Source organism: Pongo abelii, chromosome 11 (assembly GCF_028885655.2).
Source record: "Pongo abelii isolate AG06213 chromosome 11, NHGRI_mPonAbe1-v2.0_pri, whole genome shotgun sequence".
Lineage (NCBI taxonomy): Eukaryota > Metazoa > Chordata > Mammalia > Primates > Hominidae > Pongo > Pongo abelii.
In genome coordinates, this window is record NC_071996.2 from 63,486,364 (window position 1) to 63,617,819 (window position 131,456).

At 38.5% G+C, this 131,456-nt stretch overlaps 1 pseudogene; it reads right to left on the bottom strand.

Annotated features, from left to right (window-relative positions):
- Window positions 1-45,758: 45,758 nt before the first annotated feature.
- LOC100444549 (ATP-dependent RNA helicase DDX18-like) lies at window positions 45,759-107,031 on the bottom strand (annotated as a pseudogene).
- Between the last annotated feature and the right edge of the window lie 24,425 nt (window positions 107,032-131,456).

Sequence of the window (131,456 nt, forward strand, 5' to 3'; positions counted from 1 at the left end):
CAGTGGGCCAAGATATGGAGGTGGAAGACAGTGATATTGATGAGCCTGACCTTGTATAGCCCTAGACTAATGTGTGTTTATGTCTTAGTTTTTAACACAAAAGTTTAAAAAGTAAAAAATAAAACATTCTTAAAATAGAAAAAAAGTTTAGAAAGATATAAAGAAAGGAATTTTTGCCTATAATCCCAGCACTTTGGGAGGCCGAGGCAGGCGGATAACAAGGTCAGGAGATCGAGACCATCCTGGCTAACATGGTAAAACCCTGTCTCTATAAAAATACAAAAAAAAAAAAAAATTAGCTGGGCGTTGTGGCGGGCACCTGTAGTCACAGCTACTTGGGAAGCTGAGACAGCAGAATGGCATGAACCCGGGACGCAGAGCTTGCAGTGAGCTGAGATTGCGCCACTGCACTCCAGCCTGGGAGACAGAGCGAGACTCCATCTTAAAAAAAAAAAAAAAAAAGAGAGAGAAAGGAATGTTTATATAGCTGTAGAATGTGCTTGTGTTTCAAGCTAAACATTATTACAAAAAAGTCAGAAAGTTTAAAAAATTAAATAGTTTATAAAGGAAAAGAGTTATAGTAAGCTAAGGTTAATTTATTATTGATAAAAGAAAAATATTTTGTTATAAATCTAGTATCCCTACATATACTATTCAGCATGTATAAAGTCTGCAGTAGTAGACAGTAATGTCCTAGGCCTTCACATTCACTCACTACTCACTCACTACTCACTCACCCAGAGCAACTTCCAGTCCTGCAAGCTTCATTTATGGTACATGCCTTATACAGGTATACACTTTTTATCTTTTACACCATATTTGTACTGTACATTTTTTAGGTTTAGGTATGTTTAGATACACAAATACTTAATACACAAATTGTGTAATAATTGCCTACAGTATTCAGTACAGTAACATGCTGGACTGATTTGTGGCCTAGGAGCAATAGGTTGTGCCATATAGCCTAGGTGTGTAACAGACTACACCATCTATGCTTGTGTTAAGTACACTCTATGATGTTCACACAATGACGAAATTGCCAAACAACACATCTCTTAGAACCTATCCCTGTCATTAAGCCATGCGTGACAGTCAATAAAAATATCTTCATGGAACTAAGTGAAAGATGCTGATAACCAGTGCTCTCTGTAGTGAGCTGTGTGTGTCTTTCCATATGTATTTATTTTATTTGGCTATTTTGTGGTATTTTTTTCTATCTAGGGTAACTGCACAAAGTAAACCATTTTGCCTTATCAGCATTCTAAATACTTTGGTTTTCAATGTCTTTATTTTTAATAGAAGTTCAATATTTGTCCTCATGCAGGTCTATTAGATAATTCATATGAAGCATTTTGCATAGGACCTTGCATGGGAAGGCTTAGAAATAGTCATTAATACTATTGTTATAGGATTATCCATTTTAGAGAAAACTTATTTTAAATGTTAAACAAGAATACCATTAGTGTTTTGTTTACAGGTTACTTCTACATTGTACAGAGGTGAAATAGTTTTCATGACAGAGTTAAACAGTCTCTCTATAAAAAGTTAATATTTAGAAACTTGAAAACAGCCAGGGGTGGTGGCTCATGCTTGTAATTCCAGCACTTTGGGAGGCTGAGACAGGCAGATGACTTGAAGCCAGGGGTTCACGACCAGCCTGGCCAACATGGTGAAACCCTGTCTCTACTAAAAACACAAAAATTAGCCAGGCGTGGTGGCATGCGTCTGTAATGCCAGCTACTCGGGTGGCTGAGGCATAGAATCTTTTGAACCTGGGAGGCGGAGGTTGCAGTGAGCCGAGACTGTGCCACTGCACTCCAGCCTAGGTGACAGAGCGAGACTCCGTCTCAAAAAAAAAAAAAAAAAAAGAAAAAAAGAAAAAGAAAAGAAAACTTGAAAACAGTGGCAAATTTGCCTATCTCTGTTTTTTTATTTCTCCATCCTGTACCACTCCCATCCATCTAACATCAGTGGAAGGAATAGCATATTGTCTGAATTAGCTTTTTTGAAACTTGTAGGATTTCAAGGTGTAAAATCAATGACTGTGAACAATTCTTATAACATCTGAGTGTTTGGAAACTCAATCCTCTCTGCTTCTCTTCTATTTTTGTACAGATGCCATCCAAGATTAAAATCAAAGGGTGCTCTTCACTTTATTTTGGTGGTTCTTCCATGGACTGAAAACTGTCTAGAGTTCTCTTAGTTTCTCCTACTCATGTACACTGATGAATATCTTCCATTTTGTAGGTAGCTAATTCTGAGGGCTAATTTGTGTGAAACACACAGTGCTGTGAGATAGACATGAGTATACTCTCTTTAGTGATAAGGTGACTTGGCTCAGAGAAGTCAGGTCACTTTCCCAAGGTCAGACAGCTCATTAATAGCCATCAGAATTCAAACTGCGACCAACTGAGACAAAGTCCCGTGCTCTTTCCCATCAAGATTGCCCCACGTCCTGCCTGTGGTGTGTTGTTCATTAAGTCGTAGAGACATAGGCTGTGTCATTCTCGTTTTAAGGGAGAATCTTACATCAAGAAAGAAAAAGCCAGGAAGTACATATAAAGGTCAGCATCTCCCTGTTCTAAATTAAGGAAAGCTATTCTCATTGATCCTTGGAAGCATGAATGAGAGCTGCCCCTGAGTCAGTGAGGGCTGGCAATGCCTCTCTTCAGTGATTCTCTCTAAGGTTGTACTCTTCTTCCCAGCCATAAATAAGTTATGAAGGTAAAATTTCTCTACTTACCCAGAGACTTTGTAATAAAGGAAAAAGAAAGTGAATTCAGATAGACACTACATTATCAGAAACAACAAACTGCCCCCTTGTGGGATTACTGTATCGTGGGAGTTCAAGAAAGCCACTCAAATGACAATTTCTATAAACTGTGATTCAGAATTGGGTTTGAAATGTTATGGCTAAGGGAATATTAGCAATATTTTTTCCTTCATATTTTAAGCTGAGTGAGGTTGGTTTGTTTTGTTTTGTTGCCTTGTTTGTTTTTCGGTCCATTACTTACACTCTTAGGATGAATGACAATAAAAAGTTCTTTCTTTTGGAAGTTTTGAGATCTTAATAGAATGTGTAATCTGCCTTTAAAAAATCATGCCAAGGTGATCTGTAGTTATCTTTCCATTAAAAAATCTAAATTTACTTATAAAAAGCAGCAACTTATGGTCAATTAAGTAATTATTCAGCTAATATTCACTTGCTCTTTTTGGAGGAATATTCTTCCCTTCCCCAATGTTGAGTTTAACCATGTGGTTTGCTATGGCCAGTGTAAGGTGGGTGGAAGCAAGTGTCCCAGTCCCAAGCCTAGGCCTTAAGCAGCGTCATATGTCTCTGCTCACCTCTCTTTTACCCCATCTTTGCCTCAAATAGCTACTGACCCAAGAAGTGCTATGGTAGTTCTGCATCCAATCCACAGTTTTGAGTGAAGCCCAACTAAACACATTTAGACTAGTGAAGCTCCAGCTGACAAGCAGAGGAATAAATGCTTGCACCACTTAATTTTGGGGTGGTTTGGAATGCAGCATTACTGTGGCAATAGTTGACTAATACAAAGACTAATAACACAGAGTGAAATTTACATCCGAGTCTACATTGTGTAAACAACACATTTACCTCTCAAGTCTCAGGAAATCATAGATATGCTGTCAGCTTGGTCATGCAGACCACAATGAAGAATGTGAAGTAAGCAAGACTGGTCCCTGACTTGCCAAAAGAGATACCCTATGGTCTGCACACAAATGCCTGCACACTTTACTCATAGGAGACACTTTCGCAAAGAGTCTATTTACCATTATTCTAACAAGCTTTGTTATGTAATTTTGCAGCCACTTTATAGTAGGCAGGGAGAAATTGCTAGAAGCAAACTCACTGATAACAAGGGAAAAATAACTGTACCTGTGAGAGAGGAGACAAGAAAACACAAAAAGACAACACAAGAATTTTAAATCATAAGAATTTAAAATCAATTTCCCTGAATGTGTCAGTTTCCCAACCAGTAGCAAATAAGATAGGGAAGTTAATAATCAATTGGAAAAAATTACTTCAAGAATTGATTAAAACAGTAGTTCTTGGTGTTTATGGATTATAGTTCATTTTGAAAAACTTCTAAAAATAATGGATTCTCTCTTCAGAAACTTATATGTGAGAAAAACCCCACAAAATCTTCCATATAGTTGTAGGCAGTTCAGAAACTCCCTAGAACTGATTCATAAACCCTGGGTTATAAACCACTAATTTAAAATAGTCTTAGTTTCAGGAGGTATATAATTTAATTATCTGAAATTTTTTAATTTTTTAAATAGCTTATTCCTGTGAAATGTGATTACAGATAGATGAGGTGTCCCAAAATTAATAAAGCTGTAAGAGGCCTTCCCTAATCGCCACCCCATTACTGGCTAGCCTGGCCCTGGAGAGATTAATAATCTTTACATCTCCAAATACTCCATGATATCCTTTAATGGTACATTTCCACATCTCTCAACTTCATTCTTATGAACTTCAAGTTTATGAGAGCTTCATAATTCGATCATTCTTCTATACTCTTGTAATCTTAGCTTCTGTGTCACTGGTTCATTGCTTGTTAGAAAAATGAAAGCCAAGCCATTGGAGCCATTTTCTTCTTTTTGCTGATAAAATAAGAAATTTATTTATTTATTGTCATACTTTTCTTTAATTCCCTCTGTGAAATATGAGGCATCCATCTTGCTTTTGCTTATGGAGACTCCTAATGTATAAATAGTTCTAAGTTTTTCATCTCAGATTCCTGAACATTTATTTCTACACCTTATTCTTTCATCCAAAAAGAAGAAAAAAGCCCCAAACTGACAGTCAACTGGTAGACCCTAGGATCAAATTTATAGATTTGGAAGACCAACATGGGATAAGGGCAACTATTCTTAATAAAATTACGGATTGGTGCCATCACCACTAGTACTAATACTGTATTATTAAATTCTCAAAATACATTTGTATTTTAAGATAAATTATGAGTAGGACATTTTTCAAAAAGCAAAGAGAAATAACATTTGTTGTATGTCTACTATGCACTCAGCATTAAATTTGATCCCTTAAAACAGTGGTCCTCAATCTTTTTAGCACCAGGGACTGGTTTTTTGGAAGACAATTTTTCCACGGACTTGGGGGGAAGGGAGGGGAGATGGTTTTGGGATGAAACTGTTCCACCTCAGATCACCAGGCATTAGTTAGATTCTCATAAGGAGCATGCAACCTAGATCCCTTGCATGCCAGTCCACAATAGGGTTTGCGCTCCTATGAGAATCGAATGCTTCCAGTGATTTGACAGGAGGCAGAGTTCAGGCGGTAATGCGGCTCACCTCCTGCTGTGCTGCTCAGTTCCTAACAGGCCACGGACTGGTACCAGTCTGCAGCCCTGGGGTTGGGGACTTCGCCTTAAAACACTGAAATCCCCATAGTGCCTTATGAGTTAAGAATTATTATCCCTGCTTTACAGATAATGAACCAGAAATGAAAGAAATGAAGTGACTTGCCCAAGGTCACACTTTAAGTGACTGTGGAAACCTTAAACCCATGTCCCTCTCATTCCTGTTACATCATTTATTTTTTGAGAATAGAAGTGACAGGGAGGTTTGTGATATCCTTTTTGAAAAAATCAAAAGGATGATTTTTGTAAAGGGATTTGAATTGCTCTTTGTAAGTCCAAAAGATGGGATTTATGTCAATGCGTGAATATAATAGGAGGCAGATTTGGGTTCAATATTAGAATGTTGATGAGTGTGCCTGAGAGGGTAAATGCCCACCAAGCTCTGATATTAATGAAAACAAACCCACTCATACACAAAGCTGGGGGCCTGAGAGCTGACAGGACTCCTTTATGATAAGAACCTTCTCAGGACGCCTGCACCACAGCATAACAGAAGGAATAACAGGATTGCACCATGATACTGGGCATGAGGGGCCTGAGGGAGCCTTGCAAATTCATCGTGCCCCCCTAAAACCATGGGGAACAAACCAATGTCCTTCCCCAAGGCCATGTGTTTGAACATGAGAGGGCTGAAAAGACTGGGAACCTCCCAGTTAGAATGAAGAGGGCTCTGTGTGTCTAGGCTAGCAGTAATCAGTGTGGTTCACAGAGTCTCAAGGGTCACTGAGATCCTCTTGGGACATCCATGGGGTTGAAATTATTCTCATATTAATACTAAGATGCTGCTTGCCTTTTTCATGGTGCTGATATTTGCACTGATGATGCAAAAGGAACAGTGAGTTAAACTCCTGGTACCTTAGCATGAGTCAAGACAGTGGCACCAAACTGTACTAGTGGTCATCGTATCCTTTATCACCACACATGCATGTTTAATTTAAAAAAAAAAAAAAAGTCAGTTTCACTTAAGAATGTCTTTGATAACACAGTACAAATTAAAATTTTATTAAATCTCTTTAGCATGAGTATTTTTAATATCCCATGGGGGGAAATGGATAGTGATACGGTTTGGCTGTGTCCCCACCCAAATCTCAACTTGAATTGTATCTCCCAGACTTCCCACATATTGTGGGAAGGACCCACGGGGAGGTAATTGAATCATGGGGGCCGGTCTTTCCTGTGCTAGTCTGGTGATGTGAATTAAGTCTCATGAGATCTGATGGGTTTATCAGGAGTTTCCACTTTTGCTTCTTCCTCGTTATTCTCTTGCTGCTGCCATTGTAAGAAGTGCCTTTCACCTCCTGCCATGATTCTGATGCCTCCCTAGCCATTTGGAACTGTAAGTCCAATTAAACCTCTTTTTCTACCCAGTCTCTATGTCTTTGTCAGCAGCATGAAAACAGACTAAAACAGATAGTATGTATAAAGCACTTCTGCTGCATTTCGAAGTGCAATGGTTGTGTAGAGGAAATGCAGAGGATTGGGCCCAGTGGCTCACAGCTGTAATCCCAACACTTTGGGAGGCCAAGGTGGGAAGATCACTTGAGGCCAGGAGTTTGAGACCAGCCTGGGCAATGTAGCAAGACCCCATTTCTAAAAACAAACAAACAAAATAGCCAGGCATGGTAGTGCATGCCTATAGTTCTAACTAATCGGGAAGGTAAAGCAGGAGGAATGTTTCAGCTCAGGAGCTTGAGGCTGCAGTGAACTATTTTTGCACCACTGCACTCCAGTCCAAGTGACAGAGCAAGACCCTGTCTCAAAAAAAAAAAAAAAAAAAAAAAAAAACAACGGTAAAGTAGGAGTGCAACTGAGTTGCAGTCTGAACTAGGTGTTTTTTTCATGGAACGGCATTTTTATTCCCATAAAAGACTAAAAGATTATGACTATTCAGATTTCAGTATTGGCAGACGAGTATTTTTGAGCATTTTCTTGAAAACGAATCAACTGAGTCTGGCATATCAAAGAAAAGAATTAACAGAATTTGTTGCCTATAACTCAGTTTTTGCTTTCAAGCAAAAAATTTTTGAAAACTTGTATCCACCACTGTGAGCTTGATAGCATCCTGGTACTTAATGACCTTTCACATGAAATAGATGATATTAATGAATTGATGATGTTAATGACTATGAGTTTGGATGTTATACAATGAAATGTGTCAGCACTTAGAAGATCTACATGACTGAGTAAACCAATTTTCCAAAAGACCAGGGCATGATGTTATGAAATTATGTATGAGTAAAAGATCTATCGTAAGTACAAGATAAACAAATGGATTTTAATGTGACAGAATAGAAAACATTTATTGCTATGATTTCAGCTTCCACATTGCAACTAACCTTTAAGAAACTACCGGGGATTACTGGCAAGATGGCTGAATAGGAACATCTCCAGTCTGCAGCTCCCAGCAAGATCAACACAGAAGGCAGGTGATTTCTGCATTTCCAACTGAGGTACATGGTTCATCTCATTGGGACTGGTTGGACGATGGGTGCAGCCCAAGTAGGGCAAGCCAAAGCAGGGTGTGGCGTTGCCTCACCTGGGAAGCGCAAGGGGTCTGGGAACTCCCTCCCCCAGCCAAGGAACACCATTAGGGACTGTACCGTGCACTCTGGCCAAGATACTGCACTTTTCCCACGGTCTTTGCAACCCACAGATCAGGAGATTCCCTCCGGTGCCTACGCCACCAGGGCCCTGGGTTTCCAGCACCAAACTGGGTGGCTATTTGGGCAGACACTGAGCTAGCCACAGGATTTTTTTTTCATACCCCGGGGGCACCTGGAACACCAACGAGACAGAACTGTTCACTCCCCTGGAAAAGGGGCTGAAGCCAGGGAGCCAAGTGGTCTGGCTCACGGGTCCCACCCTCACAGAGCCTAGCAAGCTAAGATCCACTGGCTTGAAATTCTGTATGCTAGCACAGCAGTCTGAGCTCGATCTGGGACACTGGCGTTTGGTGGGGCGGGGGTGGGCGGGGGTCCACCATTGCTGAGGCTTGAAGGTGGTTTTACCCCGACAGTGTAAACAAAGCCACCAGGAAGTTTGAACTGGGTGGAGCCCAACACAGTTCAGCAATGCCTCTGCGGACAGACTGCCTTTCTAGATTCACTCCTCTCGGGGCAGGGCACCTCTGACAAAAAGGCAGCAACCCCAGTCAGGGACTTATAGATAAAACCCCCACCTCCCAGGGACAGAGTATCTGCAGGAAGGGGAGGTTGTGGGTGCAGTTTCAGCAGACTTAAAACATCCCTGCCTGGCAGCTCTGAAGAGAGCAGTGGATCTCCCAGAACAGCATTTGAGCTCTGGTAAGGGACAGTCTGCCTCCTCAAGTTGGTCTTTGACCTCTGTGCCTCCCGATGGGGAGACACCTCCCAGCAGGGGTCGACAGACACCTCATACAGGAGAGCTCTGGCTGACATCTGGTGAGTGCCTCTCTGGGACGAAGCTTCCAGAGGAAGGAACAGGCAGCAATCTTTGCTGTTCTGCAGCCTCTGCTGGTGATACCCAGGCAAACAGGGTCTGGAGTGGACCTCCAGCAAACTCCAGCAGACCTGCAGCAGAGGGGCCTATTAAAAGGAAAACTAACAAACAGAAAGGAATAGTATCAACATCAACAAAAAGGACGTTTACTCAGAGACCCCATCCGAAGGTCACCAACTTCAAAGACCAAAGGTAGATAAAGCCATGAAGATAGGGAGAAAACAGCGTAAAAAGGCTGAAAATTCCAAACATCAGAACAGCTCTTCTCCTCTGAAGGATCACAACTCCTCATGAGCAAGGGAACAAAACTGGACGGAGAAAGAGTTTGATGAATTGACAGAAGTAGGCTTCAGAAGGTGGGTAATAACAAACTCCTCTGAGCTAAAGGAGCATGTTCTAACCCAATGCAAGGAAGCTAAGAAACTGGAGAAAAGGTTAGATGAGTTGCTAATTAGAATAACCAGTTTAGAGAAGAAGATAAATGACCTCATGGAGCTGAAAAACACAGCACTAGAACATCATGAAGCATAAACAAGTATCAATAGCTGAATTGATCAAGCGGAAGAAGGGGTATCAGAGATTGAAGATCAATTCAATGAAATAAAGTGAGAAGACAAGATTTGAGAAAAGAGTGAAAAGAAATGAACAAAGCCTCCAAGAAATATGGGACTACGTGAAAAGACCAAATCTATGTTTGATTGATGTACCTGAAAGTGACGGGGAGAATGGAACCAAGTTGGAAAACACTCTTCAGGATATTATCCAGGAGAACTTCCCTGACCTAGCAAGGCAGGCCAACATTCAAATTCAGGAAATACAGAGACCACCACAAAGTTATTCCTAGAGAAGAGCAACCCCAAGACAAATAATCATCAGATTCACCAAGGTTGAAATGAAGGAAAAAATGTGAAGGGCACCCAGAGAGAAAGGTCGGGTTACCCACAAAGGGAAGCCCATAAAACTAACAGTGGATCTCTCAGCAGAAACCCTACAAGCCAGAAGAGAGTGGGGGGCAATATTCAACATTCTTAAAGGAAAGTATTTTCAACCCAGAATTTCATATCCAGCCAAACTAAGCTTCATAAGTGAAGGAGAAATAAAATCCTTTACAGACAAGCAAATGCTGAGACATATTGTCACCACCAGGCCTGCCTTACAAGAGCTCCTGAAGGAAGCACTAAACATGGAAAGGAACAACTGGTACCAGCCACTGCAAAAACATACCAAATTGTAGAGACCATCAATACTATGAAGAAACTGCATCAATTAACAGGCAAAATAACCAACTAGCATCATAACGGCAGGATCAAATTCACATATAACATATTAACCTTAAATGTAAATGGGCTAAATGCCCCAATTAAAAGACACAGACTGGCAAATTGGATAGAGTCAAGACCCATTGGTGTGCTATGTTCAGGAGACCCATCTCATGTGCAAAGACACACATGGGCTCAAAATAAAGGGATGCAGGAATATTTACCAAGCAAATGGAAAGCAAAAAAAGCAGGGGATGCAGTCCTAGTCTCTGATAAAACAGACTTTAAACCAACAAAGATCAAAAGACACAAAAAAGGGCACTACATAATGGTAAGGGGATCAATGCAACAAGATGAGCTAACTATCCTAAATATATATGCACCCAATACAGGAGCACCCAGATTCATAAAGCAAGTTCTTAGAGACCTGCAAAGAAACTTAGACTCCCACACAATAATAGTGGGAGACTTTAACACCCCATTGTCAATATTAGACAGATCAACGAGACAGCAGGTTAACAAGGATATCCAGGAATTGAACTCAGCTCTAGACCAAGTGGACCTAATAGACATCTACAGAACTCTCCACCCCAAATCAACAGAATATACATTCTTCTCAGCATCACATCACACTTATTCTAAAACTGACCACAAAAGTGGAAGTAATACACTTCCTCAGCAAATACAAAAGAATGGAAATCATAACGAACAGTCTCTCAGACCACAGTGCAATCAAATTAGAACTCAGGATTAAGAAACTCACCCAAAACCATACAACTACATTGAAACTGAACAACCTGCTCCTGAATGACTACTGGGTACATAACAAAATGAAGTCAGAAATAAAGATGTTCCTTAAAACCAGTGAGAACAAAGACACAACATACCAGAATCTCTGGGACACACTTAAAGCAGTATGTAGGGGGAAATTTATAGCACTAAATGCCCACAAGAGAAAGCAAAAAAGATCTAAAATTGACACCCTAACATCACAATTAAAAGAAACAGAGAAGCAAGAGCAAACACATTCAAAAGCTAGCAGAAGACAAGAAATAACTAAGATCAGAGCAGAACTGAAGGAGACAGAGACACAAAAAACCCTTCAAAAAAAATCAATGAATCCAGGAGCTGGTTTTTTGAAAAGATCAATTTGAAAATTAATAGACCACTAGCAAGACTAATAAGGAAGAAAAGAGAGAAGAATCAAATAGATGCAATAAAAAAATGATAAAGGGGATGTCACCACAAATCCCACAGAAATACAAACTATCATCAGAGAATACTATAAACACCTCTACACAAATAAACTAGAAAATCTGCAAGAAATGGATAAATTCCTGGATACATACACCCTCCCAAGACTAAATCATGAAGAAGTTGAATCCCTGAATAGAACAATAACAAGTTCTGAAATTGAGGAAGCAATTAATAGCCTACCAATCAAAAAAAGTCCCAGACCAGACAGATTCACAGCCGAATTCTACAAAAGGTACAAAGAGGAGCTGGTACCATTCCTTCTGAAACTATTCCAAACAATAGAAACAGAGGGAATCCCCCCTAACTCATTTTATAAGGCCAGCATCATCCTGATACCAAAGCCTGGCAGAGACACAACAACAACAAAAAAATTTGAGGCCAATATCCCTGATGGACATCGATGCAAAAATCCTCAGTAAAATACTGGCAAACTGAATCCAGCAGCACATCAAAAAGCTTATCCACCATGATCAAGTTGGCTTCATCCCTGGGATGCAAGGCTGGTCCAATACACACAAATCAATAAACGTAATCCATCACATAAACAGAACCAACAACAAAAACCACATGATTATCTCAACAGATGCAGAAAAAGGCATTTGACAAAATTCAACAGCCCTTTCATGTTAAAAACTCTCAATAAACTAGCTATTGATGGTACATATCTCAAAATTATAAGAGCTATTTATGACAAACCCATAGCCAATGGCAAAAGCTGGAAGCATTCCCTTTGAAAACAGGCACAAGACAAGGATGCCTTCTCTCACCACTCCTATTCAAGATAGTATTGGAAGTTCTGGCCAGGGCAATCAGGCAAGAGAAAGAAATAAAGCATATTCAATTAGGAAAAGAGGAAGTCAAATTGACTCTGTTTGCAGATGACAAGATTGTATATTTAGAAAACCCCATCGTCTCAGCCCAAAATCTCCTTCAGCTGATAAGGAACTTCAGCAAAGTCTCAGGATACAAAATAAATGTGCAAAAATCACAAGCATCTCTATACACCAATAACAGACAAACAGCCAAATCATGAGTGAACTCCCATTCACAACTGCTACAAAGAGAATAAAATACCTAGGAATTCAACTTACAAGGGATGTGAAGGACCTCTTCAAGGAGAACTACAAACCACTGCTTAAGGAAATAAGAGAGGGACACAAACAAGAGGAAAAACATTCCATACTCATTGATAGGAAGAATCAATATTGTGAAAATGGTGATACTGCCCAAAGTAATTTATAGGTTCAATGCTATTCCCATCAAGCTACCATTGACTTTCTTCACAGAATTGGAAAAACTACTTTAAATTTCATATGGAACCAAAATAGAGCTCACATAGCCAAGACATTCCTAAGGAAAAGGAACAAAGCTGGAGGCATCACGTGATCTGACTTCAAACTATACTACAAAGCTACAGTAACCAAAACAGCATGGTACTGGTACCACAACAGATATATAGACCAACAGAACAGAACAGAGGCCTCAGAAATAATGCCACACATCTACAACCATCTGATCTTTGACAAACCTGACAAAAACAAGGAACAGGGAAAGGATTCCCTATTTAATAAATGGTGCTGGGAAAACTCACTAGCCATATGCAGAAAGCTGAAACTGGATCCCTTCCTTACACCTTCTACAAAAATTAACTCAAGATGGATTAAAGACTTAAACTTAACACCTCAAACCATTAAAACCCTAAAAGAAAACCTAGGCGATAACACTCAGGACATAGGCATGGGCAAAGACTTCATGACTAAAACATCAAAAGCAATGGCAACAAAAAACAAAATTGACAAATAAGATCTAATTAAACTAAAGAGCTGCACAGCAAAAGAAACTATCATCAGTGTGAACAGGCAACCTACAGAATGGGAAAATATTTTTGCAATCTATCCATCTGACAAAGGGCTAATATCCAGAATCTACAAAGAATTTAAAGAAATCTACAAGAAAAAAAACAAACGACACCATCAAAAACTGGTCGAAGGATATGAACAGACACTTTTCAAAAGAAGACATTTATGCAGCCAACAAACATGAAAAAAAGCTTATCATCACTGATCGTTAGAGAAATGCAAATCAAAACCACAATGAGATAGCATCTCATGCTAGTTAGAATGGCGATCACTGAAAAGTCAGGAAGCAAGAGATGATGGAGAGGATGTGGAAAAATAGAAACACTTTTACACTGTTGGTGGGAGTGTAAATTAGTTCAACCATTGTGGAAGACAGTGTGGTGATTCCTCAAGGATCTAGAGCTAGAAATACCATTTGACCCAGCAATCCCACCACTGGGTATATACCCAAAGGATTATAAATCATTCTAGTATAAAGACACATGCACACGTAGGTTTATTGCAGCACTCTTCACAATAGCAAAGACTTGGAACCAACCCAAATGCCATCAATGATAGACTGGATAAAGAAAATGTGGCACATATACATCATGGAATACTATGCAGCCATAAAAAGGATGAGTTCATGCCCTTTGCAAGGACATGGATGATGCTGGAAACCATCATTCTCAACAAACTAACACAAGAACAGAAAACCAAACACCTCATGTTCTCACTCATAAGTGGGAGTTGAACTACGAGAACACATGGGCACAGGGAGGGGAACATCATGTACCAGGCCCTGTTGGGGGATGGGGAGCTAGGGGAAGGATAGCATTAGGAGAAATACCTAATGTAGATGATGGGTTGATGGGTGCAGCAAACCACCATGGCACGTGTATACCTATGTAACAAACCTGCACGTTCTGCACATGTATCCCAGAACTTAAAGTGTAATTAAAAAAAAAAAAAAAGAAACTACCACTTGTTGAGTTTTGGGATAATATTGAGGAGAATATGGACAGTATCTGAAAATGCTATTAAATATTTTTCTATTTTCCAACTGCACATCTGTATGAGGCCAGACTATCTTTATATGCTTCAACCAAAACAGCATATCACAACAGTTTGAATGCAGAAACAGATATGATAATCTATTTTCTATGAAGCCAAATATTGGCTTCATAGAAAGACACTGGGAGAAATTTTTAAATCTACTCAACATTAATTTTTATTTTGCAAAATATATTTTCATAAACAATATGTGATTTATGTTAGCACATAATAGTTTTTGTATTTAAAGTAATAAATATTTCAAAATTCTCTGTTTTAACTTCCAACATGATAAATATTGATAGTTATAACACATAAAAACAAATTATTGGAGTTTCAATAACTTTTAAGAGCGTAAACAAGTCTCGAGACCAAAAAGTTTAAGAATTGCTGGTCTAGGCTGATGATCTGAGATAAATGGAACTTGAGCATCCTAGTGGGTACCAATGTGAAAAGGTGCTGTGCCCAGGAATCAAGCAGGACTGTGTCTCACAGTGGTGCCAGTGTAGTGCATTTCTTCAGGACCAGGCGCCTCCCAGAAGCCCAATACTTTATAAGCATGCATGGCACTAAAGTCTGCCACCAGAGAGATGAATTTGGCTGAAATGGCTGAGCTTAAAATGACTAAGAAACCTGGACTCATTTTTCTGTCACTAGGTAGAATGAGGACATAGGAGAGACACTCCTGTCTAATTATTGAGAAACAAAGAAAGGGATGTTATTAGCAGATCTCACTTTATAGCTTTGAACCACTTTGCCCACTAGAATCACTAGCAGCTCTCAAGCAGAAGCCAAATGACTACTGGGGAGAGATGATACAGGAGCTCCCTGCTTGAGAGAATTTAAGACTACAAGTATTCAAAGTCCTTTCCGAAATTTTCAGAATTCTATATATGCTGTTATTTGATTTTACCAGAAATCCTGTCAAATAGATAAGACAGATAGGATTATTCCCACAGAAAGAGAGAGAGGCAACATCCAAGAGGCACAAGTGTATCAGAGGTAGCCAAGGCAGATCCACTAAAGTCCCCATTAATTAAACAGAAAATGTGTGATCAGCTGGGGACTGCAAAGCCTGTGAAATAATTAAATTTCCTCTTGCTTCTGCTGAACAAATGTTCACTCTATACCTATCAAGAACAGAGAGAATATTAAGATAAACCAGGATAGTCTCCACTCTCTAGAGATGCTCAGTTCAGGTTGAATGGAGAGTATGCTCCACTAGAGGTGGAATAATGTGCTGTAGGAACATGGAGCAAAGAGAAATTAATTTTGACATTAAGAGTCCCACATAAGCTCTCCCCAGCCAAGTCTCCCAACATGCAGTTCTGAATCAAATAGAAACATGTGATCACTGCTCGGTAAGCCTCCTTCCAATGGTAAGGCTGGCTACTGAGTTGGTTTTAAGACTCACACAAGTCCTCATGAAATTTAGCAGAACACAGATCTTTCTATTCTGTGTCCCTGAGGGGCCCTCCACAGAACTTCACTGCAACCCATCACTCACAGCCCACAATAACATTGGTTCCCAAAGCAATTGGTACAAGTGGTTATTTTTCTTTACATGCTCATGAGACTTGGCAGGAGGGCAATGTATTTTGCATGGGGAAATAACAGTTTGTTAGACCAAATTGCCCCAGCAGTAAGTCTATTTTCTAGGACAACTCCAGGCTCTATGACCTTGACTGCTGAGCAGAGTGCATTCTTTTTCTGGAATGAGTTACTTTTTCCCAAGTCAATCTCCTTACACTTACCAAGGGTAGCCAGCTGCTTTGTATTCTGAAAATATGCCTTTCAGCTGCTTGTCCCACACAAAGATTGCTATTATGCTGCTTTTCCAAATGCAATTAATATTAAAGCTGTGAGTGCCGTAGATGACTGATTGTATTAAGCTTTATATTTGGGTCCTGGACACAGTAAATAAATCACAAAATTTTTTTGTTCGCTAAAGCATAATTTGTGTTAGGAACTTCAGTCAGTCATCTGAAATATATACCTATAAAAGACATTTTATATTATCAACATATAAAATATAACAGAATACGAAATATATGTATATATAGTTATATTTTATATGTTGATTCACCCCACCTGCCCACTCCCCACTGCTACCCCCACTTCCCACCCCCTGTGGAAAAAGGAAATAACCACACTGTGTGTTGGGAACAAAGTGAAATAGAAAACATACGTCCATGGTTAATAGTATACCAAAAAAAGCATTATATACAAGTGAAAAGATAATATATGCCTTAGTATTTGTCTTTAAATGAATATTTGATTCCCCCAGGGTGTCATTATCATTCAGTCAGTGAAAAGAAAGCACTTCTGAGAATGATCTCCTCTTCCTTCAGATGTGTGAAGCTGAATGGTTTATTTCTACAGAGTGCTATGCATTGATTACACTACATTGAATATTATGCGACGCAGTAAAGCTGTTAAATACCTTCTGATTTCTTTGCGTTCTGTGTGGTGCTTCAACAAATTCCAATTTTTCAGATTGTGATGAAGCAATGCCATCAAATTGAATTATATAGCTGGTCTATAATTGAATATTAGGTTCCAATCCAGAAAGAAGCAGTCCAAAAAGACTGTGGTAAATACCAATTCTGTGAGTGACCACATCCTCATCCTATGGATGGAATACTTTTTAAAAATAGGGATATTCTTCCTCTGGGTTGAAATCCCACCACATTAACACCTTCTAATATCAAAGGGCGAATATCCAGAATCTACAAAGAACTTAAACAAATTTGCAAGAAAACAAACACCCCATAAAAAACTGGTCAAAGGATATGAACAGACACTTTTCAAAAGAAGACGTTTATGCAGCCAACAAACATGAAAAAAAGGTCATCATCACCAGTCATTAGAGAAATATAAATCAAAACCACAATGAGATAACATCAGTGAGAGAGCATCAGTGAAAACAATTTTAGAGATATAGGACTCCCTCAGGAGGATCTGGAAGTACTGATTCAATTAGGGAGAATGCGAGTTCCATGAGAGTGAAGACCATGTTCTTACTGTTCATCATTTTATCTCCACGGCCTAACACAATTGTACATGACAGTTGCTCAATAATTATCATTGAGTAAATGAAAGAAAAAATTCAAATGTCAGAAGAACAAATCAGAACAGATTGTTGGCTCTGATGGTCCTGGAAGAGCAGGGGGTAAGGCAGCCAAGGTGCTGCTGAGCTGGGCCGCACAGAGCCATCCAGTAGTAAGCTGGAGTTGGCTCTTGTTGACTCTCAAGAGTCAAAAATGTACATCTTTTCCCAGCTCTGCATTCAGTCACTTTAAGCTGGTAGCTTGAAATTGGCCATCGTGGGACTATTTACACCATAGAAATCGGCAAACACCATAAATCAGACTGTTTTTTTAGAGATCCAGTTTATTTGTTTTCTTAAGAGAGCTACACCACTAGCATAGCTACCAAACTTGTTTTAGCTAGAATTTAACACCAGGAAGTCCTCAAAATCCTAACCAAAACAGGGAGGAGAAGGAGAGAGCTGGGCCGGAGAGGATGATGATGGGGTATTCCATCCTCCTTACAAGATAGTGAAAGAGTTTCTGATTTATGATTGGAAAAGTTAGGCTAATCTGAGAAGGTATATCAATACCTCCAAGAATTCTATTTTTGTTTTTGTTTTTTCTTTCCAGCTCATGGGAACTCATAATTTCAAATGTTGAATTGGGACCCTAGATCCCCTTCTGGCCTAAATTCAATGACACTCATTAATTGAACAAATACTTACTGAGTGCACACCATGCACTATGGATAAAAAAAAAACTATGACAGATCAGTTGCAAATTCCCCCCACCCTTCCCTATATCTACCTCTTTTGTAAAGTAACATTGTAACTTCCCCATTAAGGAATAAAGTTTATTTTCTCACCCCTTGAATCTAAGCTGGTCTTGTAATTTGCTTTGACCAACTAAATAGAGGGGAATGAGGATGCCAATTCTGAACTTACATCTCAAGAGGCCTTGCTGTCATAACCTCTGCCTCTGCCTTGAAAATAAGCCAGTGTCCCCTATGGAGAATGAGAGAGTATGTGGAATAGAGCCAAGTCATCCAAGTCAAAGTCATCCTAGATCTTCCAACCGCCAATCAATGCCACAGCTAACTGCAAATGCATGAATGAGCCCACTTGAGATCATTGAACCTCACCCAGATCAACAGAACTGAGTCTAGCCAACTGTGCAGATTCTTGTAAAGTAACAAATGGCTAAGGTTTATTTAAGAAACTTACTGAGGCCAGGCACAGAGCCTCATGCCTATAATCCCACCAGTTTGAAAGGCCGAGCCAGGTACATCACTTGAGCCCAGGAATCAGAGACCAGCCTAGGCAACATGGTGAAACCCAGTCTCTACAACAAAATACAAAAATTAGCCAGGTGTGGTGGCACGCACCGGTAGTCCCAGCTACTCTGGAGGCTAAGGTGGGAGGATCACTTGAGCTGGGGAGGCAGAGATTCCAGTGAACCAAGATCATGCCACTGCACTTCATTCTGGGCAACAGAGAGAGACCCTGTCTCAAAAAAAAAAAAAAAAAAAAAGGAAATTTACTGATGTAAAATTAACTATTTTAAAGTGAACATTTCAGTGGCATTTAGTACATTCACAATGTTTTGTGAGCATCATCTCTATTGAGCTCCAAAATATTTTATGCCAAAAAGAAACACTCCACTAAGCAAATTTCTCTCCATTTCCCAATCCTTTTAGCCTCTGGCAACCACCAATCTGTGTTCTGTCTCTATCGATTTATCTATTTTAGGTAGTTCATACAAATGGAAAAATAAAATAGATGACCTTTTGTATCTGGCTTCTTTCATTAGCATAACATTTCTGAGGTTCATCCATATTGCAGCATATATAAGTCCTTCATTCCTCTTTGTGGCTTAACAATGTGTATATACACAGGCCTACTTCATTCCTCTTTGTGGTTTAATAATGTGTATATATACAGGCAAACTTCCTTCCTCTTTGTGGTTTAATAATGTGTATATATATAGGCATACTTCATTCCTCTTTGTGGTTTAATAATGCGTATATATACAGGCACACTTTATTTTCTTGTGCTTCACATTATTACACTTTGCAGATGCTGCATTTTTTTCATATTGAAGGTTTGTGGCAACCCTACATCAAGAAGTCTATTGACACTTATTTTTTCCAACAGTGTGTGCCCACTTTGTGTCTCTGTGTCAAATTTTGGTAATTCTCACAATATTTCAAACTTTTTTTCTTTTTCTCTCTTTTTTTTTTTGGAGACAGAGTCTCACTCGGTCACTCAGGCTGGAGTGCAGTGGCAAGATCACGACTCATTGTGGCTCCGATTCCCTGTGCTCAAGCAATCCTCCCATCTCAGCCTCCTGAGTAGCTACGACCACAGGTGCACACCACCATGTCCAGATAATTTTTTTTTTTAATTTTTGGTAGAAACGAGGTCTCGCTATATTGCCCTGACTGGTCTTGAACTCCTGGCCTCAAGCAATTCTCCCACCTCAGTCTTTCAAAGTGTTGGAATTACAGGCATAAGCCACGGTGCCCAGCCCAAACTTTTTTATTATTTTCATACCTGTTTTGGTGATCTGTGATCAGGGATCTTTGATGTTAATAATTGTTTTGGGTGCCATACACCATGCCCATAAAAGATGGCAGACATAATCAATAAACGTTGTGTGTGTTCTGACTGCTCCACTGACCAGCCATGCCCTTATTTGTCTCCCTCTCCTCAGGCCTCCCTATTCCCTGAGACACAACAATACTTAAATAAGGCCAATTAATATCTCTACAGTGGTCTCTAAGTGCTCAAGTGAAAAGAGGAGTTGCACATTTCTTACTTTAAACCTAAAGCTAGAGATGATCAAGCTTAGTTAGGAAGAAGGCATGTAAAAAGACAAGACAGGCCTAAGCTTAGGCACAGTGTGCCAAACAGTTAGTTAGCCTTGTTGTGAATGCAAAGGAAAAGTTCTTGAAGGAAACAAAAAGTGCTACTCCAGTGAACACATGAATGACATGAAAGCAAAACAACCTTATTGCTGATACGGAGAAAGTTTGAGTGGTCTGGATAGAAGATCAAACCAGACATATTCCTTAAATCAAAGCCTAATTCAGAGGAAGGCTCTAAACCTCTTTGATTCTATGAAAGCTGTATTAGTCCATTCTCACAGTTCTATAAAGAACTATCCAAGACTTGGTAACTTATAAAGGAAAGAGGTTTAATTGACTCACAGTTCTGCATGGCTGGCGAGGCCTCAGGAAACTTACAATCATGGCAGAAGGGGAAGCAGGCACCTTCTTCACAAGGTGGCAGAAGAAAGAGAAGTGAGCAAAGGGGGAAGCTCCTTATAAAACCATCAGATCTCACTCACTATTATTATTAGAGTGCGCTCACTATTATGAGAACAGCACGGGGGAAACCGCCCCATGATCCAATCACCTCCTTCCCTCGATATGTAGGGATTACTGGTCCTTCCCATGACACATAGGGATTACAATTCAAGATGAGATTTGGGTGAAGACACAAAGCCAAACCATATCAAAGACTCTCTGAGAGAGGTGAGGAAGTTGCAGAAGAAAAGTTTGAAGCTAGCAGAGGTTGGTTAATGAGGTTTAAGAAAAGAAGCCACCTCCATAACATAAAAATGCAAGCTGAAGCAGCAATTGCTGATGGAGAGGCTGCGGCAAGTTATCCAGAAGATACAGCTAAGACCATTGATGAAGGTGGCTACACTAAACAACAGATTTTCAACATAGATAAAATAGACTTATATTCAAAGAAGATGTCATCTAGGACTTTCAGAGCTAGAGAAGTCAATGCTTCAAGGGACAGGCTGACCCTCTTACTAGGCACTAATGCAGCTGGTGACTTAAATTTGAAGTCAATGTGCATTTACCATTCTGAAAATCCTAGGGCCCTTAAGAATTATGCTAAGTCTACTCTGTGCTTTATAAATGGAACAACAAAACCTGGATGACAGCACATCTGTTTACAGCAGGGTTTACTGAATATTTTAAGCCTAGTGTTTAGACCTATTGCTCAGAAAACAAGAATCCTTTCAAAAGATTACTGCTCATTGACAATGCACCTGGTCACCTAAAAGCTCCAATGAGGAGGTACAAGGAAATTAACGTTCCTTTGAGACCTGCTAACATAACATCTTTTCTGGAGCCCATGGATCAAGAAGTAATTTTAACTTTCAAGACTTATTAAGAAATACATTGTGTTGGCCAGGCAAGTGGCTCACATCTGTAATCTCAAGACTTTGGGAAGCCAAGGTGGGAGGATTGCTTGAGGCCAGGAGTCTAGGACCAACCTGGGCAACCTAGGGAGACCCAATCTCTATTTTTTAAAAAATAGAAAAAAATAGCTGGGTGTGGTGGTGCATGCCTACAGTCCCAGCTATTCCGGCGGGTGAGAGGCAGGAGGATAACTTGAGCCCAGGAGTTCAAAGCTACAGTGAGCTATGATCATGCCTTTGCACTCCAACCTGAGCTACAGAGTGAGACCCTGTTTCAAAAAAAAAAAAAAAAGAAAGAAACACATTTCATAAGGCTATAGCTACCATAAATAGTGATTCTTCTGATGAATCTGGTAAATTGAAAACCTCTGGGAAGGATTCCCCATTCTAGATGTCATTAAGAACATTTGTGATTCATAACAGGAGGTCAGGATGTCAACATTAACAGGAGTTGGAAGTTGATTCCAGCCCTCATGGATAAATTTGAGAGGTTCAAGACTTCAGTGAAGGAAGTCCCTGCGGATGTGTAGAAATAGCAAAGAGAACTAGAATTGGAAGAGTAGCCTGAATATGTGACTGAATTGCTATGCTCTCATGATAAAACTTGGGCAGATGAAGAGTTGCTTCTCAAGAATGAGCAAATAAAGTGGTGTTTTGAGATGGAATCTACTCCAGATGAAGATGCTGTGAACATTGTTAAAATGACAACAAAGGATTTAGAATACTATATAAACTTAGTTGATAAAGCAGTGGCAGGGTTTTAGAGGACTGACTGCAATTTTGAAAGAAGTTCTGCTGTGGGCAAAATGCTATCAAACAACATCACATGCAACAGAAAAATCTTTTGTGAAAAAAAGAGTCTATTGATGCAGCAAACTTCATTGTTGTCTTACTTTTCAAGAAACTGCCACAGCTACCCCAACCTTCAGCAACCACCACCCTGATCAACTAGCAGCCACTATCATAGAAGTAAGACCAGCAAAAAGATTATGAGTTACTGAAGGCTCAGATAACTGTTAGCATTTTTTAGCAATGAAGTACTTTTTAATTAAGGTATGTACACTTTTCAGGCATAACTCTTTTCTACACTTAATAGACTACAGTATAATTTAAATATAACTTTTAAACCTTCCAAGATTGAGCCAGTAAGAAATTGAAACCCTGAACAGACCAATGACAAGCTCCAAAATTGAATCAGTAATAAAAAACCTACCAACCAGAAAAAGCCCAGGACCAGTTGGATTCACAGCCAAATTTCACCAGTTGCGTAAAGAAGAGTTGGTACCATTCCTACTGAAAGTATCAAAAAAAAAAAAAAAAGAGGAGGGGTGACTCCTCCCTAACTCATTCTATGAGGCCAGCATCATTCTGATACCAAAGCCTGGCAGAGGCACAACAAAAAAAGAAAACTTCAGGCCAATATCCTTGGTAAACATAGATGCAAAAATCCTCAATAAAATACTAGCAAACTGAATCCAGCAGGACATCAAAAAGCTAATCCACCACAATCAAGTAGATTTTATCCCTGGGATGTAAGGTTGGTTTTACATACACAAATCAATAAATGTGATTCATCACATAAACAGAGCTAAGACAAAAACCCCAGATCATCTCCATAGATGCAGAAAAAGCTTTCAATGAAATTTAACACCCCTTCGTGTTAAAAACCCCCAACAAAGTAGGCACTGAAGAAACATATCTCAAAATAAAAAGAGCCATCTATGACAAACCCACAGCCAGCATCATACTAACTGGGCAAAAGCTGGAAGCATTCCTCTTAAGAACCAGAACAAGACACGGATGCCCACTCTCAGCACTCCTATTCAACATAGTACTGGAAGTCCTGGCCAGAGCAACCAAGCAAGAGAAAGAAATAAAATGCATTCAAATAGGAAGAGAGGAAGTCAAACTATCTGTTTTTGCAAATGAAAATCCCATAGTCTCTGCCCAAAAGCTCCTTGATCAAATAACAACTTCAGCAAAGTTTCAAGATACAAAATCAATATACAAAAATCAGTAGCATTTCTATACACCAACATCCAAGCTGACAGCCAAATCAAGAATGCAATCCCATTCACAATAGCCACAAAAAGAATAAAATAACTAGGAATAGAGCTAACCAGGGAGGTGAACGGTCTCTACAATGAGAATCACAAAACACTGCTGAAAGAAATTACAGATGACACAAACAAATTGAAAAACATTTCATGCACATGGATAGAAAGAATCAATGTTGTCAAAACAGCCATACTGCCGAAAACAATTTACAGATTCAGTGTTATTCCTATTAAACTACCAATGGCATCCTTCACAGAATTAAAAGAAAAACTATTTTAAAATTCATATGGAATCAAAAAAGAACCCAAATAGCCAAAGAAATTCTAAGCAAAAAGTACAAAACTGGAGGTATCACCACAACTTCAGACTATACAATGCTACAGTACCAAAACAGCACGGTACTGGTACAAAAGAAAACACATAGACCAATGGAACAGAATGAAGAGCCCACAAATAAAGCTACACACCTACAACCATCAGATCTTTCAGGAAATCAACAAACACAAGCAATGGGGAAAGGATTCTCTGTTCAATAAATGGTGCTGGGATAACTGGCTAGTCATATGCAGAAGATTGAAACTGGACCCCTTCCATACGCTATATACAAAAATAAAGTCTAGATGGATTAAAGGCTTAAATGTAAAACCTAAAACTGTAAAAAACTCTAGAAGATTGCCTAGGAAATACCATTCTGGACATAGGCTTTGGCAAAGATTTCATGGCAAAGACACCAAAAGCAATTATAACAAAAATCAAATTTGACAAATGGGACCTAATTAAACTAAAGAGCTTCTGCACAGCAAAAGAAACTATCAACAGAGTAAACAGACAGCCTACAGAATGAGAGAAAATATTTGCAAACTATGTATCTGACAAAGGTCTAATAGCCAGCATCTAAAAGGAACTTAATTCAACAAGTAAAAAAAAAAAAAAAGTAAGTAGGCAAAGGACAAGAATAGACACTTTTCAAAAGAAGACACACATACAACCAACAAGCACATGAAAAAATGCTCAACATCACTAATTATTAGAGAAACACAAATCAAAATGACAATGAGATATTGTCTCATACAAGTTGGAATGGCTATTATTAAAAGGTAAAAAAATAAAAGATGCTGGCAAAGATTGTGGAGAAAAGGGAACGCTTATGTACTACATGTGGGAATGTAAATTAGTTCAGCCATTGTGGAAAGCAGTTTGGATATTCCTCAAAGAGCTTAAAATAGAGCTACCATTCAACCCTGCAATCCTATTATTGGGTATATATACTCAAAGGAATATAAATCATTCTACCATAAAGACACATGCACACATATGTTTATCACTGCTCTATTCACAATAGCAAAGACATGAAATCAACCTAAAAGTCCTTTTTTTTAAAATTTTTTTTTTGAGATGGAGTTTTGCTCTTTCGCCCAGGCTGGAGTGCAGTGGTGCAATCTCAGCTCACTGCAACCTCTACCTCTGGTTTCAAGCAATTCTCCTGCCTCAGCCACGGCCAGCTGATTTTTGTATTTTTAGTAGAGAAGGGGTTTCACCATGTTGGCCAGGCTGGTCTCAAACTCCTGACCTCGTGATCTGCCCACCACAGCATCCCAAAGTGCTGGGGATTACAGGCATGAGCCACCATGCCCAGACTAAATGCTCATTAACAGTAGACTAGATAAAGCAAATGTGGTACATATACACTACAGAATATTATGCAGCCATTAAAAAAACAATGAGATAATGTTCTTTGCAGGAACATGGATGGAGCTGGAGATCATTATCCTAAGCAAACTAATGCAGGAACAGAAAACCAAATACCACATGTTCTTACTTATAAGTGGGAGCTAGACAATGATTACATATGGACACAAAGAAGGGAACAACAGAAACCAGGGCCTGTTAGAAGGTACAGGTGAGAAGGAGGGTGAAGACTGGAAAACTACCTATTAGGTAATATGCTTGTTGCCTGGGTGATGAAATAATCTATATACCAAACTCCCATGATACACAATTTACCTGTCTAACAAATCTATACATGTACCCCTGAACCTTAAAGTTAAATAAACATAATTTTTATATCCATGGGGAAACAAAAAAATTGTGTGATGTGCTTTATTGTTGTGGTCTGGACCTGAAGCCACAATATATCTAAAGTATGCCTGTCTGCCATAATTTGTTTATCCAATTCATCCATTGAAGGACATTTGGGCTGTTTCTATCTTTTGGTTTTTGTGAATAATGCAGCTATAATGTATACATGTACTTGTTTGAATACCTGTTTTTGGTTCCTTTGGGTGTAAACCTAGAAGTGAAATTATGGTGTCATATGATAATTTTATGTTTAACTTTTTAAAGAAATGTCAAACCCTTTCCACAGCAGCTGGACCATGTCACATTCCCGTGAACAATGTATGAGGGTTCCAATTTCTCCACATCTTCACCAACACTTTTTTTTTTAATTATAGCCATGTTATTGGGTATGAGGTGGTACTTCATTGTGGTTTTCATTTGCACATTCCTAACAACTAATGATACTGAGCAAGTCTTATCATGCAATGGTTAATGTTTCAAGTCACTAAATTTTTGAGTCATTTATTATGTAGCATTATCTAATCGACAAGAAAAGTTAGCAAAATTAAATGGCCCTGTCCTCATCAGACTAACAGTGTAGTCTAAATGAAAGACTAGACTATCATCTAATAATACACAAATAAAAGTTAAGTTAGAACTGTGGTTAGTGCTATGAAGGAGAGATCTTCAGTGCTATGGGAGTACACAAGAGACCTAATTTGGGATGTTAGGGAAGGCTCCCCTGAAGGAATTACCACTTAGATCTAAGATCTAAGGATGAGTAGGATTTAACCAGATCAAGAGGAGGGTAACGTGAGTATGTAAAAATGCCTATGCTGGAAGGGAAGATGAAAAACAGGAAGAGTTGAATGAGGTCACAGTGACTCAACAAAGAGAAACCAAGAAATACAGACACAAGATGAGACAGGAAATACATGTAGAGGCCAAGGCCTTGAAGGCCAAGTTAAGGTATTATACCTCTACCCAAGAGCAATGGGATACAATGGGTTATCATTAAAGGTTTTTAGGCAGTGTGTAACAAAACAAATTTACATTTTGAAAAGATCACTCTAATACAGGATTGGAGAAGGAAAAGACTATAAGTTGAGAAATTATTTGGGAGGTTATTTTAGTAGGAGAAAACACTTTGATGTAGTAGTAGCAGTAAATATAAAAAGATGAGAAAATTCAAAAGATATCTCCATAAAATCAATTGGTCTTGAAAACGGATTGAATAAAAGGCAGAACAAGGTATCAAAGATGACACCTCGGTTTCTGGTTTGAGTAAATGGATGCAAGATGATATCCCTCACTGAAACTGAGAATGTACACTGAGGACTAAGTTTGGGACAAGTCTGGAATTTGGCTTTATACCTGTTGAGTTTGACATGTCACCTAATTCAAGATAGTGAGTAACAATTGTACCTACAAGTCTGATGCTTAGATAAAATGTTGGGTTAGACATAAAAATTTGTGAGTGACATACATGGTGGAGATAATTGAAGTCAAGGGTATGGATTAGGCCCTATAGGAAGAGAATGTAGAATATCAACAGAAGAAAGCCAGGACTCAGCCTTGTGGAACCAAATATGTCTATGGATTTGTGACAATCAATTATTGATGACGTCAGCAAAAGTTTCTGGGGAAGAGGCAGGAGCCAGACTGGAGGGGATTGAGAAGCGATTGGAAGGTGAGTAACTAACTCTCTAGGACAGTAGTCTTCCTTATCCACAGTTGCCCTTTTTTGTGGTTTCAGTCAACCACAATTTGAAAATATGACATACAATAAGATATTTTAAGAATGAGAGAGAGAGGGACCACATTCGCGTAATTTTTATTGTAGTATATTGGTAAACTTTATTATTATTGTTGTTAATCTCTTACTGTTCCTAATTTATAAGTTAAACTTTATCATAGCTATGTATATATAAGAAAAATATATAGTACACAGAGTTCAGTACCACTGTATCCATGGTTTCAGGTATCCAACTGGGAGTCTTGGAATGTACCCCCCACAAATTAAGGGGGACTACTGTACTGTGTTAGTTATGGCATCATCTTCCTAAGCTCGCCAAACTCAATCACTCACAAGCCAACTTGTCAGGGTTCATTCTGAGATCTTTCTGCCAGCAACCCACTCTAAGTCCAGCCTAGCCTAGGCCTGTCTCAGCCTGATGGAGAAGCCCACACCCAGACTCATAAAGCAGAAGATTCCCTATGTCCTGGGGAGGAAGTAATTTTAGGATATTAAAGTACGAAGGGTCATTTGGTCCAAATATTAATTTAGTCTGAATAGAATCTGGCTAGAAAGTGCTCAGAACCCCCCCACACCCAAAAATTGTCAATCAGATAAATTACCTTAGTATGCCAAAAATTATCTAGACTAGAGAAAATTTCAGCCAAATATGAATTGCCTCTATTCATTAAACAAACACATATTGAACTTCATAACACATGGGATCCCTTTCCCTGAGACATAAGACATAAGACATGGGACCCCTTTCCCTGAGAAATTTTTGATCTAGAAAGGATGTCAGAGAAGTAGACCCATGGCTACAGGGTGGAGTGATAAGAGCAAACACAAGGAAGGAGCAACCTAGACTGGGGTTTCAGTGGAGGCTTTTGAGAAGATTCCATTGTTAAGTGGCATTTTGAATGATGAATAGAATAAGATAGGAGGATGAAGAAGCAGAGTAGGAATGCAGTGACTCAGATACTAGAGAGTTTAGGAGGTAAATGAGTTTTCCAGCATGGCTGGTTACAGTACTTGGCTGATCATCAGGAATCTTTCTTCAACTCAGGCCTAACTTGCAGTGGCCTGAATTGGATCTTGTGCCCATCCCTGAATGAATCTCTAATACTCTAGTTAGCCAAGCCTGGGTCATGTGCCCACAGTTAGTTCCAGGCAATTCAGTCAAATCCATCCAATGTGGAGCGAAGAGTGGGGCAGGGAAAAATAATGGATCAGGAGTCTTCCTTCAACTCAGGCTTAACTTTGCAGTGGCCTGAACTGGATCTTACGCCCATCTCTAAATGAATCTCTAATACTCTAATTAGCCAGGCCTGGGTCATGTGCCCATAGTTACTTCCAGGTAATTCAGTCAAATCCATCCCATATGGAGTGATAGTGGGGCAGAGAAAAATAGTGGATGTCCACGCCACCATGCAAAGAGCTTTAAACTTTATCCTAAGGACAAAGGAAGTCACTGAAGGATTGTAAGCAGGGAAGTGGAGTGATCAGATTTGCACTCTAGAAAAATCTGTGTGGTAGCAGCAAAGCAAGTGGGTCAGAGGAGTTCAGACTTGAGGCAATTCCAACTCCCGCCATTGTTGAGAGGACAGAGATTAAAGCCTGAACAATGGCCATGAGGATGGGAAATTACCTAGTTCCCTTCATGGGATTATTAAAAAAAATCCATCAGTTAGCCACAATGACCCAGTTTTTTTTTCCCACTTTCCACCTAGATTTTAGGCAGAAATCAGAGACACAAGGCAGAAATGGTCTCTCTTTGCTGGCAGCCACTTCTAAAAGAATAGAACAGATTTTAAATCCTTCTGATCCCTTGGCCCTATGACTCTATGTAAACCCAGAAGAATTCAACCACACATGCATATGCTTCATGCCACCAGTGTGAGCATTCTTGATATCTAACATTATAGTGTGTTTCTCTACACACATCTGAAGTGTTATCTTTGACTTTATTCAATTGCAGATAGAACTTAGAGAAACTGAGAGTCATTGCCTATCGCCCAGCATGCACCCTGACTTCTGGTTTACGGCATCATCCCACAAAATGCTGCCTTAGATGTATGGAAAAGGCCACACATGATTATCTTACATATGTACAGCATTTTAAGCCTACAAAAGCTCTTTTCTTACACATTAATTCATTGATTCCTCCCAGCAACTCTATGACATGGAGAGTAGTACCCCCATTTTATAGATAAAGATAAGAGGCTCAAAGAGGGGAAGTAAATTGCCCCAGGTTCCACTCTAGGAAGAAGCTCAGTGGAAGAGGAGAGCAGGTCTTTGTATTAAAATCTTACTTCTCCCATGAGGTCTACTTTTGAGTAATTGTTGTGAGCAAAGACTCTGGAGCCAGATTGCCAAATTCAACATCTCAGCTTGCTGCAGATTAGCTAAGTATTTTAAGCAACAGATTCCTATAATTTGCTGACCCTCAGTTTTCTGAATTGTGAATAGAATTTTTTTTAAAAATCTACCTCAGAAGGTTGTTGAGAGGATTAAGCAAGTAAATACAAACATATAAGATGATCTTATAATTTATCGTCCAAAACATGATATTTCTGAGTGAAAAGAGGTACTAAAAATGAGTAAAATGCATATTACTTTTGAAATAATGATGCACAGTTCAATTAAACTTATTTACTGACCCCAGAAAATATTTTAAACTTATTGATGGATCTATAAAATAGTTCTATTCAAACACTATTTCAGAAATAATTTTTTCCCAAAAACAATACATATCAGTATACATTAAGCCTAAATTTTTTGGCTTTCTGAATATTAAAAAAATATACAAGCAGAATATTCATGTTGGGACATATTCACATTCTTTAATCAGTTGCTTAGCTTTATTTGGCCCTTTTCTTGCAGGCTATGTCTCATAGGCCTTGGCACATCTAGTTGGTCCACTGAGTGGCCATCAAGAACCGCACTGTGGAGGCCGGGCGCAGCGACCCATACCTGTAACCCCAGCACTTTGGGCGGCCCAGGTGTGTGGATCATTTGAAGTTAGGGGTTCGAGACCAGCCTGGCTAACATGGTGAAACCCCGTCTCTTCTGAAAATACAAAAATTAGCCGGGCGTGATGGCTCACACCTGTAATCCCAGCTACCAGGGAGCCTGAGGCAGGAGAATCACTTGATCCCAGGAAACAGAGGTTGCAGTGAGCAGAGATCATGCCACTGCACTCCAGCCTGGGCAACAGAACGAGACTGTCAAAGGAAAGGGAAAGGGAAAGGGAAAGGGGAAGGGGAAGGAAAATCCAGGATAAAAGCTAAACTAAACAGGATACAGCAGAACATTCCCAGGCAAGCTGAATATGTAATTTATGTACACTAAGAATAAAGCTCTAGAACAAGGTCTGGCTCACAGTAAGCAATAGGTAAAGACTAGCGATTTTTATTGGTTTAGCCTTCATTATTGTTGTTGCTATTACCATGGTACCGGTTTTGTTCATTCATTACAAACAGTTCACTGAGCTTTATAACTATTGTCTTGTTTAATTTGCCCCAAAGCCCAACTGCTGCATTCTTTTACTTCTATCTGCATGACCCTTCAAGGCATCTGAGTGGGTAATCCCTGGATTTAGTCTGGAGTCTGAATCACTATACTGTGCTTTCTCTTCCTATTCTCTATTCTTGTAGCTGTTTTAGTATGAAGCACAATCTACTGGATATAATCTGACATACTATCTTATATATTCCAGATGTTTATGTTAGTCACCCCCACCCCAAGATTAGAAATCTCTTGGGAGCATGGACCAATGTATCAATCACAGTTTTTAGATGCAAGCAACAGGAACAAACTCTGGCTAATTAAAGCAGAAACAGGATTTATTGAAATATATTATATAGCTCACAGAATCTACAGAAGGGCTGGAGAACCAGGCTTAGAGGCTCTGCAGCCCAGAACAAGGCCCCAGATCCACCGCAGAACTGGTTGGTCCTGTGAAAACAAACAGCATCACTGGACACAGCCCTCCCAACAGCCGCATTGCTGGACACAGCAGATAAACTGTTGTCACAACCACTTCAGAAACCTCTAGGTTGTTGCTGTGACCATCAGCCTCCCTAAGATAAAAATTCAAGTGTTCTGAGGTTTTTTGTTTCATCAGTTTCCAAAAAAGAGGTGAGTGCACCCAATAGGTAGAACCCAGTCACGTGGCCATCCTCCAGCTGCAAGAAAGCGAGTATTTGGTATTTTCAGCTTCTTTGGTCATGAGAAACATTGCTTTGTATTAGGAAAATTCCTACAAGCCTAGGGAGGGTGCTCAAGAACTAGGCAGTCAAAACTCAAGACAAATGTCTTCTGCATCCATGACTTGCTGTTCTTTAGTGTCACTTTCAGAACTGAGCACCATTGAACCCTGAAGACTTGCTCTCTGCCGACATCACAAATTATCCAAGTGATGCTATGCAGATTAATTTTAGAAGCGGCGCTTCAGACAACAGTGAAAAATGGTAATGTAGCTATTTTCTCATTGGCATATCCGAATATTAGCATCACAGAATCCCTTTCTATTCAATCTCTTTGGTAGTACAGAGGTTCAAAGTAGTCTACAAATTCACTGAGAAACTGAGAACCAAATAATTTATAGACGACTATAACTACTATAAGTTCCTTTGATCTCTCAACTTTAAGGCAAAGCAGGAGGAAAAACAATAAAGGAAGGGAAAAGGTGTTTTGCATCCATTAATCAAGTGGCTGCTTTACAATGTAACACTTGACTCCTTCACAGTCACTGTTCAATTAAGTCTCAAATCTTTCCTACCAAAGCCTGATGATTTCAAGACAACTGAGGTTACAACAGTTGATGTACAGCATCTTTAGCACCATAGCACTGAGCAAAAAAAACACCCAAGAGAAATGAGAATTAAAAAGCCCAAGGGCCATAATCTAAACAAGCTACCAAAGAGCATAAAACATACAAGTTGACCCCAAACAACCTGAAATAAAAGGTTCCAACTACCACTCATCAGACAAACCATGGCCACAATATTGATTGGGATATGACAACTTTACAGCAAGTTGAGAATTGTTCCCAGACACCAGGCACCTGCCATAAGGCAGAGACTGTTGACTTATCATGGTTCCCATGCTAGATACTGACAATCTAACTTCCCAAATATTTATGTGCCAGGCACTTCACTTGGTACTTTGATGCAAAACCAAGGTATATAAATTGCCATCCCTGATACTCCCAAACTTATCATCTGTAGGAGGTGAGAAGTCAAGAATTCAAATGGCTATAAGGCAGAACATGGTAAATGCCCTGAAGGTGGTACAAAGTGCATATGGATTCAATGGAGGGAAAGAACATGGAAGTCAAGAAAGGCAAATGACAGGAAGAGAATGCAATGAATGCCTGAAACCTCCTTGACTGCAAGCCATTTTCACAGATTATGAAAGACAGTTAGGGCTGAAGCAGATCCTTCTACAGATTATCTAACACAACCCCCTCTTTTTAAAAACTTTTATTTTAGGTTCAGGGGTACATGTGAATGTTTGTTATGTAGATGACATACCTATATTACACAGGCAAACTTGTGTCATGGGGGTTTGTTGTACAGATAGTTTCATCACCCAGGTATTAAGCTCAGTACCCAATAATTATTTTTTTATGCTCCTCTCCTTCCCCCCACCCTCTACCCTCAAGTAGACCCCGGTGTCTGTTATTCCCTTTTTTGTGTTCAGAAGGTCTCATCATTTAGCTTGTAAGTGAAAATGTGTGGTATTTGGCTTTCCATTCCTGCATTAGTGTGCTAAGGATAATAGCCTCCTGTTCCATCCATGTTCCCGCAAAAGACAAGATCTTGTTCCTTTTTATGGCTGCATAGTATTCCATGGTGTATATGTACCATGGTTTCTTTATCCAATCTGTCATTGACAGGCATTTAGGTTGATGCCATGTCTTTGCTATAGCAAACAGTGCTGCAATGAACATTCGCGCGCATGTGTCTTCAGGGTTGAATGACTTATATTTTTCTGGCTATACCTAGTAATGGGATTGCTGGGTGGAATGATAGTTCTGCTTTTAGCTCTTTGAGGAATTGCCATACTGCTTTCCATAATGCAACTGCCTCTTTTTTGCACCTAACATGAGGCTCTCAAGTTAAGTGGCTAGCAGAGCCAGAATTAGAGTCCAGGTTTTCTGACTCCTACACCTATATAATCCCTTAGAGTCATGAGACACTTAAGGAAAAGAAAAATTTCCCATCCTTTCCTGTGCCTTAAATGCCACTTCTGTCCTTATGTCCCATTTATGGAGAAAGGCTATTTGATCTTGTCACTTGGCAGTGTGGCAGTGAAGTACATATGTTGGGGAGGAGGGTGGTCACAGGGACACAGAGACTCTGAGGGTCTGTCCTGATATCCTCCAGAGACAGATGCTTAGCTTAGCTGAAATGCTGACCAAACCCCTGTTCTAAGAAACGTCCTCAGCACATAGGTGGGTGGAGATGGTCGAGAAAAGGCCAAGGATTGCCAGTATCTGAACCAGGGACTGAGTCTCTCTTGGAAGTAAGTATTGAAAATTCAATCTGAATCTGAGACAATTTTGGCTGGAGCTCTGTCTGAGCATGGATGACCTCAGGTGATTCAGGTTCAGGATGTCATCAGTGGGCACCTAAGGACACAGTGCAGGACAAGCTTGGCAGCAGCATGGGAAAGGGTGACAACGCCACACACTTTGTCAATAGCCAAGAAATCAGGGCCGTGGAAACTTAATTGGGCTTTGAAATTAGCACTTCTTGGAGGGGAGATTGATTCCTCCTTGGTTCTGTTTCCCCGACACTGGCAGCAGATTCTGCCTAGTAATTAGCTGGTGATAGTCCATATCATTTCCTTCCTAGGATGCTCCAAAGTTTCACAAAGCCTGATACACTTATGTTAATTTTCTTTTTTCTCAACTTTCTGGGCATGGTGTTTTTGTTCTTGTTTGGTTTTGTTTAGTTTTGGTTGCAAAGTGGGTTAATTGGCCTCCTTCACTAATCTAGTGAATTCCTTTTTTGATTTTCAGATATTTTCTTTCCTTTAATGTCAAGACCAAGAACTGGCTATTAGTAAGTATCTTTGACCTCAGGCTAAAGTCTCTGGGTTTTTATGTTATCATTAAGCTACTTATTCATCAAGTGCTTCTTATGGGAACATATTTCCTGCAAATAATAGGCCCATTGCAGTTAGTTTTGACTGGTTTGGTCTTACTAGCACATTTACTGCCACCAAAACCACAAATGATTCTCAGTACATCACAGCCTGATCCAATTATCCTGAGTCCTCCAGTTCCCACGTCCTTAACTGTCATAAACTTTCTGAAGATGACTCTGTAATAATTTCTGCCATGTGCTTAAGTCTTTATGGCATGTCTTTTTATGGAAGATTTCCTTAAGGATGCATCATGGTCAAATTTCCTTTCCTACTGACCAGATTGAACTCAAGGAAGAAGGGAAAACAGTCTATCTGAATCCCAAACATCCCTAGATTGTCATGGCTACTGTAGTTAAAAAACAAAACAAAACAAAACAAAAAAGTCACTTTCTGCGACAATAGTCAGACATCATGGCACTTTCTAGATGCCAGGACTATGCTAGATACCTTAGGAGCATCACAGAAAGAGATGATTTTGTCCATAAACCCTTTGTACTTGTACCTTGGAGGCAATCAAGAGGCAAACTGGTTAGCATGACTTAGAATCAAAAAGCTATGTGTATTCTTAGCTCCATGTCTGACAGCTAAGTGTGCCTCAGTTTCCACTTCAGTCTCCTCCTCACAGTGCAAATAGACTGGAAAAGATCTTACCATAGAGACTTTAGAATGTCTGCAAGTGCAAGAATTATTTTTACGGGACATTTCTCCTGTAGTCTATGGCAATGAATGCATATCCTCATCACTTTCAAAGGCAGTGTTGGCTGGATTCAGAATTAAGACATGAGTGATCAGGGTACTTCATCTCCCTGCTGCAGCCTGGCAGGCGAGTGCAGCTTATCCTGCTGGCAAAAGAAAGTGCACCAACTCAGCTCCATTCGCTTTGTGAGCTTTAAGGTACTTAGTCCCTACATCCATGTCTTCAGGGGCAGCTTGATCAGCATAAGAATTTGCTATTTTCATAATTTGCAGAATAAATTAAAACATGAGAGATTTGGATTAGATAACATGTTACTTTCCTAATTGGAAGTTTGAACACTAAAATATTGGCATCATGTTCCTCTGAACTCTTAAAATTGAGGTTGATAACAACATGTCATGTGCAATGAAACCAGATAACAGAAGAAAGGGAAAATCTCATTTTTTGTTTAGATGTTATTAATGTGTCACGCATTTATACACATGGCACTGCGTGGGAGGCATTATTTTACCCATTTTACAACTGAGGAAACAGAGACTTTCTCAAATTTGTACATTTTAGAATAGTCAAAATTCTACCTAGACCTGTCAGATATCAAATTTCCTGATTTTTCCAACGCAGCAATTCATCTAAAGGCAGTCATATTATCATTTTATTATAGATCCCTGACTTCTCAATTCCATTCTTAAAGCCCCTTGTCTAGCACTATTAGACATTTTTATTCTTTGTTAATAAACTATTTGCTTCTAGAAAGACTTTGCCTTCTTGAAAAATATTAAAGATCTTAAAATATCTTAGGAAATGTAAACACTTTAGAAAAACAAACAAACAAACAAAAAACACTGCCTGAGTAAAATCTTTAATGGTGCAACATCCTACGGCCTGACAAGCGTGGTAGGCCATGAGCGTCCTCTGCTGAAAGCTGCTTCAGCCCTTTAACCTAGGTCAGCTTAAGATGAGTAGGATAGAAATGAGGAGCTGAGCAGGAATATAAAAGTCCTGACAGATTGATGGGAGTATTCAATTCTACACACTAATATGAATGGTGACAAATTCTCAGAAATCCTGTTTTGTCGATAGAGATTTTAGGGTATTAGAAACCAAGTTCACATAGGCTGGTGTAGACGTTCCCCAATCAGCTGGTCCTGTTGGGTTCTCTTGAGTACTAGAATTTGAAATATATGGGTCAGATTGAGAAGGTCTCAAGCCCATGTTTGTACAAAAATAATTTACTTACGTCACCTCAAAACAAAGGTAGTCTTCAGAAAATTCGGTAACCCAGCATTTGAGGTCTCTATAAAAGAAGTGGTCCTCACTATCTGCTCATTGCTCTCCTAATCCTGTCCTTCATTGGCCTCCAAAGATGGTTAGCAGATGGGGTTCTCTCCAGGCCAAATATATGGCCACATACTGCTAACCCTCCCCCATGTTACCCCTTCCCTTGCCCATGACATGTATCACTAATTACAGTACTCTTTCCTGTTACGGCCAGATGTAGCCTCAGAATCCTTCTCAACATAGCTTCAGATGACCACTATCAATCATTTGGAACTGGCATTCAGAAGATCTATGCTGCCATATCGCCCTAGGGACTGCTGAATAGTGAGCTTCCCTTGTTGAATTCTCCCAGAATCCGAGTCACTGTTCAGAGAACCATCCAATAGAGGATGAGAGAAGAGCTTTGTTCATTACTATCTTAAGAAAACAGACTTGGGAATGAACAAAGCTCTCGATCTTTAAAATGCTTATAAATCACCCATGGATTTGTTAAAATACAGATTTTTATTCATTATCTCTGGAATTTATCCCCTCTTAACTTTTCCTCCTTTAGTTTCTATCTCTTTAATTATTTGTGCTGCATCTTGAGAAATCTTGAGAGTTAGTGTTATAGTGCAATGGTTAAACACAAGGGCTCTTTTTAGATTCAAGACTAGTTGTGTGACTTGGCAAATTACTTATCCTCTTGGCCTTAATTTCCTAATCAATAAATTGGGAATGAAAAGAGAACCTACTTTATATCATTCTTGCAAGGATTAAATGAAATTATACATATTAAATGCCTAGAATAATGTTGGGCACAAAATAATTACTCAATTAATATCAGATAAAATTAATATTTCAACACAATTTTATGATTCACTAATTGACTCTTCAGTTATGTCTGGTTCACTATGTCGAGTCTTGTTATATCAACAACCTTATTTTTTATTGCCATTATTTCTAACTGGTTCTTTTCCATAATAACCCATTCTTTATTTATAACATCATATTTTTATATGTCTATATAGCTATCTATATGTCTATGTATAGATCTTTCACCTCTTTATCTCTTTGAGGTTATTAAATGTATTTACATTTTTTATTTTATAAAATTACCTTTTTTTACTTCCTTAGATGTAAGTTCTTTTTTGAAATTGTGCTTTCCTGTCTATCTGGAGGTTTTTAGCTATGAACTTATTATGGTCAGGAGATTTTTCAAGATTTCAAAAATAATCTGCTGGATTATAATTTCCACATACGAGCTCTGAGCAGGGAGCATAGTGCCAGTACACTGAGCAGGGAGCATAGTGCCAGTACACAGGCCTCACTCAGGCATCTGTGTAGAGACCACCCTGTGGGAGAATTCAATTCCAGGCCCTGTCCCTGCAGGCACACCCCAAGCCTAGCCCATAGGTTTAGTACAGATGTCACTGCCATGACTCCTGGCCTTGTGCTGGCCGCTCAACTCTCACTTCAGGTGGCTCCACTGTAGACTGGCAGGGCAGTTCCACTACTGGCCATCCTCTGGCCTCAGATACACCCACCTTCGTAGAGCCTTTTCTTTTTTTTTTTTTTTTTTTTTTTTTTGAGAGTTAAAATTTATTTTATTTTTTACATTGATAGATAAAATTGTATGTATTTACCATGTGCAACATGATGTTTTGAAGTACGTATACATACTGGAATGACTAATTTTAGCTAATTAATATATGTATTACCTCACATAGCTATCATTTTTTGTGGTGAGAACACAATACATTCACTCTTAGCATTTTTCAAGAATACAATATATTTATTAACTATAGTCTTAATGTTGTGCGATAGACCTCTTAAACTTATTCCTCCTGTCTAACTGAAATTTTGTATCCTATGACCAACAACCCAATATATATCACCCAATATACTTGAGTTATATGTGTGTGTGTGTGTGTGTGTGTGTATGTGTGTGTGTGTGTATATTTTTTTTTCATGGATCTTCAGATTTAAAGTCTAGAGAAAATTACATGTTAAGGCATTGGTCATGGTCTTCCTGCCATTTTCACCTCCCCCACCCAACCTTTTTTTTTTTTTTTTTTTCTTAGAAATTTATTGATTTTTTTTTCTTTTATTATTATTATTATTATTGGAGGGGGGAGGGATAGCATTGGGAGATATACCTAATGCTAGATGACGAGTTGGTGGGTGCAGCGCACCAGCATGGCACATGTATACATATGTAACTTACCTGCACATTGAGCCTTTTCTTATATCCTCCAGGTTCAGCCATTTTTTTCAACTGCTCTGAGTCCTATTTGGCATTTTTTTTTCTGCATTATTCTCAGGCTCCTCCCATGTGCTTAACTGCTTCCCACGCTCACTTGTACCACATACTCTCCTGAACCCTGTCCCCAATGTTACAATTATATTTAATGAGGCAAGATATTCTGTGTGTGTGTATTTGGAGGGGTTGGGGGGCAGGGTCTCGCTCTGTCGCCCAGGCTGGAGTGCAGTGGCACAATCTTGGCTCATGAAAGCTTAACCTCCTGAGCTCAAGCGATCCTCCTGCCTCAGCCTCCCGAGTTGCTGACACTACAGGCATGCACCACCACACCCAGCTAATTTTTGTACTTTTTGTAGATGCGGTTTTGCTATACTGCCCAGACTGGTCTCAAACACCTGAGCTGAAGCTGTTCACCCTCCTTGGCCTCCCAAAGGGTTAGGATTATAGGCGTGAGACACCACATCCAGCCAAGATATTCTTCATCAGAAACACCTAGGAATAAGTTTGTCTTCTCCTCCCTATTTCTACAGCCCCAAGTTGCAGAAGTTTTCAAACCCATAGTCTTTCAAAATCCCCCAATCTCTCCAAGCCTCCCATTTCTCTACAGTCATTCTTACAGGAGACACCAATACCAGAAGCTATTTGGGCCTTGGCAACACCAATCACTGAGTATGACAGCAAGTCTTGAAACCAGGAAGAAGCAGGGGGCAATAAAAGTGCCAGCAAGTGGATAAGCTTACCGTATTCATACAGATCTCAGCTCTCCACAGCCCTTCCCCTTGCTCTATGGCTTTCTCTTTATAGTTGCTACAGAAGTCCTCTACAAGATATAGCTCAGATGTAACACTTCAGAACACATTAACCATCATGACAACCTCATGGTAGATACTTTTTTCCTCTCTCCTGTGGTATGGACTGGACTTAGTAACTGTTTCTCCTTCCAATCACACACACGTTAGCTTGTGTACAGACACACACACACACACACACACACGCACACACACACACACACACTTCTCAAGATGAAAAAACTCGTGTGATAAGACTTGCTGTCTTCTTCCATGATTCATTTCCCCCTTTTCCATATGCTCTCTGCCTGCATAAATACCTTTAGCCTATTCATTAATTCCCTGGTAAATATATTCAATTCTTCCCTCTGTTCCTTTTTTCCAACACTCCATTTGCTTTTTAGAAGTTTTAGCTCTAACCTTATGCTCTCTGTCTCTCTAACCCTGCAGTGATTGTCACTGCCTTTCTGTGTTTCTCTTTCCTCAAAGTCTTGTAAAATAGAACATACTGCAAAGCAGTGGTGTTCCTGGGATTTAGCATTTGGGATGGCAGATGGGGTGGTAACAAATCTGCTTGTGGGGGCTGGGTACATCCCCCAGCACTCCCAACCCATTACATACATTTTGAATGAAAAATATTAAAGATAATGGAATAAAAAGCACATTAATGTGCCACTTAATCTATTTAGGAGAAGTTGAGAAAAGAAACTCTTTACTAATACTTAATCTAGTACAACTCACATATAGCTAAACATAATCCCCTTGATCAGCAAGTAGGTATGAGAGATTTCACTTTTGTGGTCTCACTACAACTTAGCCATTGATGAAGAAAGCATTGGCAAAGGCAGCTCCAGTATCAGAAGTTAAGGTTGGCTGCCAATCATGTTTTGTTTAGAATCTCTTTTTGAACCCTGGTTTTTACTCACTGTTTTCATTCAAACTATCCACAGACTCATTTTTTAATAAGACAAGTATGGCTCTTGCCAAATCTTAATGCTATAATTATTCCTTTTTACATATTCCACATTTAGATTGTAAACTCTCTAAAGAGTAAAGACTGTCAGTCTGTTCCACGGTATGCCAGTGTGCAAAGTAGGAGGGAAGTAGAGCACCTCCTATCTACAAGGAATATGCACTGTGCAGGCATTTCACCTCTTCATTCTTCTGTAATCATTACAACCACCTATGTTCACAGATGTCAGTATGGAAGCTCATAAAGGTGAAGTAATTTTACCAAGATCACAAAACTAGGAAGAGAGCTTGGATGCAAACCCAAGTCTTGACTCTAAAGCTTGTGTCCTTTACACCACACTGTGCCACTCAATGCTGCACAAATACATGATGAGTGATGAATGAATGAATGAATCAATCAAACAAGCCTGGACCCAAGGCACTTAAATTCTGCCAGTTCAACTTTCTAATTGCAAAATAAAGGGTGGCCATTTAATAGTGGATGTGAAAAATAAGAGTGTTCTGTGAAAAGAATGATATTGACCTCTAAATTAAAATTTTCAACACTTAGATATGCAAAAAAACCAGCAATAACTCTCCTTAAAATACTAGAAGCTATATCAGTTTTACTACCCCATCTGACAATTGATTGAATGAAAACAGAGAGACTAAGAGAGGCCTGGGTCAATGTCCTATGGCCTATCTAGAATTAGAACCAAGAGCCTTTGAAAGCGGCATCCTCTGTCCATCAATCCATAATTTTTAAGATACTAATGTGCAATTTTTCACCATAAACCCTAATGGAACCTGTACCAGGAGTAAAACTTTGTTATCAATTAACCAATATTGAATACCTATCAAGGATAGACATTGTGTGAGTGCTGTTGGGTTTTCTAGAGTAAAAAAGCAGACTTCAGCTCCAGCCTCTTTTGTGATATAACCATAGTGAAGCTAGAGAATTACATCGAGCACTGCAGATGGTATAGAATATCCTAATTACAATTCCAAATTGCACTAAATGCCTTTCTAAATAAAAAAAGACCCAGATAAATTAATCTGAAAGGACATACAAAATTGCAGTCATGGGGAGATAAGTCTTTCATTAGCAAATCTTTCCATTTGCCTGACCACTTCTAAGTAACTTTTAGATCACTAAGGATTCACACACACACACGCACAATTTTCCATGGCTTATGAAAAAATAAAAGCATTTCCATTATGTTCTGTTTCTTTTGAAGAATACCCCGAGGAATTCTTCTAAAGTTGAGGCAAATCAGCATACACAAATACATCCATTTACAATCTCCTTGGAAACTAGAATTGCTGGTCAATTCAGGCAGCAAGCAGCAAAATGTTTTGTCCGGGTTTCCTTGAAGAGAGAAAAATATTGTGAAAAATTTGAAGGAGGATATACACTGAGTTGCAGGGTTTGATGTGCTAGCCTCTAAGGAACTACATTTCCATGCACCAGAAAGACTGCTGCTTTATGCCAAGTCTACATGCTGTGCCATCAGAACGAAATAAGCCAAAGAAAAATGATAGTAAAAATGGCTACCATTTATAGAGCATTTAGCAGGTGCAGGCACTACACTAAGCACTATACTTATATTACCTCATGTAATTCTCACAACCACTCCAGGATGTAAGCATTGTTTTCCTCATTTTACAAAATAAAAAATGGAATCTCAGAGAAGTTAAGCAGATCACTTAAGGTGACACAGCTAACAAGTAATGAAGTTTTATGAAACTTGGTGCCTGTCCTCTGAACACAATGCTGCATTTCCACAGGCATGACTGTGTTGTCAACAAGACCACCTTGCCTTCCCTCCCCAGCTCAATGATATAGTTACTGCCAAGCTTCAGATAGGATTTTCCATCAAAAAATACTTAAAAACAAGCACAGATTTCCAGCAAAGACATGGAACTGCTAAAACAAATATACAGAAACTGTTCCCACCAATTGTATGGTCATTTATTTACCTATTCCTCATGACTCACTTCTGCAAAACTCTATACTGTAATGAAAAATCCACAACAAGGGAAGTAAACTATTTGTGCTCTATCTCTAGATGGACAAAAAGATGAAGAGGCATACTGACACACTCACACACACACAAATGGAAAACACAGATTTGTTTTGACAACCTATTATACTACAAAAATATTTATGAATGTAAGCTGCAGCAAAGTGCATCCATCTTCCAAAAGCACACATACCCCGCCAAAGGCTGGTGAGATTCGGGGAAGGTGAGAATACCCTCCCATTTAACTGCCTTCAGGCTAAGGGAGGCACAAGAGGGAAGCCTCCAGCTTTCCATTATCAGGGTTTCTCATAATGTCATTCTTTTCACAGAACATTCTTATTCTTCACATCCACTGTTAAGTGACCACCCTTTATTTTGCAATCAGAGAGTCGAGCTGGCAGAACTGAAGTGCCTTGGCAGCTGCAGAGATGAAACTCAACTGAACAAACAGATTCTTAAGTGATGCTTAGATGGAAGAACTTGGACATGGTTCAGATTTCTTAAAAATTCATTTAAATGTGTGATTGAATCCTGCTCATTACCCTCTCGGCAGTATATTATATATTCAGCTGTTTTATTGTATAATAATATTGACGGTGGAAGATAAAGGTACAATATTACCAACTCTTCTTATTATAGAAGAGCAGCTTTGTTTATGTCATAAACAATAGTCAATAAATGCATATAAGTTAATTTTTCACAGCAGTCTATACCCAGAACTTGAAATATGCTATTTTGTTCTTTGGTCCGAATTTCTTGAGACAAATAAATCCTTCTGTATGGTAATCAGACTAAAGTTTTGGAGTAAACAGTGTGTGAGAACATGCGGGCCCAAGTTTAGAATGTTGCTTAATGTGGACCAATGACAGATGACTTTACTACAGCACTGCCTGCTACCTCTCTGACCTCCTTTCCAAACACTCCTCCCCCCTCACTCACTCTGCTCCAGCCATAGACCAATTTTTTTTTTAATTTTTATTTCAATAGGTTTTTGGGGAACAGGCAGTGTTTGGTTACATGAATAAGTTCTCTAGTGGTCATTTCTGAGATTTTGGTGCAACCATCACCTAAACAGTGTACCCAATATGTAGTCTTTTAGATCCATTTATTTTCCATGAATGTCCCAAGCATGCCCCCTTCTCACAGTCATCGCATTTGCTATTTCCTCTGCCTTAAACACTCTTACACCTGACGGCCATGTGGCTTAACCCCTTACTTCTTTTAAGTGTCTCCTCCAATGTTACCTTCCATCTTCACCCACCACTCTCTATCTTCCTAACCTACTTAGTTTCTTCACATTTCTATCATCTGATGTATATTTGTTTGATTCCTGACTTTCTTCTCCCACTTGAAGGTAAGTTCCAGGAGCAAAGGGACTTTGTTCACTGCAGTAACCCCAGCACCTGGATCATTACTTGCACTAGCAAATGCTCATGAATGAATAAAATGATGAATATCCTCAGAACCAGCTTAGCGCTGGGGAGCACAGTGGGGTGGTGGCCTAAGATGCCCATCTATAAAAGGGGGCTGAAGCTTCACTGAAAAGATAGTGAGATAAAGCATATTTATTTTAGAATTCCTCTGCAAATGCTTATAGAGGGAATACTTTGATAAACCACATAAGTCAGGGGGAGGATGAGCCACCCTCCCACAAGGCTGTTGGCTAAACTGCCCTGAAGGAGGGTAAGTACAATTCACTATAGGAATCTTCTTCTACTGAGTGGAATTTTCAAGTTTGAGTCTTGAAAACTTAAAAACAACCACCATCCAACAGCCAGCAACAAAACAGAGACCTCAGTCCTATAACTACATAGAAGTGAATTCTGCCAACAACCTAAATGAGCATAGATGCAGATTCTTCTCCAGAGCACAACTGCACCAACACTTTCACGTTCATCTTATGAATTCCAAGCAGGGAAACCAGTTGAGCCTACTAGACTTCAGGCTGAGAGAACTATAAGATAATAGATTTGTGTCATCTTAAACTACTACATTTGTGATTATACGCTATGGCAGCAATCAAAATCTAAAGCTAAACCTTTAGCGATCTGGATCCAACTTATGTATCCAAAACATCCCAGTGCTCTGAAACATGAATCCACTGCTCCAGTCAAGTGGGTCTCCTTTCAGTCCCTAAACATGATCATTTGTTTTTAATCCCACACTGCTTCTCCACTCAAACCATTTTTCCTGCCATACCAATTCAAATCTGGTGCTCTAAGGCTGAGTCAGATGCAAGTCTCAACTCTTTCACCTTTTAATTGGTTGCTCAATATGACTTTCCACTTAGGAACTTCCAAGTGTCACAACATGCTTCCAAAAATTATATATTTGGAGGCTGGGCCCAGTGGTTTTCACCTGTAATCTCAGTGCTTTGGGGAGCTGAGGTGGGAGGATGGCATGAGCCTAGGAGTTCAAGGCTGCAGTGAACAATGATTATAGCACTGTGCTCCAGCCTGGGCAACAGAGCAAGGCCCTGTCTCTGAAGAAAAAGAAAAGTATATAATTTTATCAAGTGTCTTTATCATTTTCTCTCCCAACAAAACTTTAAGCGCTTTGTGAGCTGAAAGTACATCTCCTTTGTTTCTAGCAAAACATAAAACAACAGATATACAGGAAATATTTCTTAGGAACTTGCTCACTTCACTTTAAAATGCCCACCTGGAGATTTTTACATATAGAGAATATTTTCTAATTTGCTAAAATGACGAAATTTGAAAAAGTTTTCACAGCATAGTTGATTTCAGCTTGTATCACAGATCAGGTGAGCAGAGTCCTAATGATATGATCCAGTGACAGGAAGTACTTAATTGCATTCATATCAACTGGATGTTCCTTGCAAGGACAGAGTTCTCACCTGACACCTGCTTTCCCACTTTATCCTGTTTCTGAGGACTTGAGTGCTAACGACACGAAAATCATAATCATACCATGTGTGGACAGCTCACCAATGCTAGTGACAGCAGTATTGTGTCTCATTGCCTAAATAACATCTCCAGCTTTCATTACAGTAGACAGACCAGATAAACAATGAAACCTGTTGTCCTCTCAAGAATAAGCTCTCGTTTTTCATAATAAAGAGAAGCTGGGCTGAGTGCTGTGTCTCATGCCTGTAATCCTCACACTTTGGGATGATAATCAATTGGTTCAAGACTAGCCTGGGAAACATAGTGAAACTCCATCTCTACAAAAAATTAAACTATAAAAAATTAGCTGGGCAAGGTGGTACATGCCTGTAGTCCTAGCTACTTGGTTGGCTGAGGTGGGAGGATCACTTGAGCCTGTGAAGTCCGGGCTGCAGTGAGCTATGATCATTCCACTGCACTGTAGCCTGGGTGACAGAATGAAACCATCTCTAAAAAAAAAAAAGGAAAAAATAGAAAAAGAAAAAATACAGAGAATTTGAAGTTTTCATCTTGATTCTAAGAGGCTTCTGTTTTTTTAAGGTACAAACTTATATTAAAACAATTACGCTTGAACCCAGGAGGTGGAGGTTGCAGTGAGCCGAGATCGCACCATTGCACTCCAGCCTGGGCAACAGAGCGAAACTCCTTCTCAAACAAAAACAAAAATAAAAGACATATTCTAGACTGAGTAATTTAAAAAAAAAATTACATAAATTTGGGGGGTATTTAAAATTAAAATATCATATCATCACAAGAAAGATGAAGAAGACTCCTTGCTTTGCCCTTGAGCAACCAAGAAAAGTTAAAATCTGTTTTAAATCCCAAAAATACAAAAGAGACTTGCTGGAAATAACAATGCTCAGTGCTCACAACCCAAGTCAATCTACACTGTTGTTACATCCATTCAAATTCTGAAGCCTACAAAAATGCCTTTGTTAGAGCAAAGGGGAAAAATTCAACCTCAGGACAGTTATTCAAGATGAAAGAAAGGTGTATGTTCAGTGAGAGAACTGCCTGCTATCAGATGATTTCTTGCTAATGTTTTTAAAGATTATGGACTTAACTTTCTTGGTTTTCTAGTAGCTGAATCTACTCTCGCCTTCTCTCTTTTTATGCTTGCCTTCATTGCCGTTCATATTCACATCAACAGAAGGAGGCACCTTGAAACCAAATGACAGAGCAACTTGAGGCAAATTTAAGTTATTAACATTAAAAATCTGTCTCAGAGAATAAGAATCATTTACTCATATGTATGACTCATATGCTTCCTGGGCTGACTTATGATGAAAGTAGTTCTTTTTCATTAATTTTACAAACCAAGACTGAATGTCAGAAATTTTAGGCCAGGAAAAGTCAAATTCACTTAATGGAACCTTGGGTTGCTTCAGGTAATAAACAAAACCCAATTCTTCTGGGCAAAAACTGAGCAAGGCATGCCCTCTTTCATTTAGGCCCCTGGTTATCATCCCCCCACGATGAACATATTCCTTAGGGTCATCTGGAAGATAATACTGAACAATCCCGCCAGGAATATCTAGCCCTCTGCCTGCCTCATCTGTACACAATATCCCTGAATCTGCATTACAGAACTGGAAAAAATGTAATTCTACACGTAATTTTGCTTCTGGAAATGAATGGCTGAGGTAGGCAAGTCAATGTAGTTCCGCAACTCATAGTGGTATTTTATGGACCTACAGGATGAAAAGAAGACCATCAGTTTCTTCTTTCAGTTCTTAAGGAATATAAAGAGCAAAAGGAATCTTTTTTCAGAGGGACAAACAACATATCCCTGCTTGAGACCATCCACTGTTGCAGTAGCTTTATCACCATCAACACCAGCATACATTTGTTCCTTTTTTTTTTTGGAGAAATCCTTGCCAGGTCTTCAAGTTTTTGAGTTTGTGTGGCAGAAAAGGGCATAGCCTCCATGTTCAAAGAAGTTTAATAATTTGCTTTAATTTATCTTCAAACCCAACATCCAAGATATCATTAGCCTCATCCATACCCAGACGCTATAGGTTTTCATACTTAAATTCTGTAGAATTCCGCATACTGTCCAGGAGATGGCCTGGTGTGACCACAACAGTGCTGATCCCATTTGCAAGCTTCTGTACTTCAGCAGATCTGTTACTGCCACCCATTATCAACCCATGCATGTGCACATGGTGAGTCATTAGCTCCTTAAGAACACCAAGAGTCTGCAGGACAAGCTGTTCAATTAGTGAGAGAATAAAAACTCCTGTTCCATTTCTGGACATGAACTTTAACTTAACAATGAGTTCAAATGCAGAGATGAGAAATGCCAGGGTTTTTGCCACTGCTGGTTTGTGTAGCTGCTGGAAGATCCTGCCTTCCATAAGTGGCCCATCATTTTTATGCTAAATTTCAGTCATGTTGGTAAAGCCCATTTCTCTTATTGCCTTCAAAGTGTTTTCACTGACAAAATCAGAGAAGAAATGAAGTATCCCCATCTCTCTCATTGTCTGGCTTCCCCCCAGTTTTCTGCTTCTTCAGGAGCCTCAATACCATCTTCTTCGGATTCCCTTTTGTTTTCAGTTTTTGCTTTTTTTTGTATCATGCCCAGCATTAGTCACTATTTTTCTCTTGTTCTTCTTTTCTTTTTTGATTTTGAATCTAGAGACTGCATTGCTGCTTCTGCACTGGTTAATATGGTAGATTTCTAGTTTTCTTTTACATTTTCTAGTATTTCTTTAGACATGTCTCCATTTGGGGTTTCTGATAAGCCCACAATCATAACATGTTTTAGGGATTTTTTTAACTTTTCCATGTCCCACTGTTTCTTCTGACACATTTCCATTTTGAGTCTCTGATAGGCTCACATCCAAAGCCCCCTGTGGCTTTAGGTTTCACTGCCACCATTTGAAGTTCTGCCTCTCCATCTTCTTGCACAGGAGTGTCATCCGTAGGTAAGATGTGTTCTTGGGGAGATGCCTTCACATCTTCACAGCAGCACCACTGTATGGGTCCTCCGCTCTCCAAACAGCTTTTCATTAATATGCATGGCACTGAACAAACTTGCTTTATGTACCTCATATAAGCAATCTGAAAGGTAGCAAGTTGTAAAATATCCATTTTACTGTTCGGTATTTAAAAACATGTCTGTGAATTTTATTTATCCCATAATTATCCTCATTGCACTCTTACAGATAACCAACAGATTTAGACACTATTCAGTAAGAAAACATTGGGTTTTTTTATACCAATGCTACCAACTTTTATTATAAATTGCATCTATTTTAATACAGAGTCATTCAGGGAACATCTACTGAGTACTAACTATATGGTTAAAACTTTCCACTTGCTATGAGTAGTTTAACTGAGATTAAAACTTGGTTTCTCCCCTTCTTCTAAGAACATAAAGCCTCAGTGATCTGGCCATTCCCTAACTTTCCAGCTGCAGTTCCCACCAATCCCTGTCCACACAAGATACACACCATGAGGTCTGGGTTCTGTGACCTTCTTCATGCTGTCTTCATTGCCTAAAATTGTTCTATCTCCTAACTCCCCCAGCCTAGTTAGTTAATCCCAATTCAACCTTTGGAACTCAGTTTAATGTCACCTCATCCAGGAAGCTTCCTTACCTGCCCCTGCTTCACTTAGACTACCTTATCCCCTAAAGATTATGACTTTTTGAGGGCAGGAATGAGATCTTTTTCGGCTTTGTAACCTTGGGACCTAAAATTGTACCTGGCACATAGTAGAATCTCAATCAATACCTGTCGAAAGGGAAAGTTTTAAGCATAGTGGTTGTTAAGTAGCTTGTAAGAAAGTCAAAACATGGATGCAAATATTAAATATCAGCATAAGATGTATCACAGGATGGAACAGGTATATTTGTTTCCTGGAGCTGCTGTACAAACTACCACAAATGTGGTGGCTTAAAACAGAAATGTATTCTTTCACAATTCTGGAGGTCAGAAGTCCAAAACCAAGACGCTGAGAAGACCACACTCTCTCCAAGGGTTCTAGGGTAGATTTCTTTCCATGCCTCCCTCCTAGTTTCTAAGGGTCGCTGGCAACCCCAGTGTTACTTGGTTTGTAGCCACAGCATTCCAATCTCTATCTCATTCTTTGCATTGCCTTCTCTTCTGTGTGTCTGTCTTATAAAGATATACGTGATGGCATTTAGTGCCTATTCAGATAATTCAGGATAAACCCCTCAAGATTCTTAATCACATCTTTTGCAATATATGGTAATATTTGCTCTTTTACCACATAGGGTAATATTCACAGGTTCCAGGGATTAGGATGTGTACATATGTTTTCAGGACCACCATTCAATACACTATAGTATGTGTAAGTTAGTGAGGCATCCAGGAAAAGTCATGAGAATTCAGAAGGAAGAGAGCACAATGTGCCAAAGTGACAGCCACATGGTCTTAACACTTTAAAACGTCAATGTAATTGGTAGTTATCACCATGGCTCCTTTGAGGTAGCCCAGTGATGCCAATTTCCTTGAAGAAGAAACTGAAGAAAGGAAAGGATGTGTGCATATTGCAGAAAGACTAGTGATGAGGCCAAAATCAGGATTTAACTCTCTTCTCTTCAATCCTTGATTTATTACCTATACTCTTTTACCATCCAAAAGAAAGACAGATAAATGGCAGACACATCACAGAGCTGCCACCTATTATTTAAATGGCAGATTTTCAGCTTCTTTATTCCTGCTTAAGTTCTCATAGCAGAGATGTTAATGCAATACTCTGGACAAAAGAAGTGCAGTATGAAAGCTGGGGGCTTCCCACAGTCAACAAATACTGACTCAGCATCTGCTTTTAGCAAAATATTGTAAGGAATATGAAGAATAATTAGACATGCATTCATGCTCAAGGAGCTACCATCTCATAGAAGACATGTGGTCAGGTAACAAGCAGAAGGCAGTAATTCTCCTGTGGCCCAGATAGAAGACTGGGAGTTTAGAGATAGACAGATCATTCCTGGCTGCAGTCATCAGGAAAGTCTTCATGAAGCAGATGGCATCTGAACAGGGCATTGAATGGAAAGCACTTTAATAAGTAGAACTGGAGGTGAAGAAGACAGAGGAGTGATCTAGGGCAACTCAAGCAGGATGGAGAATATTTTTTTAAGTGTGGAGATGAAAGACTGGAAAGTGTGTTGGGAAATGAGACATTCTGGGTATATGCATAGAACCATGGGAGATAAAAATGAAAAGAAAAATTGTTATATCTGGTTCTTGACTGTCAAGCAAATGATATGGACTTTCTTAACTAGGCATGAAGCTGTCATTAAAGATATTTGGAATAAAGAAAAGACATAATCAGATATAATTAGAGTTGTTTGAGAAGATCACTCTGGCAGTGGTGTGAAAGATATATTAGAAGGCAGAAGAGGCTAGATGCTGGAAAATTATTGCAATAGAACAGACAAGAGCTAAATAAAGGTCTTGATTAGGGAGGCTGCCATGTGAAAGGCATGTGAAAAAAGAAGTGAGAGCAATTTCAAAGAAAACTCAATAGGATATAATGGCTTATTGGAGATATGGGATTGAAGACATAGGAGACATCAGAGATGAGTTTGAGATTGAAATATAGTAATGCAAAATAGTGATGACTTTGGAAGAATCTGGAAAGTCGGGAGAAGGGACACGTTTAACAGCAAAAATGATTAACCTAGTTTACAAATGTTAAGTTTCAAGAACCAGCAGGATATAGATACTAAGAAGGACATGAATGTAAGAATCATTCCTATGGAGAAAATAATTGAAGTCACAGAAATTTATACCATCACAAAGAAAGGGGAAGAATTCCTAAAGCTTAAGGAATGTCCATCATAATTAATGAATGGTAGAAGAACAGAAGCTAGCCAAGAACATCAAAAGCAAGAAGTGATTTGACCAAAGAAGAAACAGGAGTCCAAATGCTGAAGTGAACAGAATTTAAGAGGCAGGAGAATTTCAAGGTGGGGTCACTAATATCAAGTAGTTTAAATTCCAAAAATGTATTATCAAGGGGGAGCTGATTATAATCTTGACACAGTCTTGTACACCATAATCCTAAATGTTGAAATCCTGAAAGATCAAAATCCCTAAAGTCTAAAGTCCCAGAAATGTAATCTGGGAAAAAATAATTTTAAAAGTTCTTTAAAAGATATTTCACACTTTGAAAGGGGGGTTTGAGAAAATTTCAGTTACGCTAACCACAGTTCCTGTGCTCGATAGCCACATGTGGCTAGTGACTGCTGTATTAGACAACACAGTAGAATGTCCATCATCTCAGAAAGTTCTAGTCGCTAGCAGTGGTCTAGTAATGCTAAGAGCTAAAGCTTTTTGAGTACCTCTTATGTGCTGGGCACTGTTTTCGGCATTCTACATGTATGAATTCTCTTATTCCTTATAGCAAACCTAGGAGTTAGATACTATTTGTCTGATTTATAGATGAGCAGACACAGGCACAGAGAGCTTATTTACACATGCACAGTGCTTATACACAAAGGCCACATTGCATGCAGAGACCAAATTGCCAGGAGATAAAGAGTAATTCAAAGCAGGCTGGGCGTGGTGGCTCATGCCTGTAATCCCAGCACTTTGGGAAGCTGAGGTGGGAGGATCATTTGAGGTCAGGAGTTCAAGACCAGCCTAGCCAACAAGGTGAAACCCCAGCTCTATTAAAAATAAAAATATTAGCCAGGCCTGGTGGCACATGCCTGTAATACCAGCTACTCAGGAGGCTGAGGTGGGAGAATAATTCCCCAGAGGCAGAGGTTGCAGTAAGCCAAGATCGTGCCACTGCACTCGAGCCTGGGCAACAGCTGTCTCAAAAAAACAAAAAGAGTAACTGGTAGTAAATACAAATGTTTCAAGAAGTCTGAGGATAAAATCCAGAAGCCAATATCAGAGGAGGAAACAGAGTCAAAAGAAAGATGACATGTTTAGGTGTTTGGTGCAGTTTTCTTTTCAGAATAAATGGTTATATTCCAATCAACATTTATTTAGTGCCTACATTGTGCTGGCTGGCAAGATCCACAGATGATTAGAACTTGATTCCTACTCTCAAGCAGTATACAATTTAGTGGAGAAAACAGAAATGTAACTACATTGTTCAACCTGAAGCCAGGTAACCAGCAGGCTACGGAAGCACTGAAGAGGAGCATTTATTAGCCTGGTGGCCTGGTCTGGGGAAAGGGGAGGTGATGGGGCTGAAGGGTCTCTTAAACAGATGATACCTGTTAACTCTGAAGGGAGAACTAGAAGTTGGGCTGGCATATTTAAACAAAGGCGTAGGGAAGAAAAGTACCACATGTGTTTTCTGCAAAGACAAAGAATCTTACCGGAGGGAAAACATTGATTAGAGAGAAAGTAAGCAATGGCAGCTTGTTTCTGAGTGAGGTGGGAAAGGATGAAATCAGACAGGCCGGTAAAGGTATTAGCTGTTTTTAGGAGGATACAAGAGAGGAGACAAAAATTGAAGAAACAGGGCAGTAGTCAAGTAGCAAAGAAAATGGTTGAAGGAACAAGGTGTTTTGCCTATTTCCCTTTTATAAAATGGAAGGTCAACCATCTGCTCAGAGCAGAGTCAGGGCCAGGAAGAGCAGGGAAGCGATGATTACTAGATTAAGTCTTTCATTCTTTGAAAATAGAAGCATTTATTTAAATCATAGTTAGTCTGGGGCTCTAACTAATGTATCCAGTGTGAGAGCCAGGAGGTGCAGAGCTTGGGCTCTGGAGACAGATTGCCTGCGATTGTCTTGTCTGTGTCACATATTAAGGATGCGATGCAAGTGGTTTTATGATGTAAATAAGCTCTCTGTGCCTGTGTCTGCTCATCTATAAATCAGACAAATAGTATCTAACTCCTAGGTTTGCTATAAGGAATAAGAGAATTCATACATGTAGAATGCCGAAAACAGTGCCCAGCACATAAGAGGTACTCAAAAAGCTTTAGCTCTTAGCATTACTAGACCACTGCTAGCGACTAGAACTTTCTGAGATGATGGACATTCTACTGTGTTGTCTAATACAGCAGTCACTAGCCACATGTGGCTATCGAGCACAGGAACTGTGGTTAGCGTAACTGAAATTTTCATTTTTATTCATTTAAATTCAAAAATCCATATATAGCTGGGCAGAAGACAGAGCAACCATTTTTTCTTTTAAGTTCCAGGATACAAGCACAGGAGGTGCAGGTTTGTTACAGCGGTAAACATGTGCCATGGTGGCTTGCTGCACCTATCAACCCATCACCTAAGTATTAAGCCCTGCATGAATTAGCTATTTATCATGATACTCTTCCTCTCCCCCCAGCCCCTACAACAGGCCCCAGTGTATATTTTTCCCCTCCCTGTGTCTATGCGTTCTCATGTTCAGCTCCTGCTTATAAGTGAGAATATACGGTTTTGGTGTTCTGTTCCTGTATTAGTTTGCTGAGGATAATGGCTTCCAGCTTCTTTGCAGAAAGTAAAAGTTCCTTTTTACTGTTTCTTTTCTTGTTAAAGAATAAGTCGTAAGTGTTAGAAATAATAGTTTCTTTTAAAGACTAACTTTATGCTAGACATGCTCACAGGCACATAGTACATTCTATGACCTCGTACTTTAACCAAGATATCTGTGCTGCACGTGCTCACAAGCATGTCCCAGCTCACAGCCTATGCCTCTTCCTTATTTGGGAATGTTATGACTTTTCTAAGTCTTTTCATAAGAAACTTCCTCCTTTCCTTTGTTCTTCTCTGCCATTATCTCTTTAGGAAAAATTTTAAACCTTTAGCCAATCAGGAGCAGCCTAGACTGTGAGGTCCAATTCTAGCCAATGGAATCAGGACACAGCGGTAGGGTCCAGATGTGTCAGATATAAATATTTTTACCCCCTTTGTTCAGTGTGCTCTCGTGGCAAGACTGCTGGCGAGCAGCACCCTTTCTGAAGAAAGTAAAAGTTGCCTTGCTGAGAGATCCTTTGTCTCCATGCTGACTTTTCTTGGTGACACCAATTATCTGCTTCTAACATCAATGTTTCTGCAAAGGACATGATCTCATTCCTTTTTGTGGCTGCATAGTATTCCATGGTGTATAAGTAACACATTTTCTTTATCCAGTCTATCATTGATGGGCATTTGGGTTGATTCCATGTCTTTGCTATTGTGAATAGTGATGCAATGAACATATGTGTCCATGTATCTTTATAATAGAATGATTTATATTCTTTTGGGTATATACCCAATAATGGGATTGCTGGGTCAAATGGTATTTCTGGTTCTAGACCCTTGAGGAATCGCCACACTGTCTTTCACAATGGTTGTACTAATTTACACTCCCACTAGCAGTGTGAAAGCATTCCTATTACTTCACAGTCTCGCCAGCATCTGTTTCTTGACTTTTTAATAATTTCCATTCTGACTGGCGTGAGATGGTATCTCACTGTAGTTTTGATTTGCATTTCTCTAATGATCAGTGATGTTGAGCTCTTTTCATATGTTTGTCAGAGCAACCACTTTACACAGGGTTTTATTGGTATACAAAAAGGCACAGAGTTCTATCTCCCAAAGACCCTGGTCCTGAAGTGCTGTAGAATAGGCCCAACCAATTAAAGATAGAGCTATAGCTCTTAGGACACAGCTTTATTTTGTTGGTGTTGATGATCAAAAATAACATGGAGAAAAAATGTGTTCACAACTCCTGTACCTCCAGAGGAGGTTTCAGTAGCTGGTAGGATATTTGTTAGATACACAAGAAGCAAGTGGCATCTCCCCAAGAGAATAGAACAGAGATTTGACCAACTTTCTGCTGAAGTGGGCCAGTTGAGAGCCATTAGGAAGGATGGCTGGAGTTCTAAGTGAAACAAGGAGCTGCTACCCAAATGTTTTCTTGAACCCTGTTAATGTCTGATGACAATGGAGTAATTTCACATCAGAGACACCGAAACAACCAATATCACAGTCTGTGCAACAATATGAAATTCAGATGGTCTAGAGTATTGCTAAAACACAAAGGGAGAGGGGAGAAAGGTTATCCATGAATAATGCATTTCTTTTTGTGGAAGCAGGAGGAGAAGAAACAAATGGATCATTAATGGGCTTAATGCGATTAGGCTTCACGGTGGGGCAGGGGCCAGCAGAAACTCTTGCCAGCAACGCCACCAGCAGAGGAGGCTGCTGTGAAGTAGAGGAGGAGGGCAAGAGTTGGTGGTAACATTATTTTGGAGTTGCTGCTTTTTCTTCCCAGTATCCAAATCCTCTTCTTGAATTCAAGATTAGTTGTGTTACCTCTATTCTTGTGGGATGTTTTTGTTTTGTTTTGTTTTGTTTTGTTTTGTTTTTTGAGATAGAGTTTCACTCTTGTTGCCCAGGCTGGAGTGCAATGGTACGATCTCGGCTCACCACAACCTCCACATCCTGGGTTCAAGCGATTCTCCTGCCTCTGCCTCCTGAGTAGCTGGGATTACAGGCATGCACCACCACTGCCAGCTGATTTTGTATTTTTAGTAGAAACAGGGTTTCTCCATGTTGGTTAGGCTGGTCTTGAACTCCTAACCTCAGGTAATTCACCTGCCTTGGCCTCCCAAAGTGCTGGGATTACAGGCATGAACCATTGCTCCCAGCCTGTTATCTCTGTTTCTAGAGCAAAATAGCCCAGTGGTGAAAACATCATTTTCTTGAGAATATATGAAAAGGTATTATCACATTTGAAAAGCTTAATTAATATGATAATGTGGAGAAATTAAGGATAAAGCAACCTAAAAAAACAGGAAGTAATTAAGTGAAGAATAAAACATTATTGAACATTGCCAAGAAAACAGACATATAAAAGTTGCAAGTTGTAGCTTCCTTTATGCAATAATGCACTTTGCTGTAAAGTAGCATACGTTGATCTTTTCAAAATCAGACATTTGAAACTTACTTATAGATTTCACTATTTAGAGGCATTCTGTGTGTATATATGAAAAAAAGTTCCTTTATGGTGTAAATAATCTATCTAATCATGATCCCATTGCAGGAATTTCTCTTTCTGTTCCCTGGAGTAGTTGCAGACTTTGCAGTCCAGCAGACCTAGGTTCAAGCCAAACTCTGCTTCATATTGATTATGCGACTTTGGGGGAGTTACTTTACCTTGAGGAGCCTCAATTTCCATAACAGTAAAATGGCAACAATATATACAGAATGTCATAGAATTCTATGCCTATAGAAAATACTTAAGAGTGTCTAGATCATAGTAAAAGGCTTAAAAAATGTTACTGACTCCTTCAGGAAGGGGTCAGGGTGTGCATTCTCCCAAGAGGAATCAGATTCCACAGACATTCAACATGCCAAGGGCGGACTTGACTCTGGTTTAGACACAGAAACCAAGAACACTTAGCTCTAGGAATCCTTCTCCCAGGGAACAACACTTATCTTGGTGGCTCTTTTAGGTATTAAGGATAAATCAGAGAACACTTGGGTGACCAGGAATAAAGAAGCACCTACTACATCAGTCTCCAGATAAAACCCTAACTCCAAGGAATTTTCCATGAAGCTATTATGACCTGGGCTCCAGCTGGCACTGAACTGTGACCCACCCTGACTCCATCTACCATCCCAACCTCCACTGCCACAGGCCTTGCATTGTCACCTGGTCAGCTAAGCTTATCGTTCCCATGTAGAACAAGGAATGCTGCCTAGTCCATCAGATGTGAGGGTTTGATTTTCAAATATCATCTTTCCTAACATTGAACAATGTGTGTTTGTACTATAGCAAAAGAAATATGAGTGTGTTTTGGAAAAGCAAACTGCTAGCCTCATCTGAGGCAGGCAATGGGGACAGACATAGTCAGTGTCGGCAAGGAGTGGCACAGGGGTTTGGCATAGATCAGAGAAGGTTGGACACAGTGTGGAACAAGAAGTTGCCTTGTAGTCAAGCCAAGTTAGAATGGCCTGACACCAGAGCAGACAGAGGCCAGAGGTCAGGCACTGGTTCATCAAGGAGGGAGAGCTCCAGGCAGAGACAGTCCTGTTTGTGTTCTAGATTTTTATTAGCGAAATTGACCTAGAAGCTTGTAACTTCTAGACTTCTAACTTCAGAGCTTTATAATTCCAGCATTAGCTCAGACTTCTCTTGGAGGAGAATCTCTAGATTCTAGAGAAACCATAGTCTTTGTATGCCAGCTGTAGAACTCATGAAATTAGAAAGCATCCTTATGCCCCTATGATTATCTGGTTCCATTTAGTAGGAAGAACAATTGTCTAGCCTGACTTAAGCCCCCAAAGAAACACTGTATCTTCATGAAATTATATCCTCATTATCCTTAGAAAATTTATGAGAATTCAAATTTTCCCCTTCTGTTCTTTTCCTCTTTCTCCTCTTCTAAGGCAGGAAGTTAGCATCAGGCTAAAATCCTAAAACATTTAGAGAATAGGCTATTAGAAGGGTGTTGCAAACTGGCTTATTGATGCAAACCGATGGTCAGGATAAATATGGGGAATGTTTGGAAAAGATACAGATCTTGAACATACAAGACCTCTGTAACTCAGCCCTCAACATGTATCTGTGGCTATGACACATATGCCACAATGGCATGTCCAGATTTTAGGATCTGGCCTTAACTAACAAGCACAATGTCAGTGGTGTGGATGCAGGGGAGAAAATCTGCTGTCCACTGTCTTGATCCTTGAGGATAAAACCTAGTGTTCTCGTGAGTTTCACTAAGGATAGCTCTATTGTAGTAAGTGAATTATGTCACTTTCAGGCCTTGGAATTCACTTAGAGACAAAAATATATATTTACAATCATCTGGGAACTGTATCCCATTTCTACTCAGTGCTTCAGTATTCTTCATAAGCATCCACAGAAGTCCCTATCTCCTGCACAAAACCAATGAAAAATACACTAAACATTCTAAGCCTCCTCTCACTCTCCACTTTTATCTAGAAAACTAACATTGTTGAGTCCTATGTTGACCCAACAATGAGTTATATGATGGGGCAGAACACACTCATATCTCCTTTCCTTGAAATCCTTGTGGAAAATGCATATAATGTCACAGATGGCTTAAACTCATAAACAAGACCTGAGAATTTCTAAAAGTCATTAGTTCCTTGTAAGAAAGCCCACATTCCTGTGAAATACAAATAGCTACAGAGACATGCTCTGAACCAAAACTTTATTTCCATTTCAAGGAAACTGACACAAAATATCACTCTGAAATGTAGACCAAAGAAAAATAGCAACCCAGATGTTCCATTTTCGTCTCAGCTGTGAATGCTTGCAGCAGGTCTTGCTAATCCTGAGTGCAGGTGAGAGCCAAATTATAATAATGGAAAACACCTGTTGACTCAAACCTCCTATACTCTAACTTTGACACACTGGCCACAGGGGGGCCTTTATCACAAAGCGCTGGCTCTTCTTCTTTGTTAATTGAACAGCATCATGAACAGATATGGTCAGAGTAATCTCCAAGAAAGGATTACAATTAAAGCCTCTGGACTATTCCAAGGGTGTCTGTAATGGTTAATATTGAGTGTCAACTTGATTGGATTGAAGGATGTAAAGTATTGTTCCTCAGTGTGTCTGTGAGGGTGTTGCCAAAGGAGATTAACATTTGAGTCAGTGGACTACAAGGAGGAGACCCACCTTCATTATGGGAGGGCACCATCTAATCAGCTGCCAGAGCAGACAGAATAAAGCAGACCAGAGAACATGGAAGGACCAGATTTGCTGCGTCTTCTGGCCTTCATCTTTCTCCCATGCTGGATGCTTCCTGCCCTCAGTCATCAGACTTCAAGTTCTTCAGCTTTTGGACTCTTGGACTTGGACCAGTGTTTGCCAGGGGCTCTCGGACCTTTGGCCACAGACTGAAGGCTGCACTGTCAGCTTCCCTACTTTTGAGGTTTTGGGATTTGGACTGATCAACCACTGGCTTCCTTGCTCCTCAGCTTGCAGATGGCCTACTGCGTGACTTTACCTTGTTATCATGTGAGTCAATTCTCCTTAATAAACTCTCTCTCATATATACATCTATCTTATTAGTTCTGTCCCTCTAGAGAACCCTGACTAGTACAATATCTCTCTGATATCCCACCATCTCTGTTCCCTAACAAATTATCCTTTCCACTTCTTCCAAAGCTTATCTCTTTTGTCTTATTTTGTCTAGGAATTAAAGTGAAATTTGTGGGGAAGAGGAAGCTATGGCTCATATTTCAAGGACTTACAGGTGGAAGAAGACATCCACTGTTTTCCACCCTTTTCCCCAGCAGAAACCATCTCTATCTACCTCCCAGACCCTATTTATTGTATTTATTATCTGTGATGCACTTCACACACTATATGTAGTAGAGTTCCCTAAGATTCCGTTTAATTCATTGTTTTAATAACACATTTATTGAGCACTTATTATGACAAATCAATATATTAAAATGTTTCTCTTCACATGTGGTTTTGTGGAACACACACAAAATATGAAAGACCCACTGTCTGAATATTCTCATCTCTGGGCCATAAGAACTCAAACAGCCACAAGAGCAATCAACAATTCCTTTTTCACTACTCACTTGCAAAATTTGTTTTAGAAATGAAACAAGATAATCTATCCAGCTGATAATCTAAAGTGAGTTATGTACCTTTTAGCAAAGTCTGGCCCAATATCCCCCTTCTTATATTTCTTGGCTTTGGTTGGTTTTGTTTGTTTCTTGTGGGTTGTTTTTTTTTTTTTTTGCCATTTTCTTTTCTCCTTTAAAATAACAGACATGGTAATTCATTTGTGATGCACTGAGAATCTTAATCTGGCACCAGCATTACTGGTAAGTTGCTTCCTTTCAGCATGACATAGGACAGCTTACACTTGCTGCAATGTAGAAGACAGCCATTTTCATGTCTATACACAATAACAAGCTAAAGCTCACATTTTTTAACATAACATCCATGTTTCTTTCTCAGAAAAACAAGTGAAAATATGATGGTTTATTTTGGATGTGGAGGAGAAAGAATTCCAACAAACCACCATAGCAAAACACCCCAGTTAGCTTAAATATTTTGGAGGATTTGGGGTGGGGAGAGGGGAGTACAGAAGAGAAATAATTACCTGTTTATTATCTCAGTGTAAATTATAACAATTCACTAACTGAATCCAAGAATCACTGAATTCTAACCGACCTAGGATGCTAGGCAATGAAAAAAGGCCAGGACTGCTAAATTCAATGTTATGAGAATATATCATAATTTGTCATATTGTCCTTTTTCTTCCTTAATTTTCTAATAAGAACCCCTCTAATTGAGCAATTTCTTTAGGCCACTTAATGTTCTCATATAGGGGGCTTCGCTGTTGCAGAGTTTCTTGGTCAATGGGAGATTGATTGTACAAGCCAGCCCCAGAAGTCTGGACCTCCCTTGCTCTGCATTCATTTGCCATGTGGTGTTACACAAGTGAAAGAGCAGCCAAGTCTCTCATTTAGAGCTAACTTCCGTAGCCAAACAAAAGACAAATCTCCTATTAATCAAGAGCTGCACAGTCTTTGAGTTGAAGATGATAACAGCTGTGCCAATACAAAGGAAAATATTTTCTGCATTATCTGCTTAATGTAAAGGCTGTGTAACATCTGTGCACAGGGCTGATTGCTAGAGTGCACTGCATTTTTAGCAAGGCAGCCAGAACTTCCAACAGGAATATGCCATTCAACGGGCAAATGCAGCAGAGCTCTTATATCATCTCGAATTTTCCCAAGAAGCTGACATTTTCAAATATGTAAGAGGCGCACCTTCAGCCCTTTCTACTTGTCATTTTTGATGTTTTGATTCTGGCTACCAAATCCACAATTAGACCAGCAAAAATCATAATTGCTATGATCTCCCTTCACTTTGGCTTGCCTGTTCTCAGCATTACTGGCTTTAAGGCTGCCAGACAGAAAGCTGTTGACTTTCCCTCTGAGACAGACAACGGCTTAACATGTAATCACTGGCCCCTGTTCTTCCCAATTCGATGTTTATTACTAGCCTAGTGGCACACCCCCCAGACTGACTGTACCGGTTCTTAGTCTGAAAAGCATTCATCAGTCTTCACATTTCCAAGAGAAATGCCCCCTCTTGTGGTGTTTACTGAATACTGCAGTCCTCGCTTCCAGCAAGAGAGCTGTGACACCCCACTTCCCACACATAGACATGTGAGGAGACTAGGAACTCCAGTCCACCCAGTATTGAAAATTTTGAGCTTTTTGCTGTGAGAGCTGAATCCTCTCTAACTGCATCAGGCTTTCAGATATAGATTGAACCGTATGAAAGTGCCAACAGTCAACCATTTTTGACCAGTAAAGCAGCAATTTCATACAGTTCAATGTAAGCTGGGGAGGGAACTTCTTAGCTGAGCCCTATGAATGGCAGCCAAGAGTGGAAATCTTTGCTACTCTAGTAACTACATTAAGTCACAATAAGGTAGAAAGGCAGTTCAATATATTATCTCTATAATAAATAAACGTTTTTCAAGCCCTATATGCTAGACACTTTGCCAAGTTATGAACATAACCTTCTTAGGTTTTTTGTTCAATTGGCAGTTGATCATAAGGGCAAACTTAGAAATTTGGACGTTCTAGATTTGTCATTTATTTATTAGGGGCCATTGGTAAAATAAATGGCAAAACTATTTCTACCCCAGCACAAGCAGCTAGTTCTCTGAACAGGTTTACTTGTCTCAATGCAAATAAAGTAATGCAAAATGGGGTGCCGTAGTTCCTTCTGTAGATGTAATTATTTTGTAAGTATCCTATTTGTTTTTAATATGAGACAATAAATAGTGTGATTATGCCAAGTAATCTTTTTCAGCAATGTTAATTCATCATGCTAGCAAATTCTAAAAATAAAATTTTAATTATGTAATATTTAATATCATTGATGTCAAATGGGAACATCTGTAACCTCATATCAGAGGATCTTTATAATAAATAAATAGTTCCTAGAAATCAATAAGAAAAATCAACAACTCAGTATTGCAAAGAATGTTATTAGATGGTTCACACATTTTTTTAAAAAATGGTTTTAAACACAGGAAAGATGGTTGACTTCACCCAAAATTAGAGCTATGAAAACTAAACTGACATTAAAATATTATATTTACCTTTCAGTCTGGCAAAATTTAAAACTTTGTTCACACTCTCTTGGCAAGGTTATGAAGAAACAGGCACTCATAACATTTCTACTGTAAGTATAAATTGACACACTTCCCAGAAAGTACAATTTAACAAACTAACCACATCACAAATACATATACTCTAGGACTCAGCAAATTTCATGTCTAGGAATATACCCTGCAAGTTTTCTTATAAACATATATGATGTCTGCAAAATGGTAACTGCAGAATTACTTGAACTAGCACAAAATTGCAAACAACCTAAAAGTTAGTCAATAAGAATACAGTTAAATAAAGTACATCTGTGGAGTGGGGGGAGGGGGGAGGGATAGCATTAGGAGATATACCTAATGCTAAATGATGAGTTAATGGGTGCAGCACACCAACATGGCACATGTATACATATGTAACAAACCTGCATATTGTGCACATGTACCCTAAAACTTAAAGTATAATAATAATAAAATAAAATAAAAGTACACCCATATAATGGAATATGATCCAGCTGTTAAGGAAGAAAAAAAAAACATGTAGGAAGCTCTCCATGTACCAATGTAGAGATTTCCAAGATAAATTATTTGGAGAAAAACATAAAGGTATGGAACCATATGCATAATATGGTACTTTTTAGTTACAGCGGAGAGAGAATGCCATTTTTTTTTTTTTTTTGACAGAGTCTCATTCTGTCGCCCAGGCTGGAGTGCAGTTGTGCAATCTCGGCTCACTGCAACATCCACCTCCTAGATTCAAGCGATTCTCATGCCTCAGCCTCCCTAAAAGCTAGGATTATACGCACGCACCACCACGCTCAGCTAATTTTTGTATTTTTTAGTAGAGATGGGGTTTCACCAAGTTGGCCAGGCTGGTCTCGAACTCCTGACCTCAGGTGATCTGCCTGCCTCGGCCTCCCAAAGTGCTGGGATTACAGGCATAAGCCACCAAACCCAGCCTAATATATCTATTAATATCTATTATCTAATAGTAATATATCTGTTATCTAAGGATAACATAATATGCTTTATAAACATAAAGAAACTAGAAAAATGCCCACGAAAGTAATAACATTGGTCCATGGAAACAGACCAGGCAGATTGTGGGAAAAAAACATATTACTGCATTCTTATGTGGGGCTGCAGGAGGGGGGAAATACATGGAAATAGCACATATACATTAAATGTAATAGAATCATTTATGTCAGTAGGTTAAAAAAAAAATCCCTCTTCTATCTTCAACAGATTTAATGATTGTGTGTTGATTCATAGGAAGAGTGTAAGTAAAACTGTTTAAGGGCTTCCTTAACATTATTCCTTCATGATGAAATCTTGTCTGGCCCCAAACAAGCTAAGGGTGTCACTTCTTAGCTCACTAGCAGTAACAGAATTCAAGACCTAGTGGAGTACCTGACCCCAAGATAAGAGCTCTGCTTAGTGCCCAACTTTTCTTCAAGACCTCAGGCCACTTTTAGCTTGACAGCAGATGTCCGACAGCCAGCAAATGAGCCAGTGTTGCTTGTTTCCATGTGAAATAAGTTTAACTAATACTTAAATAATTTAAAAGACAAGCAGTTCTCAGTCCTTCTGAGCCCTTTTCTTTCTGCTACTGTCAATATTCACGCATTAATTCATAACTCTGAGCACCTACTATACATTGCTTGCTGCTCTAGAAGCAGCAGGTGGACTGCTCAAGAATGCCCCCAAAACACCGCAGCTTAAATGACACATTCCAGGGTCAAGACTTAGCGGTGGGACTATTTCACTCCTTGTTGTTGACCTCCAGGAAGCTGAAATTTAGTGATTCACAGCTTAAGGGGGAGAGCAAAAATAAGCCCACGCACAAACCCAGAAAGAAATCGAGTTAAAGGAGAGGACGTAAGATTGTTGAGCTTGGCATAGTGATAAGTGGTGCATGAGCCTTTTGCCCCTAAAAACAGTGGATTTATTTTTAAGTACACACATGCATATACATCACTGACTAGATGTGTGACTGGGGCAGTCATTTCACTCTCCAACATTCCACATCTGTTCCCTAAAAAGTGAAAGAGTTTGAGTTAGATCAATGCTTCCCAACCTTTTTCCGTGATCACACCCCTACAGAGCCTTTTTAGACTCTTTTCCCATATCACCCTCCATCATAAAATATCAATGCCACAGTTAAACTGTACAGCTGAATATGCACTGTATGTATGTCTGCACTTTATACATAAAGAGTATGTTTTTTTACCTCCCAAGAGAATGCATGAATTGTATCCACAAGAAGGATCTACAAGATTCCTTCTTACTTTAAAACCAGGAGGATGGTGCAGTGTTGTGAAGAATAAGTGCATATACTTAGGTAACAGATGGATTTAAGTCCAAATCCTAACTCCACCTCTTGCTTATCACATGACCTTGAATATGCTATTTAACTTCTCTGATACTAAGTATCTTCATGTGTAAAACTGGTGGAATGATACCTTTCACAGAGGGTTGTCATAAACATCAACTGAGGCAAAGTGGGTAAAGCCTGGCACACTGAACCTGGCACACTAAGTAATCAGTAATTGGTAACTTTTCACTTGGTTTATTTAAAATAAATCTGTACCTTGCATCTGTATATCTAAAAAGTTAAGCACTGATCACAATATATGCAATAACTATAATCAATAAGTCAACAACCTATAATGTACTTTCATTTGTGCCTGTAATGTAGCCCCAAATGTCAGCTTCTATCATGACTTCAAAATTCTATTCAACTTTCAAGACCGAAATTAAATGTCACCTGCTTCAATGAAACTTTCCTCAGTTTCATTAAATGTAGATCTCCCCATCCTTTCAGCTCCCATGGTATAATCTGTTTACATCACTAGGGAGTCAAACATATTCCACTTTATAATTTATATTGATCTTAAGTGCCTTAAAGATAGGAAATCTGTTTTACTCCTCTTTGCTGCACACACACACATACATACACACACACACACACACACACAAACTCAACATAATAGATTTTCAGTAAATGTTTGCTAGACCAATGAATTAGTGCTGCAAAGTTGGATCCCAAAGATCAAATGTCACATTAGTACATTAACAACAAAAGGAAAAAGACAGTCTTAAATTAACATCTGTGTTAACATAATGACCTGTAAGAGAAATTAAAATATAGGTAGAAGTTTTTAAATTTTAAATCCTGAACACGAATCCCAAGTAAAAGCTCATCTTCCCATATTGTAGAGGTTGATGTAAAATCCTTCTGATAATAGTCAATTTATGAGACATATAAAATTTTTAAGAGGCTGTTCCAGGGGAGATAAGGATGCCCCTAATACATATCAAACTTGAGTTCTACGAAAAGTGTACAGCATGTCTGTGTATCAGCCAGAAGAGTATTCTGGATCTCTATCACTGTTACAGCTGGTCATTTTTTGTCACGCTCTTGTCTCAGCTGGGGAAATTCTGTGATAAGAGAAACACATACGTCAAATGTAACAGCAGAAAGCAAAGAGAAGCCAGAGAGAGTAACTATGTGAAGCATTTGTTTTTTAGACCCTACGATGTTTTAAGCATATACCTAATGCTTTTTACACATGCTGAATAACCAGGCTAATTAAAAAGCCCATACAGCTCTTGTTAAAATCTGTTCAAATTTTTTGGAGCACCTGTTATAACAGAATGCCCACAGACTTGATAGTTTAGAGCCAAGACACCTGCTACCTTATGTCTCACAGTATGTTCAGTTTTATACTGTTAGCAAAAAAAAATAAACACTTTTTGACATTTAGCAATCTTATACAAGAGATATGAAATTATCAGGAAGGAATGATAGTTTAACCCCTCCTGTGCTGCTCTGGGAAACCACACCCTTTCTTCTCCAGAAAGAAATGGATTTCTAATTTTGTCCCATGAAGTTACTACGGCTTCTCTAATCATCTCTAATTATGCAAGGTTTTCTAAAGAGTACAAGTATCTTCTTGGAAGCTTAAAGCAGGGGATTTTCTAGTCTAAAGAAGTTCTCAGTGAGCTAACTTAGATACATGCATTTAAGTGATGGCCAATTTACAAATTAGCTTTTCAGTGAGCCCTTTAACAAAGCACATCACTGTTTTGACTTTGTCAACTGTTTATGAAATCCCAAGACAGGTTTGATGTGATTAATCCTGGTGAGGTTTTTAACAGAACTTTACTTGAAAATGCATTCACTTTTGAAGAACTATTATTATAATGTTCTATAGTTAGGAGTTTTCAGAGTCCATATATATAAGTAGGAACATTTGAATATCTCTTTTAGATTCAATTATATGGTTAATAAACAAGTCTTTTAAGAATGACATTAAAATGGTTTTCAAGATATGTACTTTCTAAACAGCTGCCATTTTACCCGTAGTATTTCAGTCCCTTGAGGTCTGAAATGATGACTCATTTGACTGCGTTAGCCCAAAGTTGGACAATTAAGGGAACAAATATTTCACAAATACTTCACCTTGGTTAAAAAAAAAAAAAGTCTTTAATTTTATTGTCACAGTTTAAAATGTAATTTATGCTAATGACATTTCTATAACAAAATCTGCCTTTGATCTAGCCATTCCACATCTAGGATTATGTCTACTGTAAAGTCACATATACATAGAAATAAATGTAAGAATATAATTTTCAGGATTTTCTATATAGAAAAAGATTTGAAACAACATAAATATCTATTGATAGGGACCTGGGTAAATAAATTGTAATAGATTAAAATAATAGAATATATGTTGTTGTTAGGCGAATAAAGCAGCTTTGTATATAGTGATATGAAACAATCTCCAAGACATACTGTTAAATGAAAAACATAAAGTATAAGAGCAAACAAATAACCAAACCAAACACACACACACACTTGAAAATTATAGTGGCCAGGCACGGTGGCTCATGTCTGTAATCCCAGCACTTTGGGGGGTCGAGGCAGGTGGATCACTTGAGGTCAGGAGTTCAAGACCATCTTGGCCAACATGGTGAAACCCCGTCTCTACTAAAAATACAAAAATTAGCCAGGCATGGTTGGGCGCACCTGTAGTCCCAGCTACTCCAGAGGCTGAGGCAGGAGAACTTCTTGAACCCGGGAGGCAGAAGTTGCAGTGAACAAAGATTGCGCCACTGCACGCTAGCCTAGGTGACAGAGTGAGACTCTGTCTCAAAAAAAAAACAACAAAAAACAAAAAAAAACAGAAAAGAAAAGAAAATTATAGCAGCATTGACTATCTTTGGAAGGAAACACAATAAATTGATAACAGTGGTTATATCTGAAGGGGAAATTCGAGGATTAGGGGACAGGGATAGAAAAAATACCTGTTTTTCACTAAGAAACTATTTTGTACCTTTAGCTATTTGTATTATGTATGCATATTACCAACCCAAAATATTTTAAGATGTGAATTATAATAATGCATTAAATTTGGGAGGAAAGAAAAAAATGAGATGTATTATGGGTGTAGTTTAATATAACATGATATTCTAAAAGTACTTCAAAATTTCCAAACTGTTACTTGGTTAACTCTAAATCAGTATTTAACAATATAAATCACAAATTAATGTCTAATTATCACGATGAAAACAGCTTTTGAATGTTGAATGTGTATAGCTGTATTCAAATACAATCTGTTTTGACTTTTAACCAACATACCAGAACTGGGAGTGATTTTGTTGCATAATTAGAAAACAAACTGCAATATATTTTAAGATGTTTTTAAAGATAATGGGAAGCATTTTTAAATGTTCAAGAGAAATGAGGTTTTAATTCCTGTACATTTATCAGAAGGGAAATTCTATTTGTGTTGGGCACCAGAGAATGTATAGTTCAGCATGTACCTTGTCATTTTGTGCTGCAAGCATCCCAAACCTGATATTCCTGGGGCCTATTTCCTAAAATGGACAAGAATTGATTATGTGACTGCTCCAGGGCTTGCAAATGAGGAACAATATATGGTACATAGCCCTATAAATACGCACCCTGGTGGTCGGGACCTATTCTGGGAAATAATTTGAAGCAGATGACTTACTTTCAGACATCCTTTCTCCCCTTCTTCAGAGGAGATTCTAGTCTTTCAAAAATAACTTTCCCATCCTCAAGAACTCTGCATCAGCCAGCTCCCCAAAACCATCAGATGAACAGACTAAATTATGCTATACTTAATGTTTGTATGCATTTTAAAGAAGAACAAAATTATGCCTAGAATTCACATAAGGAGTAAATTCTGACAAAGAAATAACATGCTTCAGTAGGAAATATTGTGGAGAGTGGATGAGGGAGATTGACACTGAGGCAGACTGAGACCAACAATGACACCACATCAGCCTGCTGGCTTTCTTGGGCAATGCTGGATTCACTTTAGAAACCCACATTACTGCTTTGTGCAAGCAGTAATGGCATGCCAGTCATTAGTAATGCTTACCATATACTTCTGGTTCTCCCCTTTCTGGACCATGATAGGGTTCTATTTCCTGGCTCCTTTGTCAGGTGGGGCCACGTGACTATCTCAGCCAGTGTTTGGGGAAATGGGTGATATATGACACTTCTGAGCCAGAGCATTTACTTACTCTAGGCCAGTGTGAGAGCCTGCAGAGCTATCTTTCCTCTGCCATGAAGACCAGCAAGAGTCCATAGCAGGTGCTCTGTTGAGAGCATCCTGGAGGAGGAAATAAACCTATGTGAGCAAGAAATAAACCTTTGCTTTTTTAAGTTATTAACACTTGGGGGTTATTTGTTACCACAATATAAACCAGCCTCTCCTTACTGATACATATGGGAGATACAGTATACATGCACAAGTGACTAAGAACAGCCTTCAGGGTTACAAAGGTAGTAATGACTGCTCAGTTATCACAACCGTAAGTTTGACCTTAATTTTATAAAAACGTTTTCCAGTTGCTCATTAAGGCCTTTTCCCAAGTACAAATTTTGAGTACCTGCCTGGAAGGTGGTAAATTACACAATTTGGAGACTTAGGAAATGAGACACAATGTCTCTCTTTCTCTTTCTCCCTCCCTCCCTCTTACAGTTTGATGAGGAATTATCAATAAGAAAAAAAACCCTGAAAAATGGATATCTAAACAACTTAGCACAAGATATTTCATTAAACTGCTATATAGAAAACAGTCTATTCATGAGAAAAGTTTATACAATTCCATGGCACTTTAAATTCCTCAGTTTGTCACATTGACGCTACAGAGGAGGTCACATAGTAAATTGTTATAGTCTGAGAAAATCTCAGAAAAACTGAACTTGATTCTTAGAATATCACCATCCCATATTTCAATAGCACTTTCCAATTTGAAGAGTACTTTCTTGAATATCACCTTTCCCAGGCTCATTGTTTATCTTTCATGTGGCTCCTCGTCATGTGTATATACCCATACAACAACACTCTACATTTTCGGGGACAAGTTCTCTTACCTCCATACTATTGGAATGAAAACTGAAGTTCAGTGAGTCCAAGTGATTAACTAACCCAAGACCTTATGAGCAGCAAGTGAAAAGGTCAAGATTCAAAATCAGATTTTCTTACTAAGTTCAGGGAATTCGCTCACTGTTCCATGGAAATAGAAACCACTGAAGGAAAAGACCCAGAAGAGTATCTGCTTATGGTCAGGGAAAGCTTCCAGGAAAAAGTGATACCTGTGTACGAGCCTGTCACTGCCCTGCCAGGTGTCTGTCTTTGTACCAGTCAGTGATTATCTTTGTATCTTCAGTGTGGTGCTTAACACATGTTGAATGAATGAGCAAATGTATTGAATGAGTAAAGATGTCATTTTAATTTTTTTATTTAGGTTCGGGGATACATGCGCAGAACATGCAGATTTGTTACATAGGTACATGTGTGCCATGGTGGTTTGCTGCACCTATCAATCCATCACCTAGGTTTTAAGCCCCACATGCATTAGGTATTTGTCCTAAATGTTCTCCCTTCCCTTACCCCCCAGTCCCCAACAGGCCTCAGTTGTTGTTCCTCTCCCTGTGTCCATGTGTTTTCATTGTTCAACTCCCACTTATGAGTGAGAACATACAGTGTTTGGTTTTCTGTTCCTGTGTTAGTTTGCTGAGGATTATAGCTTCCAGCTTCATCCATGTCCCTGCAAAAGACATGATCTCATTCCTTTTTATGGCTGCATACTATTCCATGGAGTATATGTACCACATTTTCTTTATCCAGTCTATCATTGATGGGCATTTGGGTTGGTTCCAAGTCTTTGCTATTGAAAATAGTGCTGCAATAAACATATGTATGCATGTGTCTTTATAGTAGAATGATTTATATTTCTTTGGGTATATACCCAGTAATGGGATTGCTGAGTCAAATGTATTTCTGGTTCTAGATCCTTGAGGAATTGCCACACTCTCTGCAACAATGGTTGAACTAATTTACATTCCCACCAACAGTGTAAAAGCATTCCTATTTCTCAACAGCCTCGCCAGCATCTATTGTTTCTTGACATTTTAGTAATCACCATTCTGACTGGCAGGAGATGGTATCTCATTGTGGTTTTGATTTGCATTTCTCCAATGATCAGTGATGTTGAGCTCTTTTTCACGTTTCTTGGCTACATAAATGTCTTCATTTGAGAAGTGTCTGTTCATATCCTTTGCCCACTTTTTGGTGGGGTTGTTTGTTTTTTCCTTGTAAACTTGTTTAAATTACTTGTAGATTCTGGATATTAGCCCTTTGTCAGCTGGGTAGATTGCAAAAATTTTCTCCCATTCTGTCAGTTGCCTTTTCACTCTGATGATAGTTTCTTTTGCTGTGCAGAAGCTCTTTAGTTTAATTAGATCCTATTTGTCAATTTTGGCTTTTGTTGCAATTGCTCTTGACATTTTCATCATGAAGTCCTTGCCCATGCCTATGTCCTGAATGGTATTGCCTAAGTTTTCTTCTAGGGTTTTTATGGTTTTGGTTTTACATTTAAGTCTTTACTCCATCTTGAGTTAATTTTTGTATAAGGTATAGGGAAGGGGTCCAGTTTCAGCTTTCCACATATAGCTAGCCAGTTTTCCCAGCACCATTTATTAAGTAGGGAGTCCTTTCCCCAGTGCTTGTTTTTGTCAGGTTTGTCAAAGGTTTGCACAAAATCAATGTGCAAAAATCACAAGCATTCCTATATACCAACAATAGACAAGCAGGGAGTGAAATCATGAATGACCTCCCCATTCACAATTGCTAGAAAGAGAATAAAATACCTAGGAATACAGTTAACAAGGGATGTGAAGGACCTCTTTAAGAAGAACTACAAACCACTGCTCAAGGAAATGAGAGAGGTCCCAACAAATGAGAAAAATTCCATACTCGTGGATGGGAAGAATCAATATCGTGAAAATGGCCATACTGCCCAAAGTAATTTATAAATTCAATGCTATTCCCATCAAACCACTATTGAAATTCTTCACAGAATTAGAAAAACTACTTTAAATTTCATATGGAACCAAAAAAGAGCACATATAGCCAAGACAACCCTAAGCAAAAAGAACAAAGCTGGAGGCATCACACTATCTGACTTCAAACTATACTACAAGGATACAGTAACCAAAACAGAATGGTACTGGTACCTAAGTAGACATATAGACCAATGGAACAGAACAGAGACCTCAGAAATAACACTACACATCTACAAGATGATATTTTTAGATACGCAGTCATCCTTGTTATCTGCAGGAGATTGGTTCTATGCCCACTCCCACCCCCTCCCCAGGATACCAAAATCCACAGATGCTGAAGTTCCTTATATAACTGAGTGTAGTATTTGCATATAACCTACCTACATCCCTCTGTATACTTTAAATCATCTCCAGAATACTTGTAATGCATAATATAATGTAAATGCATTATAAATAGTTACATTGTATTCTCTTTTAATTTGGTTTTTTTTTTTTAACATATTTTCAACCTGTGGCTGGTTGAATCCATGGATGTGGAACCAACACACACACAGGGGGCTGACTGTATATTGAACTTTCATTCTCAAGAGAACGCACATTAAATTCCTGAACTCACAATCCCAGGTCTTGACCTGTGACATTTGCAGGACCCAGGGCAACAGTACAAATGGGAGTCCACATACCACATGTCCAGTTGTTTCAAAAGTAGAAAGCAAGCTGCTGATGATTAGATAAAAGATATTCTATTCTCCTACCTTGACAAACACATCTTTATAATGATAAAAAATTAAAGTGTGTGAAAAGCTATGATTTTTATATATAGTAATTGAAATTAAGCAAAATATCAAAAAGGAATGAATTTAATTTTATCATGCATGTCTGTTCATAGGTTAGTAATGTTTTGATAAGTAAAATACATATAATTCATAATTTATTATATATTATTCCATAAAATGTTTCTGTCTTGCTTTAATTTCCATAGCATCACAAATGTTGTTATAATCAAGATTTTCACATTATTTGTGCTTTATCGATAGTAATGCCAAATTAGACAAACCTTCTTGAGTCATTGTTGTTTTTAAATAGATTTGTATTAATTCCTGTTTAAAGAAACTTGGCTCTGCTGAGGCAATAGGGGCAGGAATTGTCCAGTTATTAATTCAATAGTTAGATTTGGAAATGAGTAAAATATACATGTCTTGCTCAGATATTGCAACAGTGATATACTGATAAATTATTACAGAAAATATTGCAAAATATTTTTAACTTCACCATATGTATAGCTATTGCCTATATTGCAACTTTTATCATCTCTTAAAGCAATATGTAGATCTACTCATAATGTAAAAACTCAGTATCTTTTACATGCTTCAAAAATTTTAAGCTAAAACCTACATATATACACAAATCTGAGTAATATAAACTAATCCTACAGAATTTCTACAGCTTTGTGCAACTGTTTCAAATATTGCACTAATTTATGAGTACCTCTAGAACCACAAATTGGAACAAGAAGTGAAGTGAGAAAATAGACATTCAGCACTGGGATACTTCACCATAACAAGAATCTATTTCATGCATGTTAATTAAGAGGGAGAATTTAACAAGTTAGACATTTATATTTTCATGTACCTCAGTGTTTCCACTGCTCCTGGATTCCAAGTTGTGTGTGTCTTCCATACCAATAGTGTTTCAACCCATACACTTTCACGCCATTTGAATGGGTGACTTTTGTTTTGAGGCCATCGAACAGATTTGAAGAAGGATTTCTCAGTGGCCTAAATGGTGTTTGTCCTGAGACTGAATTTTTAGGATTACCAAGTGACAGAGGCACCCATGTGTTCTTTAATGAATTCATTTTATGTGTGATACAAGGGGCCCTCTAAATTGTAGGACCTAGACAGAGACTCCTCTTTCCTGGGCTAAGAGCTGTACTCATTGCAGCAATGCAGAGGGACATTCCAAAAGGAATTAAGTCACTTATGTAAATTCTTCAGGAGATACTTGCCAGCCTCCTTTTCACCTTACCTCCTGTTCATCATTAATTATGCATGATTGAGAAGATGTAAGAAGAACAAAATAGTAAGATTTAGCACAAGCTTGTCCAACCCGCAGCCTTCATCCCACATACAGCCCACGATGGCTTTGAATGTGGCCCAACACAAATTCATACTTTCTTAAAACATAATGTGATTTTGGGGGATTTTTGTTGTTGTTGTTCTCAGCTATCATTACTATTAGTGTATTTTTTGTATGGCCCAAGACAATTCTTCCAATGTGACCCAGGAAAGCCAAAATATTGGACACCCCTGATTTAGCACATCTTACATTCTTAAGCATTGATATAAGCACTTTATGTGCATTAACATATTTTTATCTTCACAACAACCAAAGAGATAAATAATCTTATTATTCCTTTTTTTTTAATGAGAAAATTGAGACACAAAGGTTACACAACTTGCCTCAGGTCACAGAGCTGGGAAGCAGTGGAGCTGGTAGGACAGAAATTAGTCAATGATTCTTTTATTCCACGACTTCTTCCTTCTTCAGGTCTTACTTTTGATTTACTTTTTGATTAAAGATTTTCTCAAAACAGTGCTAACACATTTAACAATGTGTTAAAACTGCTTGGGTTCTAATCCTGACTCTACCACTTGCCAACTGGGTATCCTTAGAAGTCACACTCTGTAAAGCAGAGAGTCATAGTACCAATCTCATAGTGTTAATGTGAGAAATAAATCATGTAATAATGTACAGCATTTTTAATATTAGGTGCCATGTAAATGTTTGCTTTTGTTATTGCTCTGTTATTATGTATGGTTTATTTTCTAAGCTGCCCAATATGAAAAAAAATGGTGCCTTCCTTAGAGCTCTGTTGTGTGGTAGTTGAGTTAAAATATGAAAGACACTTAAAACAATGCCAGGCCAGGCGTGGTCGTTCCTGCCTGTAATCCCAGCACTTTGGGAGGCTGAGGCGATCACCTGAAGTCAGGAGTTTGAGTCCAGCCTGGGCAACATGGCAAAATCCCATCTCTACTAAAAATACAAAAATTAGTCGGGCATGGTGGCAGCCGTCTGTAATCCCAGCCACTCGGGAGGCTGAGGCAGGAGAGTCGCTTTAACTCACGAGGCAGACATTGCAGTGAGCCAAGATCGTGCCACTGCACTCCAGCCTGGGTGATAGAGCTCCATCTCAAAACAAACAAACAAACTTCATATGTCCGTGTGTCAGTGGGACTCATTCCAACATTTTGCCCCAGCACACTGAGGCGTGAGGCACGCTTCCAGAAGTAGCAGGGGCTACCGGGATATTTTGAGAGTATTTAAATAGTGAGCAGAAGGAACAGATAAGGGGAGAAAGTAGAGAATTAAACTGAGAGAGAACGAAAGAACAATGAAAAGTGTGAGGCCTTGGAAGAACTGTGAGAAATGGAATTCAAAGGGTCATTAAGGAATTAACCTCAGGAAGGAAAAGGAGCACATATTCATGTGTAATACAGGGTAACAAAGAATGACTAGTGAGAATGAAGATGTTTACAGATTAGTTGGCAGAACTGGGGGAAATTTCTCTCTGGTGACCTCAATTTTCCCTATAAAATAGGAAGTGAAGTCATCTGTTGGACATAGTGAGAGCCACGTTTTGAAGAAGAGAATAGAGGAAGTTTGAAATAGTAGCTGCAGAGAAGGGAAGAGATAATGGGACAGGCTTGAAGACCTAAATGACTTTACAATGGTTCAGAACACATGATGTGGCTGTGTGGTTTCCTTTACCACTGCTCAGAAATACTGTATGAGTTCAGGGAAAACAGCTGGGTTGGGGTTTTGCAAGGCTGTCACTATGGAAGGAAATACAGGTTTAAAGATACTGACAAAACAAAGGATGAAGTGATAAACCGCAATGTCTAGACTCAGTTGAGAAGGAAGACGACGGGGGAGTTGGGAGCAAGAAGTGGGGTTTATTTGGGGACACAGGTGACATTGAAGGATTGGGTGGCAGTAGCCAAATGTGAAGGTCACAAGGCAGTATAACTATGGTCAGAGATTTCCCAACAGTACAGATTTGAATGTAATATTTCAGAAGATAACAGCTCTGGATCATGACAGCATCAGGGTGCTGCCCTGGGAGGAGGGGCTGAAGAGAGACAAAGTAAAGGTCCCTAGAGATGAGAAAATAAAGAAACTGAGAGGCCAAGCAATTGGATGGTATATTAGTTTGCTAGGGTGCTGCCCTGGGAGGAGGGGCTGAAGAGAGACAAAGTAAAGGTCCCTAAAGATGAGAAAATAAAGAAACTGAGAGGCCAAGCAATTGGATGGTATATTAGTTTGCTAGGGCTTCCCAAGTGCCACAGACTGGATGGCTTAAACAACAGAAATTCATTTCCTCACAGTTGTGGAGGCTGGCACTCTGAGATCAAGGCATGAGCAGGGTCTTTCTTCAGAGGCTTGTCTTGGCTTGTAGGTAGCTGTATTCTCCCTGTGCCTTTAAGTGTTCTTTCTTCTCTGTCTGTGAACTAATCTCTTACAAGGACATGGGTCATATTGGATTGGGGCCAATCTCCAAAGACTTCATTTAACCTTCATTACCTCTTTAAAGACCCCATTTCCAAATATAGTCATATCCTGGGGCACTAGAACTTAGGACTTCAACATATGAATGGGGATGGAGCGGAAAACACAATTTAGCCCACAACAGAATGGTCATTCAGGAAGAGAGAGAGGGCACCCAGAATGGTGGTAAAATGGGTAGAGATGATAAGGGGAAATGAGGTACCAAACTCTTCAGTGTTTAAGGTGGCTAATTAGCTTGTTGCTGTTTCATAGAGTTTGTGTCTTCTTGCATATTATTTAGGATTCCAAGCCATTTTTTTTGCAGTATTTTTTTCATAGACCCATAACCCATGTCAGTTTTTTTTGTTGTAGTGTCAATTTTTGTCTTTTACCAAAGACAGGGATTGTGGCTTGTACAACCCTATCCATTCAGCTAAGTGTGAGCCCCTCATTGACTGTGTAGCTGGAAATCTGGCTAAAATGAAGAGTCCCTGGACAAACATTCATCGCATATGACAGCATAAGACTAAGAAAAAATCCACTCTCACTCCACCCCACTCTCACTCCATGGCTAGATTCTCTGACACACTGAACATAGAGCATAAAACCAAGCCGCGATCTACAATGCAAACACATACTCCTAGAACTCTTAGAACTTTCCCATTTTCTACCCTTGTCATAATAAAAATGTATACCATTTATTGAACAAAGCATTGTACAAGGTACTGTGCTTTGTGCTGTACATTCACTATCTTATTTAATAGTAACAGCAACCCTAGATGAGGAAATTGAGTAGAGAGAGGTTAAATAACCCACTCAGAGTCACCTAGCTAGTAAGTGGCAAGTCTGTCTGACTCTTAAGTACTACATTCAACTACAGTGCTTTATTTGTGGGAACCAAATCTCCCCAGATGCAATGGCATGCCACCAATCCCATTCCCTTCCAGGGTGTTTATGAATTGATGTGGAAAGTGGGAGTGAAGAACAGTGTACCTCAAAAAGTACTTCTTATGTCATCTATTTTTTTCTTGATTGTTCTAAACCCTGGACCAATCAGCAGGGCTCAGTGGAGAAATACTTGGCTTTTTACCTTCTTTCAGCTTAGCTGTCCTGTTATATTTCAGGAGGCAATTATTAGCTAACTTAAAAATTGTTTTTTCTCAATCTGTTTTTATTTCCTTGTGGAAATGGATAAAAATTTTTATAGGTTTCAGCAATAGATTATCTGTCAGTTTTAGTTTTAGCATGAGGTAATGTGAGGTTTGCCTTTTACAAGTATTTCATAAACATTTTAGTGGGCGAGTGGGAGAAATTGAATCAGTGGCTGCCAATTGCATGCCATTTTATTATAGGATTTTCTCCCTTTGTGTTTTTATACCTCTTTCTTTCTCTCATGATGGTACTTTCTATTATCTCAGAAAACCATTAGGGTCATTGACAGTTTAGTGTTTGAAGTTGCTGAGCTGAGAGGGACATTAACGTTAAGTCATAATGAGAATCCACCTACCCATTTATCAAGTAGGTTTTTCCTCTTTGTAGACCCTTTGGGCTTTGACGGTTGAGACTAGAAGGATTAAGTTAGAATACAGAGGATAATTTATTGCTATGAAAATTTTCCAACTCTGCTCAACTTGGGTTCAGATTAATAATCAACTCATGAGACACAAAAGACTTCACTTAACTCCAAATTTACTTTGTTTTTAGAAAGAATCAAAAAGTAACAGCACAGTATGTAAAGTAACAGTGTAGTAGAGGTCTCGCAACTCCTAGGCACAGCTTCCAATGTCCAAATCCCACACACTTGGGAAATGTATGGTCATAATAACAGATTAAGCTGAGTAGACACAGAATCTCTGAGCTCAAGGAAGCCATATGTCTCAGTCTGTTTTTTGCTGCTGTTATACCACAAACTGGGTAATTTAAAAAGAAGTTTATTTGGTTCATGGTTCTGGAGACCAGGAAGTCCGAGACTGAGGGGACATATCTGGTGAAGGTCTTCTTGCTGCATTATAACAGCAGAAAGCATCATATGGTGAGGAGTGACAGCACTCAAGACAGAGAAAAAGGGGGGCAGACTCTCACAATCACAAACCTATTCCTGAAACAATGTTGTTAATCCATTCATGAGGGCAGAGCCCCATGACCTAATCACCTCTTTTTTTTTTGAGACACAGTCTCATTCCATCACCCAGGCTGGAGTGCAGTGGCACAATCTCAGCTCACTGTAACCTCCACCTCCCAAGTTCAAGCAATTATCGTGACTCAACCTCCCGAGTAGCTGGGATTATAGGTGCATGCCAGCATGCCCTGCTAATTTTTTTGTATTTTTAGTAGAGACAGGGTTTCACCATGCTGACCAGGCTGGTCTTGAACTCCTGACCTCCAATTCCTGATCCGCTTGCCTAAGCCTCCCAAAGTGCTGGGAATATAGATGTCAGCCACCATGCTCGGCCCTAATCACCTCTTAACACCATCACAATAACAACTGAATATCAGTATTAGTTTTAGAGGGAACATTCAAACCATAGCACCATCAGTTCTGGCATATCTTCACCTTTCATACCTAGCTAGCTGTGCAGCTGCATCTCATCAATACTGGTTACTCGCTACTTGATAAACAATGTTAACAATAAGGTACAGGTGTTAGGTTTCATAGACAGTAGAACTTGCATTTATTTTAGATCTGGCATAGGGAAACTTTTTTCTGATGAAAAATATTTTTTTTTATAATTAACATGTAGGGAATTGGATAAGATTTTTTTTTTGTTTTTTTTTTCTTTTTCTTTAATTTTACTTTAAGCTCTGGGATACATGTGCAGAACATGCAGGTTTGTTACATAGGTACACATGTGCCATGGTGATTTGCTGCACCTATCAACCGTCATCTAGGTTTTAAATCCCACATGCATTAGGTATTTGTCCTAATGCTCTCCACACTGTCTTCCACAATAGTTGAACTAATTTACATTCCCACCAACAGTGTAAAAACATTTCTATTTCTCCACATCCTTACCAGCATCTATTGTTTCCTGACTTTTTCTTAGATTTTTTTTTTTTTTTAATTATACTTTAAGTTCTGGGATACATGTGCAGAACATGCAGGTTTGTTACATAGGTATACATGTGCTATGGTGGTTTGCTGCACCTATCAACCCATCATCTACATTAGGTATTTCTCCTAATGCTATCTCTCCCCTAGCCGCCCTCACCACCGACAGGCCCCAGTGTGTGATGTTCCCCTCCCTGTGCCCATGTGTTCTCATTGTTCAGCTCCCACTTATGAGTGAGAACATGCAGTGTCTGGTTTTCTGTTTTTGTGATAGTTTGCTGAGAATGATGGTTCCCAGCTTCATCCATACCCTTGCAAAGGACATGAACTCATCCTTTTTTTATGGCTGCATAGTATTCCATGGTGTATATGTGCCAAATTTTCTTTATCCAGTCCATCATTAATGGACATTTGGGTTGGTTCCAAGTCTTTGCTATAGTGAAGAGTGCTGCAATAAACATATGTGTGCATGTGTCTTTATAGTAGAATGACTTATAATCCTTTGGGTATATACTCAGTAATGGGACGGCTGGGTCAAATTTCTAGTTCTAGAGCCTTGAGGAATCACCACACTGTCTTCCACAGTGGTTGAACTAATTTACACTCCCACCAACACTGTAAAAGTGTTCCTATTTCTCCACATCCTCTCCAGCATCTGTTGTTTCCTGACTTTTTAATGATTGCCATTCTAACTGGTATGAGATGGTAGTTCATCGTGGTTTTGATTTGCATTTCTCTAATGGCCAGTGATGATGAGCTTTTTTTCATGTTTGTTGGCTGCATAAATGTCTTCTTTTGAGAAGTGTCTGTTCATATCCTTTGCCCACTTTGTGATGGGGTTGTTTTTTTCTTGTAAATTTGTTTAAGTTCCTTGTAAATTCTGGATATTAGCCCTTTGTCAGATGGATAGAGTGCAAAAATTTTCTCACATTCTGTAGGTTTTCTTAGGGAAACTTTTAACAGTTCCTTGAGTTGTGTTGTAAGTAGCATAAGACCAAGGGCCAAATCCTCAGGCGTCCTGAGGCAAAAGAAGCAGATTTTAACCCTTTCTTTCAGCCTGCAAAGCCAACTATAAAAATGAACTTAAAAAAGGAATAAGTTCATTTAATTTACAAGGAGCACTTTTAATTTTTCAAAAGACAGGTGCACCTTTTTTAAAAACAGGGGGAAAGGGAAATTTCAATTCCTGAAATTTCTTTTCCTTTTCTGTAAAAACAAATAAGTATTTCTCTCTAACTCAAAACACTGTTTCATTTTTACCTACTGTTCTATCCAGTGAACTTACAGAAATGTAATAATTTGAATAATGTTTGGGGGATCTAATTGATCCAGAAAACCTATCAAAAATCAGATACATACATTCATTGATAACTCATTTCTGCTATTTCGTTGATACTATACAAAGGAAGATATTGCCCATGATATGGATTCTTTTATTTCCATATGCATGTAATGTGGGTATGTGCAATGTACATTATGTTGTACAATCCATAAAGTATGTAATAGCTTCATTTTATATCCTCTTATCCCCAACCATCTGTTATAGTTATTTAGGCTGAAAAATATATAATAACTAAAAATGTATGCACATATATAAATAAACAAATCTATAACCTAAATTTAAAAAATCATTGGTAAAACTTTATTATGCCCTTTAAAATCCTTAGTATTTTGACACATTTCATTGCTAAAATAAAACTGTTTTAATTTAAGCTAAGAAAACTAATTGGTATCAGATACTAAAAGTTCTTGTAAGTTGCTGAAAGTGTTAGTTCTGGGAATAACGTTTTTACATTTTTCGTATTGATTTGCCTTTGAGACAAACTGCAACAAGAAAGCAGGTGATAAGCCTTTGTTAATGCCTCTGAGAGAAAATGCTGTAGCTACAGACTACTGTTGATAAACAGATTTTGAATTAATTAGTTCTACATAATTATGTGAGCCATCAAGTCTCTGAAACCAAATGTACTTGGTCTTATATTGCTTTATATATAAAGAAGAAAAGGAAAAATTTTGTTTTAAAATTTACCTCTTCTAGGGTATAATTTTTTACAGGTTTAATTTTTTAAAGCAATGATTGAAAGATTTAAATGGCATATGTTCAAGGCATATTAAATATTTATTCTTAGATTTATAAAATGAGATAAGAGGAGATTTACTTTTTATAAATTGTTACCATTAGTGACAGAACTGGGACTCAGAGCATGTGACTATTCCTGCCTCATACTTCATGAAAGACATATTTTGTTGCCAGAAGATGCCAAAGTGAACATCTTCAAAAAAATAGCCTGATGCTGAAAGGTCAGGCTTTCAATAAGATACTTTTAATAGTTTTGCCCACACATTTACAATAGCAACAAAAAAAAATTTAAAGAAAAGCAGAGAAACAAATCTTAAAAAGAAATTGGGAAAAACTAAAAATATTTTTGAGAGATATAAAAGAAGCCTTAATAAATGGAGTGATATATAAATAAACATAAGAAGATTCAATATTATAGAATTGTGAATCATTACCAAGTCAATATATATGTTTAATACAATTGAATCAAAAGCTCAATTAGTTTTTTTGGAGTTTGGGACAATTTTTAAAGAAATTATCTAGAGAAAAAACATGAGGATAAGAAAATTATTCAAAAGAAAATTTATGTGGAACAACTTGCTGTATTAGAAATGGACATATTATAAAGCTACTATAGTTTTCAAAATATGATACTAATGTAAGAACAGGCAGAAAGATGAAACAGAATAGATGGCCCAAAGACCAGCATAAATTAAAATCTACCCTAAGGATATAATCCAAGTTTTGTACCCAGAAATATTCATCTTAATATTGCCTTATGATAAAAATGTTAAGAAAACCCTAAAAGAGTCAACCAAGGTGAGTGGTTAAACAATGATAACACATCTATGTAGGGGATGGAATATTATACAACTGTTTAAAAGCACAGTTTGGAAAAATAATTGCATGGAAATATGTTTATGAAAAAATATTAAGTGAAAAACACATGAGTCAAAGCTATGCATATACTTATATATTTTTATATTGTGTATCTTTATATTTTTATTTTTAAAAGATTGAAAGGAAATACATCAAAGTATTAAAATTAGTTATCAGTGTATAATAAAACTATGCATTACTTTTTACATTTTTTACATTTGTTTGTATTTTCTAATTTTTCTATAATTGTTAGCATCTGAGAGACTTTATGTCTACCCATACCTCAATAAATAATTTATTTTTAAAAAAATAATTTAAAAATTTATTTTAAAAATAAATTATTTTTTAAAAAAATATTTTTAAAAATTTAAAGCTGGTTTTTTTTTTCGTAGTTAATTTATGGGTTATCTAACTTTGTTGATACTGACTTCAGCAACTTAAAATGCAGTGAGGTTTCTCTGTTGCCTCAAATTCCAAAATATCAAATGTCATTTTTCCTTTGGGTACTGTATAAGCCACCAAACAACACAACAAGAGCATATAAATAAGTTATATGTGAATGTAAGGCAAAAATAACTTGCTGTTCCAGGTCTGTTGTATAATTATATTATGCCTAGTGTTATACTTCCCAGTGGAAGAAAGCCTACTTTCTTATACTAGGAGAATAATTATCAGTAGAACAAGGCCTATTTCTAATATATATTTTTATCATTTTATAGGTATTCGGCTACAATTAACGGAGATCCCCAACTCAAATTTACTTCAACAATGGGAAAATTGATTATCCTACATAAGAAGTGTGGAGCTTGGGTGGGCTCCAAGAGGTATAATCAATGTTTATGCCAAAAGGGGCCCAAGTCCTTTCCACCTCTCCATTCAGCCATTGTTCATGTGTTGGCTTTATTCCCAGGCTGGTTCCCTTCATGGGAACAAAAATTCTACGGTGGTTTTTGTCATAAAAATGCCAAGAGAAAACGAACCATCTCTTCCTGTGTCTCTTTCTTAGAAGCAAGGAAACCTTTCACAGAAACCCCCATCAGACGACTACTCAAACCTCCTTGGCCAGTGCTGAGTCATGTGACCCTTCTTAAACCAACTGCAGGCAAGGGGGAAGAGATTAACATAATTGTCATAGACAAATCAGGCTTGTGGTCAGCTTCCCCTGAAACACTTGGAGGATGGATATATGCACACAATCTGGTTCTGCTGTGAAAAAGGATTGGCAGGCTGGGGTGGGGCAGTGCATATGGCATGAATGTTGGGTAAGCAATCCTTTCTGTTCCAGTCCTCCATGTTGTTAATGATATGGAAAGAGGAAAGATTCTTTTTAAAGTAGTAACACACTGTGATAGATGCTAATGATATCAGAGTGGACAGAACTAAATCTCTCTCCTCCAGGAGCTGACAGTTTTAAGAGAGAAGATACACAAGTAAACAGGCAACTACAACATAAAATGTTACATCCTGGTGCCAGGGAAGTTCCTTGAATGGGGCACTTAATTGGCCTTGATTCCCAAAGGAGGCAACATACAGCTGGGGCCCAGAAAGATGAGGAGTCAGCAACTGAGAGGCGAGCATATCTGGAGAACTAGCAAGCTTTCAGTCTGGAGGTGAAAACAGGATAGAGATCATATAGGGCCCTGAAGGCCATGCCAAGGAGCTTATATTATCCTGAAGGCAATGGGACTCCAATAAAGGTTTATAAACAAGGAAATAACATAATCTGATTTCCTTTTTAGAGCATTTCTTCTATCTTCAGAGTGGAGAATGGATTGGAGGGGGTCAAGCCTAGATTTAGAGAGAAGACTTAGATGTTTTCACAGTAATCCAGGCTAAAAATACACAAATTAGAAGATGATTCAAAGTTCATAACTTAGGCAACTAAATGGATACTGGTACTATACAAAAAGTTTAGTTTGGGACATTGTGAGTTTGAATTGCTTATGGGATACCTAAGTGGAAATATGCAGTAAATAGAACTCTTTGATTAGGCTTCTTATGATTATAACCATTATTAAATTGCTGCTAAATATCCTCCAGAAAATCTCAGCAAATAATATTAGTCATTGCCAGATTATCCAAGCAGTTTTTTCTTCTAGCTCTGACATGATTTGAGTGATATGATGAGAAAAGTCATAGCAAATGTTTTACATGCTGACAAGTTAAACTAATAGATATTTTTAGATGTTGTGTAAGAAAAGAGCTCTTAGCTAAAAATGATGCTGACATTTAAAGGCTCTCCATAAACTTCAGAAATGTGTAGCCTTAGACAAAAAGCCTAGTAGTTTAGAAGTAATGCTTAGCATCTAACCCATGCTTTTTCAACTTTGCTTTCTGTCATGAATTGCCATTTATTATGACCATCTTTCAATATCTTTAAATAGGCTTCAAGAACATGGTTTTTAATGGTTGAATTATTTTCTATCATATTGTGTAATGGAAATGGTATTTTACCAAGAAACCTTCCTTTCTGCGACAGTTCAGGCAATTTCTAATTTTTTATAATATAAATGCTGATTGAACATCACTAAACATAAATACTGTACAAACATGTTTTCTTTAATATTTTCATTTTTCCCAATCAGCTTTGTTAAACTGTGGGATTGACTAAGAGGTTCTTTCTCTTATTCTGAAACTGCAACCATCTCAGAGGAAACAGCCTTGGATTTGGTACTAGAAAACCAGGTTCTAGTCTTAGCTTTAAAAAAAAAAAAAAAAAAAAAATCACGGTATTGATTATGGCCAATTTAACTTCCCTGGCCCTTGGTTTTCTCTGTCCAAATAACAAGGTTTTACTAAATAGATCTCTATAGTCCCATTTACTAAGTAGAACAGCAACAACAAACATTTTGCAAACAGTCTAATGATCTCAGTAAATAAGGTTGTAAAATCTGATCTAACAATATGTCTTGGTGGTCTTTTCAAAGCTTGCTTTCTTTGACAAGCTAGCATCCTTCCCATGCACGCAGATAGATTCTGAGGCTTAGACAGGGTGGACCCTGGAGGTAGTGGGGTGGTGTGGTGGACCCTGGAGGTAGTGGGGTGGTGTGGTAGACCCTGGAGTTAATGGGGTGGTGAGCTACCTAGGTGATCAGGTATAAATAGACCCCTAATTCTCTACCCCCACCTCATTTATTCCACCATTATAGCTTTATTGCTTATATCTTGACTTGCTAATAATTCTAGGAGAAAAATCATAATCACAGCCTTCAAGAGGTTAGTCCTCTAGTTGGAGTAGGAATCCTGGGTCCACATATACTACTCTGGATATAAAAATGCAAGAACCCTTTGGAAATTGTCACAAGACAAGGTCTGTCAAGATGCAAGAAAATTAGTTGGTACAACCATAAGTCACTTGACTTCATTTATTCCCCCTTTCCTTCACCATCACTCAGGGGCAATCAAAAGTGAGTTTTAGCCATTTTTCTTAATGCCAGATTTTCAAAACCTTTCGTTAATCCCCCATTTAAATCATAAGAGGCAATATATCTGTTGAGCAAAATATATCAGCTATGTTTGATTGACAAATTTTGTATAAGACATCTTTTCCATCTGGAAAAAGCAAAGCAAAGTATTAATAACACACACACAAATGATTCAATGAAGTCCCAAATTATCTTACAGATAATAGGGTACCATAGGTATCTTCGATTTTTAAGGACCTTTGCTTTGCCCACTGTTTACTTATTATAAGCCAGCAGATTTGCAATCACCAAGTATCTTGTGACTCTCATGACAGAACACAGCACTGCAGCAAGGATTTGAGGTGAAGGGCAGGCAAGCGCCATCATGCTGAGGCTAGCCAGGGTAGGTCCCAGGGGAACCTGACCCTGGGATATTACTACATCTCAAATGTATACTACTCAACTCTTAAACCTTGAAAGGTTGTTGAAATATTTGAACTATTAGTGCAAGGTTAAAACCAAGTATTTTTACTTTTTTAGAGAAGGTGAATTGCAACATATTTACACAAACAGACTCAATTTAGGTCATACGCAGTGGTTCACAGCCTTGGCTGTCCATTAGAATCACCTGGAGAGTTTTAAAACTCCCAAAGCCTACGCAGCATTCCTAACCAATTAAATCAGTATTTCTAAGAGTAGGAACCAGGCATCAGTATTTTTTAAGGCTCCCCAGGAGATTCCAATATATAGCCAAGACTGAGATTCACTGATGTAAGATTTAACTCAGGTAATATACCTTTGGGCTTATTGTGCTTATTTGACCAACACTGGGGCTCATTGTGTTTATCTGACCAACATAGAGCCAGAACTTATAGAAACCATTGATGAAATGACTGCCCCCAGAGACACCTAGCTCTTTTGGCTCTCACTTTCTTCCTAGGCTATCAGGCATGGTGTTTGTCATATCCCAACCTGAATCCGCAACTCCCTGCTTGAGAGTCCTGAGACTATCCCAAGGGTTCTGATGCAACTCATAACATCTCTTGTTTTTTCTCAGTCTACTGTCAAATCACTTAGCTCAGAATTCCCAGAGGCCCCAAAACTCTCACTTCCCTCTGAAACACTAAAGTCAGCTAAGGTTGATGCATGTATATTGATGTGAATCTTCTGAGTAGTTTTGGTTTTACAAGGCATTTAGGAAAGTCTAGGGCCTGGCAGCATCAAGTCATGGCTATGAGGTGGGGGGAATGGGAAGAATCTCTAGAACTTCCTCAGTTGTTAGCTCCTCTCCTTCCCCTGTTCTTTAATATGTATAATTAACATTTTCTGTTTTATATATCTTACACAAGGTGCCATAAAAACAGTTTCAAAATGCTAAAATGATTTCCTGGGCAAAAAGGCAAGCACCCACTCTAACCTCCCCACTTAGTCACCTACACCTTTCTCCTTGGGTGTAGATAGGTGTCACAATTGAAAAATAACACATTTGAATTGTCTTGTTAGGATTTTTTTCATGACCAATTTATAAACATTCAGTATGATTTCGGCACAACTGGCCTCCCAAATTCAAAGCCAGAATTTTTTAAATGTTGCGGGTTGTTTTTTAAGTTAGAATGACTACAGCTACACCTACATATTTAGGAAGTAGATGAATGTTATTTGTGTGCTGCAATTGTGATGAGCATATTGAATACAATGATTGTCAAGCAAAATTTCCATGTGCAATTTCAGACAACAGACTCCAAAATGTGACCATACATAATCACCCCTTTTCTACTGCATTATGACAAAACAGGTAGTTGAAAATCATGTTTTATTCCTATCTCAGATAATAGGAATCTTAGTAAAAAATCTATTTTGTTCAAAGAACAACTTCAGTTTTCTCAGAGAGTCACTGAACCCAGATTGGTAATTCAAACTCAGCAGCTTTCTATTTCTGTCTGGTCTTTCATTCTCTAGCTTTGTTTACAGGCTAAAGTTGCTGCAATTGAGTCTTCTCACTTCATCCCTTAGTTCTGTATACTGTATGTACCCTGAGTCATCTAGCAATATAAGACCACATTGGTCCAGTTCCTGACAATTTACCTATTATGCCTGTGTGCTGAATTTTATTATCTTAGGGAATCCATGAGCTTCCATGATTATGACTTGATAAAATCACAGCTCAGTTCAGATCTCAACAACATGGAAAGAGGTTTGCAGGGTTTGTTTACAAGTGAGGATGCCATATGCTCCTCTAAGAAAAAATATGCTAATTACCAAGGAAGAAATGAGGTAAGAACATGTGCAATTGCTGCAGACCTACTAAGTAAACAAGCAAGATACTTTCTGTGCAATGGAAATAAATGTGGTGAATCCATCCCTGTGTTTTTATGTTCAGCTGACTCTACACAGAAAAGGTTGAAGAAAAAGAAAAGGCATTTTCTCATAGTTATGCATTATATGTGTAGATTGACATATTTCATATTTGAGGTTCAAACTGGCCGAAAGCCTTATGTGGGTCCTTGTTTATATATAAGGTTATAAAGCAAGATATTAAATGTTTAAAGCTGTATACAATAACAACCTGAACTGAGTAATTACAACTACCCAAAGTGAGTAATTACAACTACCCAAAGTAGGTTTTTTTCTGCTTTACTTTATAGTTCTTGAACTTGCTGCTCTTCTCCCAGGTTTCATCTTCACACCAGCACTTGTTGCTGGGGGGAAATGTTAAGTTCAGTCAATCATTTGTCTTCAAAATAACTGCAGGTGTTTGAACTCAGCTCTTGAGGGTTTTTTCTTCCCTCTAGCTGGTGTGTGAATATAGATAAAGCTTTAAGGAAAGAGAAAAAAATAAAAAAGAAACCATACAGCTTTTTCCCCCAACAACACATTGCCAGGAAATGCTGGCGCGGTGAGTGGTGCCTCAAAGCAGAGCTTGCATACCAAGACACCTTCCTCCACACCGAACACGCTACCCGCGGCTCCCCGCTTTTCAAACACAGGCATCCACATGGAACTTCCTCAAGAAGAAAACTCAGGCAGGATGTCTAATTACCCATTTATAACTTGATATCGCCACAAGTTAGGATCTGTACTGGCAATCTGTAACAAGGGCCAGCCATAGCAACATTGTAAAGTAGGCAAATAGGCAAGTCAATTTTGTCTCTGTTTCCTTGACAGAACTAAAACAAGGAAGAGATAGGCTAGCCTTTAGCAAATGGCCCTTTGATGAGGTCAAAACGTTTGGGAGCCAACTCCACTTCTAGTCACTTTAGTCCAACATTACAAGAACTCCAAAGGGGCAAACGCTTGACATTTAGCCATGGGGTCCCCCAGGAGACAGAGAGCTCTCCCAATCACCTTAGATCTCCATAATTTATCTACCAAGGACTCAGGAAGATGTACAACTTTGGAACTACATAGTTCAAATCCTATTAGTTATATAGCACATATAAGTCCCAGCCTCAGTTTCTTTGTCTTTAAAATGGAGATGATCATTTTCCAACAGCAGCATAATTATTTGGGGGATATTTTCTTATCATTTATTTACCTCTGCCCAGAGAGAGGATATAACACTCACTAAGCTCTCTCCTTCCCAGATGGTGAGTGTTGGAAAGAACAAATACTGTCATTATGTTGGCAAATTCAACATGAGCATACGGGGTCTCCGGCACTAAAAATTTTGGTGGGCTCAGTGACACAGTAAAAACAAACAAACAAACAAACAAACAAAAAACACGGAAGTAGATAACTGCGGCAGAACAAGACTCAGTTTTCTATGACAACAGAATGAAGCCTTAAAGGCTGCCATAAGGCCATCCCTCAATGCTATCTGACGTTAGGACAGAAAATTCACAGCTCTGGGCTACTTTGACCTTGTGGGGTCCTTACTCTGCCCAGACGGTGACACCCCCAAGCTTCAGGCACACCTCTATTCTCTGGTTAGATAATAAAACAAAGCAAAAGTTACCTTAAACAAGTTCAACTTATCATTCATGACAAGCCTCAAATCTGCCTGGATTTTGTGGTCAGATTGACAAGAAATTATACATCACTTTTGAGGCATTAGGTATTCAAACAAAAAAGAAATGTGGAACCTGGGTGTCACTCTCCATGAAACTCTCCATCCCGGTGACTAAGAGAGTGGCTCTATAATTGTCCCTTCTACATATGAAAAATGTGGCAGAAATGAAGAGGTCCAAAAGAGGCTGGATATTCACGAGACTGTAAGTTGTGCTTACTTGTGCTATTTACCACTGTATTTCCTGTGCATACCACAGTGCCTGGCACATAGTAGATGATCAATAAGTATTGTTGGATGAACTAATTAACTAATGATTAAATGAACAAGCTGTCATAGTGTCATAGTCTGTTCAGGATGCTATAACAGAATACTGGGTGGCTTATAAACAACAAATATTTATTCCTCTCAGTCTTGGAGGATGGAAGCCCAAGATTAAGGCACCAACAGGTTCAGTGCCTGGTGAGGGCTGTTCCTCAAAGATGGCACCTTCTTGATTCATCCTCACATGGAGGAAGAGCAAGGCAACTCTCTGGGGCCCCTTTTATAAGGCCACTAATCCTATTATGAGGGCTGTATCCTTAGGATCTGATCACTTCCCAAAGGTCCCACCTCTTAATATTGTCACTTGGGGATTAGGTTTCAATGTATAAATTTTGAAGGGACATAAACATTCAGACCATAGCACATGAGTTTCTCTCTTCTAATCTGGGGGAGGTGGTGGTGGAGTGGGATACTAGTAGCATTGAAACAAGAGTCTAAGGAAAGGATGCTGGACATCCTGGTTCCACATTTCTTTTTCCAGTTTGAATACCTAATGCCTCAAAAATGAGGTACAGTTTTTTTGTCAAGTAAAATATATATCTATATTATGGCCCAGTAATTCCTCTCCTAAGTATTTGCCCAAGCAAAATGAAAATACATGTCCACAAAAAGGCTTCTGCAGGAACGTCCATAGCTGTTTTGTGCAAAAATGTTCACAGTAATTTTATGAAAGCCCAGGTTTATGTAGCATTTGCCAATTTCCATGATACAAATACTCCCATCATGGTCAATTTCAAACTGCTACTGTGATGTCACTGAATGTAGAGTTGGAAAGAGATATGTGCAATCAGCTGGCGTGAACTATTGCAAATGGACTCTAGCTGGATGGGGCTCAAAATCATTATGTTGAGCAAAAGAAACCAGAGTACACCTTGTATTATTTCATTTGTATAAAATTTAAGATATGATATTGCACATAACAGAACTATGTTCCTATTTTTATTGCTGAGTAGTATTCCTTTGTATAAATATACCACCATATGTTTACCCATTCACCTGCTGATGAACATTTGGCTTCATTCCAGTTTTTAACTATTTTAAATGAAAGTGCTATGAAAAAAAATTCAGAATTGGAGCAAGTAGCACATTTATGTGTTGGAGGCAGTAATGGCTTCCCCATACTATAGATTTCATACGTGAAATTGAAGCCTTCAAGAGTCACTAATGTTGTTAGGAGCTATTACAACGAACCAGGTTTGCCTCCCCCATACTGAGCTGTTTTACTTCGGTTTTCTCATCACAGTGAAACAGAAGTTTTAAGCTAAATGCTTCTATTCTGCCTTAATTTCCCAACACAGATAGTGCTAAACAGCATTCCAATGATACCTCATAAGTTCCAGACCTCTGTCAAAGATGATATTCTTTGCTGTCTATGATCTTCTGGACTGACATTCTTGGTTTACTCTTCCTACTCGAGGAAGCATTTGCTCCCAGGATACAGCAAGCTTTAAGGTAGCAAGTGGGCAACTACTTCAAATGGAGAAAGATTCCATCCCCTTTAGTCACCTTCTCTGAAGCAGAAATCAGGAGATTGCAGAGGTCTTACATTATCTAAGCCAAGATACCTGGGTGTGGTGGTTCACATCTGTAGTCCCAGTCACTGGGGAGCTAAGGCAGGAGGATCGGTTGAGCCCAGGAGTTCTAGAGTGCAATGAGCTATGATTGCACCACTGCATTCCAGCCTGGGAAACACAATGACACCTCCATCTCTAAAAAAATAATAACAACACCAAGATGCATGGTAATATCCAATCTCAAATTTCTTGACTTATTCAATGCACTAAAAATCAACTTTCTCTCTATTCTCTAACAGAATCATTAGAGAGTTAACCAGCATAATTTCTTGATAATGAGGGACTTTTCATGATCCTTTTCATGTGCAAGCATTCTGTGATTCCTTCCATTGCTGTCATATGTGTAATTTGTCTTTAGGAAAGAGACTTACAGATACATCCCTGGTACCTCACAGTTATGGTCACAGTTTGTTAATCCCAAAATATGCCAACAGTCTTTAAAATGTACATGACCTATGACCCATTAATTTTACTTTCAGCATTTTATCCAAAGTACAAAATTAGTAAGTCAAAGTAATATATACATACATATATAAATTCTAATAAAAATTGAAAACAATTTAAATGTCCAATAAAAAATAATTTATCCATGTAATTATACAACTGTTGAAGATCATGTTTTCAAAGAACAGTTAATGATATAGGAATATGTGCCAAAATAAATGTATGATATTTATTTAAATATTTACAGAGTATTTATAAATGTATAGAATATTTATTTAAAATATCAACATACAAATTCAAATTTCCCCTAGGTCCCATTGGCTTGTTTGTAAGGAAGGCCACTAAATCCAAGGGATCATTGTATCATTAGCTGTTAACTAAAAGGTTACAAACTCGAACTTCTTTCTGCTTGAGTATCTCTTTGGAAGTCCCCAAAAGGTACATGGATTCTCTAAGACGAAAAATATAGGCAAATCCCAGACTGGGGTAAGGGTATGTGCTATCATACCTTACCCCTGCGATCAGCCTGGAACTCCTGCTCCCGCCCAAAAAATCAGGCCCTGTGGGTGGGAAGGAAACAGAGGAACAGGCCAGGGCAATCACCTTACAGAAAATGGGCAGAAATTGTACACATGACGTCTGCTTATGTTTCATTGGTGAGAACTTTGTCACATAACCACAGCAAGCCTCAAGGGAACCTGGGAAATTTAGTTTTCAATTGAATTGCCATGTGTCCAGGAAGAAAAGCAGAACGAATTTTGGGGACAACCAGTAGTCTGTCACATCTCATTTGGACAGATTTTTTTTTTTTTTTAATGCAGGAAGGAAATACTGTGGCTATCTCTAAGTTAACAGGGTTTGTAAAGACTTTTTCCTCTACACTTCCTGAATTACCTAAAGTTTGTGCAGCGACCATCTATTTCTTTCATAACAAGATAAGTTGAAACATTATTAATTTTTTTAAAGACTGGAAATAAATACTCTAAAATGTTATCAGCAGTTATCTTTGGAAGATAAGACTCCATGTAACTTTTTTTCGTTTTCTTTTCTTATATTTGCTGAATTTTTATAATTTATTTGAAATTTTAGAAAGTAGTTCACCAAATGTCTTAGTTCCTGCAGGGACAGGTAGAAATATTGTTATGGCCTATATTTGGGTTTCACACATGGTCACAATTACAGTGTACTTCTGTCAGAGCCCTCTGTTTTCTTTGTTTTAAAATAGAAAGTAAGCCTGTTTATATATGACTCTCAGTAAGATGATGAACGACATAAAATTCTTCAACCTGCCCCCAAAAGCAAACATTTTAAGTAACTCATCTGTTCAACTTAAGAATGGAAGCTGTAATCAGCTGCTAACTAGTTCTCCTAGCAAGTTACAGCACTCCCTGGCTCCATAAAAGTTTCTCACCTTACTGCTGAGCTGTCCTCTGGGAACACGACTGTCCTCCCATCCTCACATTTAGCCTATATTACATTCAGGGTTTATCTTACTAAAGCGAGCCTACCCCCACCCTGGTTTCAGCCAACGGAAGCTCAAAGTATTAACTTTCCTGTTATATTTACATTTCACTGGGCCATTTTTGAAGACCTGAAGAAATCAATTCTGAACGGTTAAACCATAGAAACTGAAAGAGTGAGAAACTAAAATATCTTGGGAGAAACAGAACTCTCCCAATAACATGTTAATCCTACCATAAATATAACACCTCACTCATAAGGAAAGCTCTGTTGAGAAGCACAGAGAGAAATCAATTAAAGCAAATTTAAAAAAAAAAAAAGGCCTGGCATGGTGGCTCACGCCTGTAATCCCAGCACTTTGGGAGGCTGAGGCGGGCAAATCGCGAGATCAGGAGTTTGAGATCAGCCTGGTCAACATAGTGAAACCCCGTCTCTACTAAAAATACAAAAAATTAGCTGGGCATGGTGGCGGGTGCCTGTAATCCTAACTACTTGGGAGGTTGAGGCAGGAGAATCGCTTGAACCCGGGAGACAGAGGTTGCAACAAGCCGAGATTGCGCCACTGGATACCAGTCCAGGTGACAGTGTGAGACTCTGTCTTAAAAAAAAAAAAAGTAGGGACCAGTACTCTGGAAATGTTACAAAATGTTTAAATGCTTTTCCTATCTTTCCCTTTTCTTACCTGTCCTTTTGTCTCTCTTTCCACCCCTGTGATATTCAGAACCTGAACATCACACAGAATGAAAATAGCATTATAAAAATAAGTAATATAGAAACATCATTTTTCAGTATTTACAAGCACAAAAACTCCACCTTCAGTTTTTCAGGGGACCAGTGATATGACTTAGTTTATACTATGGCATTTTACCTATGATTCCCACCAAATTATTTAGTTGAAATGAGAGTGTTTATTTATTTAAGCACATTTATCAAAATCACTCTGAATAAGGGATACTAACATACCGGATGACTGGTGTACACCTTCATGAGAAACAGCCCGGATTGACTCTTCTCACTGACTTTCAACATCATAATTTGGTGGGGAGGAAGAAAGTGAGAAAGAGAATGACAGGAATACAGGTCTATTTTACTTCTCAGATTACATTAAGGTTCCAAAATGTCTTGTTTCTCACACACCTACAAATCTTCCCAAAACCTACAGACTACTTTACTCTCAGTAATTTATATTCTCGTTCAGTTGTTCTCCTGATACTACAGTTCTTTTAGACTTCAAAATATTCTAATTGCTTAATCACCTCTCCCGGCACAGTCCTTATTTCCTTCAGTGTTCTTTCTTTCTCCCATGAGAAACAGAGCACATTGATTCCTGCCAGCTGTTCTGCATCTCCCATTGTGAAGACTGAAACAAAGAATGAGCTTGGTCTGATTACATTTGTCAGTCAAATTACCCTGGGATTTTGTATTTATAACCACTATTTCATTTATAATTTAAAAAGAGAAAGTTTTCATTTCCTTACTTTGAGCTTCCATTTTCCTGACATAGACTATCATTTATGAAATACAATAGACAATCAAAACATAGGTAGATAATTCACTTGTTTAAGAAAAAGAGGAGGAAGAAGAGGTGGAGGAGGCACTTTTCTGAAACATGTAGTAACTCAGGGATTTGTAGAATAATCCAAAGATTATCAATGTCTTTCTAGACATAGCTTTTTTTTTTTTTTATAATCCCCAACTCTTTATAATCCCCAGACCCTAAACCTTTTTGGCATTCTGAATTAATAATTTTTATAATGCTTTTATCCATACCAGTAATGCTGGTCTAGGTAAGGCTACATGTAGTGGTCTCAGCTATTCAGGAGCCTGAGGTGGGCGGATTGCTTGAGCCCAGGAGTTCAAGGCCTGTGAGTAGCCACTGCACTCCAGCCTAGGTGACACAGTGAGATTTGTCTGTTAAAAATAAAAGTAAAAATTCAGCCAGGTGTGGTGGCTCACACCTGTAATCCCAGCACTTTGGGAGGCCTACACAGTAGGATCACTTCAGCCCAGAAGTTCAAGATCAACCTGGGCAACATAAGGGAGACCCTGTCTCTACAAAAAAAAAAAAAAAAAAAAAATTAGCGAGACGTGGTGGCACACACTTTTAAACCCAACTACTCGGGAGGCTGGGGTGGGAGGATTGCTTAAGCCCAGGAGGTCAAAGCTGCAGTGAGCCCTGATAGCGCCACTGCAGTCCAGCCTGGATAGCAGAATGAAACCCTGTCTCAAAAAACGACAGCAACAACAAAACAAACAAAAAAGTAAATATTCAAAGAGCTTTTGTTGCAGTCTATGTGTAGCTTAAACTGACATACGAGGTCACTGCCAATTCTTGACTGAACTAGGCAACCTTTCCTTCTACAAATGGGTCTTCCAGAAGATAATGTCACATCCAGAATGAAGTATCTGATGGTTATAAAGCATATTTCTTTGTTTTAGTAGAGCCAACTTTTATTGTCTACCAAAAAGATAACTGTCCCTACAGGTTCCAAGACTGCAAAATGGCAGAGAATTAAGCCACGGAACAAATCAGCCATTTAAGCGGTGTGCTCCTTTCTAAAATGAAAATATCATTGCTCTTTGTTTTGTCATGGAGAGGAAGAGCATTTTTTAAAAATTATCATTATACTTTAAGTTCTGGGATACATGTACAGAACGTGCAGGTTTGTTACATAGGTATACATGTGCCATGGTGGTTTGCTGCACCCATCAACCCGTCATCTACATTAGGTATTTCTCCTAATGCTATCCCTCACCTAGCCCCTCACTCCCCGACAGGCCCTGGTGTGTGATGTTCTCTTCCCTGTGTCCACACGTTCTCATTGTTCAACTCCCACTTATGAGTGAGAACATGCAATGTTTGGTTTTCTATTTCTGTGTTAGTTTACTGAGAATGATGGTTTCCGGTATCATCTATGTCCCTGCAAAAGATATGAACTCATCCTTTTTTATAGCTGCATAGTATTCCATGGTGCGTACGTACCACATTTTCTTTATCCAGTCTATCATTGATGGGAATTTGGGTTGGTTCCAAGTCTTTGCTATTGTGAACAGTCCTGCAATAAACATACATGTGCATGTGTCTTTATAGAATGATTTATAATCATTTGAGTATATACCCAGTAATGGGATTGCTGGGTCAAATTATATTTCTGGTTCTAGATCCTTGAGGAATCACCACACTGTCTTCCACAATGGTTGAACTAATTTACATTCCCACCAACAGTGTAAAAGCATCCCTATTTCTCCACATCCTCTCCAGCATCTGTTGTTTCCTGACTTTTTAATGATCACCAATCTAACTGGCATGAGATGGTATCTCATTGTGGTTTTGATTTGCATTTTTCTAATGACCAGTAATGATTAGCTTTTTTTCCTATGTTTGGCCACATAAATGTCTTCTTTTGAGAAGTGTCTGTTCATATCCTTTGCCCACTTTTTGATGGTTTTTTTCCTTGTAAATTTGTTTAAGTTCTTTGTAGATTCTCCATATTAGCCCTTTGTCAGACAGATAGGTTGCAAAAATTTTCTCCCATTCTGTAGGTTGCCTGTTCACTCTGATGATAGTTTCTTTTGCTGTGCAGAAACTCTTTAGTTTAATTAGATCCCATTTGTCAATTTTGGCTTTTGTTGCCATTGCTTTTGGTGTTTTAGTCATGAAGTCTTTGCTCATGCCTGTGTCCTGAATGGTACTGCCTAGGTTTTCTTCTAGGGTTTTTATGGTTTTAGGTGTTACATTTAAGTCTTTAATCCATCTTGAGTTAATTTGTGGATAAGGTGTAAGGAAGGGGTCCAGTTTCAGTTTTCTGCATATGGCTAGTCAGTTTTCCCAACACCATTTATTAAATAGGGAATCCTTTCCCCATTTGCTTTTGGCAGGTTTGTCAAAGATCAGATGGTTGTACATGTGTGGCATTATTTCTGAGGCCTCTGTTCTGTTCCATTGGTCTATATATCTATTTTGGTACCAGTACCGTGCTGTTTTGGTTACTGTAACCTTTTAGTATAGTTTGAAGTCAGGTAGCACGATGCCTCCAGCTTTGTTCTTTTTGCTTAGGATTGTCTTGGCTATATGGGCTCTTTTTTGGTTCCATATGAAATTTAAAGTAGTTTTTGCTAATTCTGTGAAAAATGTCAATGGTAGCTTGATGGGGATAGCATTGAATCTATAAATTACTTTGGGCAGTATGGCCATTTTCACAATATTGACTCTTCTTGTCCATGAAGCATGGACTGTTTTTCCATTTGTTTATGTCCTCTCTGATTTCCTTGAGCAGTGGTTTGTAGATCTCCTTGAAGAGGTCCTTCATATACCTTGTAAGCTGTATCTTAGGTATTTTATTCTCTTTTTAGTAACTGTGAATGGGTGTTCACTCATGATTTGGCTATTATTGGTGTATAGGAATCCTTGTGACTTTTGCACATTGATTTTGTATCCTGAGACTTTGCTGAAGTTGCTTATCAGCTGAAGGAGATTTGAGGCTGAGACGACAGGGTTTTCAAAATATACAATCATGTCATCTGCAAACAGAGACAATTTGACTTCCTCTCAGAAAGAGCATTCTTGATGTAATTTTGTAAATCTATTAAACAATGATAAATTGTTCATCAAGGCTGAGATGTTTCCTTTTAAATGAGCTCTATGAAATCAGAATACAGAATATGTAGAGGAAATGTAGTTGCTACTGCCATCTGGAAAGCAAACTAGGGAGGTCAAAGACGTCTAAGGCCTGGAGAGATGTAGATGAGCTGATAGGATGAATAGCTGCTCCTTTTTCAAAAGCTGTTGATTTTCTTAACAACTAGTAATTCTAGACTTTTTATTGCATGCTTTATTGATTATTGTTTATAGCAGTATATGATGAAAAAACATAAATATGCAGACAGGTTTTGAACAGTGAATTTCAAAAGGAAATGTCAAATTTTTAAAGCAAATCTAAACAGGGAATATAAATGGGATAATTCATTTTGACATCCAAAAGTAGTTTCACATTATGAAATAACATAAAATTTGCATTTGCCTTCATGTAATAAATGCTTCCCAGATTTGCATGGCCCTAATACAATAAGATTAAGGATATTCTATCATTGTTTATCCTTTGTGATCAGTTGTTTATCCTGTGTTAAACAAATATTGTGGGAAGAATAGATTGGAACAGGCTTCAAAACTATTCCTTGGATGCTCATCAACAGAAACACAGAGAGACAGCAGAGCTCAGAACTTGGACAGATAAAATCTAACAGGAAAACCAAAAGTAAACTGACTAGAATTTTAAATCTTCAACAATGAATAGAGTCGTGGGATTACTGGTATAAATGCAAACCTGATGCTGCAGAAAATAACTTTGAATTTTTGTTTCCAAAAAATAAATATATCAACTTGTCTTTCCAAGGAGATCCTTAATGATACATGTGCCAGGGTAATGTATGCATGTATATATATAATGTGTGTATTTTATATATAGTCTTTCTTGAAAAAAGCAAGAGGAAAAAAAAAAGCATGAAGAACATATAACATATGGCATTCCCTGTCGCCTCAGCTGGTGTTTGCCATTTCCTGCTTGTAACTTTCTTAATTTTACATCTCCTCAATTTCAATATACTAGACATTTTAATCAGATTTGCAAGTTGGCCTTCCGTTTCTTCACTTGCAGCCCCTGCTCCTATTAATCTTTTCAATTACATGAGTAGGCCTATTCGATTTAAAGAAGAGCTAATAATTACAATGCCTAGGGTGTCTTCATGAATAACCAATAATGTGCTCATTGTGATGTGGCTGTCTGGGTAAGCTATGCTCTGATGCAAGAGGCAATAAAATTCAAAACTATTCTAATATTTTAATCAAATATTATAGGATTGATATATGTGATATTTGGGAGAACAAAAATCAGTGAGTGGCATAGAGGCATCCTATGAGGGGGAAAAAAAAACAAAAACAAAACAACCTAACTTTGAGTCACTCAAGCATTGCCCCTCAAAGCTGGGCCTGTTTTTAACTTCTATGTCCTGCCCAAATCCAGGCTGCATATGAAGCAGTTCTCTTTAGGAAAGTCAGGAAAACAAAATTGGTCATTAACCCTCAGGCAAGTAGATTGAATATCTTTCCTGAAGCAATTAATTAGGATTCCAGCATGTTAGGATCTTATCCTTTGCTGGCAAAACCTTCCTCACTAATTCTAAAGTCAGAAGTGGAAATAAAACAAAACAAAAAAAGTGAAAGCGCCTCCACAGATCCTAAAATAAATGCCTATTTGTTCTCAACTAGAAACCAGTTGCTGGGAAATGTTGGCAACTCAGAATGATCTCCCATTCCAAGCTTCTCACTGCCATCCTAAGAATGCTGTGGTCCTAAGAGTTCTTGTAGTTTGCTTCAGCAATTAACTCTGTGCCTTTAGACACCCCAAGGAGTTTTCCTGGTAAATGCAAAGAGTAACTTACCCAAAACACATTCTTTCACACTCTGGCAGCAATACCTAAGGTTAGGCAATACCATTTAAGGAACTAATGCGACAGGCTAGAACTCAATGTTGACATCTGAGATGTTAGGGTATGTGTGAGGGCTAATTTTCTAAAAGTTTACATACATATGCAGGATTCCATCCATTTTCTCCATGACATTTTCACTAATTAAGATGGTTATTAAAGAGCTGGACTTCATATTATCCTAAATTTCCTGGAACATGTAATTGCAAACTCACTCCAGAAATTTCCTTGTATACCTCCCACAAGGTTGCCTAATGGTGAGTGTTACTGATAGATGTTTTTCACTATGAGGGTAATCAGGTTTCAATGAAACTCTTAAAATACTCTAGAAGAATCCATAAAATTTGAGAAGAGGGAGATAAGAGAGAAAATTATACATACTCTAGGCAGCAAGTTTTGATGTGGTATCATTGATAGTCATTTTCTATTCATCACCTAGCTCTTAATATAAAACTTCATAAGTCAAAACATAAGTTCACAAATACAGAATCAGGACCCCAATAAAAAATAAAAATCAGAAGACAATCAGGCAATATAGCCATAGGGAGGAAAAAAACACTATGATCAGAAGCTTAGAACTATAATCTAGTCCTTTCCTTACCCTTGAGCCAATAGCCTAAAATGCACAATCATAGAAGAAATTTTTATTTCATACACATGAAAATGGCTAGTACCTATTTCTCATCCACATTTTCCATGTATCAAACAGCATAGACATACAGGGAAACTAAAACTCTCTTTGATGCTCATAAATATTCAGTTAAAATTTTAAAAAATTTACTTATAAAAAAAGCAGTTGTTACCTTATGTCTATGTAAAATTAATTTCTCTACAAAATAAAATCAACAAACTCTAAATTAAAACATCTCAGGATCTCACATGGATCAGAGTTCCAAAACTGGTAGCTATAGTTAAGACTAGAGGTGTCAGAACAAAATTTTAAGTCAAGAGAATCTTCAAATCTGTATGAAATCTTGTCTAAATAATGCTAAATATAAGAATTTACATTAACAAATGAAACAAGCACAAAGATTAAAAATTGCATAGTTAGGGAAGGTCAAAATTTAAGCCTGCCTTCACATAAAGTTTAACATTTTCATTCCTTGCCCTATGCCTTACCCGAGCCTAGGGAATTAATAGGAAACTAAGGCCTAAGGCAATTAGGTACCACCACATCTGTAAATCACCCAGAAAATGATTGAGAGTGTGGTATCAAAAGATTGACAAGAAGTAAACTCTCATGATGAGAATTTACAGCATTCCAGAAAAAAAAAAAAAAAGCAGTGAAGCCAGATGTCAAAATATGTATTTAGTGACTCATAAAATTTCATTGCCCCAGAGTGAAAAAAAGAAATACCACAGTTAGGCAACATTTTCAGCAGATGCCCCTAAAATACTTCTAACTTTAAAATAGTTCTTCAAATCTTCTTGAAGTGCTTCCTATTCATTTATATTTCTCTTATTTTATTGACGTCTTTCTTACCACTGTCCTACAGGATTAGGAGTGAATCCAGGAGCAGAAGAAATTGAGAAAAACTGAATGTCAAGTTCACTATGCCCTGCTTAGCCTCATCCAACTCAAACTTGCTATCCATGTAGTCAGATGGGGTAAGCTGGGGGATAAAATGAGAAATAGAAATGGATCCATTTTAATCATATTCCTCTCCTCTACCTTTGTGAAAAGCAGTCTACAAGATACCCCTCTTACATTTAATGTTTTAACATTATTTTTAAAATCTCAAAAGGAAAATAACACTGAGTATCTCACACAGGAGAAACTGAAGAAAACTCCAGGCATGAAGACTTTACACTCAAGTAAAAGAGAAGAACAAAGGCCAAATCTGTTCACAGTGACATTTTGTTAGCTGGTGTGCCTTTCAACAGAGCTTCATTCTCCAGTTTGCCACAATCCCCATCACTATTTACATTGTACAAGCTGCTTCACACTTCACATTCACTTTACCTATTAGTTCCTGTATGCATTGCAGACTTTGACCCCTGCAAGTGAAGATTTATCTTCATCTACTCTTACACACTCAGCTTTGGCAGAGGTCTTTAAAGTCCATCTTCTAGAAAAACCGCCCATTTGATAATTAGATTCTCTAATACATTTCTGGCTAGCTTTCTGCATGTCAGAAACACCCGAAGAACTGAAAAAAAAAAAAAATGCCTGAGCCCCATCCCTGACCTACTGAATTAAAATATCGAAGGATGCAGAGGGTGGGGGTTGGGGAGAGTTCTAAGTATCTATGCAGGTGAATCTGATGAGCAGCTAGGGGTTACAAACTATTTATTATATCTAATCATGAAGAACTCACAGTTTTTAGATAACAATGTAAGAAAGTTCTTTCCTCAGGCAAGTCTTAGTGCTCAGACTAGAGAGAGAGAAGAGTTACCTGCCTCTCAGCCCTGGGGTGGTTTGACAGTATATCAGAAAGCCTTGTCAAAACTCGGAGGGGTTTGTTACAGAAACGAGCCTTCACTTCTTCCACTGCCTGCCATATGTTTCATTCCCTGCTGGCTCGATTCTGAGAACATTTTCCGTATCTATGTCCATGTGAAAGCTAAAGCTACCTATTCAGGTGTTGCAGCTGTCACCAACAATATCCTGGTGATGGGATGAAATAGATTTTGCTTCAGAAACTATGAAAAGAAAGTCGGTGTGCAGAAATCACACATTATGAAACGATGAAGTACAACATCTGGCTCAGAAGTGAGTCAGACAGGTGCCATTAATGAGACAAACAGGAAGCTTCTTTATTAAAAGCAAAGTTAAATTTTGAGGCTATTTTGGACTCTCTCTCTATACAGGTCTATTAACCAATTCAGTCGAAATATCATTACAGTGGATTTTACCAGATGTTTGGCTGCATTAACTGAAATTGCTGGTTATTATAATATAGCAAAGATTCATCCCACATAATTGCCCACAGGAATTTAATAGCCATAGGTTAAAAAATACATCATTATTGGGCCGGGCACAGTGGCTCATGCCTGTAATCCCAGCACTTTGGGAAGCTGAGACGGGTGAATCACGAGGTCAGGAGTTCAAGACCAGGCTGGCCAAGATGCTGAAACCCCATCTCTACTAAAAATACAAAAATTAGCTGATCATGGTGGCACACACCTGTAATCCCAGCTACTCAGGAGGCTGAGGCAGAAGAATCACTTGCACCCGGGCGGCAGAGGTTGAAGTGAGCCAAGATCATGCCACTGCACTCCAGCCTGGGCCACAGAGCAAGACTCTGTCTCAAAAAAAAAAAAAAAAAAAAAAAATACATCATTATTATACCAGGTCAAAATTGTACAACAGTTTACACCTTTCAAAGCACTCGCTCACAAATAATCTCATGGAAACTTTAAAGAAACCCTTTTGTCAGGTGATAATAAACCCATATAACAAATGAAGAAACAGAGACTCCTGTCCCATGACTTGCCCAAACTTATTCAAGTAGGATCACAGCTGCACAGACCCCACATTCTCCAAATCTAAGATCAAGGCTCAAGCTCTGAGGATCTTCAGGATTTTAAACTACAAGAGGAAGCTTTAAGAAACAAACAAACAAAAACCTTAACCAATATAAACCTAACCATGATTCTGGAAAATCAGTGGTTGAACAGGAAGAAATGTAGGAAAGAAAAATGTGAGAAACATCTAGCCCTGGATGCCAAGGCTGCAGACTTGCTAGTTTTCAGACTGAATCCTAACGTACTGCTGGTACATACACATCTGCAAGCTATTCCCAGGCCCATCAAGAGCTCCCTATCAAAGTCACAGGTGTAGGGTAGAAAACAGCAGAATGAAACCACCTTATGGTTGTGCAGCACTTTAATCATCTACACAAAAGAGATAAGACACATTTCCCTGCCACGTAAATATTGGCTAAGGAATACTGAGGCACAGGAATATTTTGAGGAAGAACATATGAAATGTAGCTGAAAGGGCTTTCTGAACATCAGCCCCCACAGTGCTTCCTGACAGTCAATCATGATAGGGGATGGAACCGAGAGGTTCAAAATAGGTATTCTACTCAGTAAAATAATAATAATAATAATAACTTTGAAAACATAGTGCATAATGCATTATTTGATTCTGCCATATTTGGTTCATCATGCAAAGTTAAATCATGGTAAAATGAGGAAGAATATCTCTTAAATATCAGAAAGATCTTCATGCCTTAAATGAGTAAACCCCTGAACCATGAGTCTGAAACAAGAAGAAATGGACAGTGAAAACAACAGTGCCTTTTCCATTAAAATGTAGAAGGATGAAATTAAAAGTGAAATGACTCCCTCTTCCTATGTAATTCCTTGCTTATTTAAGACATTTTATTAAAACTCTGCTATGAGGTCGTTAGCACATTGTAAATCTTTTTGGGACATGAATCACATAATTTCAGTTCTTTTCAGTCTCTAAATTTTATTAGTTTATCAATGTTGATTTTAAGGATGATGGAATTTGACCCAAAATATTATGTATCCCTGTACTTATTTGTCTTAATAGGACATATATATGTGTGTGTAAGCTGAAATATATATGTATATAATTAATTTGCTTGTCTTAAAGTCACATATATATGTGGCTTTAGAAAATATATAGGATAATATAATATATAAAATAATATAGGATAAAAATATATAGGATAATATGATAGGATATTAATGTGTGTGTCCATATATAGATACACATACATATCCTATATTATCCTATATACTTTCTAAAGCCATATATATGTGGCTTTAGGAAAACCTAATTTAATTATATACATATATATTCCAGCTTAAGGAAAAGCCAATATAATAAAGTTCAAAATAATAAAATGAACAATTAGGCATAATTATTTACCTTCATTAATTTAGCAAATATTTATCATGTACCTATCTTGTGTCAGAAACTATGTGAGACAAAAGGATGTGAAGATGTTACAGGGCCCTTCCCTCAAGAGGCTGACTATGAGAGGAGGAGGAAGGCTTAAGTACTATGAGGAAAAAAAGGTATTCAGAGTATGGTAGAGGCACAAACTAGTAGTCAAAACTCATATGATAATTAGCCTTATATACTGCACTAATAAATCTGGACTTTTTATTGTAGGCCACAGGAGCCATTGAAAAGCTTTAAGCATTGAGTAATTATCAAAATCATATTTTGTAAATAGCAGCGTTGTAGCAATAAGGAACAAGATAGCTTGAAAGGATCAAGATCAGACATGGGGAAACAAAACAGAAGCCTATTGAGAGAGTTCACATTAAAAATGATCAGGGCTTAAACTAGAACTGCAGCAAGAAAAATGGAAGTTAAGTGGGGTTGGAGTGGAGAGCAGGATTTAGTGGATTCATATACTGCTTTGGGAGAATCTCTCTATATAATAAATCCTAAACTAGGGAATTAATCACCTTTTGAGTCAGTAGGACAATAGTGTAAACAAGTTATTTTGATTTGCAAATTCCAGGCTTTACTTGTGAAGCGAAACTTTACTTTTCATGAACTAGGTAGAGAAAACTGAAGCAGAGAGTTTTACAAGGAACTACAATGCAGGAGAGATAAGGCTATTAGCTATAGGAATTTCCTGACCCAAGAAAGGAAGACTTTTTCACAAGGTGGCAGGAGATGTCAGCAAAAGAAGAAAAGAAAAACAGGCAAAGAATTTGAATAGACATTACTCCAAAGAAGACATACAAATAGCTAACAAGCTATGGAAAGATGTTCAACATTACTACTCAACAGAGAAATGCAAATCAAAAGCACAATGAGATATCACCTCATACTCATTATGATGGTCATTACATAAAAAACAAAACAAAAAACAGAAAATCTCATGCACTGGCAAGGATGTGAACAAATTGGAACACTTGCGCACTATTGGTAGGGTTGTAAAATGGTGCGACTACTATGGAAAATAATATGGTAGTCTCTTTAAAAATTAAAAATAGAGCTATCATATGACCCAGCGATTCTACTAGGGGCATATATCTAAAAGAATTGGAAGCAGAGTCTTGAAGAGATACTTGTATATATTCATGTTCATGGCGTTATTCACATAGCCAAGAGGTGGAAGTAAACCAAATGCCCATCAACAGATAAAAGGATTAAAAAAAAGTTATATATATATATATATGTGTGCTTTTGTGTGTGTGTGTTTGTGTGTATACACACACAATGAAATATTATTCAGCCTTGAAAAGGAAGGAAATTCTGTCACGTGCTACGATGTGAATAAGACTTGAGGACGTTAAGTGAAATAAGTCACAAAAAGACAAATATTCTATTATTCCACTTATATGAGGTATCTAGAATAGTCAAATTCGTAGAATCAGAAAGTACAGTGGTGGTTTCCAGGAAATGGAGAGAGGAAGAAAAGAGGAGTTGTTTAATGGGTATAAAGTGTTACATTTGCTACATGAAAAAGTTCTGGAGATATGTTTCACAACAATGAATATACTGAACACTACTGAACTCCACACTTAAAAATGGTTAAGATAGCAAAAATAACTAAATAAATGAAAGACAGAGAGAAAGAGAGAGAGAGAAAGAAAGAAAAAGAGAGAAAAAGAGAAAGAGAGAAAAAGAGAGAAAGAGAAAGAAAGATGGAAGGAAGGAAGGAAGAGACAGAAAGGGAAACAGAGAGAAAGAAAGAGAGACAGAGAGAGAGGGAGGGAGGAGAGGACGGGGAGGGGAAGGGAGGGGAGTGAGGAGGGGGAGGAGGGGGAGAGAGAGGGAAGGGGAGGTGGGGAGGGAGGGAGGGAGGCAGGCAAGAGATCAGATCAAATGTACTCACTTCTCCCTTACCTCCCTAGGGTTAAACTTCAGATGGGTTGTATGGTAGAAACACACAAACCGGTTGATGAGAGCAGGATCCCAAAACAGGAAGCTTTCTCCTGGTCAGGCTGTAAGCTTCTCAGAGAAATCCCACAGTCATCATGGGGCTTCACCTGACACGGCACTTGAGCAATAGAGGAAAAGTAACTAAAGAAGGTGCCCAACAGATGGGCCTCGGAGAGCACCCTGTTCCCTAGGGCTAGCATGTGACTTGGGTAGTCACAGAAGATAGCTCAGGGTGCTGACTGTCAAGCTCATGAGAGATTTACCAAGATCATGGATGAGATAACTCTTCGGCAGAGGACCACAAAACAAAAGCTAAGTCAGGGATCACAGCCAGACCCCAGAAGATTTATCTCACTGCAACTACTAAAGTGAGGCCAAGCTAGGAAAGAAGAATAGTTTCCATCATAGTTCCCAGGACCAAGGGCACTTCAGAAGCTCATTCAGCAAGAACCCAGGCATCCCTCACAAGAACAGACAACCCTCTCCCATTGCCAAAAGGCTAGTTAGTATCCCCTCTCACCTCTAGCTGCCACCTTGAGAAGGATGGGGAAAGGGAGACACAGAGAAGGAGAAGGCGGGGAATCCAGGTTTTGCCTTGCCTGAAGTTTATACAATTTATAGAACCCTCTTTAGGAAAAAGAATACAAAATTATAAATAGAAAATTGCTGGAGCCCCTCCCAGGCCTTGAAAGGGTCCTGGGCAAATGAAGGGCCCTGAAGTATAAGATTCCCATAAACTTGCCTCTGAGAAGAGACCCTGGAAAGCTGAGTAATTACTGAAAAGAGACTGTTTTGAACCTGCAGAGGTGAGGGTATGTGTCATTGACATAGCCAGTGCATACTGCCATCAGTGGGAATGAAGTCTCCAGAGTACAATGAAATTGGTCGTAGAAAATAAAGTGAAAATAGTAGTCATAGTGTGTAAATTCCTACCACCTGCTACATTTTCTATGTTCAGAGATTTAAAAGTCACTTTGCAAATTGCTCAAAAAGGAACAAGCTGCTGGAAGTCAAATTTGAGTTTTATTACTATGTGAGTTTAACCTGATGCATGTCCATAACAACAGGGAGGTAAACTGCTGAAAAGTAATAAATGTGAAGATGATTAGGATCACCAGATATCTGGCTTCCCATGGAGATTTTTCACTTGTCCTGGAATTGCTTTACATACACTGAGTTAAAAGCTACTCTATGACAGTGGGTTCCCAGAGGAACATGAGAGCCTCCTTTTTCCAACTATATAGCTGTGTGAGGATGGATTTTTTAAAAATATACACTTCAACCAAAACAACGTTTCATGACAGATTGAACACAGGAGCAGACATGCAAATCCAGCTGTCTCCTATTAAGCCAGACAGTAAAGAGATTTGCAAAAATGTAAAACAATGTCGCTGTCCTCACTAGTTGGTTCTATTTTAAAAAATAATTAAATATAAATCTATAATATGTAAATATATAGTTATGTTGCTTACGTTAACAGTAATAAAACCATCACATTATTTTTCAATAAGTTAATATGTTAAAATTTCTCTAATTTCAAATACAGTATATCTTAATATAATCCACATAAACAACTGTTTATGTGTAAAGGTATCCTGAGACTAGAAAGTTTGAGAACCATGGCTCTATAAGAACCAAAGTGTGTGTTGAATAGCAAGCTTTATTCCAAAGGAATTAATAATTATATATTGTTCTACTTTTACAGCATGTGAGACCCAGTACAGATTAAGAAACACATAGATATCACAAATATCATTTTATCAACAACTTTAGGCCCCAGCTTCAAAGTCACCCTCTCAAAAGTCTTCTCTGATCACCTTGTCCAAAAGGGGCTTTTTCAGTTCCTCTCTCTCTCTCTCTCCTCCCTAACCCTATTTCCTTCAGAGATTTTTAAAGAATCCCTAATTATCTTCTTTTTTTATGTGTTTATTTTCTGTAGTTCCATTCTTTTCTTGCTTATTATCTCTCTCTCCCCTTGAATATCGGTTCCATGCAGACAGGGACCTAGGATGTCCTGTTAAATGATCTGTCCCCAGCTCCCAGATAAAGATCTCACACATAGTAAGAGCTTAATTGATATTTGTTGACTGAATGAACTAATTCTATTAAATACTTGTTTCCAAAGTTATAATGATAAGCAAAACTGAGAAATCTAGAAAATACTTTAAAATGTGATATTTGCCCTTCTTTTCTGACATGCTAAACGTTTCTCAAATATGAAAGGACCCACTGTTCTCCCTGTGATTTTTCTTGTGGAACACCATGGTCTTGCCCACAGCCAAGTCTATTTGGACCCCCAACTAGGAATATTTCCATTAGTGGAAGATAACACCCAACTGCAGACTCCGAGGAAACCTGCTGGAGTGCATCTGAGACTGACAGAACTTTGTTACATATTTGTCTCTGACCAGATTTCCTGCTGCTTTTTATCTAAATTTGTTCTAATGACAGTATCTCAGCCTCAGATTTGGCCAGCATATCAAAAAGTTTCACACTAAAACACATACATATCTCCTCACACACATGCACACAAACACACATACATATATATACAAATACACACACGCCCACACGCGCACACACACACACACATATATGACTGACACTGACTGTGATAAACATATATTTCAATCAAAAGGACAAATGTGGCCAGGCGCAGTGGCTCACGCCTGTAATCCCAGCACTTTGGGAGGTCTTGGCAGGCAGATCATGAGATCAGGAGTTCAAGACCAGCCTGGCCAACATGGTGAAACCCCTATCTCTACTAAAAAATACAAAAATTAGCCAGATGTGATGGCACATGCCTGTAGTTCCAGCTACTTGGGAGGCTGAGGCAGGAGAATTGCTTGAACCTGGGAGGCGGAGGTTGCAGTGAGCTGACATCGGGCCACTGCACTCCAGCCTGGGCAACAGAGTGAGACTCCATCTTGGGGGGAAAAAAAAAAAAAAAAAGGACAAATGCATGCTGGGGAAAGGACTTTTAAGTGTTTCATCCAGGCAAAGGACATTTGTTATGCATTTATAAAGAACATATATTATCATATATGCAACCAGCATTCCCTAAAAAGAGGATCTAATCTTTTCCCACAAGTACCTTATGGACAGTGCTGTTTAGGTCATTAAATTACATCTGGGACCATGTCTGCATAGAGCTGAACAATGTAGCTCCTATAATGATGTACTATAGTTATAGCATTTGGTATACATTTTACATTTCCCCTGGCTAACAGTATATAACCTCGCTTAAATCACTAAACTCTGTATCATGGTGTTTCTATTTGTAAAACATAGATAATAATACCTATCCCAGGCACTCACCCTAAAAGGATGTCGTGAGAATAGATGAGATTAGTGATGGCAAAGCTCTTCGTTTGAAATGTGCTATTTAAATCTCAAGTACTATTATTAGGGTTCTCTGCAATTTCTCAGCTAATGGATTATGCAACAGATGGGCCCTAGAAGATGTTTGATATTATTGATATTTCCCGTAATATTTTTTCTTTTTCCCACCTCTCTTATTATTTATTAAAATTCTAGCTCTGATCTACATAACAAGAAAAAGCAGAAGGCTTCTGTGTTTGGGTTGAATTTGCCAAGATCACCTTATCCAGACAGTTTTTAAATTATTACTTCTATGCATTTGTAAATGCATTGAGGTCTTCCCAGTAGGAACAACGGACACAGTTGGATTAAACAGTTACCCCATGTGCCAGGATTTGATGCAGGCTAATAGATGAATTCTAAGTTCCTTTCCTTTCCTTTCTTCTAAAAATGTCCTCTTTTTCGGTGTTCATGAACTAAAATGGAAAGAAAACAATTTGAAAGCCTCACTATACTAAAAATGTTTATCTGGGAGGTCTAGCATCAACACTATAGACTAAACTAGCAGAGTAACATTAACTACTGACCAGACCAGAGATATACTAGTCATTTACAGTTTGACAGAGGGAAATCAGAAAGGCTCAATAATGCAGGCACTAGCTGCCAAGAGACAGAAGACTGATGGAGGGTTAGATCTGGAAGGTGGAAGTGTTACAGCAGGGATAGGAAAAGTTTCTAAAAGCCTGATTCATAGACCTAACACATTGATAGTCTCGGGCCCGGCAGCCTCTACCTGCTTGCTTTCTGCTTACAATCACCTCTGGCCAAGCCAATTCCATTTTGAATGTGATTTAGTCATCTTCCTTTTAATGCAAGTTATTTCAACAGTTAACTCACTGCCATGATGCAGGTTAAAACTGAAAAAATATACCTAAGATTTGAGAGGAATGCCTAGCAAGGTATTTTTCCTGGCTTAAATTTGGTTTAATCCAGTCACCTAGAAGATGCCATTTCTTATGAAGCAACTATCCAATAAGCAGTCTGCTGCTGGGCAGAATATGAAAGAAAGGAACAGGTTGTGCCTGTTTATTGCTGCTTGGTGTTGTTCCCAAATAAATGGATGCTAATTGAGAGGGGGTGTAGCTTCATATTTTATGACACCCTGGGTATATGCTAAGAAGTCTCAGGAGAGCCACTTTAAATTAAAGCTAATGTTAAACTCTGCTTAATTAGCATTGCTGTAGCGGGTTTCACTTTTCTCTGTGAGAGGAAGAATGTGCTATGTTACAGTTTTCCTGTTGCAAAATACTAAACTATATGATGGAGGTGAAGAAGTGATTTGGGAACTGAATGACTTTCTGGGCAAGGGAGAACCAAACAGGATGGCATTTTACTAATTAAGATGAGTGGTGTATTAACCAGACGGGAAAATTCAGAGTAGAACAATGGTGCGAAATCCTCAGAATGACACCATTATTTTGCAAACTATTATAAATCAGCTGGGGTTGGGGTCCTATAATCAACTCCCAATAAAAAATGAGTCAGTCACTCCTGAATATTCTGTGATAAGAAGCACTAAAAATGCTCTGAGCCAAAATGCCTGAATTCCATGTAGTTCATCCACATGGAATGGAAGTATAAAAGAATAGCAGAGACGAGGCCAGGTGCGGTGGCTCACGCCTGTAATCCCAACACTTTGGGAGGCCAAGGCAGGTGGATCACCTGAGGTCGGGAGTTCGAGACAGCTTACCAACATGGACAAACCCCATCTCTACTAACATACAAAATTAGCCGAGTATGGTGGTGCATGCTTGTAATGCTAGCTACTCAGGAGGCTGAGGCAAGAGAATCGCTTGAACCCGAGAAGCAGAAGCTTTGGTGAGCCAAGATTGTGCCATTACACTCCAGCCTGGGCAACAACAGCGAAACTCTGTCTCAAAAAAAAAAAAAAAAGAAAGAAAGAAAGAAAATAATAGCAGAGATGTGAATAGCCTCTACTTTTGTCAAATATCATTGTCTATCAGCACACCAATTGCTCTACCATTGGCCTCTTAATCTCATGCCCCAACACTTGCTCTTGCTTTCTTCCTATTTATACATAAACTGTGCAGCCTTTATGCAATAGATCACGTTCTTTTCTTGAATGTCAAAGGAAGAGATGCCATGCTGGCTGCCAGTCACCCAGTCTGGTGGCAACTTCATCTATAGCAGACTGGAAGCGTAACAATATTTGTTTCTGGTGAGGTCACCAAACACACATCTCTAGCCATTGCATAAAGTATAAAAGACCAGAGGAGTTTTCACAGATTGATACAACAACAAGTTGACCAAAGAAATTCGAGCTTGTAGTTATCTTACAAATGGTTTGCTAAGTGAACTGTCCTGCTCACAGTCTCAGGAGAAAAATTCTAAGGTTGAACAGTATTTAGCTACCTACCTCTGCCAAAGAGGGCTATTATCATTTCAGAATAAAGAGATGATTATTCAGCTCTCTGACGCAAGTCAAAACACACATCTCCTGCTCACAGGATCCAGCATAAAACGGGTACTGAGCTGGGAGAACAGGTGTGTTTGTGCTTGGAGAAAGCAGCAAGGGATATGAAAATGACTTAGCAGCTGGTGGAAAGGAAGATTGAAGTTGTGCCAGGCAAAGGGTGTTTTTTCCCCTAATTATGCAAAAGCCTTAATTTCATTGATCATGTTGTTCTCTTCTTTCTCCATCTAAATAATATGAAATCTGTGTAACAACTCTTTTGGGAAGTCAAAAACATTGCCAGCGATGCTTATTAAGGGAACAAGGGTCAAGAAATACTCTCTAGTGGATAACCTTACTATTTTCTCAGGGTTTGTGAACCATAGTAACTTTAATCAGAAAAAAGATAAAAGATGTAATAAAATGAGATGTAGTTATTCAAGCTGAAAAAAAAATATGTCAATAGAAAGAGTAACCTCTGAAAACAAGACCCAGGAAATCTGAAAGGCTTTTATATTTGTTGTTATTCAATTGTTGGTATTCATTCTCTTATTTGATAAAAATTTATCAAGCATGTATTTTGTGTCAGGCACTGAGCTACGTTTTTAGAATACAAAGATTAAAAATGCAGTTTCTGCCTTCTGCAATGGCTCACAATCTAGGGGAGAAAAATATCTCACCCTAACTCAGCTGGGGCAGCTGCTTGGATAGAACTTTATTCTAACTAAAAAGCTTAGTCTGTCCTTTCATTTCAGGTGCAAATTAAATTTTTAAAAGTTGAATCTTAGTTGAATTTTTCTGATGGTATGTGAGAAACTTGGTAAATGATTTGAATTGAGGACAAGAACCTTGCTCATCCATGTATGACCGTGTGTCATGTCCCAGAAGTTCTGTGTCTCCCCCTTGCCTTGCTCTGTGATCGTATAAGTGGCCCTACATATAACCCAGATAAGCTCATCTTTCCCAAACCCAAAAGAAGTAAAAGATGGAAATAACAAAATCAGAATACCCCAACATTCACACAAAAAAGAACAACTGCTTGAAAATGTGTTAGTGACATCACTGTCCTTTGAGTTGGTTCTCTCTCATTCCAGGAAGGAGCGTGTGCCAAGTGACCAAAGAGTTGAGGCTACCTTCTGACTCTACAGCTTGTGGTTGTGAACCAACATTACACATCTCCCCATACTGTCAGAAACTGTATCAGCAGTCCTCAGAGCTGGAAACAGCAGTCAGAATGAGGTTCCATGTCTCTCTGTTTGACTTATAAAATGTCAATCATTGTGTGGTCTCAGATACATTGACTTGCTCACTGTTTGGTAACATTGCAATGACAATGTGTTTTAAATATATGCTGGAAGGACAATTTAAACATTTGACAGCAGTGAGAGTCAAGACAGACCATATTTTCTGTTCTGAATCTAGTATGCAAGAGAATCTGCACATACTGCCAGTGTTTTATTGTCATTTACATAGTCTTCAATTGTAAAAGTGTTAGTTAAGCAGGCATTTTGCTGGTTGGTTTTACCTTGAGAGCCTGATACGGGGAGGAAGGGTTACTAGTTAAAGAGAACTAAGAGGGCTAAAAGCCTAAGAGACCAACTTAAAGGTTTTCTATTTGTATTGCTCACCCTCTGTATGCACCACCTCTTTCCTTAACTCCCCTCTAACTCCCAGGCTACTGTCCTAGAACTTGTACCCTTAAAACAATCCATGTAATGCTCCAAAAATGGTCACCCATTTTTATTAGGAAATGGATTCAAGAAGAATATAAAGAAGGAAAAGATATAAAACACAGTTTAGCTGGATGATTTATTGAAATATTTAACTGTGCTTTATTCTCAAATTATTTTTCCTCTTCAGACACTTTCCAGAAAAAGAGCCAAAACTCTTTGGACTCCTTTGCTCCAGGATGTGTTTCCTTCCTGATTTTGTTTTTCAAAAAGTATAAGCTCCTTGAAGGTATTATGTTATGTGTATAATGAGAAGTTGTCCTAACAGAGAGAGAGGGCTTCCCCTCAACTGGAAAGAGAGCAAGGAGCCTGGGAACTCACTTTCTTCCCTGGGTACAGCCTCAGTAGAGATGCCCGTGCCAAATCAGCACAGAAGCACAAAATCAGCTGCTTCAAGGCACCACACTGGCTTAAAGAGCAGATCAGAAGTGACCATAATGGACCACACTGGCTCTGCCCTCATTTTTGGGGCAAAATGCAAACCTCTAGATTGAAGGAAAAGGAGAACAAGGACAAAAATTAGGTTTCCTGCCAGCTCAGTAACTTTAAGAACATTCCTTATCCACACAAGTTTGTAACACCAAGTTCAATAGTTTCAAATACAATTAGATGAACCACCTTTGTCAGCAGTTATTCTACTCAAAATGGGTTATCTGCTTCTCCCCAGGGCATGTGTGGTTGTTACTACTTCTCTGGCTGCACTTTCTAGGGCAGTACAGATTTCTCCAAGCACCCTGACTTTACAGCCAGAAGACTTAGACTCTATTATTTGGGTCTTGTTCATTTTTACAATCTTTAATTGAATACCATTTTGTGATTATCAAGAACTTTGAAGGCTGTGATATTTTACCCCATTGATTAGCTAACAAGTTAGCCTGCCATAGATTTATGGATGCTGGCTGATGACGTAAGACTCTTGGGTCAAAGACAATGGACTTTATTACTGATGGCACAGCAAGCAGCATGAGTACCATATTTTTCCCTTGTCCCCAGGTCCCACAGATGCAATGCAGATTGGCTCAGATGAAGGCCTGCACGTGCAGTGGTTTGCATTTCAGGAAAGGGACTTTGAATTTAGGGTACTTGAATCTTTTATACTGGACAGCCAGCATGCCCTGCCTTTGCACCAAAGGGAGACACTATCTCTGTCTTCAAAGACTGTTTGCTGTACAAACTTCATCAAAGACATTCTTGGGCAACAGACAGTCAACGTCTCTGCTCCTAAGATATGCAGAAATGTGACAGATTCGTGGAAAAGTTCTCCCAGCAGTGCTAAGCCTGCTGTAGCACTTTAAAAAGCTAAAGAAGTATGACCTCAGCCCTCCAGAATTCAGTGGAAGATCAATTAGCTGATGTGGAACTACAAGCAAAACATTTCACTTTTCAGTGCTTTTCTTTCTGTGACTACAAAACAGGAATGATATATGCCCACTCACTGCTTATTTTGAGAAATAAAGGAAAAAGAACAGTCTGACAAATGCTTTGAGTTTCATGATGGACACTAAAATAGGAGAACAGCATATAAAAACATACTGGGTCCTAATCACACTTTTATTCTCCAATGACTTTGGGGAAAGTATGACAAATTTACAGATATTTTATTCTGATAAGGTGGAAATACTGTGGTTTTTTTTGTAAGTGCTGAACATGAGTTTAAGCCCTTAGTTTTGTCAAACTATAAAGCTGACTAAATATGTTTAAACACTATTTTTATTGAAACTGCTGTTTAGATTTCTTAAGAAATCAACTAGGTTTGCTGTCTCTTTATCACATCACTTTGCAGCTGGAGAAGAGTACGGATCTATGATTCTTAAGTCATCACATCTTCTCCAGACCTCTCATCATCTCAAACATGCAGCTGGCAAGTCTTTCTGTCTTCCACCTCAGGGGTAGGAGCTCTCTTCTTCGTTCTCCTGGTCTTAACTTCCTCTTTGCTGCCTGGTGAGTTTTGACATAAAGTCAAACTAGACTTTCTGCTTGTAGGCACAAGAATCATTAGATTTTACAAGCTGCCTTAAAAAGTTCTCCTAAATGCAATTAAAGATTTTCCAGCATTCTGTGGTTAATTTGACTAACATTGTGCTAAATGATATCCTAAATTTCCATAAAGATAGTGCTTACCTACCTGTGCTATATAACCCCCTACGTGAGAATGCCTCAGCCAGTACCTAAGATCTAGTTAATCAGAACATCTGAAGATAGAGCTCAGAAATATGCATTTGAACAAGTACCACAGGTGATTCTTATAGTCACTAAGGTTTGAGAACAGCTCCTTTGAAATTATCACCAATAGAATTTCAATAATTATGTTATTTTATAAATTGTCCCATAAAATACAAGACACAAGCATAAGCCATTTATTAAAAGGCAAACAAGCAAGAGATATAATATATACTTTTAGTTAAATAGGATAATTTCTAAAGAACAAGTATATCTTAATGATATACATAGTTTAATTTCCTTTATTAAAAGGCAAGAAGTCTAAAAGAATTCTTGAATTAAATATCCAACAATAGAAAAACAGTTAAAATACAATACATCAACTCAATGGAATATTTTTCAGCTTTTATAAATTATCACTAAAAAAATTAAGCAATACAAAAATATGCATTAGAAAACAGAAAAAAATGTAGAGCACAAAATTGCATGTACATGATTGCAACTAAATATCTTCTGTATTTAAGAAAAAAAAACTACAAGAGAAAATGTCAGAATTGTCAGATTATGGGAAAGTCTTCTCCCTCAATTTTTTCAAAGAAATATGTTCAACATTGTATTTTTTCTACAATTGAGCTAAATAGATAGACTGTGACAGAGCTTGGAAATCCTAGTTGCAGGCTCTGCCTAACAGTTCTACTAACTAAATTAACAACACCTATTTTGCAAGTATTATGAAACAAGAGAATAGGTGAAGGCGACTCATTCTGTTTACCTTGATTTCTCATGGGGCGTAGATTTCACTTTAATACGTTATGATCTTTTTGTTTCCCATCATCTTCCCACTAATATGTAACCTCTTTTCATCAAGACTTCTTAATTCACTTCTCAGTCTAGAAATCACGTTCTCTCCCTCTTCCCTTATGGCCTCAGGTACCTTCATTTTCCCTCTCTGGAAATCCATGGGTTACCTGGCCAAACTTAGAATTCACAATACATTTTGCTTTGAGTGCAAAAGTTACCAACTGGCCTATTAGAATTGAATATATTTCTTTTTTATTGTAGTTGTTGTTCTTAGGGTTTCAAGTTAGGAAGAGATAATTTTTTCCTTCTACCTTGTAAACATATGATATAGAGGCTCTCAAGATGAAATACTCTTCTTAAACCACACCTTTATTTTATAAACAGCACTGTATCTTGTGTCAGGAACATCACAAAATGTTCAGGAGGTGCACTACACAGCAGCTCAGGCAAGAGGTTGAGGACCAGCCAACATTCAGCTCAAACTCTCCTCACCCAGATCTGTTCTTTTGTTAATGTAAAGCTAGAAGGGAGAACAAATCAGCCACAAGTTTGCCTATTTTAAAGCTCCTTCATTGCATGATTTTCACCTCATCAAAAATGCCCACCAGGAGATGCTTCAATATAACAGATGACTTGTGGATACAGAATTGTTCCCTTTTCTTGTGCTTTTTTGACTGTACTAAGAAACAAAGGTGCCCTGCCAAGACCCTGCCAAGACCACTGCTAGTATTCAGTTTCTTCAGTGCACACAGACAGGTGAACAGAGTATGGCTTGTATTTCTGTGACTTACAGAGAACAGTCTTCAGCCCTAACATCTGCCCTACCCAAGCACAGCTCCAGGGAAGCTCAGTAACAGTGATGCTGGTGTCTCTGGAAATGGCACAGCATTGGAATAAAAGATGTAAGTTGACACTATTTAGCTACAATAAGTTCTATTTATGAGCTTTTAACTTCAAAACTAATATATACAGGTATCTAGGACAGTTGTGTATCTAACAAATCATAAATATTATCATTCTTATTACTCTCATATAAATTCTGAGTAAAGAGGAAATCAGTCAAACATTAAGTTGGAGGTAGGAAGAACCCAAAGTAATGCACTAAGTTTCCAACTAGTTATAAAACTGTATTTTCCGCTTAGCTAATCCTTACCAGATTAATGAGTGCTCACACTGTGCTTAGTATTGAAACCATAACTTGTGACAATCACTTGCCCATACAGCTGTCCCAAACCAACACAGGACTGCTTCTGTTGTGGAATCCATCTTACAACTATTATCAATTCACTGATTTTTTAATAGAATTATTCATTTCTAGTACATTGTCTAGTTCAGACCCAGCAAAACTACAGCTTTCATTTTGGTTATTCAATATTTAGCACCCATTTTGTGGAGTTACCATCAAAAAAAAAATTCTCCTGAGCTCAGCCTTAGTGATTCAAGTAGTCTTGAATACACCAAATCATATGGAAGAGGAAGCCCCAGAATAAATTTTTGAGAACAGTCTGTTTTATTCAGTCCCATCAATAATTCAGAAATATACAGGGTCTTAGGAATCCATCATGTTAACTACTGAAGACTTAACTAATCTCTAAATTAGAATGTAGTAGCTGTGTGGGTGGGAAGATTTCTTTCCTTGCCCATTGCAAGGTTCATGGCTAACATTTCTATAACAAAAGACAGTTTAACAAGAGAAAAGCATACAATTTATTTTATAAAAGGTTTATGTGACACCAAAGGCTTCAGAAATGAAGAACCAAAGACCTAGGGAAAACTGTGTATTTTTGTGGACAGTCATGCAGAAATGATTGGAGGACAAAAGGGTATGAGCTAATGGTAACAACCTGGGGGAAACTCCACAAGGCCTATTTGTTCAGATTCTTCTTGACTTTTCTGTGTGACATTCCTTCCCTTGGGGTATAGGTCAGGACACCTGTCACATGAGGATCTTATGACCTACTTTCAGGAGAGGGAGGTCAGAATTCTTTGATGGCTAGCTCTCAGGGGAGAAACATGGGAGGAAGTCAGAGAACTACCTTATTGCTTCAGCTGTTTTCTCAATTCCCAAGGTACTATAATTTGGGGTATGTGTTCTGACCCCCAACAGAGCCTACAATTTTATCCCATTTCTGTACCTGAGTCTAACTCATATCAAGGTTCAAGCACCATGTGTCTCTGGCTTTTCTTGGGTACCTCCAGACATGGGCCAGTCTGACCTTTCTCCTATACTTCCAAAGACTGCCAGGCCAGGACCAGCAGCTAAAGGGAATCTGGGATCTGGGTCAGCATTTGGCTCTTCAGCTCCACAGTGAGAGAAGAAGCATATCACAGGGTGGGAATAGTTGAAGAATTACCAAAAAGAGAATGATAGGAGATGAGGAGAAGTAAAGGGAAATAGAGTCCATGGCCATGGCCCACTGTCATGATGTAAGGCATAGCTATAGACCTTCAGCTAATATATGTTTCATAAGTAAGTTGTTCCTTCTTAAATAATTAGCCATCTATTGTGTGTGAGACACATCTTTATGGATATAAACATGCTAGGCCAGGCATGGTGGTTCATGCCTATAATCCCACTGCTTTAGGAATCCAAGGTGGAAAGATTGCTCAAGTGCAGGAGTTTGAAACAAGCCTGAGCAACATAGCAAGACTCTATATCGACAAAATGTTGTTTAAAATAGCTGTGCATGGTGGTGCACACTTGTAGTCCCACTTGCCTGGAAAGCTGAGGCAGGAGGATGGCTTGAGCCCCAGAGTTCAAGGCTGCAGTGAGTCATGATCATGCCACTGCATTCCAGCATGGGTGACAGAGTGAGATCCTGCTCAAAAAAAGAAAAAAATAAAGAAGAAGGAAAGAAAGATGCCATAGCAGGCTCCTCTGTTCTCTGGAGAGCACAGCATGTGTGCCATAGAAAGATCATAGGCTCTGAAGACAGGCACACCTGAGTTCAAAAACTGTATCTGTCATTTACTACCTATGTCCAAGTTACTCAGTCTCTGAGCCTGCTTGATCTTCTGAAAAATATCTAAAGGGTAGTTGTGAAAATGACATGAGAAAACCTAGCCTGGCCCAGAATAGGCGCCCAATAAAAGTTAGCTTCTTGCTACTTTCCTTCATAGGAATTTGCAAACTAGGTGTCAAGGTAATAAAAAAGAATCTCCACGCTCCCAAGATTAGCCTTTTGTGGAGCTGCTCCACTTCAAAGCAGTCTAATTAACACTCACTCTTCACCTTCACCCACACATTCATCAGTTTCAACAACGGTTAATCACTAGCAAGAGGTCGCAGAGCAGATCCAGGCCTCCCGAGTCTTAATCCCAATTTATACTTCTGAGTATCTGTTTGCGACAGGCAATCTAAATAAGATGAAAACACAATACTTTATTTGTGGTTTAAAATACCTTCAAATCCATGCTCCCCCTCATCATTCCGGATTCTAACATGGTTAAACAAAATTTCTAATTAAATACTTACTCCAATTTTTATACTAATTTATATGGCATATATTTATGCTATAGTAGAGCTGCTTTTTTTATGGATTGTAAATACTTACTATTTTTCCCTTTCAGGTCTTTAAAGCAATAACATTTCAGAGTTTACAATGCAGACCACATATAACCATCAACTGAGGACATTTTTAAATTACTGATGCTTGGGACAGACCTCAGTCCAATTAAATCAGAATCTCTATGGGTAGCACCCAGGCACTGGGGGGTGGGGCATTTGTAAAGCTCTCTGGGTGATTTTAACGAACAGCCTGAGGGATGTAGGAGGAGGGATATTTGACTACATTTTCTCCTCTTATTTACTACATGTCAGAGTTTCCCACTGTGCTCCCCACTGATTATTCTGAGTCCCAACTCCAGCCAAAACACTGGATGGGATTATGGAAGAAGCACATCATCTCTTCCCAAGAAGGAGCCCTGTGAGTTTGCCATGACTTTCCAGGCACATCCCAGCAGCATTTCCTATTAAGTAGCTGTTCCTTTCAACCTTCCTGATGTCTTAACCTGGCTCTGTGTGCCCTACCTGCCCTGGGCTCATCTCCTAATCTTGCCCTTAGATTGTTCCAATTGTGGGGTCATAATAGACTTTGTTCTGTTTGCTAGTCCTTTTGGTCCTGGTTTTCCTCCACAAAACAAACAGATGTCCATAAGAATCACCTGAGGATCTTGCTAAAATGTAGGTTCTGATTCAGAAATGCAGGGGCAGGACCCTGAGATTCTGCATTTCTAACAATTGCCCAGATGATGCTGATGTCGCCAACCTGCTGACCACACTTAAATAGCAAGGATATCCATGGTCTTTTTCACCTCTAATTGTGGGCAGAACATAATTCAACTGTTTGAAGGTCTTTTTTCTTTTGTGAGACATTCTTTGTTTACCATTTCTGATATATTTGATGTTGAGTCTTTGGATGAAAGTATGTCCCATAATTAAAGCTTTGCTCCTATGGAAAAACACAATCCATTTATGATAACCCACTTTTATATTCAGTGCATAGGAAGCACCATGGTGAAGAGAGAGACTTTCTGGATAAACTGAGTCTGGGGTTTGATGCCATTTTTGCCCCACCCTCTACTTGCCATCATTCAAAGAAGATGGTCTCTTGCTAACTAGGTTTCCTGTTCCTTTCCCCACTGTTATATCACCTGATAGTGTGTGGCTTCAATCAGAACTTCCAAAATGTTTGGATTTTATGAACTAGGTAATATTTTCAAAAACAATTTGGGGACTGATATAAAATCGCTAATCTTTAATTAGCTAAGCAAAGATATAAAAACAAATAACTACCATCCATTAACAGTGTTATTTTTTAAAAGCACATGTTAATACCAAAACATTAACTAGGAGGGAACTAATCTCATAATAAAATCAGTTCCTTAAAAGTGAATAAATTTAGCTTTATAGGAAAAATCACTACACTAGCCTTATCCTTCTCATTTCACCTGGTCTGATAAAAACTTCGTCATAAACAATAGTCCATACACTCCATTTTAGGTACTACTGTAGGCTTAAGTAACAGGAGGAACTTTGGTAGCAGGTAATATTTTCTTCATCAATAACAAAGACTAGGGTCTTTGTGCAGAGAATGAATCTGGTTTGAAAATCAATACCAACCTAAACCACTTCCAGATTTGTCATCCTTTCCATGCTCTCTGCAGTAGACACGAGCTGTTCCTAGAAGGCTGATTTCTATTTGCCCCATCCCAGCTTCCTTCTCCTACCTGCTGGTCCATATTGATAGGTTCTATGATATCTTAGTTATGACAGTCCTCTTTCCTCTGTATTGAGGAAATGCCAGCCCTAAACAAGAGAACTTTTTGTTTTATCAGTTTTTCCAGAATATGAATGTTTGATTCCCACCAAGTTGCCACTGATTACTTTACATGGTGTGGGCTGCATTTATGAGCAGCCCACACAGGATAAATACCCAGAAGAGAAACAAGTTCCTGAGTCGCTGTCAGGATTTAATTCTGTAATCACTTTTAAGAAGTTGTGTTGGATTTGTAGAGAAGGCAAAACTCTGTTTTCCTATGCTTTGAAACTGGCTTCAATGACAATAAAGAAGAAACCAAAGAAAACGCTTTTGAAATTAGAGAAATAAAAACTTATGAAATCTTTACGAGTAGGCAAGCTGTGAAAGCAGTGGCAGGGTGCTTCCTGCTGAGTCACGAAATGGAATGATTCACAGTCAAGCAATTCAAGGCCACAGACAACAGAACTCAAGCAAGGGAGTAGCAGGAATCAAGCCCAGATTGTAAATCCAGGATTGGAAACATAATTGAAATCAAGAGTAAAGCAGAAATATCACAGGAACACAGGCTGTTTAAGTCTGGTGGACATGCCAAAATTAGGAACATGGTAGAACAGAATTAGGTCATTATTTGAGGATCAGGAACACAGACCAGAGATAGATGGATGCTAAGTGAAGCCCCTTGATTCAGGCTTCCTGGGAAAGAAGGCCTAAGAGACCTTAAGTAGATCTCTTGGAAATCTTCTTTGTCAGCCCTACCTATAAAATTACTTCCATTTACCCAGTCTATCCACTTGACTGTCTGGGAGCCACCCTGAAAGAATGATGAACGTCTCTGAGACTAATTCTACACACCAAACTGGTCCAACCATATTGACTGAAGCAATACTTTGAGAAAACAAGTCCACAAATCAAACCTTCTTGTTCTGTTTATAGATATAACCTGAATCTAAACTTTGAGTTTAAATTGTCTCAGTAGTAAAATTACTGACACATATAGCAGTATATATAGGCTTTTTTCTGTTGCTTCTGATTTTCATCAGAAACCCTAGAACAGAGAAGATTAAGAACACACATTATGAATTTAAGAAGCCACCCAAACAGCTGATCTAGAAATTCAAATAGCACAGATAGAAGGCAGTGGTGAGAAAAGAAATTAAGTGGCTTTCTGCATATATCATGCTTAGTTCATCCAATGTTATGGGTTAAAGTGAGTCCCACCAAATTCGTGTGTTCAAGCCCTAACCCCCGTAACCTCAGAAAATGTTTTGGGAGATAGAACTTTTAAAGAGATGATCAAGTTAAAATGGGGCCACTAGGGTAGGCTATAATCTTATCAGACTGGTGTGCTTATAAGAGGAAATTTAGCCACACACAGTCACAAGGGATCTGCCTGCACAGGGGAACCACCCTGTGAAGGAGCAGAATAGCTAACTGCAGGCCAAGGAGACAGGCCTGGAATGGGTTTGTTCCTCACGGCCTTTAGAGGGAATCAACCTTGCCAGCAATTTAATTTTGAACCTCCAGCCTCTAAAACTGTGAGAAAATAAATTTCTGTTGTTTAGGCCTGCTGATCAGTGGTATTTTGTTATGGCAGCTCTAGCAGATAGCACATCAAATAAACTGGTTAATGGAAGGGGAAAAAAATTCTGCTACTTTTAAGTTTAAGTGCTCTAAATCTTATAGCTGCACAAACTTTCTGAACCATACACCTATCAAATTTTAAATTAACCTAAAAAGTCAATTTAGAATTCTGTGTCTTTTATAAAGTTTTAACATCTTTCAAGAAGAGGAAATAAACTTTCATATCTTCAAATGTTCTATCACATAAAGTCTGAAGTTTTGTAGCCTGTTACTACATCTTATCATGTCAGAAACAGAAACAATTTTTCTTCCTACATAAAGTAAACTTTCCTCATTAACATAAATATATGTTCAGACAAGAGCATATTCAGGGTTTTACCATGTTTCTGTGGATAGAAAATAAGAGAATACTCTGAGAGCTCATTAAGATGGTTTGATATCATTTGTCAAAAGTTTCAAGAGAGAATGTTGATTAAAATACAGGGAGTCAGTTAAAGTCCTCTCCTTAGCCTCTTGGGGTAATTTACCACCTTCAATCATCTTAAAGTTTAATAGCTGATAACAGTATAATAGTTCTCATTCATGAGGTAATTATATTTTAACGGGGGTCAAAGTATTATATATTACAAATATATAGATCAATAAAGATCTAACCTATTTCAGACATCATTCAAGGAAGATTTGAGGAGCCTCAAGATGTTAGTGGGGACTACACCTGTAAAGACATTTTATAGTTAACATCTGCTTCACTGACCTTCATATAATGTAAGTAATATATTTAAACAAAGCTATTGCTGAACGTTGACATAACAGGATATAATGAAAACTTATCCCCTGCATTCAAAAGTGTGCCAGCTAAGTATGTATTGCATCCCAGCTTCAAAGCCACCTTTTATTGGCTGCTTGGCAAAAATGAAGCTCGAATGTTGAAATATTTCTTCTTTGCAGTGACAACAGTGTCAAGCTTTGTCTGTATAGGGAGGGGGAGAAACACTACAAGAGGAATAGGGCTTCTCTTCCTGGTTCTGGTGTTTTCTATTTTCTTCTTGTTCCTATCTCATGGCTACCAACTGTGCATGTAAGGTTGCTCTAGCGACACTCCATCAAGTTGCAGTGGCATACATACTGATGGCTCCTCATCGAGTCACTGTGGCATTCCTATTGAGAGCTTCCCGATGAATCTCACAGGTGTCCTGAAAGTCAGCTTCCCAGCCTTGGCCCACATGCACTTTGGAAGGGTGGTTTACTCATTGCCCAGCATCTGTGGACCAGTTCTGGCCTGGGCAACCAAGCACACTTCTCTGGAATCTCGTGGTCTACAACCACACCTTTTCCACTGTCGTCTGAATTCCGGCCTTAGGAAAGAGGTTCTCTTTCCCACATTTGTTCCTTCTTTGGATACCCTCCCTGAGCTCCAGATATCCTTTTGAGTATCTTTATTCCTTTATAGATCAGCACCTGGTATAGTTAATAGTTATTTATATTAAACTTTCCCTGTTCAAATTACTATCTGATTTTGTCTCCTGACTGAACCTTGACTGGTATAAGAGGGGTTGGGGAAAAAGGCCTTCATTCCTAAGGAATAAACTTTCCAAGCACTTATTTAAAAAACCCAAAGTATGCAAAGAACCAGAAGATAGTTTGCCCTTCTGCCAGAGTAGTATATTTCAAACGACTCTAATATCCTGACTATAACAAATGACATAGAAAAAAACCTGTAAGCATTCAAATCCAAGAAAGATAGTTTCTCGTATTAAACCCTCAACCAAAAAATCAAATAAAACAAAACTCTTAAACTAAAAATTCAAACCGAAATATACAAGGGACTTAATCAACTGTTAATTTGCAGTATGGTACCCAAATGAATATGTTTTGTGTTCAGTTTAAAAATTATCTGGAGGGAGCAGGGAAAAGGAGCCTGACTAGCTAGACTTTATACATCTGTTCTCTGCAAAAATATTATCTCAAACTAAGCCAGGTGCAGTGATGCATGCCTGTAGTCCCATCTACCCAGGAGGCTAAATAGGGGATTGCTTGAGTCCAGGAGTTCAAGGCTGCAATAAGCTATGATCATACTTGATAATGGTCACTGCACAGCAGCCCAGAGTTTATAGATTATCCTTTCCATCTCTCCCTCTATTCCTTTCTCCTCTCTTATTTCTTTCTCACTGTCATTGGGTCTTAGAGGTTAGATAGGTTAACATTTGTTTTCTTCCTAATTTATAAAGAATTACAAGTATGAACTATTAATCCTGCTATTAGAAATTGTATCAGTACTAATAGAGAGACCTCCATCTCAAAAAGCCACACACACACACACACACATATTTAATCACAAAATAGGCCAAAACAGGTCATGTTGGAAATGCAAGATCTGCAGCCATGATACTTTGCATATGTTATTCAGAGTCCCACACTTAGAATGCTAATGATTGAGAGTCATGATACCTGTCTCACAGGCTTGTTGTAAAGATTAATACTGAGAGCAGTGTTTGACATAGAGCAAATCTCCATAAAGGCTATTTGTTGTGGTTATTGTTGTATTCACGACTCCTTTTTGACCATATAGAGTATTATAGCAAGAAGATTTCAATTACTAGTAACAGAAAATCCAACTCAAACTAGCTTAAACAATACGAGGGCAGCTTGGGGATTACATAATTCAAAATTCAAGAGGTAGAGGGAGCTTTAAAGTTGTTTGAGTCAGTGGTTCAGCAATATTATTAAAGACCCATGTTTTGACCAGGCACAGTGCCTCACACCTGTAATCCCAGCACTTTGGGAGGCCGAGGTAGATGGATCATTTGAGGCCAGGAGTTCAAGACCAGCCTGGGCAACATGGTGAAACCCCATCTCTACTAAAAATACAAACATTAGCCAGGCACAGTGGCATGCGCCTGTATCCCAGTTACTCAGGAGGTGGAGGCATGAGAATTGCTTGGACCCAGGAGGCAGAGGTTGCAGTGAGCTGAGATCATGCCACTGCCCTCCAGCCTGGGTGACAGAGTGAGACTACGTCTCAAAAGTAAATAAATTAATTAAAATTTTTAAAACACCAATTTTTTCCCCATCTCTCTTTTTGGCCATCTCGTGATGATGGTTTTATTCTGTAGTTGAAGCCCCTTATAGCTTTAGGCTGTTTGTCAGCCTAAATAATGAGGGCTGTGCTTCACTTTTACTTTCAGCTCTGTAATCCAAGCAAGAGTCCTGGTATTCACCAAGGTTAGACTGGCTCGTGTCATGCACTCCACCCTCAGCCAATAACAAAGTAGGGGAAATATAATGTACTGACTGGTTTGAGCCAGTCCTAGCCTACTCATGGACAGTGGGTAGAGTTTGCTTCCCAAACAGTACATAGGCTACAAGGGGAAAAAGGAAAAGGCAATATAGAAGTTGCATAGACAAACAAAAATGATCTTGCTTAAATAATTTAATTTCTCTCCATCTAGTTTTCCTGCAAAACTTGTATGAATTCACATTATAATTTTTTTTTTTTTTTTTTGAGATGGAGTCTTGCTCTGTCACCCAGGCTGGAGTGCAATGGTGTGATCCTGGCTCACTGCAACCTCCACCCTCTGGTTCAAGCGATTCTCCTGCCTCAGCCTCCAGAGTAGCTGGGAGTACAGGTGCCTGCCAGCATGCTCAGCTAATTTTTGTATTTTTTTAGTACAGACAGGGTTTCACCATGTTGGTCAGGCTGGTCTCGAACTCCTAACCTCAAGTGATCCACCCACCTCAGCCTCCCAAAGTGGTGGGATTACAGGCATGACCAACCATTCCCGGCCAATTCACATTTTAATTTTACAGAGACAGTGAAGAAAAATACATCAACGAATAAAAAACAATAACAAAGAAACTCTCTTACATAGTCTTACCATGTGCTCAGGGTTTTAAATCCTTTACATGTACTAATTCGTTCAATTCTCAAAACTACCATAAGTTTTAGGCAAGACGTTTGTCAAAGGTGAAGTCAGGATTTGGAATGTAGGCATTATGGCTCCAGCACCTATTTGCCTAACTCCTCTGCAGAGAGATGGGTGTTACTTCTGACGTGCTCCAGAAAGTGCCACTGGGCTTGGTTCTATGGCTCCCTCTCCCAAGAGGTGATCAGCATATTGCAATTGATGAATGAAGGGTTAAAGAATAAATAAATGAGATATGAGAAAGAGGTGTTTCTACAAAGTTTTTTTCCATCCAAACAATATTTTAAAATCTGAAACCCAATGATAAGAGAAGAATAAAACACACAGTTCTTTCACCAATTGAGTAATTAGAAAAAGTTCACCAATTCCATGCCACTCAGCTTCCAAACCATAACAGCATCTTCAAATTGTAATGCCAAAGGTGATCAAGTACTTTGAAGCCAGGATCTCTAATGCCAGTGAAAAACTGACAAAATTATGAGTCAGCTGTTTGATATTTAGAAAATCAATTAATCTCTTTAGGTCCGTTTCCTGCTCTTTGAAGTGATTTAACTTAAAAAAATCTTTTAAAAATAGCATGTCTATGCACAGAATTACCTCTACACTTTTAGAACTACCTCAATCTTTCCTCCTCAAACAATAGCTTGTGATTTTACTTGAAACCCATGTTTATTGGATATTTTATCATGGCTCTGGCATCCCACCAAATATGATCAAATTAAAAAGGAACTGAACTGGTAAACCAAGGAATAAATAACACACAAGGAACTTTGAAATCTCTCTGCAAGCTTCAGCTAGTTAATCCTCCCAACATCCCCCTGGAGTCATGCTAAACAGTTTTCAAAGGTCAGATCTCATTGAGAATTTGACTTATTTTATTGAAGTCATAGAAAAACCCAGAGTTTATGGATTATTCTTTCCATCTCTCCCTCTATTCTCTTCTCCCCTTTGATTTCTCACCACCATTGTGTCTTAGAGGTTACAGACAGGCTGACATTTTTTATCTTTCTCATTTATAGATAATTACAAGTATGAACTATTATTATTAATCCTACTAATATTAGTAATTGTATCAGTACTAAATTACTGTGTTCTCACATAGAAAATTATTGATGACAGGCATCTCATAGCAATTTCAATTTCATGAATTTATAATTCCAAAAGAAATATATTTCAGGTAATGCAAATTTGTTTTCTACAATTTATATATTCCTTACCTCTTTGAGGGGAGTTCAGTAATTTCTATTTTATCCTAATATCAAAACCACTTTTCTGGGTTTCTTAGTTTAGAAAGAAAATGCCTGTGAGGCTCATTCTTTTGGCTGGTGTTTCTCATCAACTTTAGAAAAGAGAAATCCCAGTGCATAGATCAAAATAGAAAGGTTATTTGGTAATAAAATAAATGTATTGCTATCTTGGCCAATAAAACAGAAAGTAGAATGTATAATATCTAAAACAAATTATTCAATGGTTAGATGTCTCATTTTCTGATTAAATTCTGTCAGCTTACAGAGACTTTTTATGGAAACTTAAATAGTTCACCTTGTACCCTGTAGAAAGTATCATGTATTTTTTTACGAGACATATTAAGCTATACATAACAGATTAGAAAGGAAAAATGGAAGGATGAGTAAAACTGCAGAAACAAATGTGCATTATCATCTTCCTTGACTAATTGTATTGAATCTGCTCCCAGGTTGCCCTATTTTCTAAATTGGCATTTGAAAAGAGGCAGCAAGGCTAATTTGCTCCTCCACTTCTCAACAAGAGCACCTGTGTTAGTCCGTTTGCGTACTGCATGAAGAACTGCCCAAGACTGGGTAATATATAAAGGAAAGAGGTTTAATTGACTTACGGTTCAGCATGGTTGGGGAGGCCTCAGAAAATGTACAATCATGGTAGAAGGTGAAGGGGAAAACAAAGCGCCTTCTTCGCCAGTGGGCAGGAGGTGGCGTGCCAAGCGAAGAGGGAAGAGTCCCTTATAAAACCATTAGATCTCGTGAGAACTGACCATCACGAGAACAGCATGGGGGAAACCCCCACCCACCATGATTCAATTACCTCCACCTGGTCTCTTCCTTGACACGTGGGGATTATGGGGACACAAAGCCAACCATATCAGCATCTCTTCTGCATCACCCTCCTTTTCCCTTCCCATCCTCCTGCCATCTTCTATTATGCTATTCTTAACATGCCCATCCCAAGACCAAGGTAGGTATTGAGCAGGAATTGAAGGTGGTATATTCTCAGTTCATTAAGTTCTTGTCAGCCTGGAAGCTTCCACAACTAGGCATAGGAAGAAATCAGCCTGGGCGCAGTGGCTCACGCCTGTAATCCCAGCACTTTGGGAGGCCGAGGCGGGCGGATCATGAGATCAGGAGATTGACACCATCCTGGCTAACACGGTAAAACCCCGTCTCTATTAAAAATACAAAAAATTAAACGGGCATGGTGGCTGAGGCAGGAGGATCACTTGAACCCGGGAGGTGGAGGTTGCAGTGAGCCGAGATCTCGCCATTGCACTTCAGCTTGGTGACGAAGAAATCGAAAGTGGTAGAGAATGCATCTGAATTTTTTTCCACCTCCGTTAAAATTTCATGTATCAATGAATGAGAGAATCTTCACTAGATAAAGTGCACTGTATTGGGCAATCCTAGATGCTTTAAAAGTTGTTAAGAAGATGGACTTTGGAGACAGACACCTCAGTTTCCACTTACATTTAATAACTAAGTGTACTTGGACAAGCCACTTTACTTCCTTATGCCTCAGTTTTGAATCTATAAAAGAGTACCTCCTTTATAGGGTATTATAACGATTAAATAAAGTGATACATGTAATGTACTTAGAATTGTGCCAGGACCATAGTAAATTATATACAGGTATTTGTCATTATTAACTCATATGAGATTTTAATCTCTTCTACATTCCCAAACAATGGTCATTCATCGTACGTTTCCTTTCTCCCAGGGAAGAAGGAACTCATTACCTCTTAAAGTGGCCTATCTTATTTTCTGACTATTGGAACGTTGATCTTCCTGTAACAAGCCAATTTTTTTTTTCCTTATAGTTCTGGCTCACTGTCTGAGGACTTTCTTGGAGCTGCATAAATGAATTTGATATTTGAATACAGTTCTCTTCTTCCCAGTTTCTCTAAGCTAAACATTCTCCATTCCTGCAATCATACACATGTAATATGGATGAGTATTTAATAACTAGTTTGTCTGTGGTCTTAAAGAGTGGTACCCAGAAAGATGGGTCAGAAAGCAGGACTAATGCGTCCC